The sequence below is a fragment of the Aythya fuligula genome, chromosome 7 (genome assembly GCF_009819795.1).
Source record: "Aythya fuligula isolate bAytFul2 chromosome 7, bAytFul2.pri, whole genome shotgun sequence".
NCBI classification, from domain to species: Eukaryota; Metazoa; Chordata; class Aves; order Anseriformes; family Anatidae; genus Aythya; species Aythya fuligula.
The window spans coordinates 27,464,580-27,606,569 of NC_045565.1; the positions used below are offsets into that span (position 1 = coordinate 27,464,580).

The 141,990-nt window shown below is 44.9% G+C and overlaps 4 protein-coding genes across 6 annotated transcripts in view; 3 read left to right on the plus strand and 1 right to left on the minus strand.

Annotated features, from left to right (window-relative positions):
- Positions 1-6,461, plus strand: part of PDCD4 (programmed cell death 4) — a 16,056-nt gene extending 9,595 nt beyond the window's left edge. For both annotated transcript variants that reach the window (XM_032191266.1, XM_032191267.1), the window contains exons 7-13: positions 114-335; positions 618-715; positions 1,932-2,046; positions 2,826-2,933; positions 3,950-4,060; positions 4,784-4,923; positions 6,204-6,461. In XM_032191266.1, coding sequence (XP_032047157.1) covers positions 114-335; positions 618-715; positions 1,932-2,046; positions 2,826-2,933; positions 3,950-4,060; positions 4,784-4,923; positions 6,204-6,264 — 855 coding nt within the window. In that variant the 3' untranslated portion in view covers positions 6,265-6,461. The remainder of the gene's footprint in view (positions 1-113; positions 336-617; positions 716-1,931; positions 2,047-2,825; positions 2,934-3,949; positions 4,061-4,783; positions 4,924-6,203) is intronic.
- Positions 5,048-7,512, minus strand: BBIP1 (BBSome interacting protein 1). The gene is made up of 3 exons (XM_032191268.1): positions 7,424-7,512; positions 7,164-7,344; positions 5,048-5,282 (listed from the first exon to the last, which is right to left on the minus strand). The coding sequence occupies exons 1-2, from the start codon at positions 7,467-7,469 to the stop codon at positions 7,187-7,189; spliced, it is 204 nt and encodes a 67-aa protein (XP_032047159.1). The 5' UTR covers positions 7,470-7,512; the 3' UTR covers positions 5,048-5,282; positions 7,164-7,186.
- A 9,471-nt stretch (positions 7,513-16,983) lies between these two features.
- SHOC2 (SHOC2 leucine rich repeat scaffold protein) lies at positions 16,984-76,605 on the plus strand. Of its 2 annotated transcripts, none has more exons than XM_032191182.1 (9): positions 16,984-17,082; positions 40,829-41,767; positions 54,689-54,826; positions 66,263-66,393; positions 69,794-69,982; positions 71,247-71,369; positions 73,180-73,317; positions 73,806-73,923; positions 75,105-76,605. In XM_032191182.1, the coding sequence occupies exons 2-9, from the start codon at positions 41,065-41,067 to the stop codon at positions 75,311-75,313; spliced, it is 1,749 nt and encodes a 582-aa protein (XP_032047073.1). In that variant the 5' UTR covers positions 16,984-17,082; positions 40,829-41,064; the 3' UTR covers positions 75,314-76,605. The 2 variants fall into 2 exon arrangements, with proteins under 2 accessions (XP_032047073.1, XP_032047074.1); XM_032191183.1 differs by lacking the exon at positions 16,984-17,082 and adding an exon at positions 19,634-19,787.
- Positions 76,606-90,161: 13,556 nt separating this feature from the next.
- ADRA2A (adrenoceptor alpha 2A) lies at positions 90,162-91,699 on the plus strand. Its single transcript, XM_032191504.1, has one exon. It carries the CDS (start codon positions 90,162-90,164, stop codon positions 91,494-91,496), a length of 1,335 nt encoding a protein of 444 aa, XP_032047395.1. The 3' UTR covers positions 91,497-91,699.
- The last annotated feature ends 50,291 nt before the right edge of the window (positions 91,700-141,990 follow it).

The following is a 141,990-nucleotide window of genomic DNA, read 5'->3' on the forward strand; positions in this document are numbered from 1 at the left end:
CATTACATAAGCAGAAGCGTACGTGTATGTGTGTATACGTATTTGTTTATAATATATATTTAATATTGAAATGATGAAATGTTAATCTGTTTTGTTTTTCAAATCTTATTCAGGAGATGCTGAAGGATCTAAACCTCGGTGAAATGAAATACAGCGTGCCAGTGCTGGCTGTTTCCTTGGCGCTGGAGGGGAAGGCTAGTCACAGGGAAATGACATCTAAGCTTATCTCCGACCTTTGTGGGACAGTAGTAAGCAAAACTGACGTGGAAAAATCATTTGACAAACTGCTTAAAGATCTACCTGAATTGGTGTTGGATTCTCCCAGGGCACCCCAGGTATATCTGCAAATTTTTGTGGTAGAAGTCAAAACCTTTTCCTTCTAAATTACAGCTAAAATTGATCAAGCAAATTGAAACAAGGCACTGCGTTTTGAAAAACAGTTATAGATTGTCTTGATATCTGTAATCCCCTATCCAGTTTCCCAGGCTGTGTTTTCTACTTTGAGCTGTCTCATTTAAATAAAATCTGAAAACCAAATACGTTGTAACTTTCTACTTAAGCTGTTTTGAAATTCAAGGTTTATATAAAAATGCTTTTTTTTATTTATTTATTTATAGTTGGTTGGCCAGTTTATAGCTAGAGCTGTTGGAGATGGGATTTTAAGCAGTACTTACATAGATGGCTACAAAGGCACTGTGGATTGCATCCAAGCTCGGTAAGTTTCTTGCTTTCTATAGCAACGTTTTTTTCTATTCCACATGCCTGAGAAGGAAATCATGAATACGGGGCTTCAGGATAAACCATGTGGTTCTGTAATTGCTTTTCTAATTTCAAACTATCAAAAACCCACATCTGCAACAACAAAATCTAGAATTGCAGATGCCAGAGGAGAAGTACTGAAAGTGCCTTAAAACTATATTCGATACACTGGAGTTCATCTTGTCAGGTTTGTCTGGCTTTTGTTCTGGGGGGGATAACCTGAGCTGAAACTAGACGTGACTATAGAGGGTTGTGTCTTCTACAGAGAAAAAGCTTTAATGTGACTAAGGACTAATAGCATCAGGACAGCTGCTGTAAATATGTTGTGAAGTACGCAAGTGATCAAGTGTTTTGCCTCACAAAGATTTTAAGTTTGTGTAGTGCTTTCCTGGACTTCCTTTGTGACGTTTCATTTATCAATAAAGAGAGTTGTTTTCAGTTCCGGGGTGAGAAGTCTGAAGGAGCAATCTCTGAGCAAAGAGGAGCATTTCAGTAACTAGCCATGCATTTTTAATTTTTTCCCCATAAGTATGTTTCAGGCTCGATACTGAGATGCTAAACTCATACAACTTCTAATGGTGCTTAACTGGAGCTGTCTTTTTTCACTGTTTTTCTTCTCAATGAAACAACAAACATCCCTAGTTCACAACATTTTTGCAACTACATATTTGCCTTCTGAAATGCTGTCTTGGCTTAAATTCCAAAGGTTTCACAATTCTTTAGACAGAAAACATTTCAGTGCAAAAGCCACTTTTCAGCATGGAAGCAACTCAAGCCTCTTGTTCTGAGATACACATGCTAGCCTGCATTTTTGGAGGAGCCCAGATACAGTTCCTCCCTACAAAAGAAACTATTAAATTATTTCCTATGAGACTGTTTCAGGGTTTCAGGTTCTGCATTGATGACACACAAACACTACCATTGCAGGATTGTTCCCTGTTCAGAGCAAAACATAACCAAAAGTGTATGGGTGGCAGAAGGAAAGCACAGGAAGGGTTCTCTTGCTGGCTTCTTGATCTGGGAGGCCCAGTGGAGTTATTAAACCTGACCTTTTTCCAGAGATAGGATCACTTCGGTCAGAGAAGAACAGTGGGGGTGAGGGTGTAGATGCTACAGATGTCTTTTAGAGATTTATTATGAAACTTTACTAAAATTTGAATTTCTCTTTCTAGAGCGGCTCTGGACCGAGCCACTGTGTTGCTGAGTGTGACAAAGGGCGGAAAGCGTATAGACAACGTGTGGGGGTCAGGAGGCGGCCAGCAGTCTGTGAAACACCTTGTTAAAGAGGTAACTCATGTCTACAAAACTCTTCTCCCCAGAGTTTACTGTTTGTCTAAGCTTACGTTGTTTGGGATGGAGAAAAGAGATGCATACATCCCATAGCAAAATGATGTCTCGAGTGTTGTATTTTTTTTTTTTTTTTAATACAAAGTAGGTTTTAAAAACTGATGTAGATAATTTTGTGGATGGAAATGGATGTCCGTAGTGGTCAGTGGGGGGAACAAACTAGGTAATATTCTTTATTGCAAGATTACACCTATTCTTACTTTAAGCAAAATTTTAAGCACTTAGCTTTTAGGAGTTCACAGTACAAAATGATGAAGTAATAGAGGAGCCAACACGAAACTGGCTAAACTAAACTATCTTTTTGGCATCAGTGATTAAAAGCACTGTAATAACTCAAAAAAGAGGGAGGAGGCAGAAACAGGGAAGCTTGATGGTCCCTGCTATGAAGCAAGGAGGTTTAAAGGAAGCAGTCACATTGTAATTCCTAGTTTGTGAGTGTAGCAGATGACAGGAGCTCGGGGAGAAGGTAAGTTTATGTAGATATCTTACAAAACAATGTGCTTGCATATTTGTCTTACATTATGGGCAGGTATTTGGCTTACATTGTGTTTCAGGTCTCAATTTAATTACGTTTATAAAAACACTAGCTGCAAGTTTCAGGAACTAACTTGCTGCCAGGTTGATTATGCAGCATGAAGAAAACAGATCATCATCAAAACAGTTGACAGCTTTTAAATCTTGTATCTAATTAGTTTTTGTTTTGTTTTAAAATTCAATAGATTGATATGCTGCTGAAAGAGTATTTGCTTTCCGGAGATGTACTGGAAGCTGAACGTTGCCTTCAGGAGCTGGAAGTACCCCATTTTCACCATGAACTTGTGTATGAAGTAAGGAGAAATCAGTCCCTTTGAGGACTGCCAGTAAAACCAACAGATTTTGTTTTGATGTGGGCATGCATATAACGTAACTGGAATTTGAAGCTGATGTTGCAAGTTCTGATGTTATTTAAATAACGAAATTATTTCATGTAAAGCTAATGGTTTATGTGTTCACTGTGTGTATGTTGTGCAAGAAGTTGCTGGTCCCTCTGGGAATATCCAGAGTTAATTTTTTTTGTTGTTGTGTTCAGATTATTACAGATCTCTGAGGTCAGCTTATTTTCTGCTGAAGAACAGCAACAAATAGTCATAGCTTGTATTGGTGTTGACTTGCTTCAATTGTGTACTACAACAGATTTTAGACATCTGTGTATTCTAATGGGTGTTCCCTATTTCTGTTAAGTTATCAAGTTTTCTCTTTAGGGTGGAATTATTCCTTCTAGTACATCTGTAAAAAGCTTTGAGATGTTTTAAAATCAGACTATATGAGAGAAGGATCTTTGTTTTATGTGGAAGGTGACTGTTCAGAATTGGGAGATGGTTGTTCACCAGTAAGGCCAAACACCCACAAACTGCAACATTTACTCTTCAATAAATTGACTCCTTTTAGAAAATCCTCTTAGGATAGGAAAACAGATACCTCTTGGTTGATGGGGTTTGTGGAGACAGGTAAAGTTGTAAATTTTCCTCTAAAGTCCTGGATGCAAAAAGCATAGACACAAAATTCATCTGTGCTGCAGCAACCAGATGGGTAGTCATATATCTCTCAAACCAGGAAATATTCTGCACTCTGTCTACTCCTTTCTGTTTTTTTTTTTTTCTTCCATACCTTTTATCTTTATGCAAATAACTTTTCATCAGTCTTTCTTTTCAAATAATAATATACTGGAATTGTATACGATTGCATTTTCTGGGGAGACAAGTCCACAGTAATGCGTTCATTGCGTTTTGTACTTCATGTGCTTACATGTGTACTTGAACTGCTATTTTCTTTTCAGTTAAAATGCTTACATGATTTGTTTTAGGCAATTGTGATGGTTTTGGAGTCAACTGGAGAAAAGACCTTTAAAATGATGCTGGATTTGTTGAAATCTCTCTGGAGATCTTCTGTCATCACTGTGGACCAAATGAAAAGAGTAAGTGTGGCACTTACAGAATACTGGAAAAGGTCTTTAAAAACTTGCTTAGTTTTTACCCACTTTTAATAAGTATTTGTAGCCCATTGCTGACTCTGCTGCTTTTTTTCCTCCCTTCCCTCCACGGTCACTCTGTATCCCATACAGATAATGCCATTATCTCATACAGACAATGTCATTTTCCTCACACACATTTCTCGTGTATTGGAGGGAGTACAAAGGGGTTCTGAGCAGCGGTTTTCTCTTCAGCTGTGGGGTACAGAATATCTGAATCTTCACTGAAAGATTTTCAACTGATTTTATGCAATTAAATGATAAAAAAGCAATCATAGTATGCTGTGATATAGCTACGTGTCTTTAAAATTATTTTTCTTATCCAGTATACTTCATAATCGAGAAGTGTGTTTTCTTCCTTCTGTTACTACCCGTGCAAAAGCAGCCTGGCTATCACAGAAACCCAGATAGCACAGAATGTATGACTTAAGAAGCTTAAAAATTCAGCTAGTGTATTTATATAGATGGGTAGTTACATAATCCTGTGCTATTGGTTGGTATTATACCTTGCTTTGCCACTAATTTGCAGGTGCTCTGCTTTCAGTTTGTTGAAACTGTCTGAAGTATACGTGAAATTACATAAAAAATCATCCTCTGAGTGCAAAAGGGCGTTTTAAAATAATACAATCATTGAATAACCAGATTATTATTTGTGTTCTTACACTGCAGGGCTACGAACGAGTTTACTGTGAAATCCCCGACATTAACCTGGATGTGCCACACTCCTATTCTGTGCTGGAGCGGTTTGTAGAGGAATGCTTTCAGGCTGGAATCATCTCCAAACCACTGAGAGACCTCTGTCCTTCAAGGTAGGTGTTTTACTAGAGATAGTGCTTTATATCCCCAATGTAGGTAACAGAAAGCAGGATCTTCGTGACCCGAGTGTTAGAGATTGGAACCCAAAACTAGGAAAGATGGAAAAACAGAAGAGGGTTGGACTGGGAAACCGTTTATTAAAAAGCTGCACTAATACAAAACCTTTTACATGGAGGCTGGGATAAATATTTGAGCAAAGCAGGGCATCTGCTGAATCCCCGGCACCATGCCTGTCTGCTCTGCAGAGGACAAAGGCCCGCCTCTCCTCTCAGCTTTGCCGATTTCCTGGGCAGAGATCAGCGCATCACTGAGATGCAAGAGTCAGATGTCACAACGATCCATGCAGGCAAAGCTGGAAGAAAAACAAAGCTTGAAAAACAGCTTAAATATACTAAACAGCATTAGCCGAATTCTAGGATTAGACAACCAATTCTCCTTTTTTGTTTAAAAGGAACTGGGATATTTATGCAGCATAAGCCCCACGTACCTGATCCTTTACTATCTGCCCATCGTGGGCTTTGTAAGGTGCTTTTTGTTTTGTTAGTGTTTGTTTGAACTGCAGGTCATCAGTATTCTTTTCTCTCCTTACTGGTCACAGTTTCATTTCCTGTGGGAAATGTGTGTAAAAATTTGATGTTAAAACCATTACTCACAATTTTGCGCATTGGGAATATTGCTTGTTAGATCTTTTCCAGTCTGGGTGTTTCCTTAGGCTTCTTAAAGCATCTTGACAGCTTGCAAAAAATCAGGTTTGGAAGGTTTAGTGACTTCATTGAAAGCAGCCTCCACATGTGGACTTCAGGCTTGATATTGAGTTAGTCTGTATTCCGATACCAACTGTTTTGTGGGCTTGGGGAGTAGGAGGGTTGAAAGTCATCGCTGCAGCAAACGCTTGATTATACTTCAATTCTCACGAATATATTGAGAGGCATTTTTGGCTTATGTACTTCAATTTGGGGTAGAAAAATGCCAATTTTAGGCTTTTAGGCAGCATCTTTTGCAAGTATGAATTACAAAAATAAATAGAAAAAGGTAAGCAAAGCAGAAAGAACTCGACAATACAAATTTTGAAAAGCTTCCTAGAAATGAACCAAGATGTGAGATGCAGATGAATTTTCAGCAGTTGAAGGGTGATTGTCAGCTGTATCTTGCTGAATCTTTTACACCTTGTATTTGACTCCCAAGATCAAGAGAAGATTCTTCACGGTGATAGATGAGAAAAAGAAATTACACCACTAAACTTCCTGAAAATATACTTTGTGCTCTCTTACAGGGGCAGGAAGCGTTTTGTGAGCGAAGGAGATGGTGGCCGGCTTAAACTCGAAAGCTACTGAATGTGGGAACTGACTCCCGAAGCCTGAAGTTTAAAGGGACAAGAGATAGATATCTATATATATACAGACACGCGTGCTTGTTGGTGTGTGTGTATATATGTACGCACATATATTGTATACCAGAATTCTAAGAGTTGCTTAGCACAGTTCATATTTTTTTAAAAATACATCTTTGGGGTACAAATCATTTTTTTTAAATAGTTTTATAAATTTCAGAAAGAACTTTTTTTTTTTTTTTTTTGGCATACAGTAGAACAACTGGCCACTCCGCTGTGGTGGTGCCTTCAAATAAGCTACCTTTTTATAAGTGCCATACGTTGTGACCTAATCATTCCATGTTTGCATCGATGTTTGACTGCCGCTCTTTCTTTCAAGGACAGTGTCTTTGTCATGAAATCACTGGCTTGTACAAAGCTTTATAGAAGGGTCAAGTTAAGCTGCTGTGATCCCATTTTCATTGCTGCTGAAGAAATACTGTGCTTTGGGAGAAAAAAAAAATAGCTATTTCTTTGTAAAGAGCCCATGGAAACGGAGTTGTTGGGTCATGGGACAAATTCACCTGTTCTGGGGCAAAACGCAGGTCGGTTTTAGATGTTCCAGCTACCACCTACCAAACCAGTCGAAATGTTTTTTCTATGTAACTGGAAAAGTGAAACGTTCTGGTAAAAACATATTAAAAATATTTTTTTGTGAAGCTCTGCTTTCTGTCTTCATTTTTAAAATGATGTTTTACAACTGAACTGCTCCCATCTCTGACGGGTGAGGCGTGCATCTATCACACTACGAGTTAGAAGATGTGAGAGAGCAGTGACTAAGCACTTAAATTACGGGTAACAATTTTAAAAAGTGTTGTTGGAACACTTTTAACGCGCCCCCCAGCCCCTATCCCCTCCTCCTACCTGTGGCCGGGCGGCTCCCGGCGCTAGCGCTGCGAGCCCGGCGCCCCCCCCGAGGCCCTCCCGGCCGCCTCGGCCGCCGCCCGCTGCAGCTCCTCCAGCTTCTCCAGCGCCACCGACTTGAGGGGCAGCACCTTGGGCTTGCACAGCACCATGGCGGGGACGTCCTCGGCCGAGAGCTGCCCTGGGGAGGGGACAGGCAGGGGGTGAGCGGGCAGCGCGCTGGGGCCGAGCCGAGCCGGGCCGTGCCCGCCCGCCCCTACCTTGCTTGGGCAGCACCTCGCGGAACGCAGCCTTCCCCTCCGGCATGGCGCCGCTGCCGCCAGGAGAACTACAAGTCCCGGCGTGCACCGCGCGGCGCAGCGCTCTGCATGCGGGGGCGTCTCCCTCGGGGCATGCTGGGAAATGTAGTCCTTACGGTGCGGGCAGGCATACCAGCAGCGAGGCCCAGGGGTAGTCCCGCGAGGTTGACCTGGCCGCCCGGGGTGTGTGCGGGTCGCCCCGCCCCGCCCGGGCCCTCTTAGTGTTATGGGATGGGCTCCGCGCCCTGCCCGCCCCGGGCTGTGTGGTGAAAGCCTGCACCCTGCTGACCCGGCCTCGGCAACCATGTGTTTAATTGCACTGAAATGCTGGGAGCGTCCTTCAGCCTCCTCCTCCAGGGGCTGTAGGGAAAAGCACAGATGAACCCACTAAGTCACGAATCAGAACCAAAATGAGTGCCAAACAGCTTTCTGCCCCCTGTGCTCTCTGCTCTGTCTCAGTGTGGCCAGCCCCAAGCTTCCTGACCCACAGAGCTGCCAGCCACAGGGTCCCAGCCCCTCTGGGGTCCGCATTTAACCCCAGCTTCCCTACCACCACCTCCCCAACGCTTACACAGAGCCCCTACTCGTGCTCTGCTAGGGCCGTTTCCTCCTTGGCAACCTGCGGTGGGCAGCTGCTGGCCCCTCAGGTAGCCCGCTGCCACCCCACAGCTCCCTCGCTACGTGTGGGGCCCTGCGGCCGCCTCGCTTCCTGCCTTTTTGGAGCCGGCCAAAGACAACACCGCCGGCATGGGCCAGCAGGGCCCAGCAGCCCAGTCCGTGCTCTGATTCACTTTATTCCACTCGCAGGTCAAAAGATTGGCATCGCTGAGGCGTTGAAATGGACGCGCTCGCTCGGGACATCCTTCGCGGCCCTTTGAAGTGCGCAGGAGCCTTCCCGCTGGTTTCGGTGGGAACGGCCGCCTCCTTTGTCTGCTGTGCTAGTCGGGGTGTGCCAATTAGCATTCCCCATTGATTGGGAGAGGAAAGGGCAAGGGACTGGAGACAGATTTATGAAGGTTGTGGATGTCTGTAGACCAGGACGTTTGACACGGTACGTGCAGTTTGCGAATTAGTAACTTGGTAGGTTTGGGTTTTGTTTTTGTGTTGATGGGCTTTGCGTGTTTATGTATGTAATTAGTTATTTATTTTGGTTATTTATTTATTTATTATTTTCCAAAGTGACCCTTCTAGCATCTCAGCTGGCTAGAAACGAGTGGAAAAGACAGCCAGTTACGAGTGAAAGTCTTGCACTGTGAAGCCAACAGTTACTCCTGCGGTGACAAATACGGCCTGCGGAGCAACAGAAGATGAACTGAAAGCCAGACGTCGGAATTAAATTGCAAGATGGTTGTTTTGACAGAGCCGATGACCACCTGGAGTCCAGCATTATGTGAGGGTTGGCATTGGTAACAACCAGAGCCCCCCTCGGTCACATAAGGAATCACTTTCCCAAGACAGTTTTCCTGCCAGCGAGGTTTGTTTGCTTGGTGGCAGGAAACAATGGCCAACTCGGGTTGTGACTTGAGTGTTTTAGTGACTGAGAAGTGGAATCTGGCTTCATGCTAAATCCATTCTCGTAGCTAGTCAAATGCCAGCTTGGCAGCCTGTCTATAAACTGATAGCACTGAGAGTGGAGTGGCTAGGGGGATTGCTGTCAGCAGTCTCCGGTAAGTCTGCTTTTAAGACACCTCTTTCCATTGGGGAAAAAACAGTTGCCATCTTCAGGACTGTAAGGACTGGATGAGAGAGAGGAGAGAGGCATGGGCATTGTCTGGAGCTTGGTGTCGCCCTTTTCAAGGTGCTTTACAAGCAGTGATGGGCTTAGCTTTGAGTCAGGCCAGCGTTCGTTCACTAGAGCAGTGACAACCACAGTCAGCAGGAGGGGAAAGCATGGCACGTAGGACCTAGTTCTACTCCTCTTGTTGGAAGAACAACACAAGACGTGAGTTTTTCAATTACCTGGTCTTATTCTGCAAAGGGAAGCGTAGTTAGAGGTGGCTCCCAGGTGCCTGGGGAACTCGGAGCAGGGCTGTGTGGTGATACCCACATCTCAAGTTGTGCCCTCACTGCATGTGGCTTTTTAAAGTGCTGAGACTCGGCCTTCAGATCACAGAATCGTAGAATCACTCAGGTTGGTTGGAAAAGGCCTTCTTTGCCGGTGTGAGAGCACCACCCCAGACAAGGACAACGCACTCGGTTCCATCCTCGTTGTACTGATGTCGCAAACAAGTTATTCTTGTACGCTGCAGAAAGCCTCACAACCACAAAACCAGCAATAATTTTATAAATGATAAGCTTGTTTTCCTCCTCCTCTTCCCAGATATTCTGAGTACAGCAGGCAGCAGAGATGTGCATTGCTGGAATCCGGAGAGTTTCATAACGTGGCAGCCGCTTGCTGAAAGCCCTGCAGATACAAAACAACACTTATTTTAAGTCTTGAGAAATATCTTCTCTTACCAAGGAGAAGAAAAGAACCCAAAACATGTAGGTGAAGCAATATGGCCGGTTCCATTTGTTTACGAGGCTTGTTTTTTGTCTTTATACATTTTAAATGCTTTTTATTTGTATTCTGTTTTTTGAGCCTTTCAAGTTCATGTTTTCCATTTTTTTTTCATACAACAAGAAAGTCTGGAATTGAGTCCTTTAAAAACAAAACTCCGGTTGAGAGTCCCGTATAGCCATGTAACTCCAGACACGGCGGGTTTAAAAATATCCCTGCTTTCATGAGAATTGCCCATCTCTCAGTGCTAAGTTTAAGTAAGTGCTTTGTTGACAGTTTAAGACGCTTTTAACAACACCTGTCTGTGTTTGCTTTCCAGGCAGATCCCTCTCTTCTTTTCCAAACATTTAGAGCTTGTCTCACCTCTGCATGTGCTGATGGGGTCAGAAATGCAGTGCACCAGCCTGGCTAACGCGTGTTGAATAATTCATACAAGTGCTTATGAAGGTACAGGTGTGTAGATTTCATGCCATTGTCCCCCTAAGGTGCTGAGTGGTACCAGAGGGTGCAGAGCCCACCGTCCAGGCAGCAGGGGGAGGGTGGTGCTGCTGTCCCGGGAGCAGAAAGCCTCGGTGACTCCCTGGGGGAACCACAAATGCCTCCAGAGCATGATGTTTAACCCAGTCCTTGTTTTTGGAAGGCAGCTGACAGACGAGTGATTTCTTTTGGTTCACTTTGCTGAATGTAACGGCTTTAACTCTGCTGTGTGACGTGGTGCTGTTCCCGAGTCCACCACGAAGGAGACGTCCTCGCTCAGCGTGCAGGTTTGTCTTCCACTGCTGGGCACACACAAGTTATCCAAGGGACACAGAAACAGCTTTTTGGCCGGCTGCTCTTTCTGTTCTCTCTCTAGCCATAACGCCCGGTAAAAGCGGAGCCTTTTGCCTGCCTCACTGCTCTGTAAAAGCCCCGCTCTGGGCTGCCAGGCCCAGGCTGGCACTTCCAGGAGGTTACCGCTCTACTTGTGTGGTTTGAATCGCTTAAGTCTTTGGCCTTGTGCCTTCAAGTGCCAGCAGAGGCATGCTGTAATTGCCCGTAAATGCACCGTCTGTCATATTATTGTTTAATTATTCCAGCTTCTCACTGCCACACACTGCTTAGTGTCTCTCTTGCTATCTTTATTTAATTGAGTGGAAAAAATCCGAGACTTGCGCTTCGCTTACGTCACTTTGTATTTACCCAGCATCACTGGATCCTACTTTGAAGTCCCAGCTTTTGTACGTAGAAGCCAGCCTTCTATGCAGAAAAAAAATAATGTAAATGTCTAAAGCATATGTTAGAGACAGAATCAATATTTTAACACATGGTAAACTCAGGCCATAAATCTCTTAACACAGTCAGATGATTGTATTGTTCTCCTTTCAAACTCCGCTCTGCCCCTTGAGAAACAAGAAGGGGAAAGAAAACCCGTGAATAACCAAGCCCTTGTCCTCACAATGCAGGATTGTTCTTAGCCTGTCACTTTGTCTGTGCCACCTCTTCCTTTTCTGGCTACTAGCTCTCTTTATTCTTCTACGCCAAACGCCTTCATCTCCAAGAGCCTTCTTTCCCTAGCCCATTCCTACTGATGGGTTTTAGCTTATTATCAGAATATCAGCTCTGTCCTTGGATCAGCCTGTGTTGACCAGTCTCACTGCCCTCTTCTGACAGTTTCAAACACCTCTCTGCTTCCTCCAAGCCTGCAACAAACCCGTTATTAATGTGTGTGTTGAAAAAAGAAATCATCTCGCAGAGATCTCTCCTTGTCCGTATGGTCTATAAAAAAACTTGGCAGCATGTTGACTGCTTTCCTTTCCTCATGCTCCCCGTGTCTGCGACAAATAAGCGCATGCCATTTTTCTGGTCCTATTCTCAGTCTTCTGTCTCTGAACCAGAGCAACCTTTTTGTACAGCACCCAGCACACACAATTGGGATCAAGCAACTCTGTGTTACTGCACCAACGGTAAATATTAGGGTTGCTGGCATTCTCCCTAGACTAGTTTTCCTGTCTCTAGGCAAAGGGACTTTCATGATGTCCTTTTGGAAGATCACCGTGTGCTTGAATAAATCTTGCTTTCAGGACTTTTCTTTTTTTCATAAATCCTCAGCCGAAATTTTCATTCACAGGTGTGCTCCGTACAATGCCTAGCTGCCTGGCAGAGCCAGCGTCGTTTCTGGGGCTGTGCTTTTGGCTTCCCATAACCGTAAGATTACTCATTTCATACTATTTTCTGATTTGTTTTATTTTTCATCCATCTCTTTCCTGCAGGAAAGAGCAATTTATATAATGATTTCACTGTGGAATTGACTTCAGGCTTTACTGCTATTTGTCACCATTCAGGAAATCCATCCCTGGCTCCAGAAGAACACTCAGTCCCTGCTGACAGTCTGGAAGAGGGAGAGAAAATAGATAGCAGAGCTGAAGCTATTAAGACCAACAGGCACATATTTTATTCCAACTCAATTTTCCCTTCCCAAATACCTTTTAAAGAAAATCTTTCTCTTTGAGAGACCGTGAATTAAGGTTGGTTTTGTTTGTTTTTTGAGGGAAGAGGTTGTTGTAGTTTTTTTGTTTTGTTTTGTTGTTGTTTTTCAGGGTACTTGCTGATCTTCATCTTCTTCCACATTTCAGACAGCAGAGCCTGCAGCCGTGACACGATGCAATCCCAAGCAAAACTGCTGCTGCCTCTGGCCTTGGTTAACCTGCTGGCAGTGATACTTGCCTGGGCATGGGGCAGCTGGCTTTTTACACAGCTCAGCATGGATATGCTGCCACTCCCAGTCACTTTTAGGACACAGCCGAGTTGTTTTTCTTAAGATTACTTCTGAAGAAAAACATGTAATAAAATGTTCGACCTTCCCAGGGCCACCACTCCCTGAGACCTTTCCCCTTTCTTGGCTTCTGCGAGAGCTTCTTTCCCTCGGCTTCACACCTTTATCAGCTGAAAACGATAAGGGTACAGAGCTGCTTGGCTCCCGGCTCTCCCTTTGAAGCACAGGCTGCGCTGCCACACTGTTGTGCCTCTGGGGGACTGGACGATCACCGAGGACAATGGGGAAGTGAAGTCTGCTCCCTCTTTTGTGTGGAGCAGAGGCAGGACTTGGCCTTTTATGAAGTTCAGCAGGGGAAAACTCGGGCTTTCTCACTCGTGTTCCTGCATTCCGTGCCCTACCCGTCAGCCTGGTGCTAATCTTCACGGACCTTTGAAGGCAAGAAATGACATGCAGTGCAAACGAAAGCTCAGCCAGGGTATTGGTGCCAGCCAGTTTTAGAAGTCTGATGCAGGAGCCAAGTGGAACAGGTACAGGGGCAGGAGATGCCGTGTACCACCTGCAGGCACACAGACCTGCGGTGCTCGTGCGGCATCGGAGCCCAACGGCATAGCGCAGCGGGCGAGGAGCTGGGGAGCCCAGGGCCACATCAGGCTTGAACGCACTTTCCCGGGGAGGAAGTGGCTTTTCCCTTGGAAAGCTCAACTCCCCAGGGTCCCTATGAGGTCAATGGAAAAAGTGATTTCTTCAGAACATGATTCAGAGTGCCTGAACACAGGCTTATCATTTCGACTACGAATGGAGCTTAACCTCTGTAGTTTTCAAGTAGATTTGTGAATGCCCACCCCCTCCTGCCCCCTAGTTTTGGGACTTATGCTGGGGGTTAGTGGTAGGCAGGGTGCCCACCACAATTCAGGTGCTGCAGACCCACAGCCTTGTCCACTACAGCACCGCATGTCCTATTGGATCCTGCTTTGTCCTTGTGGCATCTCCTGGGATGTCAGAAATGGATCTGCAAGTAGCAGAAGAATCAAATGAAGTCAAGAAATGTTGGTTTCTTTATGGATAGCCTGACTGGAGCTGGAATAATCAGCATCTGTTTCAGTTTAAGCGAGTTTTCATTCCAGCCTCTCTCCCTTTTCAAAGTACAGACAACCGAAGCCTTTAATTTGCCGTGTCTTTCACTAGAGAAAAGTAGGAGTTTCTAGCAGCTGATACTATCCTGCCTCGAAATCTACACTACAAAAATACAGTTTATTGTCTGTTGTGAATGAAAAAGCTCTCGCTTGTTTCTCTTGTTTGTAGTGTTGACTTTGAAAGATAAATTGTTTGAACTGGTTGACTCTCCGTTTGTGTAAGTGAAGATTAGCTTGCTTGATAGCCGGCTGGATTTGCAGTTTCCCCTTGCACTAAATAAACCGAAGACCTGCCAGCCTGGGGCAGTTAGGACACAGCACAGACTTGAAAAGGTCGGTGTGCATACTGGTAAATATGGGAAACTCCTCTCATGCCTGGCATTCTGGATGTGCCATTTCAGGGTTGGTGTGTCCTGCCTTTCCTCCTGGAGAAGCCCTTGTAGGACCTGGGAAGTGCATCTGAAACCTTGCTACCAGATAGGTTCCTAACGAGTTCAAAGGTAAGGCTGGCAGGCCCAGAGCCATGTTTTACTTGACAGTTTCACAACTTTTGAGTCATGCTGCTGCTCGGTTTTGAGAACACAGGCACCGTAACCAAACTCCATCCTCTTCCCATGTGCGTGTTTGCTCTGTAGAACCAACGGGAGGCAAAAAAGCAAAAATAACTTTTTGTCCCTCAAGTAAGCAGACCTGACTGAACGCAGAAAAGGAACAGGCGTTAAAAATAGCAACGTCTTACAGTACTGCAGCCCTTAACTGAGAACCACATTTTGAGGTTCCCCTTCTTTGTATCCTTCTTTGTATTGCAACAGCAGAAGCTTTTGCTCTGGAGGGGCAGTGTCTCTCTCAGATGCGACGGATCTTGTTGTTGGCTGCTCTGTCACAGCGCTGGCTGCTGGACATTGCCAATGGCTCTGGGTGTCCACGTCCATTCCCCAGGCACAGCTCCTGTGCCTCGCACCATTCTTCTCTCCCCTTCAGCTCCTCAGCTGTGCCAACTCTTCCAGCCTCCCCACTCTCTGTATACCCGTGATAAAGGCAGTAGAGCCAAGATTACGTTCAAGGTGAAGACAGAAAAGCAGCGCTGAAGTCATATGCTATTTCTGTGATCAGTGTGACGCTCACAAAATGAAACGGTCTTCATCATGCCATCAGCCTTCAAAGCATGCTTCTCTCCCACAGAGCAGCGGGACATGTTGCAAGCCTTGGGTAAGAGATCGAAGCCAAGCCTCTGGTAAACCGATGGCTCAAGAAAAGGGAAATGAATAGGGCAAGGCAGGAAGGCCTGGGTAGGCTGAGGTGTAGAAGGGAGGAAGGCAAAGCCTAAGACTGGGAATTTGGAGCTTTGGTGTGATGGAAGGAGGCTGAGATTCACAAAGAAAGCGAAACTGGGAATTAGAGGAGTTTCATGCTGAGACTGGCTGTGCGAGGAACTGACAGCAGGGGAGGGACCGAAGCCATGGCAGATTTCAGTTTGTCAGTACAACCAAAGTCAGGGGGATAGGAAGTCGGATGAAGAACTGGCCAAAAGAGACTGAGCAAGGCATGGGGAACTGAAGCTGGAGGCAGCGTTGGAGGCTAAGAAAGGAGAGGCAGGTGATCGAGTCTGAAAGCCTTGATCGGGCACAGGCAGAGGGGAGGGAGCGGAGCACCAGGGAGAGCTGTGAGCTGGGCAGAAGGGAAAGCTTGGGGATAGGGGTACAGGGGATGTGCTTGCTGGGACACCCTGGCAATGGGGCAGAGCTTCCCTGAGGCTGGCCTTTGCTGTGGCGTGGCTGGCCAAGAATTTGCCTCTTGTTGGTTTGCCCCAGAAACAGCTAGAATTTAGTGCCCTGGGATGAGGCAGCAGCAGCTGCCTGCCTTGGGGAGGAGAGAGAGATTTCTTGTAGTGAGATAGAGAAAAAATTACAGTTGGGAGGAGGTAGTAAAAAGGCCACATGAACAAAAGAGAAAGGGTCAATTCATTAGTCTGGCAGCTACTAAATTAAGAAAAGGCAAGCAGGGCTGTTATATCAGAGGTGTCTGAATTCAGGCAAAGATGATTCTGAAGTTGCTGTATTGATCTCGTGGTCAGCTTAAGCAAGCTTAACTAATTAATTGCTTTATTTTGGTTCATTGTGTAAGATCTAGCTCGCAATAAATCACACTGCTTTGTAGAAACATGCTTGGAACAACTGTGTAAATACTAAATAGCCTTAGGAATGGTCATATGTACCCAGTGAATAGTCCAAATTCCAGGACTCATCCCTCTCCAGTGCTGGTCTAGGTGGAGGATAACAGTCTGCTGTCCTCCGCCTCTGTGAGTGAAAGGGGCAGAGGTCTGTGTCGGGCACCTCAAGGTACCAGCACTGCTGATGACCCAGGGATGTGTGATGTTGTGTGATCCTGTAATGACAGCTGTCCTTTGGGGAAGACAGGGAGTATTACGTGTGTGGAAGGACCATTATTAGGGCTGCAAAGCCAAGCGTTTCAGTGAGGCAATGCCCAAATGAATTTGCCTGCGAAACCTTCATTCAGATCGTCCACACATGCAGGTTATGAAATGCTCGTTAATTTTGTTGCAGTAATTCAAGATCCTCTCATGGTTGTACAGGTTTTTAGGGAAACGGAGACCACAAAACTACTGAGTTGCTGCCTGTGGAGCTCTCTTAAGGAGAAGTGCTCAGCCACCATACCACCAGGTTCAACATATGGGCCAATAACAGGAGTGCTCTGAAGCTGAGGGAAACCTTCGCTAATATTTGTAGGGATCCTGACTGTGGTGTCTGTGTTTTACATCGGGTCTGTGTCTGGGAAGGCTTTGGGAGAAGAAGCAGCACTGCTGGAGGCTGGTGCTGGAGCTCAGCCTCCAGCAGGAGGGCACCGCATTAACTATTTCACGTGTGCAGATTCCAAAACAACATCTTGCAGGGCTGTGCCCAAACACCCGCTGCTTTTGGGCTTTTTTTTTTTTTTTTTTTTTTTTAGGAGCCGGCGCCGTCTCCAGGGGCAACGGGGGCCGCTTCCGCCCGGCGCCAAGATGGCGGCGGCGCCGTGACCTGGAAGCCATCGGCCGGGGCCTCGCCGCGCCGCGCCCGCCCCCGTGGTGCGGCGGGCGGGAGGGCCGTGGGCGGGGAGTCCCGTGACGGCTCGGGGCGCACGGAGCGGGGCCGCCGGGGCCGGTGTTGTGAGGCGAGGAAGGGAGGGGGGGAGCGTTGCGGAGAGCGCCGCGGGAGGATGGCGGAGCCGCACGGTACGGCACCGGGGCGGCGGCGGTGGGGCGGGTGGCGGCTGACAGCGGGCCGGGCCCCGGGGAGGCCGCGGGCACAAAGGCGGGGAGGGCCCCGCAACGGTCCCGGCCCCCGTCCCCAACGGTCCCCAACGGTCCCCAACGGTCCCCAACGGTCCCCAACGGCTCCTCACGGGGCGCCCGGGGCTGTGGCGGGGGTGGGGGGGGAGGCCCCGTGAGGGGATATGGGGGGATTTGAGGGGATGTGAGGGGGTTTTGGAGGGGTATGGGGGGGGTTTGAGGGGATGTGAGGGGGTTTTTAAGGGATATGGGGGGGTTTTAGGGGGATGTGAAGGGTTTTTGGGGGGGTGTGAGGGGGTTTTGGAGGATATGAGGGGGTTTGGGGTGTGTGTGAGGGGTTTTGGGGGGTATGGGGGGGTTTGGAAGAATATGAGGGGGTTTTGGGGGGGTATGAGGGGATTCCGGGGGATATGAGGGGGTATTGGGGGGTGTGAGGGGATTTTATGAGGATATGGGGGGTTTGGAGGGGTATAGGGGGATTTTGGGGAGATATGAGGGGATTTAGGGAGATATGAGGGGGTATTTGGGGGATGTGATGTTTTTTGGGGGGGGGATATGAGGGGGTTTTGGGGGGGTTCAGGCACCGTGGGGGCGCCGCGTTGGGGTGCCGAGCTCCTCTGTGCTGCGTCGGGGTGGTGGTGCCCGAAGGAAGGAGGGGGGGATAAATAAATAAAGGCAGGAGGAAGCCCAGCCTCGCCGCCTCACCTCGCCCCGAGGAGGAGCCGGGGGGAGCGCGGTGACCCCGTCAGCATGGGGGAGCCCGGCCGGAGCCCCCTGCACCCAGCGGGGTGAGGGCAGGCAGGGCCCTCGCAGCAGGCATCGCCGTCCCGTGGTGCCCCAAAAACAGAGGTGGCCCTGAGGGAGACGGGTGACAGCTGCCTGCTCGTCCCCGTGGCTCTGGAGCCTGGCTTTGCCCAGCTCTGGGTGTCTGTCTGTCCCTGCGAGGTGCTTGCGAGGCTCTGGTAACCTCAGGTAAGGTGAGCGGCTCCCTGTGCCGCCTGCCAGCGCCAAGGAGAGGTTCGGTGGCACTGAGGGTGCGTGGAGGCGTGGGGCGGCTTGGCCCCATGGGCTTCATGGGGAGCAGGTGTGGGACAAAACAATCCCAAAGCCGAATTAACACTGAAGCATCGACAGCGATTTGTGACGGATGCATCCGAGATGGGGCTGGGGGAGCTAGCGTTTCGTGCGCTCCTGCACACGTGCAGGCACAAAGACGCTTCTGAGGCAGAATAGTAAAGCTGAGGAGTTGTAGCTGGGTGTGCTGTGGCTGCAGCAGAGATTTCTGCGACTGCTGAAATACAAATGAAACTGTTTTTGGTAATTAGATTCAAGGCTTTAATTTTCTGCTGTCTCCTTGTTTGTGCGTTCGGCTTTCTACTTATTATTTTCCCTTTTTACCTTCTAAACTGTTTTTCTTATGCATTTCACTAGGCGTTATTGGGAGCTTCTATTTATAAAATCAAGGGCTTAAAGTAGGTGGTGGTCAAATTAAGTCACACTTATTTACAGCCATATTTCAGGCATATGCTGTATGGTGATCTTGATATAATCCTAGCTTGGTTTTGGGAAAGATTTACTGTATCCTATGAATTTATTAATACTCTGTTGTGCATACGTTTTAATTTTAGTAACACCCTTATCCCCTTAATTCCTTTTGAATGATTTGGGCTTGACTGTCTTGGTTTTCTGTGTAATTATTCTTTGTTCTGGGCGAGCAAAATGACGGGCTATTTTCATAATTTGAAGCTGGATTCCTTTTAATTTAGGCTAATATTTGTCAGCCATCAGGATTTCTGTACGTGTGGCAAGGCAAAACACGTCCATCGGGCAAAACTCATTTTCTGTGCCATCTCGTACTGCGGAGAGATGATTCCAGACAAAGCTCTCCGCGCGTCCGCAGCCTTCCTTTGAGGAATACCGAGGCATCCTCAGTGAGGATGCTCGCGTCCCTCTCTCCTGCTCTCTAGAGATGTTAAACACCCCCCCCAAGGATTTTTTCTCCCAGGGGTGACGGCGAGGGTAGGGTCTGTGGCTGCTGCTCCCGGTGGAGTTTTCCCTTCCCCGTGCCAGCCGAGATGTCGGTGAGTGAGGCAGGAGGTGCTGGGAGGGGCGTTCCTTTGTTGTGGTGACACCGATCGCCCCGACGGGTGTGTGCTCCTCCAGGAATTGCCTTCCGCGGCCGGGATTCCTTCCCAGGATGGGTATTTTCTCTGTCAGTCTCCGTGCTCTCTTAGCTTTTGTGCAGGGGTGAATTTCTCCGGGGATTGCTGTGTGTGTGTGTGCCTTTTAGGAAACCCTGGGATTTCTTGCTGTTTGGCTGTGGCTTTCTAGAAACGCGTGTCGCTGCTGGAGCAGTGTGGCCATCCTGCTCGGGCCAGCTGCTCCTCGCCGGTGTGCAACGCCCGTGGAAGAGGTGCAGGCGTGTGTTTGTGTGCCTGCGTAACGCTCATGCATATTCATCGAGTCCGGGCCATAAAAGTATCTCCTGTTCGCTCTGGCTGAGAAGATCAAATGTGATCTCTTCTTGATCAGGCTGAGGAAGCCGTGCAAAGAACCCAGCTCCCTTTCGGGATGATTTGGGCAGGTGATAAGGAGACGAAACTGCACTGAGAGATCTCAGATGTAGTACCGCCGCGGAGAGAATTTGGGTAGGTGCTAAAAATGAGCCGTGTCTCTCTTCCAGCGGGTTTTCCTTCCTGTCTGAGGAAAGACGAAAACTTGCGTGTCCGTGCGTGTGCCTGAAAGCCAGCTCTGCCTGCTCTGCCTCCCTCCAGCCCCACACAGACCCCGCTTCTAGGGCCTGGACCCGCTCCTGGGTGAGCAGAGCGGGGCCGGAGCCTTGGCAGCCCGCATCCACCCTGCCTGGCCCTCCGCCTTTCCCACCCAAAATCATTTGAGGCTCCTGGCTTGTTCTTGTTTTTTTTTTTCTTTATTTATTTTCTTTTGTGGGACAGCTCTGTGGATGCTCTTCTAAGTGAAGCGCTGCCTGCTTTCCTCTGTGGCTGTGATACCTTCTACTTATTTTCATTGCAGGCAACTCTGCCTCTCGGAGGAGGTATTTCTGTCTTTTTTTCTGGTGGGTTTGTGTGTGTGAGAGAGAGGGCCGGGGAGGACACCGTAGCGAAGATTAAACAGCCAGTCGTAGCTAGATTGTAGAGATAAAAAGAGCCCTTGTTTACATTAAAATTGTACTGGCTGAGACATCTTCTAGTCTGTTTCATACAGTAGTCCTGGTGTGTTACAAAATCTCCCGGGATAAAATGTAACAGGTTGTATAAAAAGAGGGTAATGTTTGCGATATTACCCATTGACCTTAATTTGCCTTTTTTTTTTTTTTTTTTTTTTCCCCTGCATTGCTTGGGCTTGGCTGTGTTGTGAAATGCAAATAGCGTGCTATTAAATCTGGGTGTTCTCTGACACCGAGCCTTGCTCAGGGAAGGCAGTTGGGGGATAGCGAAGCGACGATCGCTGGCACAAAGCGGGTTTTAATTACCGAGGATTTTTCCATCGCCGACCCCCTAGGTAATGGATATGCCTTGCAATTATGCAGTGTTGATTTCTGGTTTAAAGCAATTCAATGCCGGGCAGTTGCTTTTAGCCTGGTTGAAGGTGGCTGCAGCTGAAGTGCCCGATCTAGGAGGGAGATGCGGGTGTGCAGCCCGTCCCCAGCTAGCGCCGTGGCCTTGCCGATCAGCGTGAGAACATGGGAAGAGGCTGGGAACGGGCGGAGATAAACCCTGCTGTGTGTGGTCGCACAACTTCTTAAAACACCCTGCCGTGCCTGCGCAGCCTGTAGTGATGCTTTGCTGGAGGTGAACACGTGGAGAGGCACAGGGCGGCCTTGACTGTGCTTTTTGGCTTCCCTGTGGCAGGACGGCCTGCGTTCTGAGTGGATTTACGGCCACCAGATCCGAATTTGCACACCCGCCTCCCTTTTCCTTACAAAAACTGCCGTGCCCCAGGAAGGTTTGTGCCTGTTTGCTTGTCCAGCCCTTTGGCGTGGCCCACAGGCCCTGCCTGCCCAGGCAGGGGGCTGTGGCTGGCTCCTACCTTTGCCACGCTCATCTCCCCCTGCTTTCCTACCTGGGAACGGCCTGTGGAGGAGCAGGAGGTCCGAGGTGACCCACCAGAGGGTATTTCCACTGAGCCCTGATGATGCCACAGCTCTTGGATCCGCCTGCCCTGTGGTTGGAGGCTTTTTGTTACGCTTGCATGCTAATTGTTCTTTCTGCTGGCATTGTGCGGGGACCGGAGGGGCTGGGCACCAAGGCAGACAGCTTTTCTGGTACCTTGTGCATTTGCATTATAATGGCTGCATAAATATTGCAGCGCATCTCAGTTCTCCCTCGCGCTGCTGTGGCTGCCACGCTTTGAAACGGGCTCGCTCTGTGGCCTGGATCCGGGCTGGGATTGCTTTGGGGGGGGTTCTGAAACCCCTCTGTGATGCTGAGGTGCAGTTTTACCCTGCCCACGTTCTGGTCTCCCACTCCTTCAGCCCACAGGTCGATGCAGGCGCTCAGAGGGAGGGAAACGACAACAACAAACCCCACCAAAACCCCACGACCTCAAGCAGTTAAGCAGTTTTTCACCAACTATTTCTAAACTGACTATATTTGGGGTTGCAAAACATGTTTGCTGGAGACTTGGTCTTGCATTTATTCTATTTCCAGAGTGCCTATAGATGTCTGTGGGAATGTTTTATTCATGAGGAATGCAAAATATTGTGCCACCATTGTTTTGGTGCTGAAACGTTCAGTGACTTATGACTAACTTTACCAAAACCACCCTAAATTTCCTTTGAAAGTGTCGACACAGCGACATGACTGAAACCAGCAGCTGTTTTTGGGAACTGGTGGCACGTTGCCATCGCCTACCTGTCCGAAGTGTGCTTTACAGAGCTGGTAGCCAGGGCAGGGAGCAGTGACACTCACCTGACTCGCAGCCATTAGGAGGTGCCTGGCAACTCTTTTTTTAATCGTGAAGGGCTTGAATTCACTGCATGTGGCCGCAGCCTTGGTATTAACGCGTTGTGTGTCAGGTTTAGGGGAGGGTGATGTGTTGCATTACTCCTTGTATTTGGTGGCCGAGCGCTCGCTCTGTCTGACTTGGTTTAGTTCGCAAGGCAGATGTTGAAATCAATCGGGGCTGGGGTCTTTCTCTTTTTAATTTGGATCTGATGTCAGTAGTTTGTCGCTCTCTCGCTTCTTTGCACGTGTTAAAGCGGTGGTAGTTGGTTAGGTACACGCTGTGGGGAAGGACCCTGCTGTTGGAACTGAAGTTGTGACAGGGCAGCTTGCTGAAACAGCAAGCGCTGCGCCTGCGAGAACCCCTAAACTTGCCTGGAACTTGCACAGTCACTGACTTGGGCGTTGTGTGTTGTGCTGCAAGCAGTGCAGTTAGCACTGCAGCCCAGCTTTTTAACACTTGCAGCGTCAAAAGCTGGTGTTTTGTCTAGCAGAAGTTGAGAGGAAGTATTCCGTGAAGGCAGAAACACAAGGTTAAGTAATATAAAAGAATAAAACTTCCCAAACCCCAACACCTTCAGATGCAGAATGCTTGCACTGTCCATGGGCTTGTGTTTTTGTTACCATTTGATGTTGCAGATTGTGTCGGTTTGGTGCTTGGGAGAATATTGGCAAAACTTCAGGATTTGCTGTGGTATTTCGATCTGTGCTCTCATTGTTTCCATCCTAATAGGAATCGGTATTAAATCAAGAAGCTGAAGAGGTGGCTCCTGACAGTTGAAATGGTCAGAGCTCTCTGTTGGTCTGTTGTCTCGTGTTGACTGGGAAGGAAAAATAAACACATCTATTACTTCTAGGAAGAATCGCCTGACTGGCAGCCAAAAAGGACCAGGGCCCGGTATTTACTCGCAGACAAGGTGCAGCAGTGATCGTGGAGACTCAGGCTTTGCTCTTTTCCTTCCTCTTGTCTGTGTCCCGGTCACCTAAATGTCACAGACAGGGGCTGCTCTCTTCTGCTCCGCCTGAGGCTTCTCTCCTGTGACCGGCCGTGATGGCAACCTGGGAAATTGTAGCTTGTGGACTGTCCGGTCATGTGTATAGTGAAATTTCTCTTCTGCTGTATTTTTTTAATGCTGAAAGTGAGGTTATAATCCGTTTTGTAATACATTGCATTAATCGTGTTTATTTATCATTGTCCTGGGAGGAAGTTTTCATGTGTCAAAAAAAAAATTAACCGTTGCATATATATATATGTACACACACGTATCTATATTTGGAATGAAAGAAGGCAGTCAGAATGTCACTGTAACTTAAAGCTTGTGTAGCAGTGCAGTGAAAGTCTTAGTAAATTTGTAAATAATTGCCCAAAGCGCCACACCGTGCACCTGCAGGTACTGAGTTAGGAGCGTTGTGCTGTAGCAGGGTTCAGGTCTGTAACTAAGCTTTGGCTTTATTTTACTTTCATGTTATAGCTAATCCAGCAAAATACTGGAGTTTATTTTCATCCTCATTTAAAAACAAGTAAACAAAACCCCACCAATACCAACAACAAAACACACAAAACCCAGCCTATAATCCCTCCCTCTCTCCCCACAACTCAACGAGGAAAAACCCGGGTCAGCTCTTGGAGAGCAACCCTTATTCTCCTCGTTGGGTGAAATCCTGCTGGTGGTTCTGTGCTTTTCGGACAGGGCTTCTGTATTCCCTTCCCCCCTGCCTCGAGACAGCCGCTGCAGAAAAGCAGAAGCACGCGTTGCTTTTAGCTGTGAGGGATAACCACGCCGAGGGGATCCTTCGCGTTGCCCTGCACGCTCACTTCTGCTTGGAAGCGTTCAGTTGCGTGGAGGCGCGGAGGGCAGCAGAGAGAAAAGGACTTCACTAGCAAACTGTACGGCTCCTGGAGGCAGCAGGTGGCCAGATATGTACACACAATTACACGGCAGTCTAAAATAGCTCTTCATACAAAACATAGTGCAAAAAAGTGACCTCCTGAAGGAGGAAGTCAGGGGCTGCCAGGGAATCCATCGCTGGAGTCCTGCAAAACGCCGGTGGAAGTGGAATGGGAAGGACTGGTAATGGAAACCCATCCTGCTCTTGGTCATGACATTACGCTCGGAGTACACGAGCTTTGGTTTTGCCGTTTCTTGTGGATTGATTGTACCAATTATTATACAGTCAAAGGCTTCAAAGCCAAGAAAAATCCGATAAAGTATGCAGGTTGGAGTGATTTACAGTTTTCTTATTGAAGGGATGAATGGGTTAAATGAAGCCTTAGTTCAAATGTGCTCGTTAATGTACTCGATCTGTGGCAATTACTTTTCTAATAAAATTTAAAATTTAATGCCCATGCATATTGTACGGTATTTGCAAAACCTGAAGTATTTCTTATTAAAGGCAATCGTATAGTACGAGCAGGCACACGAGTTTCAGTGAATTTCAGGTTTTAGATTATCTGCTTTCACTAGAAGGGAAACTTCTGTTAGTAAATAATGTGAATTAAGGTACATGGGAACTTGTGGTTGGGCGGCAAATTTTGTTCTGGCAAGTCCCTCTAATTCCTTTGAACTCCTGTTCAGCGTGCAGGGCAAGGCAGATTTCAGGCGATCGTATTTGTTCTGTGCATGGCAGGCTGCAGATACGGCTTTTTGTGAACGTTCAAACAATTGTTTGGCAGCTTTCTTGATAGCATATTGTGTGTGGCAGGCCTGGTTAGGAAGGAAACAAAAGTTGAAGTATTATCAGCGTGAGTTGTAAATCGCCAAATAGATGCAACAACCTGGGTTTTTTATTTCACTACGTCATCAGTAAATATATTTTCTGTGCTTTAGGGGCACCGTTAGGAACATCTTTACAATAGTGATTTGTCATCCCTCTTAGTTGTTGGAAGTCTTCAGAGAAGTGTTGGTAGTTGTCCCTTGCGTGTCAGCCGCACACCATCTCTGAGAGATGTTTTTGTGCTCCAGCTCTCTCGGAGCCCGAAGCCGAACCCACCCAGACAGCGAGGTTTCACTTGCATGCTGTCACTGCGGCATTATGTTTTCTTCTCCTCCTAAACCAAGATTCTGGTTATTGAACCAATTAGCTGCTGGGTGCAGGCCAGAACTTTCTCCTGCAATCAGAATTAATGAATAAACAAATTACCCTGGGACGCTGCCTGCTCTCCACGGGCAGAGGCAGTCGGTGCGTGGTGAGGCCACGCTTCGCGTCCCACCGCGGACCTGCCTGCGCTCTCACCCCTGTCCGAAGCAACGGGGTGAACTTCTGAGCAGGGATCACGTGTTTGCAGTGTGTATTTGCCGGTATGTCTGCCTTGGCCCGGTTTTGAACCCCTTCCAGCTCTTCTGTAGCAAGCAGATGGGATGCATACGCCTTCATTACCAGGCAGTTAACTCCGCTGGTATGACTGAGTTTCCATCACGCTCCGGGTCTCTGCCTTGGCTCTCGCTGCGTTCCAGCTCCCGCTGCTTGTTCTGCTCTCTCTAAGAAACTGGTGTAGTAGTGTTACATGCTCCTGCCCTCCTGTGGCAACGAAAACCGAAATGATTTGCTCAAAATCGGGTTGTGTAAAAATAAAAGAGAAAGAGATGAGAATAGGGAACCAGTATTTCTCTTCTGTAACAACTTCTTGCATATCTCAAGATGCGCGTTGGCTTTTGATGCAGCGTTCTGCTTCAAAAGCACACACAAAAATCAAACCAAACTTGCTGTTAGGGTACCAAAAATACCTTGTAGGCCTTCATGGCTTTGAATTAACCTTCTGACCTTTTCCTGTGGTAAGCATACTGCCCCTTTTGCACTGGAGTGGAGGAGCCAAGGCGCAGAAGTTACAGGGAAGCTCATGAGAAGCAGGAACAGAGACTGGATGCTGTGAGCTGGTGGGAGCCTGCCCGGCTCACCCTGAGCCAGGACTGAGGTGGGTTACAGCCTGCTCTCTGCTGCTGCCAGGGCAAAGCAGTGGGTGCCAAATGGCTGCTGCTGTGAAATGGTTGTCAGCACTTGGAGCCATGGAGTGATGTGCCACATCTCTGGGCATGTGGTGTGGCAACAAGTGAGCGTGGTGCCCAAAAGGGTCCCGAGGTGGCTGTGGTACGTCCGTAAGTGACTCCTGGTTTGGGCCAGCCTGTTGGCTGCCTTCATGGGAGGGTTTCAGAAATCTGTATCAGAAGCTGATCAGCTGTGTCCCGTGGTGATCAGCAGCGTGCTTTACTGCTGTATCTCTGACCTTTTCCCATCACGTTTTGTACAATTTCACTTTTGGTCTCTTCATCTTTGAAGCCCCTCAATTAACAGTGAAAACACGGCACACAGAGTTGCAGCAAATAAGAAATGCTCAAAAAAAAAGTTTCTGTAATCTTCGTTGTAAATGAGTATCTTCTTTTGTGACACCCGAATGAGTTAAGGCAAGGTAAGGAGGTGTAAATTTGGAGCACAGAAGCTACTCATTTTAGCTGCTTGTCTGCATTCCCTCATCCCAGAGCAACGTGTTACACTGCCCCTCTTCGTATTGACCCAGAGTGTGTGTGTGTGCCCAGGCTTTCTGCAAGTAACTGGTAGGCAGGAGCCTTCAACCATCAAGTTCCTGGTTGGGAGCCTAGCTAGATGTATAAAGTCTTAAAACAGAAGTAGGGAGAGTGCGTACGGCAGAGTGTAAAGTGAGCGCCCGGCCCTCTGCCTGCCTGTTGGGAGCCAGCTTGCTGTCAGAGCAACTTCAGGCAGCGGGGGGCGAGGTGGGTGACAGCTTGGGCTATCTGCTTCAGTTCTGATTTTTAAATTAAAGTCAGCGTCGTAGAAAGTGTTTTATGAACGAGATGAGAGACTAAGGAACTTGTTAACAAGTTTACATTCTTGCAGTTGTTCTTTGATGGTTCGTCCATATGCACAGCAGGTGTGTGATCTGCTGGTTCCCTGCAAGCCATGCCGCTGTTCAGACACTGGGAGCACAGGGACAGAGCGTGGTTGGTGCTGGAAACGCTCCTTTTTGCCCAGGCTTTGACCACTTTTAGTATGAGGTTTACATTGATCCATTATAAAGATGGCAATTCCACAACTCCAACATTTAGGATTCATCTGAGTTTTCCTTGCTGTCAAGACTGTAAGCACTATGTAAGCACCATCAGTTCTGTTACCAGCGGATCAAGGGGGACAGGTTGGACAATCCTTTTTCTTCTGATGTGATCAGGGGCACTTTGTATCTGAGAGCAGTGTTTGGCTCTGGTTGGTAACACACAGCTTCTCGCCCTGCCTAGTGCTTACGGGCTAATGGAAATAAAATACCCAACCTTGAAAAGTGACAAATTGAAATGATTTTTTTTTGTTTTGTTTTTGTTTTTTTTTTTTTTTGATACGTGCACTTAAACACGTGATCGTAGGGCAGACTAATTCTCCGGTGCAAGGCATTTGATTCTTTTGAATCAAGCTTTCCATTTGCCTGGGAGGTTTGCTCTTCAGTATGAGGTGTTCTCGTATGCTGACGCTGGCGTAATGCTACCATTATATGCAAGCTATAAAACAAAAAGGAAGGGAGAAGAAAAGGATTATTTTGCAATGCGGTGGTTTGTGAAGCTTGCCAAATTCACTTGTGGATTGCTCCCTGATTTTTTTTTTTTTTTTTTTTCCTCCGATGACATGTAGTGATTCTTGAAGGAGTAATGTGCCTTTTATGCAAGTCTTTTAATATTGGGAAAAAAAAATACCTAGAAATAATAAGTGATGAAATGAGAGCTCCTGACATTAATAGAGGCAAGAAAGAATATCTAACTCGAACAGATGGTGTTTTTTTTGGCTCCATTCAGATTTGTTCTTTTATCTCTTTTTAAAATTATTTATTTATTTATTTAAAATAAGATTTCAAGAGTTAAGCATGCTCATTGCAACTGTCTTGCTCTCTAGAAATGTCTGAAATATTCCCTTCACATTTAGGGGCGCAGGGCTGGACACGTCCCTTAAGCCAAGCAGCATTCTGGTGGTTCAGTGGCCGAAGAAGTGGAAGGGAACCCCAGGAGGTGCTGGGGAGATGGTGGGTTCTGGCTGTGCCTCCTGCTTCTTGTTTGTGTTCTAGTTTTCTGAAGAGGACCTCTTAGTTACTAGATTATTAGTTGTTAAATTTCAGTTAAAGTACAGATTTTAATGGCTGAAAAAAACACTTAACCAAGAGTGATCGTATTTTCTTACAAGTTTGCAACTTTATTTTTTTGAGTTAATTGTGGTGAACAGCTGCGCTTCCTACCATAGTTTCTCTAAATTTCTTTAGTGGAAAGATTTGATTGTCCTCTGCTGGGTTTGTGCTTGCTTTTTTTCTCCCTTTTTTTTTTTTTTTTTTTTTTTTAAGTGTAGGGATATGTGCAAGTTTTTGATATTCTTGAAAATATCAAAATAAAAACACTGTGCCTTGTCTGAAATACGAAAACTTTACACTCTCAGTTTACTTTAGCACTACGGTAAATAACCTTATTTCACTGCTGATTGAGTTGCTCTTCAGTTCTGCACCTGCATTTGGGAGCTGCTTGTAAGTACAGGAATTTGAGGTCCCAAAAATAGTGATCAAATGTAATTACTGTTTGCAATTACATCTGATCCCAGAGGGGAAACCCAAAGAGTTGTTTCTTGCCATAGGGGCCTGTGAGGGCTCCAGTTTTACAGTACTCTGGATTGTGACAGTATTTAAAATGGTTTGTGACAGTTAAAGCTGAATTCAGAGAGAGATCAAACTGTAATGAATCGGTGCTTAGATACTCGTTTCTCTTTTTGCTGACCTTATGCAGTGTGGCAGGTGAAGCAGACGTCGTCTTGCTTTTCTGCTCACTCCCAGGTATTGAAAACCTCACGTTCGTGGTGGTGTGTGCAGACACCCAACGTCTGAGGTGTGGTCACATGAAATCTGTAAGAGTTTTTTTCTCAAACAGCCCCCCTAACCTTTTAAGTTCAGTTTTAAAACACGTAGGCTTTTTGTTTTGTTTCTGCTGAGGTTATTTTACGGGATCTCTGTCTTGATCTGATTCACACAGAAAAATGTCATCTGCTCTGTGCTGGAAGGCGGTAAGTTCTGTTGCGTATTTAGAGATTTAGTTTGTGTGTGACATCCAAGCCTTTGTCTGTCTTAGCAGCTTCACGTGCTGGGTATGCGAGCATCAACATCACGTCCTGGCATGCAGGGCAGCAGAGCTTCGTAGCCATCCGTGGAACTGGCCGGAGAGGAGCATCAGGGACTCCTCTTTTTGCAAGGAGAGGTGGCAGGGCTGTTGGGGCAACAAGTCTTCAAGCACTGAGCTTTTTTTTTTTCTTAGACAAAAATACCACTTTGGAGCTGCATCCAGTTTGCTGGACACAGTAGTACAATGGCCAAAGAATGGAAGGGCGTGTGGGAAGTTTTCTGGTGGGCTCCTGCAGGGTTAAGCTGTGGCTGTAAGTAAAAGCGAAGCAGTCATCCCACTAAAGCACCTCGTGAAGATACCACGTTCTTCTGGGGGAGAGATTTAATTTAAGAGCTCTTGAATTAAAATCCAAGTTTTATTAATAAATGCTAGCGGTCGGAAAGAGATAATATTGTATGGGATTAAGTACGCTGAATGCAGCCTGCAGGAGTGAGCCTGGCTGTGGGGGGGATCGGCTGGCCTGGATTTAGTGGTAACGTTATGTGCTCTGTTAAGGCTGTGGGAGAAGAGAGAGCTGCAGCAGATTCCCCAGAGCTGATGTGAAGAGTTGAGGAGTTACAGACAGCCCCAGATGTGGCAAATAATTGAGGATGGGATTAAAACTCCCAGTCCTGCTTCTGACTTTTGGTCCTCCCAGCCACAGGTCACGTTGAGCCCTAGAGAGGATCCCTCCAGCTGAAACGTCCCTCTTTGAAATGTTTTGGGGTTTGAACCTCATAGGACGCTGATCTTAATATAAGCTGATTTTAGGGATCTCTTCATTTAAAGAATAGGAAAACACACTTAGAGCACTTACCTACACTTCAGTACCGAGCCGATACTGAGAACTGCCAGAGCAGTTATGTTACTTGTGGGCCATGTAAGAATTACAGAAGGCTTTGGGGTGGTAGAATTTGTGTGACACGGACAATGTTCAGCTCTTAGATGGCAGCTTCTCTTCCACCTTCCGCTGCCAGAGAATGGAAGAAGGGGAGAGAGAAAGGAGGAGCCGTGGGGGAGCGGAGCTGCCCCCGCTCGCACCACCTCGTGTCCAAGAGTCACAGGAGCTGGAGGCTGCCAGCGAGGAGGAGGATTCATCAGACACATGCTAATCCTCCAGCCTGCAGAGGAACAAAGGCTCGCTGTAGTCTGTCTGGCTCTTTCCTTGCGGCAAAGGGAGGGATGGAGAAGGGTTTGGGACGGCACGGGGCAGCCCCACACTGGGTCCTGGAGCTTTGCAGCCAGGCACCGCGTGCTGGGCTGGGGGCAGTGGCTGTCTGCCCCGGCGGGGACTGGCTCCCCTGCCTTCCCTGCCCTCTGCCACCCTTTGTGCCATGGCTGCTCTGGCTCTGTGCCACCCCTCGCTGCTCACTGTCCCTACGGGCAGCCACACCGTGCCCAGGCCTCCAGCTCTGGCTTGGGGTAAATGCTGGCAGCTTCTCTGCCTGTACCTGCCCTCCCTCTCGCTCTGGTCCTTTGTGTTTTCCTTGGAAGTGTCTTTCTGTGCCTTTTTTCCCTCTGTTCCCGCTGTTTTAGAGAATGGTCCAGTGAAAAAGGAACAAATAGTGAGTATTTGTTAATGTTAGTTAATCAGCTTCACCGAAAACTTGTTTTTATATTTAGAGGTTCAGGTGTCCAGTGTTTTAGCTGCTTTGTCTCCCTGTGTAGGAGCTCTTCTGCACTTCTTCAGGCCCTCTCCTTGCGTCCTCAGGGTGTTCATTTACAAACGTGGCATCCTGATTTTGAACACGTTGTTCTGGAGCATGTTGTCATAATAAAACTCGTTCGGTCCTTCCAGCAGGTTTGTCAGTCTCTCTACCTTTCTGAGTGCTTTCTGCGTATATCCACTACTTCTTGGGTTACCCTTGGGTTACCCTTCCCAGCTCGCAGTGCCTGGTGCAGCCCTGCAGTCCCTCCCATGTGGCCAGGTACTGAGCGAGGTGAGTATCTGCAGGCTGCTGTCACCGTCTGGGGAGGCACTGGCGTGCCTGAGCTGCTTGCTGTAAAGGTGGCATGTTTCTTAGTCATTTGTTTTATAACTCCTGAGTGTTCACAGACAGCTCGGGTGGTTTCTTGCTGACTTACACGTGTGAATGACATCTGTTTTCTGTCTGAAACGAGGGACAATAAGCTGCAAGGCTGTCGTTCGTTAGAAATGGGCGCACAGGACACGTTTGGGCTGCTTTATTTTGCTGGGGTAGTGGTAGGACCTTCCTTGTAGCTCTAAGCTGGTCTGCTTTTTCATCAGTTTTTTAAATTTTCCATTATCTTATTTAATTTATCAGAAGGTAAAAGGCTTCTTATGGCATGGGATTTGTGTGCTGGTGTTTAATTCAGTTCACGTCTGAATTTTTTTTCCATGACTTTTCTCAGGTTATCGTTGCTGCTACTTTCTGCTTTTACAATATACAAACCTTTCAAGCATGCTGAAGACCGTATCATACCGTTGATTTTTGGCAAGCAGAAATCATGTTGTTCACTATTTCTAGTAAAAATGTCACTGAAGACCTTTTCTTTAAAAAAAAAAAAAAAAAAAAAAAAGATGCCTCATCTGAACAGATTTTGAAGAATCTGCTTGGAAGGGATCACAGTGGTTTTCTTTTCTTTCGTCTTTTTTTTCTCATTCCCTGTGAAGGAAAACATCTTGTTCCTGTGAAGATGCCCAATTTATCGTGTGTTTTCCAGAATTGTTAGCGTGTGACATCTTTTAATCGGGCTCCTACTTATGAGCAGAATAGTGTTCAGCTCATTAGCTGCTGGCTGTCTTGACCATCAGGACAAAAAAAAAAATAAAAATGTTAGAATCTAAGTCTTGCAAAACTACTTTTTTATTTTATTTTTATATCTGTAAAGACTGGTAATTTGGGCTGTCAGACTTTTGTTACACTCCTGTAAGCTGCTAGCTAACGTTTGAAAGAATTACACTGCAAGAGTGTCCTTTTCAAATAAGATTGTGTAAAGAAGAAAAAAAAAAGATATATAAAATCAGTGTGGAGTGACCTAAGATACCACTCTTTAACTGACTGACAGACTAAGTTAATTAGCATTTAATTAGCATTTATCAGTGAAATGTATGTATGCAGGCTGCTTCTATGGAGTAGCTGGCGTACAGGCGGTTCGTACTCTAACTTGTGTGTTGAGATTGTTAAAAATACATCCCCTGTTCTTGAAACAGCTCGTGGAAGCAGCTTCTTAACCCTACTCTTGTCATGCCTTCCTTAGGGCCTCTTCACTTACCACGAAGGAGCAGGAATGCCACCTGTGCGAGGATTACTGCCTCTGTTTTATATCTGGGCTCTACACGGAGCCCCCGAGCACTGCCGCCACCGGGGCTCTTCAGCCTCCTGTCCCCGCTCCTGCTCCGTGCTTCTTGATGTGCTCGTGCTCCAGGCTGGCTGTGTGTCAGCTCTCTGCCCCTCGGCACGGCCGCCGTGACCCCGCGGGGAGCCCAGGAGAAGGTTTCTCAGCCGGGTAGGAAGGGCCTGTTCGGCCACGGTGCGTTCGACTTGCTCTGTGGGAATGCCGTATATCAAAAGAAGTCGGCGTGTAGGAGGTGAGGAGGTGAAACAGGCTTGGGGTGCATGAAATATTCAGGTCTGTGTTGCCAGAGGAATTCCTCGCAGTTTTCTTATGAGAGGTTTCAAAGTGGCCAGAAGTGAATGTGACAAAATCTGGCACGGCGCAAGGCAGCTTCTTCACAGGCTGCAGGTCACTGGTGTGAAGCAAGAGTACGTGGTGGGTGTCATGAAAGCACGGTAGGATTATGTGCAACACGAACAAAGCAGCGTGCTATTAACAGCTTTGTCATAAACACCTGGACTAAATAACTTGTCTTACCTTTTCCCTATCTTCTTGGCCCTCAAAAAAAGAAAAAAAGAAAACAAACAAAAAAACCACTACCAACAACAAATGGGAAAAAACAACAAACAGACACCTTCCCCTCCAAGAGTAAACTTCAGTTTTGAGGAGTGAAGTCTAAAATGGTTCAATGTGGTTACCAGAGCCTTCACCACAGCGTGCTGGCTGTGCCTGGCTACACGCAGCGCTCCCTCAATCACCTGAAATGCCCATGGATTTGCTTAAATAATATTTGACTGCTTTATGCCGTGTAGCTTTAATTCTGTTTCGCTCTTGGGGGAAAACATCTGAAAGCTTTGAGAAAGCCTTGGGAGCAATTTTATTCCGCGGCACCTTATCGCGGTGTGTAATGAGCCTGCGTTTGTGTGGCGCTGCTAATTTACGAGGTTCCCCAAGGTGTTTCCAGGCTGCCTCCCTCTCCCCAGCCGAGGCCAGGCACCATTTCACGCAGCGCTGCAGGACGCCGGGCTGGTCTTTGGGACGGGGAAGCTGCTTGACCGCGTGCAGCCGGGTAAGGAAGGGCAGGATGGGGCTGCTGCAGCACCCCAAGGCAGGGGGAGTTTTGCGGGCACAACGCGCTCGGTGTTGGAGATGCACGCAGCAGATGCTAACGAGAACTTGGCTGGAGAGCACCCAGGGAACGCGGCAGCTCTCGCTGGCAATTCCTGGTCCTGCGTCTGAATGAGGATGCTTGGAAGGCAGAAGTGCTCCGTCACGGCACGCGCAGGCAAATGTGTGCTGGAAAACGAGAGCAGAGGTAGAAATTGCGTTCTGAGGCGCAGCAGCTGCTTTGCCCTCCCTTTCTGTATGCTCACTTGGCCTGAGCCAGTTTGCTTTGACCAGGTACATCGTGTGTGTCTGAGGTGGTCAGATAACAAAAGCAAACAAAGCCCAGTACTGTAAAAATCCCTGGTTAAGCAGTAACGGGGGAAGACGTGCAGGCTTTTGTACCTTCCTTATTCTTCATTCAGCGTATTCTGAATTTGTGAAGTTTTGCTTCCCCGTATTAAATACATAACGTAAACTTCTTGAAAAACGTCCTCCTGGAGGAAACAACTGCAGCTCATCCTTGTGCAGTTTTCAAAGAAATTTTATTTAATTTAGTTGCAATGAAGGGGAAATGTACGCTTAAATAGGAGCAAATCTGATTCCGATTGTGGTCATTATCTCTTCGTATGAAGAATGCCAATCTTTTCAAAGAGATTTATTTTTTAAGAGGAGCTTAGCTGCAAGATATGCTAACGACTTTGAAAACTGAGGCGATTTATAATTGGAAGCTTGTGGGTAAATACGTGTTTTTTTGGTCTTCACCAGACATTGTGTATCTTCCAGACTCACGGACGTTGGTTGGAAAGTAAATCTTCCTGCATATGTCCATTTCTGTCCTTTAGTTATATTTAAACTAGGTGCTCAAGGAAACCAACCCAGACTCGTCTCTTTTCCCTTAATTGAAGATCAAGAACTGCAAATAATCTGAGCTAGGGAAAACGTTACCAGGGGCCAGGCTCCGCGCAGCGAGGAGCTGCCATATGTAGGCACTGTGGCTTTGGCTCTTGGTGCTCTGTGTGCCAGCAGGCACCGTTCCTTTTCATCTTCAGAATTATGTTAAAAGTGCCTTTTAAGTTGCTTTTCAGATAGGCTGTTTTCCTAGCAGGGTAACCCTCTGCAAAGGGATCTTGTGACTTGCAGTCACTAATTATGGTCAGAAAACGCAGGCACTGAGAGTCATCCAGCACTGAACTCTGCAAAATGGTCGTAATTATTACATAAAAGCCTGGTGAAGAAGATGAGCAAACTTTCTGGATTGCATTCAGAGCCGAAATGAGGAGAAGTGCTACGATAACCGATAATTTTGCTTTGTCTTTGGGCAATTGTGCTGCTGGTAGAGACTTGGGTAGGATGCTACCGAGAGAAATGTTTGTGGCTGGGATTTAGCGTGCGACTTGTCCCTCTATCTGTAAGCAAAAAGAGGAGAGCACCTCTTACTCCGTTGTTGCTTTGTGTGTTTACTTTCTCTCCCGCCCGTCCTTCTTGTTTTGTCTCCTGCTTGGTTGCTTTGTGCCGAGATGTTGCTTCTGTTGCTCAGAGGAGATGACGGATAAAAGAAAAAATACTTCTTGAATTTCATTCATTCCGTTTTTTTCTTGGATTTCCCTAGAGCCGTGTCCGTTCTGGATAACCCGTTTTTAGGCATTTCTAGTTACCAGGACCTATATGAAGGCGAGGAAACTTGCTTTGCTGAGCAGGTTAGGATTTTCAAATTTCACGTGTTAGGAGGGATGGGGTCGGGCTGCCGGCCGATACCACGAGTTCCTGTGGAAGCAGAGAGATGCAGCCCGAGAGGTGCGTGTTGGGGGACCACACATGCAGAAACTCCCTCATCCCAGCTGGAAATAGGCTGCCTCGGGGACTTAGCAGGATTCTTTGTACTCGCTCTGTTTCTAGAGACACATCAAGTGGTGTAACTTGGCCAAGAGCTGGGCTTGGTTTCCTTTCTGTAAAGGAGAAAAAGAGCAAATGCTTCATAAAGATAATGTTGGAGCATACAGCATGAATCACAGCACTATACACTTGTTTGTATTTGCTAGATGTGCTCAAAGGCAGGGCACAAAAGATTATTTTTACTACCCAGGAACTTAGGGTGTAGGTGCCTCTGCCTGCTGGCATGTGACTGTGCATCGTGGTGGATCTGGACTTTGGTGTGTGACATGGCAGCACAGTGCAGAACCCGCAGAGAGCAGGGGATGAAAGATGGATTCAAAAGCTTTGTAGGGGACGGTGACACCTGTGTGCCTGTGTCTCTGCTGCAGAATCGAGTGCAGTGTAGGCATCTGGAAAGGGATGTCCCGGAGGTCGTGCCTGGTTCCTGAAGTTCAAGGTGCTCAGCGTCCAAACGCCTCGTGAAGCTGACTTGCTCATAGTGGCGCAAGCTGTAAATGCACATGGATCTGTAATTATATGCTTATAGCTACAAATTTGTCTCCAGATTGAAGAAACCACAGCTAAAACATGAGCAAGCCTTCAAAAAATGGCCCGGTTGCTGGCCCTGCCCTGTTGTGAAGGCTGTGCAGTCACTCCTTGCACCTCCCGGCTGTGTTGGGACGCCAGATCAGGTCATGCTCAGCCTTTCTGCAGCTAGCAGGCAGCGTGGTCCTGGCTGTGGTCCTCCGGCAGATGAAGATATCTGAAAGGGCTTAGCGGGCTGTCAGGCTCTGTGCCTGCTCGCTTACCCAGCCCCGCAGCACGCAGGCTGCCCCCTGTGTGCGGGAGGGGATTAGGGGGGAGCGGGGCCACGGGCAGATGCACTGAAATCAGGCGAGACGGGCGGGCAGGCTGCAAGCTACCATCTGCTGGCTGCACATCTAGGGGACCGAGATGAATTTAGTGGCCTGCCTTCCCGACAGAGCCATCCAGTTGGCATGGACCCCGTGGCAGCCTTACACTGCCGCTCGGAGCCGAAGGGAGATTTCTGCCCAAAGAAGGAAAACACCAAGTGCATGGCCGGCGTGTCCCGGGAGCCTTCCTTTTGTCAGCTGGATCCTGGCTACCTCTGTGATCTCTGGCTACGTGATGGCTAGCCGGTCCCTGCTGTCGGCCAGCCTCAGGGTGAGGGTTGTGCTCGAAGGAGCAACGCGACCGCCCGCCGGCTGAGTCAGCGCTCTGCTGCCGGCAGCAGGAGCTCAGCTGCGCTCACACAGCTCAACGCTGCGGGTCAGATGGCTGAAGCTAGGAAATCGTAGGAGAGAAGTTGCTTCGCTTGCAAGCGGCTGCTCGGCTTCGGCTTTTGGGGTTTAGAAATGAAAGTAGTGACCGGCGCCTTTTGCAGATGTGGTGTTGAGAAGGGAAGGTCTCTGGCTGAACTTGAAGTTTCAGCCATTGCTCATTCGTGTGCTGGTGTTTTTGAGATATCCCCCACTATCTTAAGTAAAAGGCAAGCACTTTTAAGAAGTAACTTTCTCGGACTTGTTTGTGTGTGTGCAGGTGTTGCTGCCATTCCTAGACAGCATTTGAGCTCTGCCTTGCTGCTAAAAGCCACTCAGGTCTGACCAAGAGTTTCCTTGATCAGAGTTGCTGCCTCAAAACACTTATTTTTATATTATTCTTATCATTACTGTGTAGGGGAATCACTGTTTGCTCACTCTAGAGTGTCAGTGTGAGCTGATTCCTTATTTCTGTGACGTGGTTCATGTTCAGTGACCCTCACCCGTGATTTGGGTTGGAAAGCCCGAGCCGTGCTGTGTGCCTCTGGGTCAAGTCTAGTACAACTGGAGTAAGGAGAAAAATCATCCCTATCCCCTAAGATAAAACTATACATATAATGAGGAAGTTTCAGTTTAAACGCAGGCCTTTAGGCCTCTTGCTACATTATAAAATAACTAAAAACGTATTTGATTTGGGCATAATGTATTAGGCTTTAGTGACTAGAATGCCTTAATTTTTTATTATTCTGGGTACGTGATGTACCTGTGACTTGGAGCACCTGTTTTGTTTGCTGAAACACGTAACGGGGAGCAGCAGTGTTCAAGGGGCACTGCACAGTGGCCCTTCTGTAAGGCGATGTGCTGTGAGTGCTGTATCTCAGCACCGTATTTTATTAGATAATGACCTGCAAGCACCAGTATTCATTTACCCAGTCTCAGGTCATTAGTGTAGTAGTATTCCTGGAATTACAAACATTGCTGTTCTTACGTTACTGTGTTATTTTATAAAGCTCTTACTGCACGGATGATTTGGGTTCTGGTCCTCAAAGAAGCTGAAGTCTCTTTCCAATGCCTTGTGTACTTCACTGAGGTTCCCAATGTGCGTGAGGTGGATGTGGTACCCTGCCAGGCGGCTAAGGAAGATGGTACAGCTTGGGCTGAAATTGTTTCCGAAGCTTTGTCAGAACAGCCCAGGTGTATTGACCTGCTTGCCAGACGTAAGGAAGAGCAAATGAAAATTCTGATGCTGGTTATTTATAACTATTTACACGTATTTTTATATATATATATATATTTGAAACAGGCAAGGGGTTATATTCCTTACCTTCTCCAAAAATTGTATTTTCCTTCATACGCTGCACCAAGCAGGAGCCTTGCTCCATTTTCCGAGATGTCCAGCACACAGTTAAATGTCTTTATGTCAATTAATATTGCCAGGAAGTCAGCTTGAACAGCGTTGGAAAATGGAAGTAGTTGGCAGAACTGGCTAATTTCACTGAATTTCCTTTTGCTAAAAATATCTCTAAAAGAAGCTCTCCTTTTGAAATACAATGAGAGCTTGTTGGGCTCTAGCGTAGAATTGATGGTGACTCTTGTCCTTTAATGAAAAGGGCTTGAAAAATGTGAATAACCTTTTGAGAAATATTCGGCTTCCTCTGTGCTATGCGCAGTGATGCTCGTGTCCCTCAGAAATTTGGGTGTCTGCTGGGCTGTATCTGTGAGTAACCCTGTTAGCCAGGGCGATCTGCAGCAGCAGTGACATTTCTGTCGAGGTGCTTAGGTGAGGCCGAGCATCTCGTTGTGTGCGTGCTGGCTGCATCGAGCAGGGTTGCTGGGTCAAGCTTTGGGACAGCCGGACTGCAGAATTCCTCAACGGAGGCTTTTTGCTTTCCTTCCTAGAAGCATCGCTGCAGTCGCTGCATGGACTAGGTTTAGAAACAGAGTCTAAACCTTCCCAGACTATTTTGAGTGTGTTTTGTGGTCTCAGGCAGTAATTAAAATCCCCAGGACAGGGAGAAGAGACAGGTGCAGTGCATTTAATCGCCAGCCTGTTGTCATGGTGGACAAGGTGTGTGTTTTGAAGGCCTGCTGCCCTCCTGAGCTCTGCTCTTGTTTCGGTGCATTAGACACCTACCTCTGCCTGCTGCTTGCTTGCAAGCTGACTGCCTCTAACATCCTGAACTTTGAGGAAAGGTTGAAATACCTGGTAGCGACACTTCTGTATTGATCTGATTTTAATCCTCATTTTTCAATTTTTATCCTTTTGTATAGGCAAAAATGTATTTTTTTTGTCCCTCAGAGTCAAATGAAATGCTAAATTGGCATGGTGTAAAGGGGAGCACCTCCCACCTGCTTTGTTTTTTCAGACTGCAAGTCATCGCTGGTGAAGACAGTGAGATGCACGCAGCTTGCTTGGAGCATTTGCCCTCCTTTCACCAGCACTGGTCTCCCACTGGCTTTCCTCTCGGAGTCTCCTTCAGAACCTGCTTCTGCAGTGCCTATAAGGCATTAACCAAGTCCCTCTTGTCAAGGCTTAAATTTGACTAAATTGAAATCTTGTAAGAGCAGCAGCCTTTTTTTTGTAGGGGATGAGGGGACACTTCGGGGTCTGGCTATGTGATAAAAATCTCAGTATTACGAGGACTTGGAACCTGGCAGTGTTAGTACTGGGCTCTGCTGGCCACCTTTAGTGCTGAAAACCAGCTGACAGACACTTGAGGCTCTTACCCTTCAGTCAGCTGCGTTTTTGCATGTGGAGTCATTGCATTTCCTACTGCAGGAGGTTTGCAAGCATGTAGATGACACGGTGCCGAGAGCAGGTCCTAAAACAGAACGTGGCGAGGCTGGTAAGCTGGAGATTAGGGCAGGTTAATGGATGGTGTAAAAGCTGGGTGTAAAATCTTCATCCTGCAATAAGGAGCTAGCTTGTGCTGCTTTGGAAATCTCCGGTGGTGCAAACGTCAAAATTAAAAGCTGCTGATCTCAAGCTGCCCAAGTCCTTTACTTGGTTGTGAGCTGTGCTAGTAAACAGCCAGATTTGCTGCAGAGGTGAAATGTCTTGCCCTCCTTACCCTGTCCCCAAATAGATTGTTTTTTATTGGGTTTGTTTTTATGTGAATGAGCACAGTGAGCAAAGCCTGCTGGTGTGTTCTTTGAACGCATGTTTATACTTGAAAGTAAGCAAACACAGTGTAACCGTGCAATTAAAAATAGCTGCTGAAGCTCTGCTACAAGTTTCTTGTAGTTCTAGTTCTTGATGATGGTTCAAGCATGCAAAATATTACCTAATGGATTTTGATTAGCAGCTGTATGAGCTGGTGCAGAAGGTGGAATGCCATGAAGGAGAGGGTTCCTGCGTGATGCTTTTGTGAAGGTGTAAAAGGGACTCTGTAGGTTTCAGATACTTGTTTCATTATTAGGATGCATTGTATTCACTTGGGGGGGGAAGTCAAGATGTTTTTCAGAGACGTTATATCCTATGTTTATGAAAAACTCCTTCCTAATTTTGCTTGTCTGGAAGCGTAACGTGCTACATTCCTTCAGAGCTTTCAGCTGACTTCTCAATTGGCTTATTCTCTAATGAACTTCTTCAGATAGTTAAAAATCTTTCCGTTCGTGTCCTCGAGGTGCATGAGCCTGGTGACAGCGTGCTGTTCCTGTGGTCCAGGACGGGTCGGGAGGGAGATCTCCCAGTGAGTGGAGGGAATATTTGTGTTGGTGACCAGGTCTAGCTGTGACATCAGGTGGCAGCTCGTGACTCCAATGGAGCACTGAAGGCAGTGTTGTTCTTAAGGGCTGTACTTTGCTTTCCTCGTGTGTGCTAATTACCATAGCTCTTCTACTACAGTGGATCTTCTGAGCAGCAGGTGTAGTATTTTGTGGTAACACCGGGTTTTTTGTTGGCGTTTGAAGAGAAGGACAAATTATTAACCTGAGTGAGTGAGTGCTGGCTGGAAGTAGAAACATTCACGGTTTAACTGGAAGGGAGGTTTTGTATTTACACTAACTTTGGCTTCTTTTCTCTCCTGTGTTACAGAAATACTAATACGGAGTGCTTGACCTTCTAATCCCTAACAGCTGAATCTCCTGAGACCAGGATTAGGACAGAGTGCCTTCAGAACCAATATGTAGCAAATGGGTATCGCACCTCCGAAGCTCCTCCCTTGGTTCAACACGTGCGTGTTGTAAGGATCCTCGTAGCCTCAGCAGTGAGTCGTTCTTGTTGACTTCAGAAACGGATTTCATGTGGTGCTTGCTGAACACTGAGTCACCATGAGTAGTAACCTGGGAAAAGAAAAGGACTGTAAAGAGAAGGATCCAAAAGTCCCGTCGTCAAAAGAAAGGGAGAAGGAGGCCAAAGCCTCCGGAGGATTTGGGAAAGACAGCAAAGAGAAGGAGCCTAAGACCAAAGGGAAAGATGCCAAAGACGGAAAGAAGGACTCCAGTAGCACGCAGCCTGGGGTAGCTTTTTCAGTGGACAATACGATAAAAAGACCTAACCCAGCCACAGGTACCCGCAAAAAATCCAGCAACGCTGAAGTGATCAAAGAGCTAAATAAATGCCGGGAAGAGAATTCGATGCGCTTGGACTTGTCCAAGAGGTCTATACACATGCTTCCATCCGCTGTCAAAGAGTTAACGCAGTTAACAGAACTTTATTTATACAGTAACAAACTGCAGTCTCTACCAGCAGAGGTGGGCTGTCTGGTGAACCTGATGACACTGGCCCTGAGTGAAAACTCACTCACCAGCCTGCCCGACTCTCTGGATAACTTGAAGAAGCTGCGCATGCTTGACCTGCGGCACAACAAGCTGCGAGAGATCCCGGCGGTGGTGTACAGGCTGAGCTCTCTCGCCACTCTTTACCTACGCTTTAATCGTATAACTACTGTGGAAAAGGATATCAAAAACTTGTCAAAGCTCACCATGCTTAGCATACGAGAGAACAAAATCAAGCAACTACCTGCTGAAATTGGTAAGCGATGGCACTGATTAAGGGCTTAATTCAATGCTTGAGTTAATTTTTGCAATTCAGTTCTGTATACATAAGCTGCCACTTGTTGGGGTGCTCTGCCACTTCTAAAATGTGCATGCAGTTATGGTCTTGGTCATATTGTAGCAGTCTTAGCTTATACAGAGAGTAACCAATACCCTAGATGTATATTTTTAAACAAAACAACACCCTTTTTCTTCTTAATCCATCATTTTAAAACCAGCTATATCTTGTTTTCATCTTTGCCTTGTGCTTTCACATATTGTGTCTTTGGAGCCCAGATGGTTTAAAAGAAAAAGAAAAGATACAGGGGCACGTCTTATTTTCGGATTTCTTTATAAATCATTTACGATCTGTTGCAAGTTACAAACACATCATGGGCATGTTAGGGAGAGGTATGACCACAGCAGTAGAAGGTGGACAAGGTAGCTACATGCTATTAACATGAGCAAGTTGCTGGATGCCCTAACAGCTGATAATGCAGGTTAATGATTCGTGAGAGCCTCTACCTTTTCTCGGTCATGAATATATTAATATGTGGAATCTCAGTATAAAGTGACCAAATGTTGCGTGCACAGTTGATGATTCTTATGACTTTTTAATGAGGAATATTTGTTTTTCCAAGCGTTGTTGCAAAAGTTTGAAAGATGGTTACGTGAAATGATATAAAAATGGCTTATTGATTTGGAATAGTTTATTACAAAAAGAGCAGTGGATTGGCTGTATATCAGTAACTCCTGAGTTGTTCCCAGTAGGTTGAGATTCATGGAAAACATCTCTTCCTCAGACTGATCTCAAGCAGTGCTTCAGTAACGTATGTGTTTCATAAAAGGGAGTGTATCATAAGCTTTTTCTCTAGGTAGCTTCAGTTTATAAAACACAAGCGCAGTTTAGTGCTGTTAGGTGGAGGGGGAACAGAAACTTCTTCATGCATTGGAGAGAGTTGAAACAGTTCCTGAAAGTGTGGGGAAAATCTTGTAGCAGACCCTTACTCCTTGTAACACCGAGTAAGCATTCCTACACCCTGTGTTCATAAATGGCTGTGGCACTTCTCCCTGTCACTACACTTGTGCATGGGCTCAGTTAAGCACTACTGAAGTTGTCCCGATGTTCCCTAATTTTGCAGAGTTTGGGAAATGCTCATTTGGATCCCAAACTGATCTCTTCTAAGCCAGCAGTGTTTGCCTCCTTCTGCGTAAGGTAACGTGTGCTGGATAGCAAGAACTGCTGGGCACTTCTTACATGCTGATGTGCAGACGGCTTCTGCTTCATCAGGGAGTGAAGAAATGTGGTGAAGCTGTCTGCCGGTGGTGTCAGTCTTTGGCTCCCCGCAGGTGCTGTTGAAGTGGATTGTGCTAGAGCCACAGAAACTCATTTTTGCTGGGCAGAAATGGAACAGCGAATACGGTACATTTTCTGATAAAATGATTTTTCAGTTGGCAGCTAACATCTTAGCAGTCCTGGGAATTTCCCCTGGGAGAGCTGAGGAATAATAATTTGGATCTATTATTTGACACTTTGGTTTCAACCTAACAGCCCGGGTCTTTCTCAAATCCAGGAGCCATACTGCAGTGTGCTGCGTGCTGCTGCAGACGTCAAAGAAATTGTGACCGATTCAGTTGCCTGGGTTATGTTATGCCTTTGTCAGTACTTTACCTGTGCCTGTTCTGTGGCTGTTATTAAATACAACCCAGCAAAGAGTCAGCCTCTGAAGTTCATCTGGGGATAGTTCTGCATAAATTTAAATTAATCATAGTCTGTGAAGAAAAGGCTTTCTTGCGATGTTGCATTCCAGTGTTTGGTGTTGCCCTTTCCAAACCTTTAGTAGGTGTGTTTGATACTGCAGATATTGCTGCTGGTGGAGCTGCTTTGCTTCTTGCTGTTTTGTTTGTGCAATCTCATAGTTAGGTTTCCACTAAAATCCATGGTTTCTCTACATACAGGTGCTCAAAGTAGACTTGAAAGAGATCATGTGTAACAGCTGCATGGAGAAAATTAGTTACTTCTTTTATTTGCTTTTTTTTTTTTTTTTTGTCTTGATAGCGTCCTGGCAGAGGTCTTGGTTCTTTATCAAGCTCCAGCTTGAGAACACGAACTACTTTACTTCTCTCTGTGTATCCAGAAGTTTGTCGTGCCTGTGTTTGCATTGTGGTAATGGTTATATTCCTTTCGTGGGTCAGCACCTCACCGTGGAAGGCATTTTAGAAGCACAACTGCAAGAAGACTCACTCCAATGAAGAATTTTGAAGGGCTATCACCACGTTTAACTGCAGACTTAATCCAAAGCCCATCTCTCTGACTAGGTTGCCTGTAATTGAATCATTGTAAAAATTAGTTTAAAGGATTTTGAAATTTAAGAAACACAGAATTATAACTGTCAAAACACACACAACAGCTATTTGAAAATCTTTTTTCCTCAAGTAGTGAAAACAGACAAGGCAGTTTCACTTCTGTAATTGATTTCTGTGCGCTGACTTTCACGTCTCTTTGTTTTGGTACAAAGATGAAATGTTTGAGTTGGACACAGCTGAGAAATGAAACTGCTAAGAAATGTATCTCTTACTTTCCAGTGGAATTTCTCTGTTTCTGTAAACACTTGTTAGTTCTCTACATTTTGCATGCATGCTTCAAAAAATGCTAGTCTTTTTAAGCCCTGATGATCTTAATTGGTACATTTGTAATGCGGTTCCCAAATATTACGTGCAAAGCTGAACTTAATGGTAAACATTCTTGTATTATCGACTTGTAAATAACGCAGAAATTTTTGGTGCTGCAAAGCAGGAAGTAAAATGAGGCCATTATCTTTTATAAAGCAATATCACGCGGAACATTTCAAATTCTTTTTAAAAATACCCCATTGTTCTGAGGCCCAGGGCTCACATATCTGATGGTGAGCTAGTGTGCTTATGTGTAGGTCTAAAAATTCACAGATTATGTAACCTGCTGACTTGTCCAGCAAGGAAGAGTCTGGCAGCGCTTGGCTGCAGCCTGCTCGTGTAGCTACCCTGGTATGCAAGCATGCGAAGAATCCTTGGGTTACGTTTGCTGGTAGACATGCTAACTAAAAACGTTGTCCTGCACAAAAAAAAAAATGCAAACCCCAGGCCTGAGGCGTGGGATGTTGCTGCTGTCCCATAGCAAGAAGTCCCTACACAGAGCTGGGGCTGACTGTGAAGTCCGACCCCATGCTAAGGAGTTCTGGTGGCTGTTGTTACCGCTGGCCACACGATATCAGTCCTGTGTAGTTATAAAAGGCTTTCCAGCTTCTGGGGCTTGCTGCTTTTAATGAAAGGATCACCCGATCTTTGCAAGCAGCCACCCCATTTAATTACTTTTCTAGGAATCTTTAGTCTCCAGCCTTATTAAATACAATTTGTTCTCCTCCTGCTCTCAGTGAAAGAAATTGAAAGTGGGGTCTGGAGCCTTAATGCTCTGATGGTTGAGCCCTTTCTGCCAACAGCCAGTAAGTCTGTCACCAGCTGCTTTCTGTGCTCCTGGGTTTAGATGCAGCACTTTCCCTCTGTTGCTAATATTTGCTCCCCCGTTGTATTTGCAGACAGCAGTCGTATCTTCTCCCAGCTGTTACTCAGATTTCAGTTTCAAGTCTTGCGGAACATCTCCATCTCTTCTGTCACCCCGCTACCCATTTTCTCGATTTCTCTCGTTTTGAATGGAGAGCATGCTTGGTTAGTTGGGATTTGTGGGATGTAGGGAGAAGCCCCTTGCTTTCTGACTAGCCTTTACTGAAGACACAGCAAGACTGGTCACAAGGCGGATGCATCTTGACTTCTACCAGTTGCTACCCGAGTTTCCAGGTTATTTTCTACACGCTGCTACATCAGGCATCTCGCCAGAGTCTTGGAGGACTGGACAGAACAAGAGGATCTGCTGTACTTTTGTAGAAAGCTGTGTCCAGTTTCATGCCTTTTGTTAACATCGCTTGCTAAATCTGGTGCTCTGTGTAGTGTTCAGATGCCCTTTCAGAATCTCCCTTTGGTTTTTCTCCTTCCTTAAATTTGGAATTGGTTTTCAGTCCTGTGGCAACATTCCTTGTTTGATCGATGACTTGTCAAAGCTGGGCTACTGGTTATGCAATTTCAAAGTAAGTTTGTAGAACTGCCTACCTCGACCATCCACTGCTGGCTGTGCAAGTGCTAATATTAGCAATAGGTGCCTGTCGGGGAACCTGAAACTGAAACATTTCTGAAGAGACTGAGCAAAGGTAAAATATCGGACAGAATGTCGTTGGCAAAACCTGTCGTTCGTGAGATTTTATGAGAAAAATGCTGTAAAACAGCTGAGCTGTTGCTGCATGGATTGCCTTGAAGAGACTCCAGAGGAGATGAACCTTCCTGCGTCCAGGAAGCACTCTGATACCTGTTCGGTTCTGCTTCGGGCTTTAAAGCATCTTAAGTAGCTAAACAACACAAACCTGGATGAGGTGACTGCAGTGGGGGAAGAGTTGCTTTGCATTTAAAGTTTTTACAAGAAAGAGGAAGTGTTATTATCTGTAGTTAGTAAACAGATGTGTGTGTTTCTGGTCTCTTTTTCCCCCCAGAATGCAGTACATCGTGGTCCCGTGCCTCCAGTTGCTTTGTTATGGGCAGGTAGGATGATGACAGTAAGCTTTTGAGTCTTTCCAATATTCAGATCTCCTAACTTTGAATAACAGCTTACTGAACTCACCGAGTAAACAAAAACAAAATGGGGAGAATATTCTCTGTACTTTGGAAAAAGATTTTTAGTAACTCAGCAAATTCAGGCGCTAAGTAGGTAGCAAGTCATTGCTGCCAGTCTTTTATTGGACTTCTCCTAAGTTTTCCAGCAACATATATATTGTTTCTACATTTTTAATGCAACTGAAATGATTTTGATAGGCTGCATAGGAAGCTGAAATCCTGAAATGTGGTGTTTTATTTTCAAATATAAATAGATCTGTTTGAATAACATCTAAAAATCCATAAAAATACATTTAACCAAAAACATATTCAGAGGGTGTTTTTAATCAATTCTTTCTTGAATGTTTAGCTAAAAGATCTGTTCAAGAGTGGCTGAATTAGGGAGAGTTTTCGTGAAATGGCTGTGCTGATGTGCACCAACTTCATGATGCTGAAAAGGGCAGTAACCCCTCCTGTCTTCCCAGCAGCTCAGTCCTTCTGCCTTGTGCATCTGAGTTGTTCCTTGATGAGCTGATTTTTCTCACTGAACTGACAGGGTATGATTTTGCTACTTTTGTTTTCTATTATGTTAGTTGAGTTCAACCAAATTTCAGATAAAACAGGACCTGGAGTAAGAGGAGCAGTGGGACAGCACGGACAGCATCAGGGAGAGCAGGACCGCTGCTTCTCACAGCGCTGAGCTGTTAAATCAGCGTGGCTCGCTGCAGCTCACTTGTGAAATCTCACAGGTAGCATTGCTAATGTTGTATAAAAGCACATGAAATGCATTGCAAATTGAGGAAAGATAAGTTACCCTCTACAGAGCCATTGAAAATGCGTCACTTTATAATTTCAGAGTCTTTCTTCCTTTTTCCTCCCCACCTTCCATCTCATGTTCTACAAAATCCTGTGTGACATGGGTGTCTTGGTAGCACCAGCTTAGCCCCACCATCCTAAAGCATCATTTTATTTATTTATTCATTGGAATAATGGTGAGGATTTATGAATGCAAATTTCATGATGGCAAAGCTGCTCTTCATTGCTCTGTGTACCTGTTTTTTCTTGTAAGTGCATCTTGCCCAATATCCTGCTTCTGACTGTGGCCCTAGACAAATACACTTGTCCTGCCTTTATGCAGACGTATACAAGGCTGAACCTGAATCCTTTCCCAGATCCCAGCTATTTTCATATCGGGGATTTCCTGAGTCCAGCACAGACTTTCTATTTAAGATTTCTCAGTAGACTTCTCTTCCAAGGACCACTTTTTTTCCCTTAAAGTTTTATAAACTCTGCTCATCCTTGGCAAGGTCCACAGGTTTGCTTTGAGTGCAGCTTTTGATGGCTTCATTTAACGAGCTGCAGTTCCCACATTCTGAGATGGTCAGCAGTCATCCTGATCTCTGTGCCATTCCCAATTTGGATGTCGTTCCCCCAAGTTTTGCTTCTGAACACAGATGGGTTGTTTGAAGCCCATCATTTAATACACGAAGCTAGATACATTTTTCTCTTGGTCTCCCATCTGCATTGCTTGAAGGTATATAGGGGAATTTAATCGGTCGTTTTGTTGCTCAGTCATTTAGACTTGAAGTTCTTCGGCTGGGTTTCGTTCTACCCTTGTCCTTATGGCCATGAATAATTTAGTTTCAATCAGGAGGCTGCTGCTGCTCAGCCCTCGATGGAAAGCTCGTTGTTGTGCACTCGCTGAACGCGTGCACATTGCAAGTGTGAATGCAGAACTGACCTGCTCGCCTGGCTGTTGAGTCTCTGGTGGCATCCACGGACAAAAATGTTAATGGGAAGGGCTCCATGCGGCAGCTTTGCCAAAACAATCTCTGAGGATAATGTGGGAATGAATGCGCAAGGTGGACTCTGGCTTCATCACCATATCTGGGAAATTGTCCGTTCCTCCGAGATCAAAAAGTTGAAGATGAGAATGGAAGAATGCAAACGCTACGGTGAGTCAGACGGGGAGCATGAGGAGGAGGAAAACCAGAGGAACTCTTCTGGGTTGAGGCCAAGCAAGTGCTTCGATTTGCAGTCTGCTACTGAAGCTTTTTGCATTTCTTCTATCTAGCGTTCTCCTGCGTTCTTTCACGTTGTGCTGAAGGAATTGTTTTGCACAATCAAGTTGATAATATTTTCTTTACCAAGTCAATGTTGCGTGTTACACAAGTTTTTGACTTTTTTCTTTTCAGCACACAGATCAAATAAAAATAATATCGTCAACACAGTTGAAATTGCATCTGCTTAGTTTCTGCAAGTTTCTTAAGACTCCAAATATTGTGTTTTCTGTCTGTGAATGCAACTCTTATTCTGTGGAGAATCTGGTCAGGGCTGTTCTGCAAGGGAAATATTTTTAGCTTGTAATTCAGGGAATCTGCCTACACCAGACTTGGAATGTCTCTGAGACTCTCGTCTGTTCTTCCCTTCCCCCATCTACCCAATATTTAGATCATTTGCGGTTTCTTCACTACTTTGAAACTTTTTTCATAACACTTGCACCTGTTTGGTTTTCAGTGGCGCAGACAGCAAAGCAGATGCGTGCAGCTGCGTTACTTGGTGCCTGCTCCATGCTGAATATATTCGCCTCCTGACTCGGTGACTGCTCGCTTGCAAAGCTTCTCAGCGGCGCTCTGAATTTCATTTCCCTTTTCTTAGCAGACCTGGCGATACGGAGAAACACTGTTTGTGTGCAAGAACCTCTTTTTCAGTTTCAGCAGTTTGAAAGTTGTGTTCCTGGGCTCAGCTGTCACGCTGCTATCTGCAAATCCAGTGTCTAACGTGGTTAAAGCCTGGTGTTGGGAACCAAAGTATAATAAATGCAGGCGTCCATACACATGTGCTGTTCCCTGGAAGTCACAACATGACTCCTTAATTGATGCAGTTCTGGCCACTTCCTTGAGCTGCAGGCAGGGTGAAGAACTTGCTTTTGGCCACCTTCAGCTTCGGTGCCTGGCTTCTGATTCCCCTGGGAGCTCATGAGGGGACTCAGTTTTGTCTCGTCAGCTATTTGGCAAATTTGTCCTGGTTGCGTTGTTTTTATACTGGCTTTACGATAACAGTTGAGCAGTCCTGCCTCTGTGATCTGCTTGTGGAGCTTACTGGGAGGATGTCCTGATGGTATTGCAGGGAATGCTGACAGCTTGTTAGAAATCCAGCATTTTTTTAATATCAATGCTGCAATAATTTTAACTGCTCTAATACTTCATAAACGCTGAATAGAGGGGCACAATCACCCTGCCCTTGCTAATGCAACGGTGTGTGGCTAGCCTTTATTATTTGTGCACGCTGCTTTTCCTCCCTCAAAACGCACAGGGGCCAAGACCTGACCCCAAACTCATCCCCTCCAGGACCCCAACCCTCCGAGGCTGCTGCGGGGCTGCACTTGTCCTCCCCCAGCTCCGCGAGCTTCCCACTGCTTTGCTACGTGCCCGTCTCCATCCCTGTCTGCAGCCCTCGCTGAGGCTGGTTCCTCTGCCTATGTCATATGTTTAAAAGGTTGTTTGAACACGTTTTTATTTGTATTCCTTCACTGTTTATAACTGAAAGTAACAAAAAGTGTTTTTGCTGTTGTCTTGTTGAAGCTTGTTTTAGGCTTGATTTTTAGGCTTTTCGGTGAGCTTAGCTTCTGCATGTTTGAGCGGTTCCCATAGCCAGCTTCTGCTTTACACCCTGCAAATTTTAAATATTGCACTCTGCTTATTTATTTATATGAATATTGTAATTTTTGATCATAACTAATTTGGAACCATATTAAGATTTCTTTCTTTCTACTCCGTAACTCTCCTGTATAGGCTGTATTTTGTCAGTAATAATTCAGAACAGCCCTTATTTTTAACTGTTAAGCAGTTAGTGATGCACAGCAAAAAAAATCATCCTGTCTGTTACAATGATGTACCCAACCCTTGTGTCCAGGGATAAGGTTCTGAAATTGCAGTTAGTTAATTTTTTTAAACTAAAATCAGAACTCGTACCTCAAACAGCTTTATAGACAGACTAAAAAAAAGGAGAAAAAAAAAAAGGGTTTCTTCCCCCCCAGTCAGGGAACCTAATGAGAGATGAATGTTATGATTATGGGAAATACTTGAAGTTTGTTCACAGCGTTGCTGATTTTGGATAATTGTTCTTAACAAATTAGATCACAACCAGAGCGCTGACGCACTGGAGTCGGGTTCCACTTCTGTTTGCATTCTCCTCTTCCTCGCGCTTTCTGTAGGAGTCTTGATCCTCCTGCTGTGTCATCTGGCCCAGGATTTATCATCTTGTGAAGGATTTCACAATTTTCAATCTGCTTAAGCATGGGCAGGCATCGAGTTAATCTGGAGGAAGACAGGTTATAGTGCCAATTCTCCTTGCCATCCAAGAGAGTCGCCCACCGAGGGAATTTGTGGTGGGAGACACCACAGCCCTTTTGATACCGACCTGCGCTATCTCCCTACGCTACTGTGAATTTGGGAAGCCTCTTCTATTATTTTAATGTAGCTGAGTGCTGTTTTTAAATGGCCAAGAGGAATTTTCAGTTACGTAAGTCAGGGCACGTAGCTTGGCCCTCTTGTCATGACAGGCTTTCCAGGCTGGCCGTGTAATGGGGCTGCAATTCTGCCGCAGCGTGTGGAAGGCACCGGGCTCCTCATAACCCTGTTTTTTTCCAGCACGCACATTTAGCTCTGTCATAGCACACCATACCATACCATTTGCTCTCTGTGTACCTCTCAACAGCAGTCAGGCGATTGTTCCTCTCACTTTTTTTTTTTTTTTTTTTTTGAGCAGCGTACTTTGCTGTATTTTTAGCCGTGTTTTTAACTAGAAAGTAGTTGGGCATCTTCAAGAACTATTCTCTCTGAAAAGTACATGTGAATTGTCTGAAATTTTTGTTTTGTAGACACTTCTGAATTATAAGATTTAAAAAAAACACTACATAATTAAGCCTTCTGTTTATGGAGAAGCTGTTTCATGTGTTTCATATGGACATTACTTCTACTTCAAAATTTCTTATTACCAAGCCTGCTAGTACATGCAATTTCTGCCTGCTGTCTTGGCAGACTTTGGGTTTCAATAGCCTTTTATGTGTAGCTTGCAGAGCAGTAGTGTTTTAAATAAATAAATAAATAAATCCACCTCCAACCCCACAGACTTTCCTGGTTTGTTTTCTGGTTGTGCTGAGGTTGCCCATCTCCGCAGCGCCGTTGCGAGCAGTCTGTAGAGAATTCTTTCCTCACTACCTTTAGATGAAAATTTTGGCCATTACTTGTGGTGAAACGGCTCCGTTCATTTTTCCTGTCATTAGCTTTTCCCTAAAGTACTCCCTGCCCTTCTCCAGCGGTCCCTGGTGTCTGACCTTCCTTGGTGAAGTGATCCTGCTGCCCGGGTGAGGCTTATCTCCAGCTGTGAGCAGCACATTTCTAGCTGGGGTGGTCTTCAGTATGAACAACACCGTGAGTTCCTCACTCGTTAACTATTTTTCTTCTTGTACCTGTGCAAATTTTTCCATTAGGAAGACTCTTTTTGATTTTTGACAGCCCCTGCTTTCGCATGCAGAGGCCGGGCTGTGCTGGCACTCGCCCCTCGGCACACGCAGGCTGTGGGCCCCATGCCCAGGAGGTGTTAGAAGCTGAGCCTGATGAGCAAGGTTGGCCTCATCTGACACAGGGCCTGGCCAGCATTGCTTTATGAAGTACTGGACCCCTTGGATTCCTGATTCCTCTCTTCCTGTGCTTATTCGTCCCAAACCACACTGATTCCTCTGTTTTCCCTCCCTGAAGATCCCGTGGTAAGGCTTGCAGTCCCCCGGTTCTCCTCCTCGCATCCCATGGGAAGCATCACAGCCCCACTGGGCTTCCTCTTTGTGCCTGGTGGTGGGCCCCCACCGTGTTACCCAAACATTTTTCCCTTTGTTATGAGAAGCATATCTGATGGAAGGTTTTTTTCTTTGTCCTGGAGAACAGCAGGATAAATGTACCTTGCGTGTTTTCTGGTGACTTGCAGGGTCTCGGTGTTGTGTCTTGGCAATCCACGTTAAAGTATTGAAAGAATTTCACTTCCCCTCCCCTCTCCTTCTGCCTTTAGGCTAGGAAGGACATTTTGGTGAGCTGCTGTCAGACCACAAGTATTATTACATCCAAGAGCAAGATTCCTTACAGAGCAATGTGAACTAAAAGCTGAATAGTAGATACCGAATAGTATCACTTGAAATTGTTTTCCTGAAGTCACTGCGCTTCAGGATAGGGCTTTAACTTTAGCTTGACTGGCTACATAAACCTGAGCTTCTCTTTTTTTTTTTTTTCCTTCTTCCCAGAATTAGCTCTGAGATGTTTGTGGCAGCACGTATCTTGCTGTTGTCAAAGTTTTCAGCAGGTGCAAAAGGGAAACGCAGCAAATGGTACTGCAGAAATCCAACTCTCACCTCAACTCCAGCAGATGTAGAGTGGGAAGAGTCAAGTAAATGAGAAATCAACGTGATGAAATGAAATGTGTGCCACATTGAGTTTGACATCGTTGGTTTAGGTGTGCAGGGAAAACAAATGCAAACAAGATTGTCAGGGCTGAACTTCAGCAGTCGGGAGGTGAAAAATGCTGACTGAAAGTGCTATCAAAATTCTTGGGTTTTCTTATTAAAGATAATACGGGGTTCTTTTTGGTTTGTTTGAAGGGAGAATAAAGTCTTCCTCTAGCTTTTTCTCTTTCTACTGCCTTCTACACTTTGCCCACTTGTTTTCATGAATATGAAGCAGATGCTTCTATCACAGAACATCAACTCTTGCTCAGCCTTCTCCGTAAGTTTGCTTTCTTCTGCCTATTAATGGCATTGAATCGTGTGGTTGATGAAACACGATTGGATATTGACTCTGTGGTTGCCTGAAATACACTTGAATGCTGACTTGAGAGGCGAGCACACACAGTCATGGAGGTGGTGCTTAAGCATTACATTTTCATGTGCCTATTTTCAAGGAAAAACATCCCAATTTGGGTCAATACATGCAGAAAATTGGGTCACTTTTCGTAAACTTTTTTGTTGGCTGGATTTTCACAACTGTTTTCTGATCCTTAATAAAAGTTTGTGCTACCTGCAGCTCAGATACAGAGTCTTGAGTTCATTGATGTATTACAGTTTAATAAATTGCAATTTGTGATCCCCTGATGATGTAATATGTAGACAGTCTACGCATCAGAACTTGCCCAGGCCAGGCCTGTGGGAAAATCCCTAAAGGATCACGTCAAAGATACAATACTGAAGCTTAAAAATAGACAGTCACCCCTCAAAAGGAATTTGCTTCTTTTCCAAATTTGTTACTCACTCAGTGATGCTCTGATACACGAATACAGTGACCTTTACTGGATAGAGTTGAAGCTGTTGAAATCATTTGCATTAATTTCACCTCCATTAGATCCAAAAAATACGAGCACATGTACCTGGTACCTGTGTTAGTCCATGCACACACACTTTCTCCAACAAACCCAATGAGCTATTGCTCAGAATGCAGTGTTTGCTGTTCAAAGAGGTGGAACTGCTGTACACAGAGAGCTGTGCCTCGTTGTGCTCTTCAGTTGGTACGTACGAGTCAGGAGTGAAACAGAGCAGCAGTAAAGCTGCTCTTAGCTCTAAGCAAGTACAATCCTTTTATCCCTTTTAAGGCTTAACAGATAAGTCTTTTATTTCAAACTTTTATTGGCTATACCTGTGTTTACATATATGTATTATATCATAATCTGTATAAATAGTTTCTACAGTCATCTTATGATATGTTGCCTTTTCTTGATGACTGAAATGATTAAAAATAGCATTCAGGACTTTGGATGAGTTTTGTAGGGTGTCAGCCAAATAATTTTGATGTCTCTTACGCATTCATTTTGTGTCTGAACATAATTTATGCTATAAAAGCAGATTTGGTTTCTCATAATTCAATACAATCCACTTACTCCATCAGATTTTAAACTTCTGGGCAGCATGAAACAAGTGTGAGGAATGGATTTTGTGCTCCTCATATTCTACAGCTTGAAGTGCTAGAAGAAAATCGATAAATAAGATTTGTTTAGAGAATCTATAAAAAGCTTTATCCAAGTTTTTAAAAAAATTGTCAGATTTTAGATCTCACTGATAAAATTATGATGCTCGAAGGCCTTAGTTTATATTCGTAATTTTATGGTAGTAATATATTATATATATATATTTTAGATCATCAAGAAAAATCTCTCCAGACCTGTACATTAAATAACTTCATGTTTTGATTCTCTTGTGTGCTTCTAGGTGAGCTGTGTAACCTCATAACGCTGGATGTAGCGCACAATCAGCTTGAACACCTTCCAGAAGAGATTGGAAGTTGCACACAGATCACCAACCTTGACTTGCAGCACAATGAGCTTTTGGACCTGCCAGAAACCATAGGTATGTAAGGAGGCTGGGGAAGAGAAAATAAATCGCTATTTCAAAATGTTCAGTAAGAGGTGGGAATTTAAGACTAAGTGCTTGGTTGGCAGCTGTAGAATGACTGCTGTTCTGCTCAAGGCAACTTCACCATTGGGATTAGAAGCAATGTGTGCGTCTTACTTTAAATGTAGTTTCTAGTTTTTGGAATTATGTTATTAAATTTAGCTGTGGCACGGAGTCTGTGCAGCATTGCACAGAAGAAGGAGAGTTTTATACAGAAAAAAAACCCTCACTTTTAACCCTGATTTAAGGTGGTCTGTGAGCATGATGAAGTATTTGCAGCTTGTTTGTCCATTCTGTAATGAAATTAAGTACGTAAAGGAACAAAAAGCCAAAAGAGTATTAGCTGAAGATAAATACTTTGACGGATAGTTTTAACTAACACCTTTGGCTAGAAGAAAATAAAACCAAAAAGGTAAATGTTTTCAATGAATTCTGTTTGCTTTATGCTTCTGGGTAGAAAATTAAAAAAGATTTCTTTTAAAAGAACTTCTCAAGTCAACAAAGCAATTATGCTGTAATGCAATAAAATACAGAGGGTTTGTGACTGAGGTTGGGAGGCTTTTTGGTCAGTTCCAGAATCTCATGTAGGAGATTCTCTAATTTAATCTGTCTTAAACAGATGGCAGAAAAAGATGCATGCTGTGATTTTAAAAAGACAAAAAAACAAGGCCATCATGATTTTAAGCCCTTCTTTGTCACCACAACATACTCAAAAGAATATACATTATCACTTAGCCAATGTTTAATGTTCTTTAATGCGTAGTGAAGTGAATGAGCAGAAGAGTGAAGAACCACTTAAAAACACTCCAGCTTTTCTTTTAGCAGTAAATTGTTGTGTGTAGTTGCTGTGGCTTTTTTGATTAGAAAGTTTGACCTGAGCGGAGATTACATTGATGAACCATCCACTCTAGCTAAATTTCCTTCCTGGTTTGATGATATTTTTAAACTCTGGAGATCTTTTTCCATCTGGAATTTGCATCTAACTTACAGAGTTTGTAAGCACAGCCTTTATTTCTATAGCTGTTTGTAAATCTTACTGCAAACTGTTTTAAATAAAATTTACATGTACTGTAAATTTCATATTTAGGAAGAGAGTTCTCTGGATAAGCTGTTAATTATGGGAAAAAAAAGTCTTCAGGCAAGTTGGTGGCTTCCATTGTGCTGGATGGTGCCAAAGATGTACCGAGTTGTCTGGTGGCTGGCAGTCACTGAGCTTCCTTGCTGTACAAGGAGAGGTCCTTGGGTGTGAGAGGCACCGAGTTACTTAAGCTGTTAAGCCGTTCGTGATAGGTAGGAGATTGCTGACTGTGCAATCAAGAGAGTTTGGACTCTTCTATTTCTCTAGGAAGTTACTGTAAACGTAGGTTGCTTGCATTGAGCTTCTACCTGGTCAAACTGGATTTCTGCGTGTTTTCTTTGTTTTGTTTTCCCATTGCATTGTTTTTATAGTGTTTTGAAGTCATTTATTTTTAAATGCACACAGATGTCTCTTTACACTGCTTATCGGAGCTGAACATCAGTGCTGTGTAGCTCAGCAAACCACCAAAGACAGATGAATAATTACAGCGCACTCTCCTGCCTTTAACTTCGCACTGGTTAAGCTTTTGCGCCACTGGAAAATCCCTCTTGTTTGTACTGATGAACGTGTCCAGTAGCTGAGCACTGTATTTAAGTGAAAACTGAACATCACAAATCAGTATTTGTGTAGCTCACAAATGGCCAGAACTGGAAACTTAAGGCAAAAAAGTTGAGCTCCAACTTAAATGATAATGATCAACCTACATTTATGCATGTTACAGAAAAGGCAGTCGCAGCCAGTTCAGCAGCATTGGCTTTGTTTCTTAGTCATCACAGTTTTGGTTCAACATTAAAGCAAGTTGTGGCTTGATTTTTAGATTACAGCTTACTTTGCGGTTAGGATTGTTCAGCGAGAGAATTTGAGTACTGAGAAAAACACCGAGGACGTCTCCTGGCCCCGAGACGCAGGGGCTGGGCTGCAGGACGCCCTGCCCAGCCTCTCGGCCGCTCTCGCCAGTTCCTGCTTCTTCCCTCGCCCGCCGATACCTGCCTGGCGCTGCTCATAGCTGGCATGTCTTGCAGCGCCTTTCCTCTGCCGGGTTTTGGCATATTTGGTATATAAAACACTGTCAGTGTTCCCCTAACTTACTTGAAGCAGCGTGGGGGTCACACGCTTGGTACAGAAAAGACCAAACACATTTGCTCGTTATAAATATTTAATACGCTACGAGCCTCCTGTTGTGGAAGAGACTTTCCATTACTGCCAGATCTGTCCCCTCCTCCCCCACTGATACCCCTTTGATGGAGGCTTGGTTTTGCTCGTGAGGGATGTTTTTGTCAAGCTGCTTTGAAAAACCAGCAGCCCCTTTCGTTTTCTACTTCTCCTTCCCCCCTTAACCAGACACCCCCAACAGAAAAGAAGGTGAAAAACAAACTTGGAAAAAATGCTTACGTTTACTGCTGCTCTATCTAACCAAGTTTTGGTTTTACCACAGAAAGATTCCTGGACATGCCAGTAAAAAAATAAAAAGTTAATCATCATAAAAAGCTGTTTTTCTAGCTAGCAGTACCTCCTGAACCGAGGTGGCGTTGGAAGGCAGGGACGCCGAAGGGTGACACGCAGGGGAGTGGCCGGGAGGGGATTATGCATCAGCAGTGATTACAGAGGTAGCAGAGCCAATATATCCACTCTGTAAAAATACAAAGTTCTTTTCAGCTAACACTTTATAAGCAGCACGCCTTCTTGCAGTAGCAAATGTCAATTTTAGATATTAGTTGTCAGGAAGTGACCTCATGTCTTGCTTTGCAGATATTGCCTTAATACATTCATATCTGTATCTCTGTTGATTGAAAATTGTAAAGTACTTTGTATATTAGGTCACTTCCTGGAAGAAAAATGAGCTTTGTGGAACAGCTTAGCACATTCCAAGAGTTTCAAGTCCTAGAATCAAAATCGTAGTGGGATCTTAGCTTCTCCAGTGCTTTATTGCAGATTGCCCCCCTGCCCTGGGTGTTTTCTGGGGGGGTGTGGCAGAGAAATTAAGATCTGATTTTATTTTCAGGCATTTATCTCCGTATTAGTACCTGGTGCACTAAGAAGAGGGATTATCCAAAGCATATATACAAGGAGGTGAATTATCAAAATTAATAATTGGACTTTTGAGATAGCAAATTTGGGCTGGAAGAAAGGGTTTCTGTTAGGTGACCACTGGCTTAAACTAGCTTAGAAAATGTGCTGCACATACTGCGTTGTGAGTGTTCGCTCTTTTTGGAGACTCTATTATAGCATTCCTTATAAATGTTTGCAATTTCTTGTTTAAAAGCTCAGAAATGCTTGTTTGAGAATGTAATTTTGTTTCTGTTGAATTTCTGCTGTTAAAGAACCAGATTCTTCAACTGTTTTGTAATTTTCCACTTCTGTGTGTTTACGTGTGCAGCTTGATTATAGTCAAATGTGGCATGTTCATAGACATTTAAGGCAACAGACATTTTAATACGAAAAAGAATAGTCAGTTGTAAATGATCCAAAATGATGCTTTAAAAGCACAAAAAATTCTGTCACTGGATACACTTTCCAGTGTCTGACATGGCACCGTTCCTGAAATACGGTTAGGAGAAGGAGAGGCATATTCAAAGCCTAGAATTCGTGCCCTTCGCTACGACAGAAGAGCTCAGAGCTGAAATCACAACGTTCACGAAAGCAAATGCTCTGGGGAGAAGCTTTGCTGCTGTTGTTGACATCGAGCTACAAACCGTGCTTCGAGCTGCGTTACCTTCAGAGCGCTGCTCTGCTTTTGTGCACGTGGTTGATAAAACCTGGGGACGGAGCTGTGGCTCACGCAGCTCGGGTCGTACGACGTGCTGCCGACACCTTTAGGTCCCCAGAATTCCTCATAATTTCCTACACAATTCCTCATATTTTCCTACACAAGTGAAACTACTTTAAATTTATTTCTTTCTTTATTTTCTTTAAGTACAGCAGGCTTAGCAAAAGCTGAAGTCTCAGTCTGAAACTTCTGCTCTTAATGAGAAGCAGGCGAGCACCGCCAGCCCTTGATGGCAGGGCTGCTGCTCGGGAACCACGAGCTGATTTCTTGCCCTCCTGGTGGAGCAGAAGGTGGGCACCAGTTTGGATGGCAATCTTCATGTCCTGAACATTGAAGCACGTACACGTAGTGCTTTGGTCAGGCGGGGCCTATGAGCGTGCAATGCTTTCAGGGTGAAGCCCATTTCCAGTCTCAAAAGGAGAGAGCGATCTGGTCAGTGCTTATTGTTCTTGGACTGTGCTGTTAATGGAGCATTTAAATTAGATTCTGTTTGTATTTGGCAATCACAACAAGCTTGCCTTTTCTCTACCTCCTCGAAAGCAGCGGCTCCCACTCTTCTCTTTCAGTTTTCAGGTTATTACAAACCATTGTTGGTTTTCAGGGTGTTCTCATAAAGGGAATGAAGCTGCTCATTGTCTTCGCTTCTAGAGTTAGTAAATACAAAGCAGTGAAACTGTCCCAAAATCTTGCATGGCGTGGAGGTGGGAAGTGGGAAGTGCCTGCTCACTGCCTCCTGGGGGCTGAACTGGAGGGTATGGAGCAAAGCTGTGAGTTGCCAGCCCCCAAAGGATTAAAAGCAGCTTGCCCTTACTGTGACGGGTAGGTAACACTTAGATGTCAGTGTTTGCACAGCTTGTTGGGGATGCTGAAAGCTCGCGGGCTCCCAGGGCAGCGTGACAGTTCCGAAGAAGAAAACTGCATCAGTTGCTGCTAACTCCAGGAAGTTTGCGAGCCACACGTTGTTGAATCTTCCCCAGGCTCCAGGGGAAGTTTCAGGGTGTGCTTTCCCTTTCCTTAGCTGCTTCTCTTGGCGTTGGCTGTTGGGCTTTTTTTTCCGGAGAGAAGATACTTGTGAGTTAGGTGTACGTTGTTCTTAATGGTTAACCTTTTTGTAAAATTAATGCCTATATAAATGTTTTTAATGCTCACTTGAAAAGGAAAGTAAGATTGCCAAAGAAAAAAATAGTAAAATAAATTTCAGTTGCTTTGTGTTACATTTTTCTCAATTCATATTTCATACAACAACTTCACTGATAATTGAAAGCAAGTCCCAACTGTTGCTTTTGACTGTTGCAGTCAAGTGTTTTTGTATCATTTTCATATAATTTTCAGCTGATTATAATTCCTGTTTTTGTTTCAGTAAATAATCTTCAGTGCAAGCCTGGTATATAATTCGATACACATGTATTCTGCTGTAAAAATAAGGCTTGCTTCTATTGGCTTATTAGTTCTGAGTTTATTGATTTGACCTGTATTTATGAAAACACTTCTTATTTTGTATTTTGGTTGGATATTCTTCCTGGTGAGACCAGGATGGGGACTGTTTATTTTAGCGAGCGTGCATACCAGCACACGGTAATGAGATGCAGAGACCGGTATGGAGAGATGCGTTAGAACTGCAGCTCAGCATTTTCAGAGTGATTTGTATACCGTAGGAAGAAAAAGCCCATCATCTTATATGTAAGAAGCAGGCAGGAAGGAAGAGTGATTCAAAGGAATCAAGGCAAGCAGGTCTCTTAGCTAAGTGCATTTTGATGAACACATGTTAAAGGAAGTTGAGTTTTCATGGCTTAAAGACAGTTTCAGAAACATGTCGCTCTTGTTCGTGCTCTCTTGCCTTATACAGGTGTTGTGCATAGTACATGTCAGGTACTTTAGCCTCTGCCACTTAGTTTTTGCCAGTATCTTCCATCTTTCACACATGCATTCTGCAATGATTTTGGTCTTGAATTTGTTCTGAGGATTTTGTTCTGTTTTCCACTGCAGCATGCTTGCTGAGATCAAGTTCATGATGTCTTGCCTTGCCAGTGGCTTCTCACTCTAGCCGTGCTGGATGTCTGTAGGCATGTTGTGCTTGTGGAGTGCAACTGAAGATCAAAATGGTTTATCTAACGCCTTTCATTTTGCTCCCCACCTATCAGGGGAAATGTTTGCCTTTCTGACAAGAGGTTAGGTTGTCAATGACAATGGTGTCAACATGTCAACAGCTCCTTTCACCTAAAAAATCTGTGAAACTGTTCAACAGTTGTCATGGAGTATGGCTGACATCTGGAAAAAGTAATGCATACTAAGCACAAAGTGTGCTATAGGCATCTTCTAGCTTGCCTTATGGCTATTTTAGGCTATGAAATAAAGCACTACTGAAATGCTCAAACAGTGTTTTATTTCTATCCATAGTTGGCCACCTCTAGCTTGCCTAGTCTCTCCTTTAAAGTTTTCAACTCTTAAGGCCCTTGTTCCTACCTTCTTTGGGTTTTGTAATTATTTTTTAACATACTCCCTGAACCTCTTGTGGCTTTTTCTTCCATACTGTCATCTTTGTTATTTTATACAGCATGAAGGATATGCGGTGTTTTAAGGCTAATCAATGACATCTGGTCCCTTTTGTGGGTGAAATAATTTATCTCCTGTGGAAGAAAATTCCTCAGTGATTTAAGTGAGCTGAGCTGTATGAAATCATACGGTGTAATGTAAAATAAGTTCTTAGGCTGCTACTTAAGGCATGCAGAGTTTAGTCAAATCGAAATCTAAGAATATTTATCAAAGTTAGATCATCAAAAACACTCGTGAGCCATGTTTGTAGTTCAGTCTTGTGATTATCTGTGCCATGCCGAAGTTCATGTATACTTATTATCACAATCTTTAAGGGAAGGGTTTTTGATGTGTGCAGCTCTTTTAGTTAAATTTGTGTGTCAGTGCTATCTGCAATAGGATATTCTCTAGCAAACAGATTTTAAGTTGATCAGTAAGTTTCTGGTATTTTTAGGAAAAAGCAACTGGCAGTGTAGCTTGATGAACTAAGTTGCATAAATCAGACTAATTGCTCCATGTTTTAGTAATGATACAGTAATATTTTGCACGAAGTAATGACCCTTCATCTAGGGATAGGGAATTTGAAGGATTATTTTAACTGAGGAAGGGAGAGAAAGATGTGATGAATCTCAGAAAAAAGAGCATTTGTCACCCCCTTTAGATGGTGCTGGTAAGACTTTGAAATGGGAATTTGGATTTCTTTATACTATTTAATGCTTTAGGTCCTTTTTTCTCTTGATTTTGAAATACTCAAGGAAGAGGTGTGGCTCCTAATTAGAGAACTGCTTCAGGTGGTCTTTCTAGAAGGCATGTTTAGGTGAGCGTGGTTTTCCACTTTATTTCAGTCTTCCCTTCTTTTGGGGATTAGCTTGCACTGAGTTTTTTCCTTTAACATTTGTGAGGTATCTTTAATAAAGATTTTAATTTAAACTAGAGTCTTATTTGTAGTAGTAGGATTTAATTTAACAGTTTCGGATTTATGTGCTTCCAAGTGGCTTTGAATTAATTTCTGTGTAAATTTAGAGACCCCTGTTCTCCTCAGTGAGGTGACCGGGAGTTGTGTGCTCAGGGCGCTTCAGGACTGAGCGCTGCGGGATGGGTGTCACACTGGGCTGGGTGTCAGTACCTCTTGCCTGTAATCAAATACATCTGAAGCAATTGCTACAAAGGTGGCTGTGTGAAAAGTGACTCTTAACAGTGACTGTTCATGCAAATAGTTGAGCTAAGACAATTGTGCAGTGACTTCCTTGTGCCTGGTGTGAGTTCAGGGCTTAGGCTGGCTTTAGTATGACAGGGAGAATTACCTCTGAACGGGGTGATTGAGTTTACAAGCTCTTTTTTTTGGAATGGGCTTCCTAAGAAAAACTCTTGGAAGGGTTTCTAGTTGTTGCTTTTTCTGCCAGTAGCTGCTTTTCAGTTGTGGTTATCAAACTGTTGCCTTCGTGAGCATCCAGCACTGCGTCTTCTGAGTCACTGCCTGCAAGGGGCTGCTGGAGAGGAACCGCAGAGGTATGGTTTCGGTGACAAAAGCACAGCCGCAGGTGCTCCTGATTGTCTGGCTGCCCCAGCTGATGGCGATCGGCTGCTACCATCCGCGCCTCACTTCTGGCGCGGTAGATTCGGCCTGACAGCGTGCAAGCTGAGGGCTGAATGCGGTGCCACATCACAAACCAGTAGCTAAACTGGAGAAGAGGTAGGGAAGCACTGGAGAAGAGGCCGGTGAGGTACTGGGGAGTGGGGTGAGGAAGATGGCAGCAGGCCGTGCGGCGGGGCCTGCAGCCCTCGGCCATGCCTCCTCCAGGCCCGCCCCTGATAGCTGCTGGTGTCGCTGCGGCTCCGGGCAGCAGAAGCAAAAGTCTGGAGACAAAACTTCCTGATGGCACATACACACAGAAATAAATACATTAATAAATCTGACCTTCGTTTTGAAGAATGCAGGCTTCCCATTTGGGGAAAAAAAAAAAATAAAAATCACAGGGAGGAGTTTTGACATCTTGAGCAGAGGAAAGAGCTATAGGGAGCATCCTGTTTTATGAAGAGGAGGCTGTGCTGGACAAGCCAAATCTTACTGAAATAAAAGCTGATCGGGGCTGTTCACTGTGGTATGTTCACAGTGAAGTGTGATGTGAACTCTGAAGGGGATGAAAAGATACCTGAGCCTTGTTGACACGAAACTACATGGCGATGAGTTGGCCATAAAAAACTGGCTTGAAATCAGACGGTGGCCTGTGCTGACTGGGTCGGCAGGTGCAGCACAGCCTTTCCAGGAGCAGGAGGGGCACTGGAGATGAAGCTGCAGCTGAAATCTCGCTGCTTGTGTTGCCATTCCCAGGAAGAACCGACTGTATTATTGCTGTGCTGTGTGAAACAGTCACGAAAAGGAAGGACACGTAGGATGCGTATTCTTTTTTTCCTGTGGTATGCCTTTCCCGTGGAGGAGAAAGATTTCTGGAGAAGAGAAAACAAGTTTATTGAGAAATGCTATTTATGATAAAAATTGTGTTGAGAGCTGCTACTTATGCCTCCTTTCTGACAACGCTATGAAGACAGCCCATGGGTATCGTTCTTCCTTGGAAAATTAAGGCACAATTTGACTCTGTAACGGCTGCCTTGTGTTGTTTTTCTCAAATGCCACGTTGCTGGTAGGAATGGAGCCACAGCCATCCAACCTGTGCTCGCAATCTGGACTCGGCGCAGCGATGTCGTATTGCTAAGCAACAGTTGGCATCACGCTGGCTGCTCGAGCCGGGCCCTCTTTGTTCTCCTTCAGAGTGCCCGAAAAATCCAGATCAGCGTGCAGCTCGAGGTTTAAGTAGCGAAAAAAAAAATAAATTGGCATCTTTATGTTGTGTAAAGTTGATCGCTTGTTTTGTAAGTGAAGTGCTAAATAGTAATTCAGAGGAACACAGTCAGGGTGTGCTTCGTTCGTCGTAGAGCAGCGAATCCTAATGATCGTGGTGCCTTGCAATAGGATGTGCGTCTTGTGGAGCCAGGCCAGTGTCCTGTATGGACAGATCTTGCTGAAAATGGCATGAAATAGCTGCTTTGCTCATGAATGCGCATCTTGGTGCTAGTGGATTGTAGGTTGAAAGCAGGTCTTACGTATTCTGCTTAGTGTGGATATGTACTGTAGGATTTAAAACCAAAATGATGACGACTTGTGCATCAGAGAGCAATATTGATAGCCCCAGGTTTCAAATGCCTTTTTTGGTTAAGGGAAGACTTATCTTGCTGCTTCCGTCAAAGTAAACTGTAGACTTGCTCAGAAAGAAAGCACTTATAAATAAAAATCCCGGTGGGAGATGATGTTAGTTAAGCAGCTCCAGGTGGCTACCTGTTGTTTAAACTTCTGTTTAGTTTTTGACAATACCAAGTGGAATTTGTTGCTAAGCTCGTTAGCTAGGCACTAGATACACACCGAAAATTTGTCATCTTTTCTTTCTTGCTTTGTAAGACCTGGACATTTTTTTCTATGGGAGGCTTTTTTGGACTTTTTTGCCTCTCACTGTTCTTACGAATCTCTTTTTTAGTAACTGCAGTGAATCATTCAGCATTTCCAGTTCTCAGTTTTTATTAGGTACACTACCAGTCTAACCAGTCTGTGATTTAGGGTCAATTCTTACTGTATGTTTTCACCAGTCCGGAGTACTTCAAGAAAGAGGCATTTTGCCATTTCCTTTGCTCAGACTTTTTGTCTGTCTAGTGCATTTCATACACTAATTTGCTTCTTCATTTGCTGTGTTCCCATCACCTTTGTAGAAGTTCATATGTATAGACATTAATATATCCTTCAGTTAATGAGGAATTGGTCGGACTATACATATAAGGCTCCCTTCGTTTTTTATTTGTATTTTTAAAAAAATTTTGGTTATTCTTGCTAGTATTGAATCTTCTCTTCCTTTTATCATGTATCTTTCTGGTACTTCAATATGCAGAATACGTAAGTTGTCGCACAAGTGGTTGTAAAAATGTAAAATAGTATAAAATAGTGAACGTTCTGCAAGGACTAAGTGTGTGAATTTGTTTCAGTAGCAGAAGCTTATGAACATACACATGCACAAACGTGCTTTCTAAACACATGGATGAGACAGAAGGCTTTGCACCGTTCTTCATACTATTTGCCAGATGATTTTATAGAGAAGTTTTGCGCCTTAGTACTTGCAGGAGAGTACCGAATGCCCCAGGACTGTGTAGGTCAAAGACATTCTTAAGCACTTGATTTTGACCCCGAGAGCTTGTTAGCTGTCAAAGGTGAGAGCTAAAGGGATCTTCACATAGGAAATTTTCAAGATGCAAGCTTCTCAAGGCTTTTTCTCTGGACAGAAATACAGATCAGCAGGGACTGTCAGCCTGGCAATATTCAGAAATATTTTTAAAGCACTATTGTCCAGATTTTTGCAGACTTCTCCCGGACTTTTCCCTCGGTATCATTTGAAAAACTTGAAAGATTTTTTTTTTCCGTCATCACTTCTTAAGGACTGTGTTGCTTTTGGAGGATAGTAGAGCCTTGGTGTTGTGTGGTTTTCCCCCACCCCCCTCACCCCCTGTAGAGGAAATTGTTTTGCCAAAACCGAAGCCGTGTGAAGTATGCCCAAGTTCTGGTAATATGAGTCATGGCATTCAGTGATGGTATGTGTAAATTCTTTTTTTTTTTTTTTTTTTTTAAAAAAAAAAATTGGTTTGGGGATATTGAAAACGACAGAGTTCTTTGGTAGAAAGATCAGGATAGGACACTTCTGCAGTAGGATGCAGGCTTTCCTTTTCCTTGCTTACAGTATCATGTACAAGTTAAGAATAACACAAGGCATGTACCATTACTTCTCCTGCATTGTTGGTGTCAGCATTGGAAAGCACGGTAAGTTATGAATGTCCTGTTTGGGGATGACAACTCCTTTTCACCCTATGAAAAGTTTGAAGTGTGAAGTATGAGACTACAGAAGAATCAGAAGTCAAACCATTTTCTGTTCCTTGGTGTTAATATAATGATGTATTAATAACTGTTTCCTCCCTCTAGGAAATCTGTCTAGTCTAAGTCGTCTTGGCCTGAGGTACAATAGGCTGTCAGCAATTCCGAAGTCTTTAGCAAAATGCAGTGAACTTGATGAGCTGAATCTGGAGAACAACAACATTTCTACTTTACCAGAGGTGAGAGTTACCGGGGAGTGGGTTTGGGAGGGAATGTGTTGTAAGGTGTCTTTGTTTTGTAGAGGATTTGGAACATGTAAAATAACTTCATTTTGTCTCGCGACTCTGAGGAATACCCTTTATTTTAATCTACACGCGTAACGTGAAACATTGCAATTCTGTACAAGTTCTTCTATAGCAATTAGATATGCCTACGTCACGCAGCTTCTGTCAGAAGTTGGAGTAGTACGTGTGGTTCCCATCATTTGAGCTGTATAAGAAATGTTTCGTGGAAGAAGTGGAAGTAGAAAAAAAGGAAAAAAGGATAACTATCCCTAATTGAGGCAAGAATGACCTTTAAGAGAGTGAATAAAGTGTGCTTGCAGCTACTTACTTGGCTTTAGCATTCTCATTTTAACATGGAAAACCATATGCTGTTGGCACTGATGGGGTAGCATCCAGCAACTCATTGATGCACCTTTCGTAAGTCACAAAAAAATAAAAATTTCCATCATGTTTCAGTTTCCAGCAACTCTGCAAGCATCACAGACAAGGGAGGAGAATCAGTTTTCATGCTTTTCATAGTCATTGCACTTGGTTGTTTTACCCTGGTCTCTTGCTTCAAGCTTAGTGTGGGAGCAAAGAAAAAGTTCATTGTTAGAAGTTCTGGAGTCACCTTTTCAGTCTCTTCAGGCAACACATTTCCTGAATGGAGTGCTTTGTTAACGCTGAGGTGGAGACACAAGTCCTAGTCCCCAGTGCATCTTTATATTTGTCTGTACTCCTTCTCAGAAATTCCCTGAAACTCGCCTCATTAACCTTCAGTTTCACAGTCCTGGATAGGTGTGGTAGGTGGTTACAGACCGTTTTTTCAATACAGTTTTGGTGTCTGCATACTTTGAAACTATTTATACTGCTGGGTTATACGTCTCATCCTGATTTTTTTTTCATTTTTATAATTTCTTGAGACTGATTTATCAGGGCAGCAGATTGTAAGATGCTCAACTGCATGCATTTGGTGCTAGTAAACATTTAGAGGAAGTGTTTGAATGGAAGCATTAGTGCCTGGGCAGAATTGCTTGGACAACAGAAAAAAATCTGATATGATTTATTCTTATTTTGGATGTTTCTTCCACTGATTTAGAACTGTTTGGAGATTAAAGCTGTGAGACAAAGCATAGAGTTTATATTCTCTTCTGTTTTAATGGTGGTCCAGACTGCTTTCCTAAGCTGAAAAGAGAGAGAGATTTCTATAAATCACTAGCATCAAAGAGGTATATAAAAACTATACATACAAGAAAAAAATAAATACATTTACAGTTAAATTTGGAATTAGGCAAAGTATTCGTAGTAACAAAATGTCACGACCTTTTTCTGTCAGATAAATTTTTAAACTCAGCAATGATAGACTGAAGACCCAGAATTTAATAAATGTTTGGATAAAGCTATCGTTTAAGGAAATGCCACTGAGTGAAAGCCACCAGGCTGCTTTTAAAATGAGGACTAAGCTAGCTCTTCCCACCCTGACATATTATAAAAGCAACTACAGTGTAATTACAAAAAGATAATGTGAAGATGATTGCTTGTTTTTCAAATATGTTCAGTCCTCATACAAAACTATTTGAGACCACACTGACTTCTTCACGTATTTGCCAATAATTTGTTACCACCTAAGCAGCTACCTTGCAGAAGTGTATAATTTATCCTGTAATCAGCTTAAAATAAAGCATTCCTTGCTATAATACAAAGAACTGTATTTGCTGAAGAAACTTTGGAATTTCAAAACATAGCTGAGGCTGCTGACACAACGCCTAATAAATATTTTATCTTAAAAGGATGGGCTGGGAGAAGGCAGCACTGCCACAGTTTTCACAGACATAAGAGCATTGTTCTTTTTGTGCTGCCAAAGCTCTCTTGCTTCCCTTCAAATGTGTTTAATTGCTCTAGGCTATTAGAGTGTATTAGCTAACATTTTTAATATTTTTTGTATAGATGCAGAGTTGAAAAATTGGCTTTAGGAAATGCCAAGATCCATTTGAAGCCATAAAGTGTTTCTGTAACAGAGCTCAGGGACTGCCTAACCCTAGGACAAAGACTATCGGTTAAGTAAAGTATAGCTAGAAGCAGTATTTCCCAATCAGAGGTTGTATTAGTAAATGATTAGGTTTTAATGACTAATACTGATTTATAGATCCATTATTTTGTCTTTAGGGGAAACCTGCTTTATTGATGCTTACTGAGATGCCCCCAGAATTGTATTTCGGTGCTTAAAACTTTTAGCCATGACTTGTAGACTATTCCCTATTTAATCCCGCTTTACTTACAGCAATGTTAATAAAGAGTTTAGAAGAGAAAACTGACCAAAGCTTTCCTGGTGAAAGCAGCAAAACCATCTTCTTAAAGTTTTTACAGTGCGTGTAGCAGTGTAAGTGCAATCCAGAAACACAGACACTAGAGGTACGGTCGGAATCATTATCTTGTTACGGCTCTTTCCTGATTGCAGATGTTGCATTATTTATGGTACGTAATGCCACGCACAAATCTCCAGTTCCTGCAACGCTTAAGCAAATAGGGCTGAATTCAAGTTGGCATGGTAATAAGCAAAGGTGACACTTTCAGCAGGAATTTAGCTCTCATTATTCATCCCCGTGGTACCAGCAACGTGCTTGGTGCATAACTAATGGGTAAACCCTACGGTCCGTGCTGCTGAGATTTCGGAGTCAGCTTAACTGAGGAGCGGTACAGTGGGGCTGTGCACTCAATGGGCAACCATTGCTACCTCCAGGCCTTTTGCTTTTCTTTTCTGAAGTGGGATGAAAAGAAAGGTGGAGTAATAACTATTTAGGAGCATTTTGGAAATAGGAGAAAAAAAAAAAAAAAAGGGATTTTTCAAAGCAATTTTCAAAGGAGGTATCCAATACACATTTGAAGAGCAGCGTGTGCTGTTGGTACCTCTTTGGGCCCTGGTCTGAGTTGTGATCAGAGGTCAGAACTAAGCAATGGGAGGCTCAGTGCCATGGGCTGTGCATCCCCCAGAGCCAGGACGTCTGATGGGGGCATGCTGCTGGCTGCGGCCACCGCCTGTGGGCTTCAGAGCTGCCCAAGAGGTAGCAAGGTGTGATTGCAAAATTTCTTTCCAAGGAAAACCTACTAAACTTGTGCTTTCAAAGGTGGTGTCTTTGCTTTTACGTATATGTCAGTGTATAAGGAAAATGGGGGAAATAAGGTAAAGGGTGATGGCTGTGATGGGAGATCGCTGCTGATGGAAGTTTTATCAAATCTAACCCTGATCTGTGTGTTGCAACGTGTATTTGGGGGATAAGCTTTGGGGGGGAGCATTTCCAAGTAGACCCTTGAAGGAATAGAGCTGTATTCAAATAAATCTGTCCTAAGTTCCCGGGTGGTTTTCTTCTCTCTGCAGGGTCTTTTATCCAGCCTTGTCAAACTGACTAGTTTAACGCTGGCCAGGAACTGCTTCCAGTCCTATCCTGTGGGTGGCCCGTCCCAGTTCTCCACAATCTACTCTCTCAACATGGAGCACAACCGCATCAATAAAATCCCCTTTGGAATTTTCTCTAGAGCTAAAGTATTAAGTAAGCTGAACATGAAGGTGAGGCACAGAAACATGCTGCTGTTTGTAAAATCAATGAGGAGCACTGTTCCCTGAATTCTGGCAAGCCTAACGATTTAAGGGATGAATTTATCGTGCTCAAGTGGGCACTGCTGCTGTTAGACATTGAAACCATTCTGGATTAGTTTAAAAATGGACTGTCAAAATGTTATTGAGGCGGCTGTATTTCGGTAGTTAATCTTTTGTCACATTTGCCGGAGTCTGAACAGTAATGAAGTGGCTGCAAAGTTTTCAAATAATCATCTAATAAGATGTGAGTGTGTATTGCAACTTATTTAAAACAAAATTATGTAACGTTTTTAAAATATGTTCTTTTAAAACCTAAGTTTGGAGCATGCAGGAAAAAAGGACCTTTAAATCTGTGCTATGAACATGTAGAGAACAGAGCGAAGAGAAACAGGGAAAAGAGATAATATTTTTCAATAAATGGGTTTATGTTCTTGAAACAAATTATTAAAAAAAAAGTTTCAGCAGTAATTAAGCTCAGCAACTATCTTAGAAAACTGTTGGCACACATGTATTTTCAGTTGCATTATTACTAGTTTTTGCAGCACGTACTCATCTGTAACTTTGCATGTTTACCAGGACTTTGACTTTGTTTTTTGAATATACAGTGTCTGATCTAAATCATAGGAGCATTTTGAGTAGTAGGATGTTTAGATTAATTTCAGATGATTTTACCCTGGGCCATTAAGGTATATTTCCATTGTTTCATTCTTTTTTTTTTTTTTATTCCCCACCTCCCCTAAACCACATGTATCTGTTGATTTCAGACTGCGCTATGAAGCTCTGCTGGCTATTCCCTGTGTCCCAGCTTGCTCAGTCACGTAGTCAGAGCCTTGAGTAATATCTTTGCTTTTGTAGTTTTGTAATGACCTCACTTTTTTTTTTTTGTTGTTAAATGGTTGGAAGAGGTGGTGTTGGATTTTTTTTATCAAGCTCCATATATTTTTAGTATTTCAGCATTGCTGATAGCAACTTTGTAAGTTATGGTGAGTTCTCTGTCCTTTTTTCTCTCCGTTGTATACAGCAATGAAAGGGAAAAATGTTTTAACTACTGGGACGTTGTAGGGCAGTTTTTTATTAAAAATGGGAGGGGTTAGTTGTCACCTCCTTATTCTTCTGATTTAATTATCTCCTATTTTGTTGTGAAGTATTTTATAAGCCATTTGTCTAATCTCTCAGAAGCCTTGCTGACATCTTGCAAATGCAGACCCTAAATGTTTGATATGTTAAATCACAGGACAATCAGCTGACCTCTCTCCCACTGGACTTTGGAACTTGGACTAGTATGGTAGAACTGAACTTAGCAACTAACCAGCTCACAAAAATCCCTGAGGATGTGTCTGGGCTTGTTTCTCTTGAGGTGAGAAGAACATAAATGAACAGCTACTTGAATCCCTGCAAATAAGCGTTTTCTACTACAGGTATAAGTAATGTTATTTTGGGTCAAATAAGGCCAAGCGAATATATGTAGGTATGGCATTTAAATAGGTTTATTTGATCTGGTTTTGGTTGTTGTGACCAGCTTTTTGAATGTTGTGCTTTAGACTGTGGATGAATGTGCACAAAGGGATATTGCATATATATTTTTAACTATATAGAAAGAAAACTTCTCAACAGAAAGTTATTGCTGGAAATTAAATGGCTCTGAACTTAGTATAGTTCTTGGAGACACCAGCATGGAAACAGAGGAGGTCAGAAAAACATATTGAAACGGTCTTCAGTCAAAAGTGGCTTGAACATAGCCCTGTGAACCTTGTAAACAGCCAGGTGGGAATTCTCCTCAACCCTGAAGGGGTAGGAGCTCTTACGTGGAAATCATGAACTACACCTGTCTTGTCCCCTAGACCTGTTTCTCAAGGTACCCTCAGCAGAGACAGTCAAACTTAATAGTCTCGGAGGGACATAAGAATAGAGGTGCTTGTTGGGGCAGCTCTGACATCTTATTAGGGGACTTCACAGCCTCTGTGAGCCAATGGATAAAGTCTGCTAAAGTACTTTTTCAAATAGTATATTTGAAATTGCAAGTTTTCGGTGTGGCTGCTGCTCTGAATAATTAATCATCTGTTTAGTCTGAGGTAAAGTTGATGTGGCAGAGCAATAGTGCTTTAGTAGCCCAGTTTTCTTTAAGTTAAGGCTCAGGCTGATTGGACTGGGAAGTTGGTAATCTCTGACAGCTGGATTTGTGGGTGGTCTGCTAGCTGCAGAAGCTCGGGAGCTGTGCAGTCCACAAAACCATTAGTGCTATCTTTCTCTGTAATTAAAGAATCAAATACAAAGAGCTATTTGGGCAGTGTTTACACAAAAGTGAAGGTTCCCACAGCAGTGCTAAGTCAGCTGCCTTGCATGTAGGTAATATTTTCTGTTCCTGCCTTTGTTTCTAGATATGCGATTAGAGCGTTATTATTCCTACCGTTGTGTATCTTAACACATAAAGGAAGGCCACTGTAACACTGCTTGCGCCAATGCTAAATTTTTGGCTTTTATTCATTTTCATTTTCACTTTGATTTTAGCCTTGTTTTCTGCTCTGTTCCTGCCTTCAGTGTTTCCAGGCTCCACGAAGCTAGTGAGAGTGAGATTTTTGAACCTTGGCATTTGAAACTGTCCAGCCTGGCAGGGATGAGCCTCTGCTCTTTCACGCTTTTGTTTTGACCTGCTGTGTTAAATAACTAGATAATAGCATTGTTTAATCAGTGATTACCTTACTGCTCGCTGTGTTATTATGAGGCTTGGTTGTTTCTAAAGAATGTTAGGTTTGTCTGAAGCTAAATGGTTTACTAGTATAACTTGTGGCTCGAAGAATAACTCTGTTAGTTGACATTGCAAATGAGGCTACGTTTGCTGAATGTAGGATATTTATAATCCAATTTAGAAAGAAGGAGAAACATGAGAAGATAATATTCTAGTAGGGGTGTGTGTGTGCTAGGAGACCATTTTAGAAAGCCAACGGATATCTACACGGTGTTCTGCTTAGGTGCTCCGATCTGTACGTTCACTTGCTGCTACTCCTACTCAAAAGGGCATAGGGAGAAAAGGAATAATTTGTCTGTACACTAATCTTGGACTTCATTACTTAAGAATTTAAACAATCTTGTCTTGTTATATTATTATATAGCCTGTCTCCTTGTTTACTTATTGCATTGCTGAAATTCTTTTTTTTTTTTTTTTGAAGGTTCTTATATTGTCAAACAATCTCCTAAAAAAGCTTCCCCATGGAATTGGAAATCTAAGGAAACTCCGAGAGTTGGATCTAGAGGAAAACAAACTGGAATCCTTGCCAAATGAAATAGCTTACCTCAAGGATCTGCAGGTGAAACAATAATTGGCAGAGATAAACATCTTACGTCCTTTATTTACACCATACTGTTTTAATTACAGCTAGTTTGGTGAAGCAAACTATTTTGGATGGATATAGAACCAAAAGTTAAGAATCTTTCACAACTTCCTCCCCAATCTGTCCCCACTAGTTCTTCCCCAGATTCATTAGCTGATTTCGAACAAACAAGTTTTAGAGTTTTACTGTGTTGCACCATGAGTACGATACTACGATGGGAATAGCTTCTGTGGTTTCAGTCATGTTCATGAAAACTTTTATATTTGGGATGGAAGGTGTGTGTTTTAATATTATGGACTGTTACGTTTTTATGTTTAGCAATGCCTCGTAGAGTTCTGAAATGTTGGGATGTAGAAATTTTCAAATGCTCGAGATAGAACCCACCACGTTATCAGCCATGTATCTTGTTTTTTGATGTTATTTTAAGGCACAAGTTAACTTTTAAAAATGTGTTTTTTCCTTAGAAATTGGTTCTGACTAATAATCAGTTGACCACCCTTCCGAGAGGTATTGGTCACCTTACCAATCTAACGCACCTTGGGCTTGGAGAGAATCTTCTCACACACCTTCCTGAGGAAATTGGTAAGACCTATTTTTTTTTTTGATTGTTTTATGCAGTGTGGCTGAGCAAAAGCAGTTACTGACACAGAAGATAGGCATCTACTGTGCTCACAAGTAGAGCTACAAAATTCATGCGAAACTTCCAGATATACACAACCTGATGTGAACGATGTGCCACTGAAAAAGCACTATAAGTGTATGATACTTATCTCGCTTCAGCAAGCTGTAGTGAAATGAATGGTCTAGCTTTTTTGAGTTGTTTTGCAGAGGGCTGCCAAATGCACGCTAGCTTGGAATGGTGAGATGCAATTTATCCTCAAATTCTTCCACAAGCTGCATGCTATTGATCACCTCATAAAACTATTCTTTTTCTTGGAAAGAGGTCGGTGTTAGAAAATACACAAGTCCTATTCTAATTCCATGGTGTAGACTAAAACCTTGTGTAAGGCATAGACAGCTGAAGCAAATGTTTCTGCTGATAGTTCCTCTGTACACACTTCTTTTTGTAAAGCATCATGCTGTATTTGACCTTAAGTAGATAAGAAAAGCAAGGAAATCTACAGAAAGTAGGGGAGGAGTAGAGTTATTCTTTCTGTTCACTTGAGACATCCTTCCCCAGCTGCTTTCTCTCAAGGGAGATGAAATAGTTTGTTAGATTATAGGTGTGTATGGTATGAAAGATGGGAAAGTGGGGCGTGTCGTAAGGAGGACTTGTGTGTTTGGAGTGTATTTCAAATATATATATTTCTGTGTCACACTACAGTTACAGCTTCAGGTCTGTAACAAATATGTTGTAATTACGTAAAAGGTGGGGTATAGATATTTTATTAGAGATGATAGATGCCATGTGGCATGAGTAGATTCTAGGCCCTTCTAATTTGAGTTATTCAGTATTGACTACAATTTCAAATTGCTAAGCCGAAGAGTTAAGGTAAAATCTCCATCAGTTCTTTTATTCTGTGTATTCTCAGTTGCTCTCTGAGGGAGATGTTGTAATTGCTATTTTCATGGAAAAAGCTAATGTAGATGTGGCTCTGGTTTAGATAATGGTGAAAAGAAAACTTGCAGTTTAGGAGTTCGGATGAGTAACTGACTGATTTTATATTGTGAAGAGTTTCCAATTGGGCTTAGAGCTCCTGTCTAAAAGTTTAAAAACTGCATGAACCAAACCATCCCTCTTTGTATTATTTTATTTTAACCAGGTACACTGGAGAATCTGGAAGAACTGTATTTGAATGACAACCCCAATCTGCACAGCCTTCCCTTTGAGCTGGCTCTTTGCAGCAAACTGTCAATAATGAGTATTGAGAACTGCCCGCTCAGCCACCTTCCACCTCAGATTGTTGCAGGAGGACCCTCCTTCATCATTCAGTTCCTAAAAATGCAGGGACCATACCGTGCCATGGTCTGATGCTAATCGGATTGTCCAATACACTGTACAAAATACAAACTGCATTAATGTTGTAATTGTCTGCATATGTATATATAATATAATATAATATATGTGGTTTATATTATATTATATATATATAAATATATAAATAATATAAAAAGGCGAATTTAAGACTGCATTATGTGTTTCTGCTAATAGAGGAATCATAGCCATTTAGATTTTTTTTATTCTGTAAAAATGCTTGTCTAAGTTTTCTTTGCTGAATTTGATGGATGGATGTCTGAGTAATCTGGAAATGCCATTTCATTTAAAGCAATTGCCAATGAACTCAAATTTAAGGGACAAAAATAGTTTTGCTTAGATTTACTTTCAGTTAAGAGAAACATGTAACCTTTATATAATGAACTCTTCTGTTTTACTCCCTCTTTTTTTTGTGTCAAAGCCTGAAAGGGTCATGTGTCCTGAGGTTGGGATTTTCTTTTAACTTATTTTGAGATTTGAAGCAAATGGTGTTTTTATATTGTTTACAGTCAGAGTAAATCACTGGATTTTGTTTTATTTTGATTTGCTCTGTTTTAATCAATCATATCTAGAATTTATATGCCTCTGCTGATGAATTTTTATCAACTGGTTTGTATACTAAAGACATATTCTCATCAGAACAACTGGCAGGTGAAAAGGATGCAGTCAAAACGAAAAGGAAGAAAAAAAAAAGCTTGAATTCTAAGTCTTGCTTCCCTGAGTTATCAGTTGCAGGCATAACATATCTGAACTGAGCCTTTTGCAGTTGGTCTTTTCTAGCACAAGTAAACCTTTTCAGATTGGTAAAATCGTGGAGTATCCTCAGTGAAGAGCGGTTTTCATGTTGTGAAGTAACGATTCCATGAGGTCTGACAGAACAGTTAAGTGGCAAGGAAATAATATATATGTACATTTTTATTACAATGTTGAGTCATAAACTACAACAGGCAATTTTAAGGATTCCTTCTAGTCCTTGTACAATAAATGAATGTGTCTTACTTTTAAACACTGCAATATATGTAAGTTTTAAGGTTGGTTAACAATGTACTATGGTTTTATATCTTGACTTGCCTTGTACCTCCTTCCATTACGGAACTTCTGTGTCCAAGCACAATATCTTCACACTGTGCTGTTTTGCTGCTGAACTAAATGCACTTTTCCCCACAGCTGGGGCACTTGCTTCAAAATATTCAGTTCAGTATCTTGATTATTCTTTTTTAACTTCATCCTATCTGTTTCAGTATTAAACTGATCTATTAAAAAAGAGGCACCTTTTTCATTTGTGCATAGATGTTGATAGCTCAAGAGAAACACTGTAAGTAGTGGACATTCAGTTTGATCACGACTTTCTTGGTTGCTCAAAAGGCAGAAGATGCTTCAGGGAAATACACACTATTGCTGCACTTGCAGGGCCAGTTGTCCCTTTCCAGGAGGGCAGGAGCTTGAGGCGGTTGCATTCCACGTTTACTGAAGAGCTGTCCAGTCTGTAATCATTGGAGTTGCTGCTGGGGTAGCGTGGCTTAGAGGACTGTATCTTTTGAACAAAATAAAATCAGCTGATGCCATGAGAAATCTATTTCACATGCAGAAGCTTGGGGAATATTATTTCTGGCTTTCAGGCATGCTAACTTATGTATATTGCCTTGATCTATTTTTTTTTTTTTTTTGGCATTGCATTCTGTTTTGTCTTACATCTTTTCATTAACAAGGAGTAAGTTTTAAATGGAAGGCAGGTGGAGATATAAAACCTTAGAGGGCTTAAACATGCTGTAAAACTATTGTAGATGTCACTGGATTTTACTAAGTAATTTTTTTTCTTTCTCACACGTTCTCTCTCTGACCCCCCCCCTTTTTTTTTTTTTTTTTTTTTTTACATCTACTGTAGCTTTTCAGTTTAGACTTTAGTTTATAAAAGGCTGTTTTCTTATGGTTCTGCCTGAAGTTAATCTTTCTCAGCATTAAGGTGTTAAAATATGAAGATGCTGAAGTGCATATTTTCAAGACTGTAATCTAACTTCTGGATATACTGCTAAACCCGTATTTGTGCCCTCAGGTCACTAGGGGAGACTGGTTTGAGTAATAGGGTTCCTTAAAACAAAAGTGGCGACCCCTTGTGTTTTAAAGCATCTTGGTCTCATTCCCTGTCTGCTTCTCAATCCCATTTTTTATAAGAGCTGACGGGATTTAATTTGTTTAGTTTGTAAATATGTTGATTATTCACCTTGTTAAGGTACACGGTTAATGACTGTATGATTGGAGCTGACCCTCTCTCACATAAGTTCTTGTGGAGAAGTTGGCTACCAAAATAGTGCTCGTTACACTCGCTTACAAACAAAGTATTCTTTTCATTACACTTATAGGAATAAATAAAGCTATGTTTTAATTCATTACTATATTAAAAACAGGATATTTTTTCAAACTATCTTTGTACTAGTATGGTTGTTGCAGTGCCAGATAATCCTGAACCCTGTTTTAGAAGTTTAATTTTATACATTCTGAGGTGAGTGCTTATTTTTTCAGCGTCTCAAGAGAGATTTGAATAAAAGCAGTGTGAGAGAAGTTCTGGTACAAGAGAAATTAAGTCAGAGATAATTGAAGTTCTTAAAACTAGCCTAAATTTTAGGTATTAAATGTGTAGCATGGCTTGGGAGTATGTGCATATAGATATCTATATGCACATACGGGGATTTATATCCAGATCTATTCACAGATCCATATAAATCCAGCTGTTTTGACCATTCAAAGCAGTCTTCTATCCTGCCATAAAACTTCTGCATTTGTCAGGATGCTGGACTGTTAACTGGTGCAGTTTCTAAACTGTATTTAATGCCTGATGACATTCAGTTGGACACATGCTGGTTCATACACGTCTAAGTATTTTGTTGGGCCTCATCAGTTGAAGTCTGAATGGAAATAACTTCATCCTGACAAGTGTATGTATCCGTACATACATGTATATGTGTATCTATATGTGTATGAAAGCATAGACAAGGTGGTGAAATGAACTCTTTAGAGCTCTTTTCAAATAAGGGTGGGAAACAGGCGATTCCCAGATACTCATATTAAATATTCTAAATCTTCCTTGCTCTACTGTTATCTTCAAAATAATTTACAAGGGTTATTGAGAAGTGTGACAATCTTTATTCTGGGTGAAAATCATGACCTTTATTGCTTGCCCATGGACAAAATGTCAATTTTGTGTGTCTGCCTATGTACATAAAAAAAAAAAAAAAGTGCATATACATATGGTCTGTAAAGACACTGTCCTGAATCACGCCTTGACTTCACAGAAGCTGAGTTACTGTACTATAGACTATACAGTATTATGGAACTTTGATAAGGTCTAAAGCAGATTAGGGATTTGTTAAATTACGAAAAGAAGGTTTAAATGCCATCGTGACTCATTTTGGTCACATATTGCATTTAAATTTGCAAAACAGAAAGTTGGTAATCATTCTCTGCAAAAATACTTTGTTTTAGTATAACTAATATAAAAGTATTAAAGTTATGTCTCTGGCTGTCCCATATTGAACTTCCTAAACAAATTTGTCTAGTAAAAATGCAGTGGAAGTGCTGCATGTAAAGGTGGGGTCACAAAGTTATGTGATTGGCACTTTGTAGTTTGTCAGATGTTATTGGACATTTCTAAATTCACGCCCACTTTTTAGAAAGAGGTTTGTGCTGTAGAATATTTGCTTCAGTGCCTCTTCTGGATTTTAGGTTTTCTCTGCAGTTTTGTCCATCTTTTGCTGATGTTGTGTGAGTGCATGTTCAGACTTCTTGAAGGTCGTGTTTGTACATGATTTAGTAAAGTAGTACTCAGACTGGCTGGCTGGTTAGCACTTAAACCCATTGTGTCACCTGAAATCCAAGTATCTCCAATCTCGGGAGTTGGAAAAGTACTTTATATTTAAAAATTAGAAAACTTTATCAGAGTTTTTTTTTTTTTTTTTTTTTTTTTAAATTTCTGAATCAGTGCAAACTCTTAGCTGGGGAGTCTTCATATCTGGATACAACAAAGAATCTTCATGTAGTCAGTATCACACCTCAGTTGTATCAAATTAGCACGCCAGAATAGCTTCTAATTAGATCTGCAGTTGGCAATAATTTGCCCAACACGAACTTCAAGGCACAGTAAGGACAATTACAAACAAACGATAGTATCTGCAAGTGGATTTTGTTTTTATGCTGGCAAAGATCAGAAAATTATGTTTATTATTCTGATGTTTAGGTCTTAACCAGGACTGCACAGGACTTTTGCTGTGGAAAAATACCAGACCACACTAATTTTGTGGTTACAAGCTAAACAAGAGTGTAAACAGTCTACAAAAATGTACTTTTAATCTGAATTATTGTAATGTTGATTGTTATGTCTATATAAAAGATTGCCTTGCTTTTTTATAAGAGTCATTCTGTATCAATGCATTCGTTATAAATAGTATATTTGTAAATGAGCTGCCACTGAGTCTTTTGAAAGTTTTCTAGTATTTATAGTCTAACACGAGCTGGATGTAAGTCATACTTTTGCAGAACCCCAAATTATCAAGAACTGCCTTCTTGTTATATACTTGTCACTCCTGAAAAGATGTTTTTTTTTCAAGTAAGATACAGATTTTTCATGTATAGCAATTACAGGAAACTTCAGAGTTGCTTGACAGTAACAACTTTACTCAAAAGAGATGTGTAAATTGCACACCTTTATAAAGCAAATGTTGGTAAAATATTTTGCTTTCCTTTTCTTGTAGTACAGTAAGGCATAAAGTAAAACAACAACAAAAAAACTTTGAAAGGGAAAATGTCTTAGATTTTAGAGCAAAATGCATTTCAGCAACAACAAGAAACTTGAAGTAGGTCCAGAATTGTTCTGCCTGCAAGGAAGCCATCTGCATTTAAACTTCTGATGTATAAGGCAGTATTTCCAAGCTGACCTGGCAGCTCCGAAGTGCTGTCCTTTAGCTCTGTGAAGCTCCCTAGGATAGATGCTGTTTCGAGAAGGTCATGGCTTGCAGCGTGTCCCACAAACAAACACACGCTGATATCCTTTGGAATCCTAATCTAGAGGCCATAGCAGTTCAGATACGGTGTTGAGGAGGGCACTGAAGCACTTGCTGCGGGAGCATGGATGCGATCAAACTGCCCTGTGGTCTGTCTTTGAGCTGCGGACATCCCTGTAGGTTCGTTTGGTGGCCTGGTGACCTGAACGCAGCGACCCTAAGGGATTTGCAGCTGTACCATGAGAGCAGCTGTGCCATGCCACAGTGCTGGCCACATACCAACCTTCCCCATCTCGTGGTGCTGAGCAGCAGACGTGTAAGGACAGCAGCAGGGACTGCAGTTCCTCTGGCACCCTGCCCGGGGGCTCAGCAGCTGAGTCTGAAGGGCTCAAAGCAGCGTCGGCATCACGGCATTGAGTAGCCCTTGATAGATTTGGTAAATTCACAGAAGTGCTCTTTTTTCCTTTCTTTCTTTCTTTCTTTTTTTTTTTTTTTTTTTTTCCTCCTAAATCTATTTGTATTTCTGGCCTCTGCAACATCCTGTGTCTAATAATTCTGCAATATGATTATGTGCTGGGTGAAAAAGGACTTCCTTCTGTTTGTTTCAAACCACACCACCTTATTTCATTTGATGACTCCCAGTTCTTCGATTCTGAGATATTTATCAAGAGTCTCTTTCCTGTTCATCTGCTTTTTACTATTCTTGAGGGTTTTTCATAAAGAGGAGGGTTTTTTTCCTCAAGTCATAGAGCTCTGCCTTTTTTACCTTCAAACAAAACTTCTCCCATTCTGGGGTAATTCTTGTTGCCTTTCTCTGTAGTTTTCTAGCCCTGCTCTGACATTTTTTTCCCCTAATCCGTGGCCTTCAGCAGGCTATTTTGTTCTTTGCCTTCTAGTTTGTGAAATAAAGGTACAGCTGTCATGAAAAACTGAAGCTGAGTGGGGGATAAAGTTTAGTGCTAAATTTCAGTGCAGAATAATTTTACTAGGAACGGATCAGATTGGGATTTAGATTTCGGAGGCAAGCCACCCGCTGCAATAACTGTTTCCTCTGATTAGCCGTAACACCAATTTTCATTGTCTCTTGCAGCTAGATTTGAGAGACAAAACTGATGTTAAACTTCACATGGGTGTGCTGATTTAAATAATGCCAGAATTTCAAACGTGCTGGCAGGAGTGCGTGGCTTTAGCAGATAGGACTTCTGAATATTTTAGCTGGCCTTTTTAAACAGCCTGAGCGTAACACTTTCTGAAAATATTGGGAATTTTCTAGTGTTACTCTTCCTTATTTTTTAGTTGCAGCTCAACGCTGCCCTGGTTGGGTTTGATTTTCCCAGGGGGCTCCTGCCAGCCACGAGCACTTTCTGTTCAGATGCTTTAAACGAACATCCCCAGGTGAGCCTGGCCTCGGAAGAGGGCTGCACCTGAGTGCGAAGTGAAGAGCGTGTCTGTTCCCGGCACCCTGTTTCCTAATGTCTGTATTAAGGCCTCGAAAACGTACAGGTGTGGTTTTGGGTACCTGGCGAGACAAATGGGATGTGTTTTGGTGCAGTTAACCCAGCCTCAAGTGCTTCAGGATCCCGAGTCTCCCAACGCTGCTGCCCAGAGGCAGGGCCTCACTCACACCGTGCACGTTGGGGTGTTTGGGGTGCAAACACCGTATGAAACCTGGACCCGAGGCAGCTGGATAGATTACAGTGAGTGCTTTGGTTTGGAGGTGGTGGCGAGAGCAGCCTATGCCAGAGAAAAAGGTGTTAAAGAGCTGGAGATGGTTAGCCTGGATACAATTAGAAGAGACAGAGTGCCTTGAAAGCTAATTTGTTTTGGTTTTGCAAGCCATCAGTCAAATAAAATACATCAGCTCTTCATCCAAGCCCTGCCTCACTTAGGCTTGTAAGAGGGGGAGATAATTTGATTACCAAGATCAAATGATGATGTTTTAGAGGAGGAGCCATCTGGAGCATTCGAGTGAGCAGCTGGCAGCCTGGGCTGCATGCTTAATTGTCTGACTGTGCCTTGCAACTATTTTTCCACTGCAAAACCTTTTAAGAGTCTTTAGAGATCAATCTACCCCACTGCTCTGACTGAGATGCTATCTGCAAAATTGCACACTTGTTCCCTTTTAAAAGGGAAAGAAAAAAATTGTTCCCTTTTAAAAGCTCTTTCCACAACACCATCTCTCTCTTTTTTTTCTTTTTTCCTGCTGGTAAAGTATTTCTTTGTTAAAACTCATGACGAATCCTTAATTTGCTGTAGCCTAGTAGTTGCTTCACTTGAGCTCGTCGCTGCTTTTTGTCCTGTGTTGTTACAGTTGTGGGGCCTCAAGGGATTGCCAAGTGTTGTCTGGATAGTTTTAATAGAAGTGCATTTTTTTTTTTTTTTCCCCTCAAGAAATTCTTAAAACACCTGCATTGGATGAGAGCAGCAGAATCATCCATGAAAACTGGGGGCTTTTCCAGCAGAGCTTCCTTTTTCCTTCCCAGCTTTTTCGGTGTCACTTGTGGTCTTGTCCTCTCTTGTACTCTCGCCTCCCATCTCTCCTCCTCCAAATTTCGCACTTGTTGCAGCAAGCCTGCTGTCTTGGCCCAGTGCTTTCCAGGCTGTGCTGAGTGGAAGTAAGTGGAGAAGGGCTGGGAGAGAGAGAAGGTGAAAAAAAAAGCGGGTACCCAGCAGTTTCTGGTCCTGACACCTGCTGGTGCATCCCGATCCTCGGCTGAACTTGCTTTGCACCATCACAACCCCCTGTTCTCAAGCTGTTGCTGAATGGAGATACCAGGAGGAAAACAGGATTGGGGAACAGGTGGCTGGGAGGGAGGACAATAAAAGATGGATTTGCTGCATCTGGCTCAGCCGTGCGTTGGTTTACTTTTCTGCGAGCTCCTTGTACACGTGATTTATGGAGTGCAGCTGGGTTGTTACGCGGTGTCCCGGAGCGAACCTGAAGCTCCCTGTGAAGGTTTTGATGTCTGAGCGCTCGCTGGATGAATGGCTTGGCCTGGGGTGTGTGCCGAGGCTCGGAGAGGAATGAATTTTGATTAAGTAATCCTGTGGCTGATCTTTGCTCCAAACCTGTCAGGAGCAAGGATGAATGTCTTAGTTCCTGAAGTGACACAGAGCGGCCCTGAAAGGGCTCTGAAATATGTGTAACACTTGGTAATGCTCATCGCTTCTGCTGGGGAAAACCCACACCCTCCCACAATTAAATCGTTTGTGAAATATTAATGAGAAAATGATATTTTCATTTTGTACAGACACTTAGTTCCCCAGAAATGTAAATAAATGAAGAGATTTTCTTAAGATATGTGTTAAAGCTACCGTAACTGCACGTTGCCACTGCTGTCTCTGGATCCGCTTAAGGACAATGAAGAGTGGGTTGTGGTGGGGGAGCAGTGGTGGTTTTCAGCTCCAGAGGACTTGGTTGGCCTGATACCCAAGGCCTAGGAGCCCTCCTGAGCGGCCCCGAGCCTGGATCCTGGCTGGGTGGAGAGCCCCACACTGGCTGCCCTGTGGCCAATGTGTCCCCGAACAGTTTCGCAGGGCTGTTGGTTAAAGCCAGACGAAATCCACGACGTGCTTTCTGGGGATTTGGGGGTGATTTCCAGCCTGGCTGAAATGAAAGGGTGTTGCTGAGTCCTGATTTCGGTTACGCTGCTTTCCTGTCAGTGCACCTGATTGCATTTGGGACTGCGCCTCCGGTAACGCTTGGGTGCCGCCTGGCAATTTCCACTTCTCCGCGGCTGTGAGCCAGCAAATTGCTCGGGCTCTACGAGTGGAAAGCAGAGTTCAGGGAGGGTTCAACGCTTCCCATCCGTGGGGGAGCTCAGGCGTTTCCCACCACGGCTGCCTTCCCTGTCCATCCTGCCCTTCATTTAAGGACGGGTCGAACAGCGGGGCTGTCAGAGGAGATGGCTCCTTTCCCTCTTCCCGGCTGCGGTGCCCATCACTTGCTCCCCGAGGGGCAGAGGTGACGGTGGCGATGGCACCGGTGCTGCCGGGAGCACCGACCTGCTGCGGGCTCTGTCCCGGTGCCGAGGCAGAGCCCTGGCGGGGGGATTTGCTGGTTCTGCCCTGTGCGGGGATGGAGATTACTTCTCGTGAAAAAGGGAAGAGAGTTTGTGTGCAGCAGCAGAGGTTTGTGTTTGCCGTTATGTGCTTGGTTTTATGTGGTGCTTCAGAGCTTGTGAGTTCAGTCTGGAGAAAATTTCCCTTGCTACCTGTGGTGTTTCAAGGGAAAAGGAAAACCAGAATCGAAAAAGCACAAGCGGATGCGTTGTGCTGCTGCTCTCCGCATGCAGCGGGTCAGCCTGCCTCCTCCAAGTGCCTTGTGCTGGTCACACAGCACCGCCCTCGGGGTGGTATTCCCAGATAGGATAAATGGTTCCTGGGTAGAGCTATTGTGCGTTGCTGAAAAGCAGGCGGTAGTGCTGAATCAGCAAATAAATCGGAAGGTGGTGTTTAAACTGAATTTGAGCCTCTCGGGAAAAGAAATAAAATTATATATATATATTGTAGCTTATAATCCATACAGGGTTAATTGTGTTGTAGACGAGGGGACGGCCGCAGTCACGATGATGGATTTCCCTCTGTGGCACGTACAGGCGGCATCTGCAAACCAGCGCCAGGATGGGAGCCCCGGCTCTGGAGAAAAGCGGCCTCACCTCCCTCGCGTGGCCGTCGGGTGCCTCTGCCTGGCTCCCGACACTCCAGAGGGGAAAGAAGGTGTTGGGGCAGGGGTGGCTGCCGGCAGCGTGAGCTTGCCTCGATGGGAGGATTGCCCACGGCCTTGCTGGCAGCGGGCGGGTGGGCTCCGTGTGGAGATCAGGGCTGCTGCTGGGGACAAGGGGGGGGCTTTGGGGGCACAGCGGCAGGACAGAGGGTCCTGAGGTGGTGGCCAGCCTAAATGTCAGCCACTGTAGTTTAGGACGGGGAGACTTGAGCAGTTTTGGGTGCTGCCCTCTGGCATGCTCCTCCCTGGCTGTCCTTGCTGCTGTGGGAGGGTGGGAGCCCAGGGAGGGCAGCCGGGACGTGTCCTGTGTCCTGCTGCTGGGACGTGCTCCCAGGCACCTGTGGGGACACCAGGGGGAAGCTGGCACTCAGACAGCTCTCCTCACAGATCCAGCTGCTGCTTCTGGATGATTTCTCCGCGTTATTTGCTTTTGCCACTAGATGGTGAAGTAAGTAGTCAGTGAGAGCACCTAGAGCCTCGCCGTGCTCCCCAGCGGCCTCCCTCCTGGTGGAATCGCGCCAGCGGGCTCTGCTTTCTGGGAACCCGGCAATTTCAGGCAATTATCCCCAGGATGCTTTACACAGCTCAGCCTCCGAGCACTGCTGCTGCCACGCCGAGCCCTTTGATCTCCAACTCCGGCTTCATTCAGGCAGGCCCAGCTGGGTTAAACGCGGAGCAAGCCTGCCTGGTGCTGCTGTGTGTGGAAAGCCACCTCCAAGACCTCCCCGTGCCCAGCCGCTGGCTTTGCTGGCAGCTTTTTGGGGTGGCACGTGAGGGCACGGCTCACTGGGGTGCTGTGAAGGAGGGAATTGTGCTGACTGCAGCCCTGGCCCCCAGGCAGCGTTGCTGTCAGGGCCTCAGACGGCGATGGTGAAGAACAGGGAGGGAAAGGGGCAGGGACGCGGTCGGGCCCCGGGGTGTGCAGCTTGAACCAAGGAGTTACGGCTTCCCAGCTGACTAATTGGACCTTAGCCTCTCCCACTTGTGAAATTAAACACTTTAAAGCCAGGCAGCATTAATTTTGCTTTAAACGCGGGCCGGCTCTGCTGATGAAAGGTAACTTGCTGAGCTGCAAGAACCTGGGTTGCTTTCGCTCAGGGGAGGTCAGAAGGGAAGGCAGCGGCACCTCACCGCCTGCCCGGGCCTGCCGGCCCTCGGAAAGGCAATTCTGGCCCGGGTGCCTTGTTGCAGCCAGGCCCTTGGCCGTGGGTCAGTGCTGGCAGGGAAAGTTTCCAGTTATGGGGTCTTACAGGAGCTGCTCGTGGTCTGTAGGCTTTGTGCTTCATCCCCTCTGTGCCCATTTTGGCTGATGCATCCCATGGGCAGACAGGGTGGGAGGCTGTGAGCCCGTGAGCCCTCACCCCGCGCTGTGAGCCCCAGCACGGAAAGGCTTCTCCTGGCTGTTGATTTAGGGCTGTGCAATCAAACCTGGCGGCTACGATCCTGCCAAACAGGGCGGGCAACCCCGGCGCAGCTGATGAGGAAACGCGAGCAGGGCTTTAAAGCTGCCTGTGACAAAAATGCTGAAGGAGCAGGTGGTCACGGAGGATCTGTCTCGCACTGGTTTGGGCCAGGCACGGGGCAGGGAAGATCTGCTACGATCGGTAATATTCAGCGTGCTCCTCTCCTCCCTGCACTACACCCGACACCACGGCAGCGTCCCTCTGCTTGCCGGGGGATTAGGTGCGAGCGCAGGACGCCATCGCTGCCATCCCTTCCACGATGGTTTATTCAAATAACTCGGGAAAGTACATCCAGCAGCTGAGTCCAGGCAAACTCTGTTGAAAAACACAGCTGCTGGGGAAGGCATCGCTGTCAGGTCGAGGAAAAGAGCAGAATCTACAGCTGCAGTGCAGTGGATGGGGAAGGGGAGGTCTGTGGGTTTGAACGCATGTTCAGGGCCAAGTACTTGGGTTCCCAGAACAGCTGGTGGGGACAGACGGGTGGGCGGCCAGACCAGACACAGTTCTGATGATTTTTTAAAGTATTTATTATTATTATTATTTTAAGAAGAAGAAGATGAATCACAGCACTTGCACTGCCTCCCTGGAAATGGATGGTGTGTTTGCTGACATTGGGATTACAGGGCAGTGGCACTGTGATCTACCCAACCATGCCAGGTTTGCCTGCTCAAGATCTTTGCCTCTTCCCTGATATATTTTTATTTTTCCTATTTTTTTTTTTTTGGTGTGGCTTGGGTGCAGTTTGCTTGGCCTGAGGGAAAGCTGTCCCCCTGGAAGGTGTTAGGAGGGGCTATTTGGTCGTTAGCCCACGGAGCATCCCAGGCCATGGGCTCTCAGCGCGTTACTCCCGGCAGAGCCCGGTTACTAAAGCAAAGCTCCCTGCACAACACGCTGTTTTGAATAATTCAGGCAAAGCCAGCAGCACAATCAAAACCCACAGCCACAACCAGGGCTTCCTGCCATGTGTATGCAAATACGGAGATCAGGGCGAGCGAGCCAAGCCCAGACCTCCCCGTACACGGCCGACGGAGGCAGCTGCTCACCTCTGCTGCAGAGCACCTGCAGCTCCCTCCCCCAGCCCGCACGTTCCTGCACCGTGCCTACTGCTTGCCCCTTTTCCCTGGTCCCCCACTGGTCTGACTCCATCCCTGTTCCCATCCCCTGATCGGTGCGTGGTGCTGTCAGCACGGCAGGAGGACGAGCCGTGTGCTGGGCCCTCTCATCAGGCTCTTGGTGGGGTTTGAGCTGCAGAGACCTCGCCGCTCACACCAGCGTCGTTAGCAGCTCGCGTTCAGAAACTGAGCATCTGGATGCAAATGCCGGGGAATTGATATAAAATTTTTATTTACTATTTGTTTTTCTTTCCCCTGAAGCTCTTCTCTAGTCTTCCACAGGCTACAAATTCACAGTTCTTTGCAAATCCCAGGACTCTGAGAGCTGAGGCTTTATTACAAATTACCATAAAGTGCGGGATGAGCTCATAAGACGGCATCCTGTAGGAACGGGTGTGCTGCAGGCTGCTGTGGGGCATCTTGGGGGTGCTCAGCAGCCCTGGCATTCCCACCTGCCTGCCATGCAGAGCTATAGGACAACCTGCAGAGGAGGTAGGAGGGAGATGTGACATTGCTGAGATGCTTTGCAGGCACCACTGGGTGCTGCCGGGGCTCTGGAGGCATCAATAATGTCACCAAGATGTCACACGCATGGCTGTGGTGGTGATGTAAGGAAAGTGCGCTGATGTGCCAGGTTTCCTCTTGGAGATGAGCACAGCATGCTCCCAGCTGTCCCCAGGCTTCTGCTGGGGTGATTTGAAGCCCCTGCTGATCCCGCACCCAAGGGAGACTAAGCCCCGGTGCCAGAGGCAGAGCCCCATGTCCTGCAGAGCACGCAGCTCCTGGCAGCCAGCAGAAAGCAGAAGATGGCCCCAGCGCCCAGCATCACCTTGCCACGTACCCAGGTGAGTCCCTGCACCCCGTGTGCCTCCACCTGCCCCTTGCTGTGGAGTCAGTGGTTACAGCTCACGGCCACTCCAATGGAGACTCCTCCAACGTGCACGGAAAGGTCCATGCACATCACTTTGGGTTCAATGTCCAGGTTTTAAGTCACTCCCCACGGCTTGCCACCTTCCCAGGCGTGCTGCACTGTGGGTCCCACGCTCCCCCACCTCTCCATCCTGTGCCAGCCCCACGGGCTCTGCGCTCCCAGACCCCATCCATCTCCCACCCTGCTCTGTCTGCTGGGCATCACCACTCCTGGGCCTGGCTTATAACACCGGCAGGGCGCGGGGCTGAAGCTGACAGGGCTTCCTCCATCTCGCGGAGCAAATCCGTTCATTGGCCCGAGCGCCTGGCGCGCCGATTAATTACCAGCTGCCTGGCTCTGGAGCACGGCGTGAGCATCATTAGGAGCCGGCTGAAAATGAGAGCGAGGAGCCCGTGAGGGTCAGGGCTGCAGCCCGTGTGCCGTAGGGGTGAGCGAGCTGTGTGCGGGGAGCTGGCATCCTTGGGGCCACCAGGTACGTCACCTCTGCTTTCCCATCATAAACATCCCGTTTTTGGACATTTTTTGTTGCTGCAGCTGGCCAAAAACACCCCCTGGGCACCCCATGGGGCAGGCGTGGGCACCACAGCCCCCCTCCCATCCTCCTTTTTATGGGGCTGGGGAGAAACAGCGGGGAGCTGGGAAGGAAAAGGGCAGGAGGACGAGCCCCGGGGGGAGGCTTTTGGGGCTCGGCCGTGGGCCGGGAGCTCCCGTGGGTGCCGCGGCCCCGGGGGCCGGAGCGTGCAGTGAGGCGCCGTGGCCAGCAGGTGCCACTGCCCCCCCGCGCTGCCCGCCGCCACCCGGCCCCCCTTGGTCCCCCCCTGGTCCCCTCCGGTCCCCCCCATCCCACCCCACCCGGAGCATCCCCACGGCACGGGGGGCGCACGGAGGGGCGGCGGCGGTGCCCCCCCGGGGCTCCCCGCGGGGACCCCACACGGGACGGGTCCGCTGCTGCCACCCCCCCTCCGTGGGGGCGCACGAAGCCCCGTGGGGGGAAAGGGGGTGGCAGGAGCAGCCCCCCCTGTGTGTCCCCTCCCCTCCCGTGTCCTCACCCCACGGGGAGGGGCTGCGGCTCCGCAGCGGGGCGCGACCCCCGTGGGGTGGGCTGCGGGGAGTGTGTGGGGGGCAGAGATGCGGTGGGGGGGGGGGGAGGATTTGGGGATGGAGAGGGGGGTGACAATAGGGTCGGGGGGCGGTGGGTGGGGATGGGGATGAGCACGGGGGGCTGAGGGGGGGGGAGGCGGAGCAGGCGTGTGCGCGGCGTGTCCGTGTCCGTGTGCGCGCACCGGGGGCAGCTCCCTCCCCACGTGGGGCTGACGCGGCAGCCCCGGCCTGATCCGGGGCTATAAAGGGGCCGGCAGGCGGGCGAAGCACGGCAGCCGCCGCCGGCTGCAGCCCCGGCCCCCGCTCCGCTTCGCTTCGCTTCGCTTCGCTTCCCCTCCGCCGGCAGCGCCCGGGATGAGCCGCGGCCCCCCGCGCCCCCACGGCGCCCCCCGAGCAGCCCCGGCCCCGGGCGCGGCGCCCTAAGGAGCGCGGAGCCCCCCCCCCCCCCTTCCCCGGAGCCCCCCTTTTGGGTTGGGGCTGGGGGGCGAAGGGCGAGGGCGGCCGCGCAGCCGGGGTTGATGTTTAACCGGGAGCGCCCGTTCACGGAGAGGGGCCACTTCTTCTCCTCCATGGAGTACCAGCGGCAGCTGGGGGAGGAGGAGGGCTACCCGCCTCCCGCGGCCAACGGGAGCTTCAACGACAGCGGGGTCGGGCCGGGATGGGGCACGGTGTACCCCCTGCACGCCACCGTCACCCTCATCAGCCTGGCGGGCTTGCTCATGCTCTTCACCGTCTTCGGGAACGTCCTGGTCATCATCGCCGTCTTCACCAGCCGGGCGCTCAAGGCGCCCCAGAACCTCTTCCTGGTGTCCTTAGCCTCGGCCGACATCCTGGTGGCCACGCTGGTCATCCCCTTCTCCCTGGCGAACGAGGTGATGGGGTACTGGTACTTCGGCAAGGTGTGGTGCGAGATCTACCTGGCCTTGGACGTGCTCTTCTGCACCTCCTCCATCGTGCATTTGTGCGCCATCAGCCTGGACCGCTACTGGTCCATCACGCAAGCCATCGAGTACAACCTGAAGCGCACCCCGCGCCGCATCAAGTGCATCATCTTCATCGTCTGGGTCATCTCGGCCGTCATCTCCTTCCCGCCGCTCATCTCCATCGAGAAGAAGAGCGGGCAGCAGGCAGACCAGGGGGTCGCGCTGTGCAAGATCAACAACGAGAAGTGGTACATCATCTCCTCTAGCATCGGCTCCTTCTTTGCCCCCTGCCTCATCATGATCCTGGTCTACGTGCGCATCTATCAGATAGCCAAGAGGCGCACCAGGGTGCCGCCGAACAAGCGGGCGGAGCGCCCCGAGAAGAAGCAGAACGGCTTGGCCGACAAGGAGGACCTGCCGGCCACAGCCCAGCTCAACGGGGAGAAAGCGGCCGGAGGAGGCGACGGGCAGGAGGGAGAGGTCAACGGCATCGACATGGAGGAGACCTCCTCCTCCGAGCACCAGGACAACAACCAGCCCAAGAAGTCAGAGAGACCGTCGAGGGGAAAGGCCAAGACTAAGCTGAGCCAGATTAAGCCTGGGGACAGTTTGCCCAGGAAGGTGGAGGAGGAGAGGACCACCAAAGGGTCCCGGTGGAGGGGCAGGCAGAACCGGGAGAAGCGCTTCACCTTTGTGCTGGCGGTGGTGATCGGTGTCTTTGTCATCTGCTGGTTCCCCTTCTTCTTTACCTACACACTGACTGCCGTCTGCACGAGCTGCTCCGTGCCCGACACCCTCTTCAAGTTCTTCTTCTGGTTCGGTTACTGCAATAGCTCCTTGAACCCCGTCATCTATACAATTTTCAACCACGACTTCAGGCGGGCCTTCAAAAGGATCCTCTGTAGGATAGAGAGGAAAAGGATTGTTTGAAGGACCCCCTGGTTTGGGCAGGACTAATCGTTCAAGACTTTGTAGGAGAGTAACGCATGGCTCCCTTGGGCTGTGCTTGCATGGGATGGTTTCCTTCAGCCTGTGAGCAGGAAACCCTCAAAACCCGAGACGAGCCTATCGACACACCAGGCAGCAGCAGCAAGGAGCAGCAGGCAAGTGGAAGTCTGAGCCGTGGCATTCGGCTTTCCAGGGGAGGATGGCTTTTGACTTGCTTGGTTTACTTTGCTAGTTTTTTTTTTTTTTTTTTCTTTTGCCAGAGTCTCTCAGTGGATATTTTCATGACTGCTCAGTTTGACTCTTTAAAGACAAGCTCCGTGCAGCTCCGTGAGATGAACAACAAAGAGGGAGTATGCCACCTCAGAGGTGTCGGCTTTTTTATTTTGTTGTATTGTATATGTAATTAATATTCCCCCCCCCGTGTAAAATACAGTATTGTATCCCTGAATCTGAATGTCTTAATTTTTGTAAGGCAAGCAGCTTTGAAACTGTGAATGCTTTAATTATCTTTGATACCTTAAAAGTCCCTCTCTTCCCACCCTCCGAAAACTCAAAACCACTGAAAAATTAGAGCCATTTCCCCTGCCCATCAGCCTGACAACGTTACCAAAATTTCCAATGTCCGTCCTGTGTTTGTTTGTTTTTTTTTTTTTTTTGACTACAGAGCTTAGTATCACACATCTTGCCAGACCGGCTTTTTTTTTATTATTATTATTATTATTTTTTCTTTTGGAGTCATACCTGATTGTATTTAGTTTTTGTGCTGCCCGTGCTATGATACGGCTGGGCTGGGAACTTCCCAGCTGTTACGAGCTAGAGCAGAGCCGAGGAGTGGTGGCTTTGCCGTGCTGTCCTGGGGGGCTGCGAGGTGGGCTCCTTCTCACACTGTGCAGTGAGCTCCTTCTCACACCGTGCGAGGCTTGGGACCCAGCCAAGCTCCCAGCGAGTTAATCTCGCCTGATATTATACCACACTGTAGTGACGAAACGTGTTCAGCACTAACATACTTCCCCCACCTCCAACTGTAAATAGATAACATTTCATAGCAAATATCAGGGCTCTGTAGATCACGCTATCTTGTTTGTATTGATTTTTTTTTTGGATGTTTTAAATCCTGCTGGGTTTCCTGCAGAAGCAGAGGGGGTTTGTTTGCAGAGGTGGTTCCAACTTTCTGAATTAACGGAGGAGAGTTAAGTTTTTAATCTGTCAGACTCACCTTTCCTAGGAAATACCGAAGCATCCCTCTTTCCGTCTTACACAGGGCAAAACCCTGAAATTGGAAACTTACAGACACTTTCCCCTGTATTTTATAATGTATTACTATTTTTTTTTTTATTTAAAGAAATGTGTACATATTGTGAGATTGGAGCAGGAGAGAGTTATTACTGCTTTTACACTCCTTTCCTGAAATGTCTTTCAGCTTTTTCTGCTACAAAATAATAAAAAACAAAATGAACAGAACAAATGTAACATCTTTGTGCCATGAAGAAATTTATGGAGAATATTGAAGGAAAAAAAAATCTTGATATATCACAGTAAATGCGTTGGCAAGAGTTTAAATGTTATGAAAATAGCTTTATCAAGTGCTGACAAATCATAGAAATTGTTTGAGAAAGCCAAGTTTAAGTCTGTTGTATCGGATGAATTTGCCTTCTCTGGAATTTTGTGGTGCAAGGAAGAGACTTTAAAACAATACCTTTTTACTTTTGGAAGTGTTTTGTTGATTTTGCTCTCTCTTTGGCTTTGTAATTAACTCTGAGGGTGCCCGGCTGCATCCTGGGACCTGGAGAGCAATGTTTACATTCACTTGCATTTTCAGAGTTGAATCCTCAAGACATGAGGAAAGCAAATAAATAAACTGTGCTTTACTGTAAAACAAACCAACAGAAAACACAAGCAGAAGTTGCTATAATGGATGATTATTTTTATTAAATAAAAGAGCGTTTACAGATCAAGTGTGAAAACCCTCTGAATAATCTGTTAGCTGTAATTTTTTCCAGCCGTTCACCGATTCTCCGGCAGCTTTGGTCTTGACATTTTTTTTCAAGAGCGCGTTGGGAAAAGCACTGGCAGTTTCTAAAAGGCGTTTTTACCCCAGGTAGGGAACAATGGCTCACTTCATTGTGCAAGGGCAGAATAACAAACGAGTCCTTGATGTTTCTTGTTCTTTCCCCCCCTTTTCATGCCACGGTAAGAGCGTTCACGTGCTTCTTAAAGGAAAGAGGTTAGGTGTGATTTGCTCCTTGGAAATGCAGCCTGGCCCCGTTCCTGCCCCTCGCTGGGAAAGCCAGGCTGGTGCAGTTTCTGTAGCTCTTTTGCTGAAATTTTTTGTGATAATTAGGTTACAGATGGGATTAGAAGTGCTTGGGGTGGAAGGCAGTGCTCGTTCCTATACGCAGGAGTGCCCACCTGCCCAGCGTGGTGGCCTTTGCAGGCCAGGAGGGCTTGATGGAGGGAGGCAGGGTGTCCTGCTGTCCCCTCTGGTGGCCTTGGGGGGTTTTCCAAAGTAGACCCAGGGGAGATGTAGGGGTCGGTGCCTTCCTCATCCCTGTGGCTTTCTGCTGTCCTCGCGGCCGAGTCTCTAGCGCAGACAAAAGCAAATTTTGGTGGGTTTGGGGGTGGGGGCTGGGGTTTTGACGGGCTGTCAGTGAAGCTGTGCACAACTGAGATGTGGCTGATTATTCACATTTTTTCATCAAAGATCAAAGCAATGTGCTTTTGGGGTTGTGTCCCTCCCAATACCCCATGTCCTCACAGTTCAGCCCAACCCAATAAAATACCCCAGGGACTACGTTAGGCAGGGACAGTGACTCCCTGCATCTGGCATGGAGCTGCCTGCCCGTCCCTGTGGCCAGTGTTTGAATTTCCACTGTCCTGCTGCCTTTGCCACCTTCTGACTCGTTTTTGTGTTTCATTTCCCTGAGCTGTTGGTCATTTTGGTTTCAGCTCTGTCCTGGGCCCTTTCTGCCTGCTGAGGGGGGGAACGTCCAAGATGCAGGAGCCTTTTGGGCTGTGTTGTGCTGGTTATGGGGTGAAACCAACGCTCTTCTCCCTGTGTGGTGGTAAATGTTGAGGTAAAATTTCCACGCCTGCCCTACATTTTGCTGTGGGGCTGAGGCTCGGCAGCCCAGGCCCAGTCCCATTGCCCAGCCCTTCGTTTTCCCTCTCCCACATTCCTCCCTCAGTTTGGAGAAAGCAGCCTCAGCGCTCCGGCTCATTCCCATGCAAATGCCACATTATGGGATGTAATGAGCTGTGGTTGTTTTTTAATAACCTTTTATGTCGGGGCTGGAATGTTAACCGTGCAGGGGCGGGGAAGGTGCCAGCTCAGGGACATGGATGTGCGGCCACGAGGAGGAAGCCTGGCATGGCAAGTGTCCCCAGATGTCCCCATGGGCGATCTGCAGGAGCAGCAGGGTTGTCCTTGCAGAGCCTGAAGAGAACCAGCCCAGGGTTTGTCCCTGACCCCTCATCCTGCTGGCATTCACATTTATTCCCATGGGGTTTTGCCCCCATTCCCTAGGACATGAGGAACTGGTCACACTGAGGAGCCTTTTTCAGGGTGGTGCAAGGAGGGATGGGCTTGGCCCCAGGCACTTTGCTCACAGACCTGGGGGAGCCCCTGTGGGTTTCACCCCATGTCCCTCAGCCGTGCCATGCTGTGGGTGTCCCCCCACCCAAGCCCCCAGGGCTTGGTGCCCCATGATGTTCCTCTTGGGTTTGGTGGCCGGCCTGGCTGTTGGGCAGCCTGGAGGCTCTCCTCAGCTGAGGCTCTTCATGTTACTTTATTTCTGAATATTCCCTGCTCTTTCACTGCTGGAAAAGTTCAAAGACTGCAGAGATTGCTCCTTGATTACAGCCAGTGCCCTGGCAGACAGCTCCGCCTGGAGCTGTGGCACTGCTTCTGCTGTGGACCTCGCTGTGCAGCTGGTCTGTGGTAACGCCTCTGTGATGTGCCAGGTATCCGTAGCTGCTGCCGCTGTGCCTTCCTTGCGGTGGTAGAAATGGAGTGAGGAGAGAGCAGGGTCAGCAGAGAGCATCGATCAGCTCACAAATGCTCCACGAGCAGATCCTGACCCCTCCGTGAACTGCGAGGGCTGTAGTCTGAGCCCCTGGAAGACAAGGTGAAATTACAACTGTTGGGGAGTGCCTTAAATCATGTTTCCTTGGGTTGTACCGTGGCTCCTGAGCCTGGCCAGTCCTAGGGAGAGTGCCCTGAGTGGGCCAACATAGGGGGTGGATGGCCACGTAGCCCAGCAAGCCCCAGCAGAGCCATGGCTTTGGGCTTCTCTGCACGAGGAGGGAGCTGGGCCCAGGCACTTTACTTCTGCTGTGCAGTGCCCTGGTGATACAGAGCCAGTTTTTGGTTTTTCTCCTACCTTGTGCCATTCCTGGCTTTTCTGAACTGCCTTGACCTGAGCATGAGGTTTGTCTCAAGCAGAGGAGGAGACCTGCTGCCGTGGGCTAGGGGATGGTGGGAGGTGTTGAAAGGAGATGCTGATGTTTCAGCTGGTCGTTCAATATTCCTTCCTTCTCAGGGGACTTTCTTGGCGTTTGAGCCATCTCACATGAGTGCTGATTTCCCACAGGAGACCACCAATGTGTGATGCCAACATCTCACGACCAGACATACAGGGAGGTGAGGTGGGTCACAGCATGCAAAATCCAACAAAGCAATGTGAGGACAAACCAAAAAACAGAGCAAGAAGGCATCTCCTTCACTTGAGCAGAGGCATAGATGTCTACCAGTAAAGGCATAAACTTGCTGGCTTTAACTGGCTTCAAACTGCTTAAGCTGGCTCTGGTTTAGTCTGTCAGTGTGGTGGTCAGCTCCATATTGACCAGGTTAGGAGACACCATCCATGCTGGGATGGGTCTGAGGTTCTGCTCTCCTGCCATGGCTCTGACAGTGTCCAGCAGCAGATTTTAGGGAACATGGAAGAGCAAGGACCCTTCCCGGGAGCCTTGGGGATCAATGGATCTTCAGGGACTTCGTGGGGCCAGTGGTGCCCTCTGTGAACAGAGAAATTCCACTAACATGTGTTTCCCTTCAGCAATGCTCCGTGTCAGGAGGTCTGGATGGCTTTCAAAAATGTGTTTTGAGTTGAATGCAAGAGTTATGGGGTAAATGAGGTTCACCAGGAGTTGAGGTGAGCTGATCTAAACATCCCCGCTTCCCTGTGTGCCATTCTTGCAGCATTTGGCCTGTATCAGTTCAGGCCCAGCCGGGGCATTGCATTTGCAGGAGTAGCCCTGCAGTCCTCCAGAGCTGTGTGACCTGCTTGCTGTTGGGTTTACTCCCAGAGATGAGAAACATTTATTTTAAATCAAATTCTACACGAGAAAATTGATTGCTCCTTTGCTGGTCAAAACACTTGTGCTTTGCTGGGCTGTGACTTTATGGCCTTTTTCCTATTTGTTTTTCAATTGGTCTCCACAGAAAAAAGAAAGCCACCACTGGACATTTCTGACAAAGTAATGCCAGCTGGAGGCTGCTTTGCCTTCAGCTGCATGCTTGGAGCTGCTGCAAAGCATTTGTGTGAAGCTTGCAACCTTAAAGTGCCACTGAAAAACTCCCTGAGTAAAAAAATAAAATAAATGTACAGATCAATATTGAAAACACTGCAGCCAACCTTCTGCTTTGCTGCATCGACCAAATGTCTTCAAAGAGTGAAATGCTGAATTCTGGCCTTTTATCACCAGGATGACTTTTGCCATCAGGAAAATGTAGACAAATGACTCCTGTTCCAGACCCAGGCATGCAGGGTCGGCCGCAGTGATGCTGATCCATGCCCCTCACTTCATGGTTACCCCACAGGAGTTATGGGGCACCTCTGTGTGAAGCAGATATGTGACCTGGGATGGCTCCTGGAGCTGGGTTTGCCAGAAGGAGCTTGCTGCTGGTACAGGCATGGCCATGCAGGGTCCTGCTTGAGCGGGGTCCTGCTCGCCCTCCCAGCACTTCCCCCTCAGCCATCAAGCTGCTGGGCTGTGGGGCTTCCTCACACCCTAAATGCAGAGGTGCTGGGGGGTAGGAGCTTACTGCAGGTAACAGGGGGAAGCAGGTGCTTCTGATCCCCTTGGTTGTGGGTTTGACCAGCAACCTAAGCACAAAAGCTTAACTTTCGGAGAAGTTACTAAAAAGCAATCCTGCACTTATTATTTTCAAAGACTGGCTTTTAAGCCCCAGATTTTGTGGGGCCAGAAGAGCTAAAATAACCAGTATAAACTGGATAACTTGACTTGCTCACACTGAAGAATTTAGTACCATCAGGGCTTTGGCACTGCTGCCTCAGGATGATGAAGATGCTTCCAATACATTTTGAAGAGCAGCATAATTGCTTTCATCACCGCCGCTCATCGTCTGGGTGAGATGCCTTTAAAACAGCTCAGCAGAGAGGAACAGAAGTGCTCAGTGCTGCCCTGCTAAACCGGCCGTGCACTGAGGAAAGCAAGGTAAGCAGTGCTGTGTGCAGGGCAGTCCTTCATCGCTGCTGGCTCTACTGGGGCTAATTAGAAAATGAGTTCTGGCTGGTGTGACTGGTCGGAGTGGGGCTTGGTCCAAGCAGGGTTTCCTGCCATAAAGTAAGGTGCTTGTTGCAGATGCAACGGTGGCAGCTGCCTTCACGGCCCGGTGTTAATTGGCTCCAGTCCTTTGTGGTGGAAATGATCTGTTCCTATTTTAGCCCTCGCTCATCGTCCCCAGAAGTGCCCATTCCTGGCCTGTTCCCATCACCTTAGATTCACGGATTCCTGCGGCTGGGGATGCAGCATTGTCTGGGAGTGTGTGTCTGGGGGGGTAATGGTTGGGGTAAACCTGAGGCCAGCAACCTGACATTGCAATTACAACAACTGGGACTGTAAGGATGGAAAAAACCCTTATTAATTGCCATCCCAGTTGGGATGGCATAAACTGTCATGTTCACGTTATCAGATGTTTGGAGGAAGAGGTGAATTTTTAGCCGTTGTTTATACAGACCAAGATTTAATTAATATTAAATAGATTAAATATTTGATGAAAGAGACTGGAATTAAATATTTAGCTCCCTCTTTTCCCCAGATAGCAGCCCCAGTGGATGTTTGTGTGGGCTGTAATGCAACACACATTTTCTGAACACCAGAGTGTTCAAAGACCCAAGCTGCATGGGAGCATCATCTGCAGATGGGGATTAAATTATTCTGGGCCCCTCTTTCTACCAGCCTGCATGGGAATGTGGCAGTCCTTCTGGGCCTGCTGAGCCCCAAAGTGCTGCTTGTCACTCTGCTCTCCTGCTGTATCTGTCTTGAACCAGCAAGGAGGCTTCATGGGGAAGGGCTTTCTCCATACCTTAAGAAATCCTGGGACATGCACTGGGCATTTTTTTCCCCTGTGGCTGCTGGTGATCTCAGAGCAGAACTGCGACGTGGTCACTTGAACGGCTGCGCTGCTCTTGGTGGCATCGCTGCCAGCCAGCAGGTCCCCAGGAAAGGTCCTCCTGCGTGGGTGGTTGTGGCTTAATTGGGGAAGAAAACATAATAAAACTTAATGCGCTTGGCATTTCCCTCTTTGTCAGACCAGAGGAAGAAAAACCACAGCAAAACTGAGCTCTCAGCCCTCGATTTTTGCTTGCAGCACTCTTTGAACAGGCCAGTGATAAACCAGAATATCCAGAAATTCATTGTGAACTGCAAATATGGTCTTGTAAATTAGGCATGGGCCCCTTGAAGCCTGCCCCAGCACCTTCCATGCTGCTCAGCTGGTGCTGGTTGGATTATTTATTGACTATTTTTCTTGATGAATGTGAGCTTTGCCTCTCCCTCCGTGGCTCTGCACAGCTCTCCTTTGGTCAGGGCGTGCCTCGTTTTGTAGGTGGTTTATCACCTCTGGAGGTATTAGGACTGTGATCCCTACCTTCACCCTGCCCAGGCCTCTGCATGGAGCTGTCAGAAATCAGCTGCTGGGCCTTGGGGGTAGGTATTAACCAGAAGCAGTCTCCTGTGCCAAAATGCACCTGCCAGTGAGCAGAGACTGAGAAAAGGGCTCGTGGTTTGGGCAAACCAAAGGTCCCTTAGGAGCTGATGGTGCTGCTTGTCTGTGTGCTGGCAGTTCAGAATGGTTCCCTATAGAAGAGAGAGGAATTCGTGTCACATTTATAAACCACGTTCGGATATCTTATAAATACTGCAGCGTGCTGCTTTATCTGTAAGAGCCTGGCATTGCTTTATAACCTAGAGTGACAAATCCACTCTGCTCCTGCAGCAGCAGATAGGGTTTCACTTGTTCGCACAAGGCTACTTACTTAGTTAAATTATTTAGAATTTTTCAAGTGACTTAAAGCACGTTGGGTTAGCAGGCTTGGGCAGCCGGGGCCTCTCTCCAGGCACGGAGAGCAGGAGGGGGATATATAGGGTTTTTGTCCTAAGGGCACCTTTCCCAGGTCTGCTCCCTCTTTTGCTGGGTAGTGTCTGACCGTGCTTGGCACCACACTCAGGGTCGTGCCACCTCCACGTGGCTGACACGGGGGTAGGAGCAGGTCTGTGAGGTCTCATTTGTCTCCCCTCAGATGGAAATGTCCCTTTACGTGCCATAGCGGGTGATCCACACAGGTTGGTGCGAAAAGGGCACAGAAGGAATAGCTGGAATGGGATGTGCTTAGCTTGTGGGAGCTGTCTGAGCTCTTAAGGGGACTTTGAATGGCTGGGACCCGTCCCCAGCAGGAGTAAATTGTTAAAGCCCTGTTGAAGTCTCTGACCTTCAAGCCCAGCTCCCACGCTGGGCCCCATTTCGCAGAAGGTCAGATGGCAAAGATTTAGAGCTGGTCTGCTGGGGCAAGAGGCTGGATTAGATTATTCCCAAACTCCTCCTCAGCCTGAGTTTTTTTTTGAGCCTATATCCATGTGGAGGGAATTTTGGTGGCATAAAACCGATCTAAGTCTGAGATGCAGATCCTGAGCCCCAGGGGCATAAGCTCTGCCCTCCTGGCTCCTCTGCTTCTGGCCTTGACACGGGCACAGGGGCTCTCTGCCACCTCCCTCACTGGGGACCTCAGAGGAGCTTGTCCTGTGCCCAGGAGAGCTGGTGCCCCCGAGCAGACAGCCCGGGGTGCTGGAAGGGGATGGGCAGGGGTATGTTCCCTTCGCTGCCCAGGCTTTCAGTGCTGGTGTTTGGCCCTCTATGGAAGGAGTTGCTCCCTTCTTTTCCCACTCTCCCATCCTACAGCAGAATTTAGCTGATATGTTCTTGGGTTTGGGTACATTAGGCTTACTCTAAAACAATGCTCAACATCCTAGCAGGATCCACATCTGCATCTGCCATGATGAGGAAGGGAGCCCCGACATGGGGCCCACGGAAATGGTCCTTGCCTGGGGCAGGGGCATCTCCAGAGCTTGCAGCATGGCCAGAGCAGTGATGGACCCGTGGGCCTCCCCACACTGCAGGACATGTGTGGGCACCTGCAGACGCATGGGGAAGGAGCCCAGCCCCGTGGCTCCCTGCCTTCTGCTCTCCTGTTCCTGTGGATGGAGGCTGGCCAAGGCTCAGGGCAGACACAAGCCCCCCAGCTTGCCTTGCCACTGGATGCTGCTGCAGCACCTCCTTAACCCAGGCCCTTTTTCCAGGAATCTTCTTAAAAAAAAAAAAAAAAAAAAAAAAAAAAAAAAAAAAAAACAACCAAAAAAACAACAACACACCAAACCTGTCTTTGTAGCCAAGCAGAGAAAACGGTTCCCCAGGCAGATTGCTGAGTGCCCCCAGATACCAGAGTCCTGCTGGTGGCTCCCCTTCCCATCCCATGGGCTGCATGAAGCTGGGCTGCGGTGCTTCAAGGGACGGGTACCCGCCGTGGTGGGAAGGCCTAGGGAAGGGGCTCGTCTTGGTGCAGGGCTGTCCGTGGCACCACGCGGCCGCTGGCTGATCTCGCCATCAGCCTTATATGGCCCTCGGCTTGGGGCTTCATCCACTCGGTAAGAAAATTAGGTTACGGCTGAGCTGATTGTATTTTTGCCATCTGACACACATGCAACTGGAGCCCACGGAGAGTCTGATTAATGCTCTTCCAGGATCGGATTGTCTAATGCAAACAGCTTTAAAAATATGACTAAAGTAGGAAAAGAAACTTGGAAAAGACCCCATTTGGGATAAAAGCAAAGAAGGCTATTTTTTGCAAATACCAGTATAGCTTCTTCTAAAAATATTATCTTGGATGTCTGCTAGAAAATGAGAACCAAATGTGATTCCGAAGCAGCCTAACACAGCCTGCCACTTCAGAGGAGACGGGAAGGCAACCTCTCGCCGTGGCAGGGGATGTGCTTGCAGGCAGGCACCCAGGGGCATGGGTGGGCACAACCCAAAGCTGCCAGCTTCGGAGAGAAATGCAGGTGGGCAGGGTTCGCCCAGGGGCAGCTGAACTGCAGGTTCATCAGCTGAATTGCTGGCAGCCATCTTGGGAGAGTGCAAGGGTTTCTAAGGAAAGGAGTTGCATGCTGTTAATATTTTTAAAATTATTATTATTATTTGTTAAAGCAGGAGTGATATCACAGAAGGAGAAGGAAAGATCCTTGCAAGAGAGGCCAGATCAGAGCCATCTTTCTGTTCAACCCCTTAAGCTAATTTTTCGCCATCCTCCCCTCTCTGGCGTGCAGTTTCTGAGCCTCCCAGAAGCAACAAGGTGGCTTTTCCCTCCTTTTCACATGTTTCTTTGCCTCAGCTTCCCAAGCAGTTTCTTTCTTAAGCCAGCAGCTCCAACAGCTTCTGCGAATGCTGTGTTCAGAGCGAATCCAGGTTGTAAACAGAGATGCTGGTGCCAGAGCCCTGAGAATGATTGAAAACCTGCAGGGTACTCCTTGGTAGTAACTCAGACAGCATGCAAGGAGTCTTGGAGTGTTTTCCATCTAAACCTCTCACTAATATAATATTAATCTCTGCTCCAGCTTTGCCCTTTCCTAGCAGTGATCACAAAGTCCTCTGGGCCTCCTCCTAAGATCTTACAGGGGATTTTTTTTTTTTTCCTTTGGAGCTGATGAGCATGTATTTTATTTGAAATATACAGATTGCATGCTTTTCCACCCCGGTCTGATGGTTTCACCTCATCTTCTCGGTGTGTATCAGGGCAAGTCCTGCCTGCTGCCTTTACCACCAGAGCACAGCGACAAGAGGGTGCTGAGGCCACCGGCCTGAAGAGTTCGCACATCATGTGGCACCGGGGGCTTCCCCAAAGGACTTGTCTGCCACACAGTACAGCTCCACAGGGGAAAATCTGTCTCGGACCTGCCTGGTGAGATTCAGTTCATCTGCCTCTGGCTGCGTGGAAGTGAGGGCAATGTCACGGGGGGACCAAGAGGTCCGGATCGCGTCAGCAGTCAGCAATGCGTGATCTAAGAGGAGGTCGGCGGGTGTCAGCTGCACGTCCCGAGGGGCTTTATAGGGATCTCACCTTCGTTAGACCACTTCACAAATCCTTTGGTATGATGGCAAAAGAGCAAGGGAGAGGTAAGGTGGCACGGGGAGGGCCAGGCGGTCAAGTCCATTGAGTCCCTTGGGTTGAGGGGGGTGAGCAAGGCAAGCTCTTCACCTTGGCAGCTCAGAGCACCCTCTGTGCCATTGACTGGCAGTGTGGTCTCCTAGCTGACTCGCCCAGGAACATATTAACCTTCACGGGCCTTAAATAGACACCATGAGCTGGAACATGCCATATCCTGTGAGCTGGACATCAAGAGAAATCCTCATTTCTGAAGAGTCCTTTCAGAAACACGCCACATCACTATCATAGGAAGAAAGCTGTGATATTTCTTCAAGCTGTTTAAAACAGATAAATAACCAAAGGGAGTGCTGGGAGCTTCTCAGAACCCAGCTGGGATGCCCCGCACAAAAACAACAAAACAGCACCAGAAGGCATTTTTCTGGTGACATGTTTTGCTTCTGTCACTATGTGTAATTTTTGTGATCACTTTGTTTTGCCCAACTGTGTTGCTTGGGGCATGGTGGGGAGGAAAATCCATCTTTCAGTAAATACTCTTCAAACCACCTGCTGTCACAGCAGATTGCTGTGTGTCTCTGTATTCCCAGAGAACAAAACAATTGCAAGCCTGAGCTTTCAGGCCATGTTGCTTACCTAATGCTGGCCCGATTCTTATGAGAATCTGGATTTCCAGGCTGGAGGAAGAGGAACATCCTTCATCAAAAGCACCTGGGAGGCCCTGTTTTTGTCTTTCTCAGACATCATCAGCACGAGGAGAGACTTTTGCATTTGCCTAGGAAGAACACAGAAGTTGCGTCCACGTTTTTTCTCAGACATTCAGTGACATCTTAACGTTTTTGCCCTGGCACGTGAAATGTGTGTGTGTGTTTCTGGATGCTCAGGTGCATCAGGAGCCTTTGATGGCTTTTTATTTGAGCTCTAGGTTTCCCCTCTTCTGGATCTCCACTGTCTAGCCCTGTTCTGCAAAGGCAAAGACTGGAAACCCACTCCTGAGAGTGGGTTTATCTACAGTGGCTGTATCTATGCATAAAGCAGCTGACTTTGGAGGCAAACATTTGCTCATCTTTATGCATGTCACAGCTTTTTAATGTATGGCACGACCACAGTGCATCTGGAAATAACCCTGGACTAACTGCTTGCTTCCTGGCCTTGTCACCAAATCCTTCCTGCCAGGTTATCGCCACTTCATATCTGTTTTCTTTTGATTTTTTTTTTTTTTAATCTTCTTGGCAGAACCATTCCTGGTTGATGCAGCAGCTGCTGGGGAGGAGAGTTTGCAGGGCCGCACTTTGGAGGAGTTTGTAGGCTCAAGGTTTGTGCTTCATTCTTTGCTTGGAAGCACAAGCTGCCTCCCTGTGGTGATGGCCAAATCAAGCCTGAAATGTGACAGAGCACTAAATGAGACACGTGCAATTTCACTTTGTCTCCAGCATCCAGTCCAAGCTGGTGATGCTCTCTCACGGCTTCCCACAAGGAACCTCTTTAGTGACGTGACCAGTCAGTCCAGGGCTGGAGGGGTTCAGCCTCAGACGCTGGCACGAAGCGAGTTGAATCACTTGGAGCAGTCACTTTCTCTTGGCTGGTGGTGAAGGAACCTTCTGGCCAGCTTGCTGGGGGATGCTGGTTCTGCAGAGCTGCCAAGCTGGCAGGGAGAAACCCTGTCAAGGAGGGAATAGCCTGCTTTCCTGGTGGGCTCCATCCCAATTTACCACGAGAGGCTGATCATTTGCAGCTTTTTATAATATATTAAACATTTACAGACTATTTAAATAAGCACAACAACATCTGAAAAAGAGCAAAGCTTGGCAGGTGTGTTTCTCACACACCTAGCATTTGGATATGCAAGTTTGGTGTGCAGCTCTGGACAGGGACTACAGTAAGAGTGCAGAAGATGACAGCAGTTGCTCACGCACCTGCTTGGACTTATGAGCCGAGAAAAAAGGTCTCAGCTACAGGATGTTCTTAGGGTTTTGCTTGCTTGCTCTGCTAAGCCCAAAGCCGTGCCTAAGTTTTAAGAAAAGTTCTTTTTCCTCCACCTTCCCATCTCCTCCCCTTCCCCATTTCACACTGCTAATTGCACCGGCAGGATGCCCTCCAGGCTGAGACTATTCTGAGTGCAGGGTGAGAGGAGGGTGCTGAGAGGAAACAGCAGGCTCTGCATTTTCCTTCACTAACGTGATTGGGCTATGATTAACGCACGTGGAAAATAATCAGCACATTTGGCTTAATTTTGCAAAATTATTGAAGGAATGAGAGGAAGGTGAAAGGAGAGATGTTTCTTCTTTTAATTTTTCTTTTTTTTTTCTATTTCATTTTTAGGAAGGAGGTAGGATGTTGTGTGAACATTCATCATTAAACCATCACAGTCGATATTAAAAGGAAGAGGGGCTTTTGAAACTGGGATTGTTATGCCTTACCCTGAGCTGGTGATCACCTCTCAGCCCTTCTCTTCCCAAGTGCTGCTCAGCCATTAAGGGGGTGACCACAGCAAATTACTGCTGGTTCCTGGGCAAAACACACTGTGTCTGAGCCGGGTCATGCAGACTGCTGGAGCTGAGCACATCACAACGATGCTGGCCTTCACACAGCCACTGCTGATTTTGCATCCCAGCCCCAAATTAAAGAGAGCAGGATGCACCTGCTCTCAGTCAGTGCTGCTTCATCACAGGCTGAAGTACTGGGGTCAGCTGGGTAACCCTGGGTGCCCGGTGCCCCTCATCCTTACACTCATCACCAAATCTATTTCCTTTAAACCCAGGTTAGGTTTAGCTGCTTATGCTGTGTCCATGTGTTTGGTGTGAGCATTTTGCTGATGGTTCCTGTTGCTGGTGAGTTCAGTGCTTCTTGGTGCTATCTTTCCAGTTAGAAAGGAAATCATAATCTTGTTTTGTGGGCTGGAGTTTTTATAAATCTCTCTTCCCCTCATATCTTTAAATAATGAAACATTGACTTACTGGAGAGATTGTAATATTTCTCCAAATTTTATAATGCACTAAATAAAACACAGAAATTACTGATATGAAAAATATTAGAAAAGCCTATTCTGTGATTATAATTGCATTTCTTTCTGATACAGGAAAGTATGCTGGCTGTTTCCTTTAATTGTGCTTTTTTTATTACTTTGAATTTGCATTTTTATTTATTTTCCATTTCTTGTAATTCCCATTTACCAACACAAAATTAACACTTCTTGTCCCTGCTGAGCTCGCTGCTATTCCCTTCAGCTTCCTAATTCTGCAAACGCTGGCTAGAGCGTTAGCCTGGTATGCTTCTATGGGTGCCTGCATCTGATCAGAGAAATTAGTGTCCCAAAGTGCTTAATTGCAGAGTCCAGGGATCTCATTTGGAATACAGACAGGGATCTTTTGATCTCTGAATCAAGCTGCTGAGAGCAATTGGGTGCTGTGGCACTTGACAGTCCAACCCTGAGGTATTTCCCTGTCCCAGCTGAGTGTAAGGTCTGGGGTGCTCTTGCTTTGCCAGAGCTGGAGGTAGCGTGGGTGTCCTGCAGCCTTTTGGGGCACAGCAAAGCCTTGGGAGTGGTACATCAAGGGAACACCCTAATACTGTCCTGCCTGCCATGGTGCTGGTGGGGCTCCCAGGGGGATTTCAAGTGTGTAGCTGGGATTTGGATGTGGCACTGATGCTGCTGCCATGGGGAGGTGGCAGCCCCAGGGGGCTGGGGCACAGCACAAACCCTGCTGGGGCTGGGTTTCTGGGGACAGCCTGAGCATGTGAGAGCAGCAGTCAGTCACAGCATGGTTAGATTTCTTCTTTCAGATGTTCTGCAGTGATCCCTTTTGTCTAGAGGGTGGAAACTTGCTGTTGACCCATCCTTGCCAAACAAGGTGTTAATCCTGGCTCCTGCAGGCTCCCCGTGCTTGCAGAGCAGGGTGGGGCTGCAAAGGACCTGCATCCTTCCTCAGCTGCTCTGAAACATGTGGGACCGAGAGAAAGAAACATTTCCAGGGGCTCTGCCCTTGGAGTTGTTTTGCCTAGGCTGACAGGGATGAGCTACCAGGTAGCCTGGAGGATGTATCTCAGAGCTCCTCAACAGAGAGGCATCTGGCTGGCGGTGAGAGCATTCATATTATCCCCACGGAGAGAGCATGAGGAGAGAGATGTGGGCTCTTGCTGCAGACTTAGGGCCTCGGCACACAAGAACAAGTACAGAGGTTGTTCCTGGAGCTGTTTTCCAAATGGATGAATGTTCACTGTCCCTGCAGGGCGTGTTGGTCTGGTACTAGCCCAATATATCAGAAGGGAGAGGTTTTTTTTTTTTTTTTTTTTATTGGTGAAGCCTGCCCTTACAGAATAAATGGTTGACTTTTTTCTTTTTTTTTTTCTTCTCTTTCACGACAAACAAAGAGCCTGCGGTGGTCACAAGATCACTTCAGCAACATCCTGACTCAAGCAGCTTGTTGCGTTGTTTGTAAAAGTCCAATTTTCTTTTTGAGGGAAATCAATACAGCTCATTACTTAGCTGAGAAAAGATCCCTGTGTCAAGCAGCTGCTCATTCCACTGGAAGGCAGCCCCCGAGTGGGCTTAGCCACTTTTCCTAAGATGGACAACAGGTTGATAGCCTTTGTCTTAAATTATCCCTTCTGAACTAAAACTGCCCCACTGAGAAGACCGATCAGCTTCCTGCAGGCTGCCAAAAGAGCTGCTCCACAAGTGAACACCACCAGCGCTGGGCAAAATGGGCACTGGGGAAAAAAAACAACCCCCCAGCAAAACACTTTTTTTACAGCTGGTATAATGACTGTAAGTTCTCACGCTGCTTCTACGTTATATCCTTTCTTCTGGGCTCCGGCTACTTCATTTTCGGCTTCAGTGCTAGGATGTGGGATTCAGTGCTACGAGGCTAAGAGCTATGTAGTCTTTGTGTAGCCTGTCTTGAGTGGTGAGGTTGGTCTCAAAGGCTTGGCTCAAACTTAGAGCGGGATTAAGATCTTTCTGCAAGTGCACGGGGTGTTTTAAAGCAGCTTTGGGGCTGCGAGGGCTGTTGGGCAGACAGTACCTCTGCCTACCTGTGTGCAAGGCCTTGGGGGCAGCACTATCAGCCCCCAGCCTGGGAGCATTCTCACCTGCCTTCCACTGTAAATATGTGTTTGGTTAATTGTGAATTTACAGGTAGTGAAAATTGCTCCTTGCTGTAGCCCAGCTTCAGGCTCCAGTCCTCCAAGCCCTTGACAGAAGTTGCTAGTTTAGAAAGTTGGAGGAGAAAATTGCTCCTCTATGAAATGGAGAATGAGGAGAAAAGCACATTGTGGCTGCTGGGGAGTAGGACTGGGGAGTCCTACTCGGCTCAGCTCTGCAGTGCTTGGTCTGAGTTCTGAGTAAGGCTAACAGCAAGTTTAGCAGAGACCTTGCACTGAGGTAAGCTAAGTGACAAGTTCAGTGAGAAACCAGGGCCAGTGCATGGAGAATTACTGGCCAGGGAACTGGAAAGAGTTGCCTAAGCTTTGGGGTACAGGTTCAACTGGCCAGGAGGAGCTGCAAAGAAGGTAAATTCTGTTAAATTCTGTCTTTACTGCTCTGAAACCAGAGCAGATGATAAAAGTGGTAGTGAGGTGTATTTTAAGAGAGCCATCAGCCAAGAAATCTTTCTCCCCAGGTTGTTGCTGCAGCCCAATGCAGTGGTTGATTGCAAGAGGAGGTCACGGATGTGCTGAGCACTGAGTACATCCCTCCTCTCCCTGTCTGTCCTCTGAACAGAGGTAAGGGTCTGCTTCCCTCCCTCACCTCGGGTGAGCAGGCTGCACCTCATGAGAGGTTTTTTACAACTTGTTCCAGATCGTAGATCATCTTGTGTGGACTGTGAAGAGACCAAGTTTCTTGTATCACCAGACTCCTCCGGTGTTTGATGCTTATGATTGCAGCGTGTTGTAGCGTTATTATTTGACTGCAATTACAATAGCATGGGTGGTGTTACGCCTGACTAGCTGATTAATCATCTGGAGCAATGAGCGGATCTTCCTCCTCTTTTATGATAATTAATATGTGGAGCTGGATCACAGTTGTCTGAGTGAGTGTGGAAATGATCATGGCAAACCGAGATGTGTTTGGCAGCTTGAGGCTGCGGGAGGACAAACACACGGAGCTGTTGGGGCAACTTTTCTCTTCCTGCTGTGAGTTCTGGGTTGAGCTGGCCCTGATCCACCTCAGGGAGCTGCATTTCAGTGGTGGGTGTCAGAACTGCCAGAGACACATCGGGCCAGTCAGAGTCATAAGAGGATATTTCGGTTACAGGGATGCTCAGCAATGCCTCGTCCTCCCTTCCACTCTTGAGGTGCCTGGTAGCTGATGCTGCTGGGCTTTCTCCCACCACAACAAATGTGTAGCTCGTTTTGGGGGGGCAGCAGACACCAGGAGTAGCAAACAGTGGAGTTTGAGTGGATCTACTGGGATTTAGTATGTTTTCTTGGAGGATTTGCGTGGGATGGTCATTCCATGTGTGTGTATATATGTATATCAGGCATCCTTGTTTCTAGTCCACCTCTTGTCTTTCTGTTTGACCTTGGCCCAGAGCCTCTGGACCACCATTTCCTTTCAACACTGTAAAGCTGGTTTTCAACATTAACTGTCTCTTCACACGTGTGTATGTGTGTGTACACTAATTACACCAGTCATTACCAAAACGTATGCTGTGTTTTTTTTTTTTAAAGGTCTGGCTTTGAGGACAGAGCCATTTAGGATTGTGGGATGTAAAGCTCTTTCCTTCTTGCAGTGGTTAACCAAAGAACCCTGTGCCAGCATGTCTGTAGCTACCCAGGAGTGAAGGGAGGAGAGAAATTCATTAGTGTGATTGGATTAAATACCTGCTGTGCTGGGGACCTGCCATGATGGCTTAGTGCCACTGTTGTCTCCAAGCAGGTGGAGTAGCTCTCTGGTTCTCCCTGCAATCTGGGTCAGATATATTCAGTGCAGATTGTCTGAAAGTAACTCATGGTTTTGCTTGTGGGAATTTACAATTCAAATCAAGAGCAGTTGCAGCCTCTCTCTCCCTCATATTGTGATTTTCTTTACTCTCCTGATACAGCAAAGATCAAGATGAAATATTAAATGTCCTCCACAATGTAATTATATCTGGCTGGTTGCAATCAATTCCCTCTGCCTCATACGGTTTGCTACTGCTTCTCCTTTCCCTTCCCTTCCTGTAAAAGACAACGGGGCTGATTCTCATCTTCCCTGTGGGCTGGAAAGGAGACAATGCCAGCCCCTACATGGACCCACCAGCTGAACAGGAACAACTTCTGGAAATGAACTCTCATCAAGAGCCCCAAGCAGTGCACAAACAGTGTGGAGGATGCAGCTAAGCTCAGGTTAAAGAACAGAGAGATTGGAGACTTTCCCTGTTTTTCTACCGTAATCTATTTATGTGCCTGCTTCAGAATATTTGGATTAGAAAAAGTGATGATGACTCTACTTGCCAAAATAGTCCATATATATATATATAGTGTCAGAAACACTAGTCTCTAGTTTTCATTAAGCCCAAAGCAATGTTTTATCTATTAGGCTACAATTAAACAATGGTTTCCAAAGCTCAGTCTCTTTCAGGCAAATGCCTGTTTAAGAATACTGCATATTAAAACATTTTTTTCTTTTGTCCAGAGAATAGGTCTGGAAAGGCTTTGTAAGGCAGAAAGCTTTATGTGAACTTCTCCTTCCCCTGGTGAAGAGATCAAGGTTATGAATATCCTCATCGGCCTTTTCATCCGTTCCTTCTAAACATGTCAAACAAAATCCAAGACAAATCCCTATTATCAGGTGCGGAGGCTGGTACTATCATTAGCAGGTCTCTTTAGGAAATTAAGGCCGTTATTCAAGACACTGGTGACTGCAGCTGTTGGTGAGGAGGGGAGGTCTTGAGCTTGGGTGGGACTGATCACCTGCTTGTGGCTAGCTGCTTGCTTCTGTGCTTTGCTGGACCTGTTTTTCATTGCTATTGAGCAGTGTGCTCACAGAAAAATCCAGAGACCATCTTTTGAGAGATTCTTCTTGAGGCTTTTGAATAACGGTATGATCTGGCTATTAGTGGTGAACATCAGCCCATGACATATTTAAGCTCCGTATTTCAGAAGTTTATAAATACCTCATCACCTATTTGGGTTTCATTCGGTATATATGGAGAGTCAGGGCAACCAGTCTGGGGATACTCCTCCAGGAATATCCCAAGCTGTTGGAAAATGGACAGAAGAGTCTATTATAAGACCCACCACCTACCACCTTCTCTAGTTTGGAAACTTTATTGGTTTTGGAGCTTTGAACCTTCTGCTGTAGGATACAGGACTCTTCTTCCCAAACCCAACAGCTCATTATCAAGAGAGACCAGACTTTAAGTGCCATCTCTGCCCAAGTAGAGCTGACCCTACAGATCTCAGTTCACATAGACCAGTTAAATGCTGATTGTCACAAGAAGACTGAAAGGAAACATGGCACTGATGCCAAGAAGGAGACAATGGGTGCTGATAGATGTTAAATGGATGTAAAATAGATGTTAAACCACTTTATAAAACTAGTAAGTTATTAGCTCTGTACCTCTTCTGCCAGACACGGTAACCTGCAGGACACAGCTGTGTTCCCATTTGTGTTACTGTAACTCTGGCTTCATTACAAATAATCTAGATTATTGTCACCATGGGCTGAACCCAAGATCACTGCTCTGTGAGTGAGGGACGTTTGCATCCTATTAGGCAGGAGTGGAAGAAAACCTCAAGCACGGCAGGAATGAGGCATCAAACAGTCCCCAGCCTGCAGCCCTCTCCTTCAGTGCCTCTCTCCCAGGGACCTTCAGCTGCTCCTGTAATATAGGTGTAATAAGACTACAACGCAATTATTTAAAAATTAATCAGATCCTTCATGACACTTTAGTCTTTGCCTTATCTGCTGGAGCCTTGCAGATTGCTATGTTTACAGCTGCTCCTACTGCTAATGTGGTTTTGTTTATGATACAGAAAAAAAAACATGTAATTTTTTATTTTCTCTTTGCTTCTCCTGTTTTATATTTTTTTGGCATCCATCTAGAAGACCGGAGATAATTCAGATGAAAAGGAGTCAATTATGTGGTGCCTGGGATACTAGAAGTCTGGACTTTATGACCCAGGAAGTTTCTCTCTGCACCATGCTCCCAATTTGTTGGATTTTTTTCTTTAATATCAACAAATAAAATAACATATCCTGGATACTCTGCAGTCAACAACATTCACTTTATTGGCAGTAACTGGCTTGGAAGCTACTATATCTCCAGGACTTTTCCATTTAAAAGTAAATATAAATATATATTTAGATAAATATATATCACTTTTTTTTTTTTTTTTACATCTGTTAAAAATATTTTTTTGCTTTTCATGAGAATTTGAATGTTTTCTGACATCAGATATTTGAACAGCTTCTGAAATGAATCCAAGCCAGGAACTTTCCATTTTCCAATCTGTGAGGAGCATGGTATTCTAGAAATGCCACTGATACAAACAGGAGAAGAATTAGGTCAGCAATAAGTCCTTGGGAGCTCCCAGCCAGTGGCTGCTAGGACTGTCAAGTTCTTCTTCCTAAAGATTAGATTTATTCCTGACTTAGGGAGGTGTACACCTTGGACAAATATCTCCTACTAGCGTGATTGCAATGCTTAAGTCTTCCCTCCTGAGCAACTTTCTGTCTAAAATGGCAAGCAGCCAAGCAATAATGGCTGTGCTTATGAGACTTTTGAATTTTTATTAGTGTTTTAAAGTTGAACAGAAGCTTACAAATTTCAGTATGAGAAAGTATTGAGAAGCAGGCTCAGAGTAAAGTCACCATCCTTTTAGGTTGGGTCCTAGGACAGTAGGTGTGAGGGATATTGTAAGGGCAAGAGTGTGACTCATAGAAAAGTACTGGAAAATTGTTCTACTTCTGTTGAAGTTTTATTTCTGGACACTGAAAGCCAATTGAAATATCCTACATATCATGAAGTGTAAGACTATATATTGTATTATTTCAGTATGATATAAGATTATGCACAAATATTCTTTACTATATTTGAGAGAGGATTTTTCATTCCTTGTTCGTTATCATTTTTTACCTGGCAGAGGGCTTGGTTTGAATGTCCCTGCCTGTGTGGAATAGCCTGTGTATCTCTGTCTGAGCCTGGCTCTGCTGGCAGGGTCGGGACCCAGTCCTGGACCCAGAGGAAGCAGCTCGCCCTCTTTCTAGGAACTGCACCCATCGGCAGTGCCCTTCTGAGGGGACATTTTCTGAGTAGCCAGTGGGGGAGAGCTGGTCTGCAGACGTCAGTCTGCAGGCTCAGGGCTGGTACCCAGCAGAGTTCTTCAGAAAGAAATATTACGGAAAGGAAAAAATACAAGAAAAACAGCAAATGCAGGAGACAACAGCAGTAGCCGTAAGTATGTTATCTTAAGGGAACTGAAAGTCCTCTTGCTGCACCACAGCATTTTAAGCAGAGTCATTATTATCAATCTTCTTTTAATCTATAATAAAAGTTAAAGAGAACACAGCACAGCCCATGCTTCCCTTACTGTTGTGTACCCAGAAGATAGAGTGGATTTAATGTAAAGTGATCCTTGTAATCTGGAAGAAATAAAATCCTGAAGGCAGGAATTGATCAGGTAAAGGTGGTACGAATACCTGCTCTAAAATCTTTCTTTGGATACAGTAATTCCCACAGGCATCAGGAAGCTGTTAGCTAATCAGACAACGCTGCACCATATGGTTCGCTGTTTAGTTAAAAGAAAAAATTGAGAAAGGGAGAAAATCTCAAAGCATGCCATCAGCAAGTGTGAAATGTCCATGCTAAGGTTCTCTGTAAGAGGGGAAAGCCACAGCCAAGGCTGTGACTCACTCGCTAATTAGCAGGGCTAATGGTGCTGCAGAAGCTGCTGGCTGGGTTTCAGATGTGACCAGCCATGTGGCCGTGTCATTCACCACGGGCCAGCCCAGCACTGCCCTGAGCATGCAGAGCAGGTGTAGAAGAGCCAGACTTTTCTTCCCCATGCAACTTCGAGGTGTATGGGAGAGTGCTTCCAGAGGGCTCTGCCAGGACGTCTCCTGCACACACCAGTCTCAGCCAGGTGCTGAATGTCCCAGCGAGGACAGGAGTCCTCACGGAGTGCTCTGAAGGCTGGAGAGGCTCCGTGTCCAGCAGACTTGGCTCTAACCAAAGCAGCAGCAAATGGTCTTAGTTTGTGCTTCAGCTAGAAGGCAACCCACCGGGGTTGGTGTTACACAGGTTGCTCGTGGGAGAAGCCACGTGCAGTCCACAGGGAGTCCTATAGAAACCAGGTGCTCCTGTAGATACCTTTGACCACTTTTCACACTCACATATATATAACCAATATATTATATTGATTATATTATACTCCAATATGTAGATACTGTACTTTATAGATCATAGATTATATTTTATTCTGGGTGTGTTATAAATTCTGTTTTCTATATCTGTAGGTTCAGATCAAGAAGTGCTGAAGTATTGTCCCAGTCTCACCAGAATTACAGGCTGAGGGTGCCATAAGATGAGGTAAAATCATCTTCTTGTTGACTACTGCTCACTAATCCTCCATCCTCTCCAATCCAACTGTTAAGCACTTACCAGTTTTCTGTGCAACTTCTGCTATCTGTAGGGCCCTTTTTATGCTGACTTAACTCACTAACCTGGCAGAAAATTTACTACATCAGGAAAAAAAAAAGTGTTTTGTTTTAAGCTGAATTCACGAGTTGATTTCATTCCTGGTTTTATTTCCATAGGTGAGTAGGAAACCTCCTTTTAACTCATTAGTGGGGACTAATTCTCATATTCGGTTTTATCTCATCTCCTGACCCATTCTGTTCCGGATCTCCTTTTGACAAGTGTAGGTACTTGCAAAATGAAGCTCATGCCTTTTGCCTCCTCTGTCTAGAGAGAGTATTTTATCACTGCAGACGGATGCAGGACTGAACATTTCCTTCCCAGCACCGCGCGGGGCTGGGCTGCAGCTGCTTGGAAAGTGCATGAAATGCACAGCTCTAAGTGTTGGGGGGGGGGCAAAACCATGGACAAATAAAGGAATTGTTTTTATGTGCATTGACAGCAGGGGACTGACTGTGTGTCAGGTTGGGCACCAATGGGTTATTTGTTTTTGCTTAGATTTGTATCTCCCAGAGCTGGTTTATTTTCTTTAAGCAATTATTTGTTGTTGCACAGTGTTTTAAATACACCTGCCGCATGACTGCTGGTCTGTGCAGGGAAAAGTCTTCCCTGTAAGGCCCTGCTCTGCTCCATCCTCTGGGCTACCCTGGATTTGTTGCAGGATTTAACCCCTGTTAATGTTAAATGTCTGTCTTGGTGCACATCTGTAGCTTCTTCCCTCAAGTGTGTCTTGAGAGCATGGTGAAAGGGACAGGGGCTTGACACTAGAAGGATGCCTGACTTCTGCATGGTGGAAATGTTCCTGACAGTGGTTTTCTTCTCTTTGTTCATCCCTCAGCTGTTCCTCTTCTCTGCTACCAAACTTCTTCCTTCTTTCTGCCTGAAGGCCCTCTGAGAACCCTCCCAGAATTATGTCCCTTTCCCCATATTCAGCTGCCTGATTGACTTCTCTGCAGAGATGCTTGGAACAAATTGGTTCTCTTGGATCTCAGCCCATGAACCCACCTATGATCTGATTCAAGTGCAATTATTAAAGGCTAATGATGCTCCATTGTCTTGAATTATATCTATATTGCATGATGTAATGGAGAGCTATCAAACTAACTGTAAATGAATTTAGTCAGCACAGTAAGCAGTTTAGCTAAGCTACCATGGGGCTACTAAAGGGCTAATTTACCCCCTCTAGAAGCAGATCAGCAGAGACAAATCTTAATCTGGTGAGTGCAGTCTATGTTCATCCAAAACTCAAGCTGAGTTACACTTTAGAGAAGAAACCAAATGAAACAGCCTGGATTAATCTACAGAGTAAGGAAAAAAAAAAAAAGGCTCTTGTTTTGTAATTGCATTTTTTTGTAGCCTCAGAGCTAAAGGATACTTTGCACCTGTGTTTAATCAGCAGGTGCTATTCACTGTGGGCATACAGGTGTGGTAGTTAGGGCCAATGGCAATGAATATGCCCAGCCTGATATGGAAATAGGAGTACTGTTTTGGGAGACAGGCAGACCAAAAACAGTTTTGCCCAAGGAAATCTGTGTGTGTGAGAAGTGCTGAGCTGGACAAGAGACAGCTCACAACCCGTTTGTGGGAAGAGCTGTTTGAGATCATGGCTGCAAAAGCAAATGAGCAGCGTTAACCTGCCTGGGAGCTACCTGGGGTGAAGGACAAAACTGAGAGGTCAAGTGTTCCCTGCAGTGAAGGCACTGGTCTCTTCCTTTTCCGTTTCATTAGTGTTCCCCATGCTTCCTCCATCTGTCATAGTCTGCATCAGACATGGAGGGATGAAATCACCCTTATAATTTCCCCTCCCACTTTAAGTGAGAACTGCTTGTGCTTTGTTTAATTAAAATACACTGTTTTCAGTATTCGTTAACAGCAGGGTTAATCCAAAGCTACTGTACAAAGAGAACATTCTGGCGCCTTTGACAATAAGCTTAATGTGACATGGTTCTCAGTTAGGTGTGACATCTGGGCTGGAAGGCAATGTTGTGGAACTGTCTCCATGTGCATTATTGTGTCTTGAGATGAAATGGTGGCTTGTCTTCATGTAAATGGTCCCTGGAAGAAAGCAAAGCTGAAGCACTGAGCATCTTATAGATTAGCTTGCAATGGGCATCTGTGGATTTTAGGAAAGTCTCCAAGACTGGAAGAGTTAGCAAGGTGAGAACCCCAGAGCAGAAAACTGAGTCACTGCTGCCTGAAGTATAAGTGGAAAGGAGAAGGGCAGAGATGCCACCCGTACAACAAAACTAGTTTGCAAGGCAACTTGGTATCAGACAACACAACTTTTCTCCAAATAGATACAAATGGACAGAGTGACGAAAGCAGTAGATAAGGGACCATAGGTTAATGCTGTTAGAGTCTACTCTACCCTTGGGCAATGGCAAAGACTGTGTTTGGTCATGAAATGCGGAGACGTCACCACATTCCAAGTGCTGTCTGCAATTACGGATGTCGTAGATCTCTTGCGAGGACATGTGTAAGGGGAAATGTTTCCCATAGCTGGAGAGATTTCCATGTAAAGATTCCTTCTTGTCTTACGCCCTGCGCCAAGGAAAACAGGGTGCTCAGGCAAGGGAATCTCACAGCAGAAAGAAATGAGTCCATGAATGAGCCCACTGTAGCACCCATAATGGGCATGAATGCATACTGGTCCTGCCTGTGGGTGGGGGAACTGGAAATGGGCACCGGACATAGCCCTGCCCTTCAGCTGGCTGCTGTTGATTCTGTCTCAAAATAGAAGAAGGAGAAAGCTGTAACAAACTGCCAGGCTTGTCAGTACTGGAAGAAAGAAGAGAAAGAAAGAGAGGATGGAAGGACAAAAAGAAACAAGGAAGGGCAGAAGGAGAGCACTACTCCTTAAAGAGAAGCTTACATCAATCCCTGTATTTCCGAACCAAGACAGTCAAGTGTGAAAGTCACGATGAGCATTCATTACCCCTGGCAACCTATGGTGATTAATTCTCCCTGGCAGCAATACATAAGCTTATGGCAACGTCCAGCTTGTGGCTGGAGCTCTGCATGCTGGAATGCGGAGACAAAATAGGGCACAAATACTTGCCTTATAGGTGTTAAGGAAGTTGAAGAAGATAAAAACAGTGCCATGGGAAACAGAGCAGTTAAGTGGGAAAGGTGAAACAACAAATCATTGGCAGATTACTCCTCCTGGCACCAAAGTTCAGTGCTGGATCCGCAGGAGAAAACACCTCTTCCAAGGATGACAGATACTCCCCATCTATTGTTTCATAGCTCTTCATCTTCCCTGTGGTGCCACAGGAACTCACTGCCATAAAGTACTTTATTAGCTTAGTCCTTAAATGCTCCAGGAAGGGAATCAACCTGGCTGAGCTCTCCCTACTACACTGAAGTAGCCCAAGAAATGCTGAGTCTGGTTTAGTCTGACAACTCTATAAGCTTTTTTTCACTACTGAAAAGAGGGATGCTGGTATTTATGTAACAGCCTGAAAAGTGGATTTTCTCACCACACTTTTTCACCCTTTGCATTTGCAGCTCTTCTAGTTGTCTTCCTGGGAAAAAGCAAAGAAAATACCCAGCCACCCAGATAACGATCCTAGTCTCTCAAACTCCTCCACCCTCTAGGAGACCCTGCTGTGTGCCTTGTGGCTTAGGGTCTTCAGACCAAATCAGGGATCAGAATCTAGATTGCAGTAGCAAAGGATCTTCAAAGGGAATGCCTGATCTCTCACTCTGATAGGCATAGAAATCCACTTAAGTGCCCTGCTACTCTCAGCTCTGGCTATTGAGGCTGACAGAGAGGAATGCTGTCTCAGAGTACGCCCCTTGGCCACTCTTGATCAAAGCCTGGATCAAAGTCTGGCAGCTGGTATCCAGAAGCAAACAAACAAATGCACAGGTGAAGAAACGAGGATCTGAAATTTGCCCTTGGGTAGCCAACCTCCTATATCAACACTGTAAGTATTCTCAACCATTAAATAAAATTTGAGAAGATAAATCCCGAATATAAGAAATTAAAATCAATAAACTCAGCGAGTCCTCCATGTCACAGTTCAGACTCATAAAGAGATACAACCACTAAATCCCTCCAGTGCTGCTCTTTCACAATTGCACACATTAAGAAAAGGGAGAAAAGAGTTATATGAAACATTTGGCTGGGTATAGGAATCAGTTATCTTAATGATGCAATATCAAAAGGAAATATAGTCTCATTTAGAGATCTACCAGCTACAGTCACTACAATACTCCCCGAAGGATGGTAACTATTCTCACAGATGCCTAGAAATTAAGAATTATACTCTCGCTACATTTAATATCCTAGCTGTACTTTCAAGGATCATCTATCTTAGTAAAGCTTTGGGGATCTAATTCAATTGCTTTCTGTCTGCCATTGCTTATTTATAAAACACGTGTCCTTCTGATGATACTCTGTTCCAGTGGATCTCCCAGAAGATGGAAGAAGAACTTAAGTTATTCAGTCTCTTGAGTGATGAAAAAGAAAGATTTGATCTGCTCACCATGCCTCTATGACTGCATCCTGTCCTTAACTGTCTTATTTTGCAATGCAAACAGCATACCTAAAATATGCGTTTTCCTCATGCTGATCCAGCCACGTGGTAGGACAGAGCCATACTTGTCTTTAATACTTTGTGCTGGTTGTTCTACTAAAATGAACAGCTAGTGCAGAAGGAACATCTCATGTGTGTTACATTTGTTTACTTGTGTGCAAACAAAGAATAATTTATATTAAATTATTAACAGTTAACATTTATGGGATGACTTTACCAGGAACCCCAGAGTAACACCGAACTGATAAGCTATGCTCAGACAGCTCAAATGCAGCCTTTCCACAACTGAGACATCATAGTGCTTGAGGACATCATATGTATGCACTTATGATACAGTCAAAATATCAGTGTAATGTGTGAGAGTAGGGAAAAAAGAAGGACTCAGTGTAAAACTTCTCAGCAAAAAATCTGAGGTATGGTGTTCATGTGTGGGAGCGAGCCCAAGGACACAGTGCTATGGGGAGACCACAGAGTGGGAAGGTAGGACCTTAGAAAGTGCTGAAAAGTGAATGGTGGGAATGCAGGATCCTAAGGAAGGAGGGAACATCAGTGGTCCCAGGGATGGACTGAGTGGGATGAAGAACAAAGAGGTGGTGGTGAAAGGAGAGACGCTGAGCCTCCTTCAGCTGCTAAGCCTGTAGGCACATTGTTACTTATCTAAGCTGGGTTTCCACAAAGCAATTAAAAATATTAAAAGTATTACAAATGCACTTAACTTGAATGGCGTAAGTACTCATCTTGGATTTAATGTTTGCATGCTTAAAACTATCAGGATATTCTATGATTCTATGATTCTATGATTCTAAGTGTATACTTAAGCACCTTTCTGGATGGGAACATTAACTGATAAGCAGTGTCAAATGTTGGGCCAACAAGTATGTGTAGGGTCTTATCAGCTTCCTGTAGAAAACAATTGGCAGTGTCTTGCAGCCTTGAAAGCTACTTCCCTCAGTAGTCTTGAGTATATTGTTCCTCTGATTAACAAACCACAAGATAGATTTCTTTCCAAACATCTGATGCCTTGTGAATAATTTTCTTAATCAAAATGAATAAGCAGGAAGCACATATTTTATCATTGTTGCTATGATACTGTGAATTATTGCGTTTTTTACTCAACTGCTCTTGTGGTTTTGTTCAGTTCTAGGAAATACGTGAAGAAATCATGCTGGATAAAGCTTTAATGTGATGCTATAGGAGTTTGGATTCAGCTGGCTACCAGATGCTGAGTCATAAAGGAGAGGGATGTTTCAGAGGTAATGGATTATGGATAGCATCTGTAGGACTCAGTAGTTATTTTCTATTAAAAATCAGTGATTTATGTTGGTGATGACTCTTGCTTGCCCAAGATCACTGTCAGATAAAATTTCTGGTCAACGTGGGAGAGCTTCTGACCCTGGCAAAGCACCGGCACCAGCTGTACAGCTGCTGATGCAGGTCTTTGGGCAAGAGGGAGATGGGCTGTAACACCAGCCTGTGCGTGTAGGGGAAAAAGATCTGTTGAGTCTGGAGAAGTGAATAAGGGCAAAAGTGGAAAAAAATTAACATTTGTTGATTAAATCCTGCCCAGGGAGCACAGCCATCTGCCATAAAAGTGAGAAACCGGCACAGATCAACGGCAGAACCATGCAGGGAGAAGCGCAGCTGTGCGGCATCGCTAAATCCAGCGGTGAGTGTGTGTGTGTGTGTGTGTCACAGCACAGCTTGGGGCTCTCCCAGGTGCTCTCGGGCTGTGAACCTGCTCTCTGCTGCTGTACTGTGGCCACCGGTCCTTGGGGGAGCAGCTGCTGCAAGTGGGGATGGAGCCTTTTGCTCTGCCTCCAATTAGTGTAAGATTCAAGTCACTTGTCTGGATTTCTCTCTCGCACGTGCACATGCCTGCACACAAAGTGATGATGACAGCAAAACACAAGATGGGAAGCGCAGCTGTCAGGAGTTTCTTGACTAGCATGTGGAAGATGGGGAATGGCCAAAAGAATTGGGAGGAGGAGGGCAAATCCCTTGTAAAGAAAAACAAAAAGAGGGGATCTTCTAAGGCTAGAGACAGTGGAAAGAAAAGAAAATAGTGTGGAGGATGAAGAGGAGGCGAAAAAAGGGAGAAACCAGAGAAAAGCTCAGGAGATATTGATGCTGTGGAGTCACGGATATGCATGGCTGCTGTGTGCTAATTTCCAAGTTCAGTTTTAATTTCTGCTGGAGAAACGTGATGCGAAGCTTTCAGACTGATGAAAGATGGAGGTGAAGGTGAGTGAGGAAGCTAGCTGGGGGCAGCTGAGAAGAGGAATAGGAAAATGGATGGGGAAAATCTCTCTGGCTGCTAGCCTTCTCTGTGCAGTGTGCAGGCAGAGAGCACAATTTACAGTTACAATGTGGTGTAGTGACCTCTGAAATACGTATCTGAGAAGAAGTTTAAGAAAAGTTTAAGGTTTTTTTTTTTTTTTTTTTTTTTTTTTAATAAAAGGCATTTGCTATAAGTTCGGAGATGTCCCTGGGATCACACAAGGTTTCCCTTGCTACTCTTACATTTGCAACACACTCTAAGGGAAGGGAGGACTAGGGGAATTGCAGTCACCATTGTCTTATGGGGTTGTGTTCCCAAGGGAGAAAGATCAAGGAGAAGTCAGGTGTGAAAGAGCAGAGGCAGGATGAAGAAAGTGCTGACTCTAAGGGAGCCTTACAGGTGTTTGAAGTGGGGTGGGACCCATCTGGTCCTTAGCTGTGGGGTTGAGCCTGAAGGCCAGTGAGCAGCAGGAGGATGCTGAGGTACCCTCACTGCTCAGCAGCTGAGAAATATCTCTGAGACTCCCAAAGTAGGACCACAGGACAGAGAGGTCATTGCAGGCACAGGCTTTTCAAGTTACCTGTTTCTCTTTTGCAGCTTTCAATTTGGTAGTTGAGAACTTAAATTAACCCTTGAACTTTTGTCTCTAAGCTTCTCTAGGTACACATTTAAGCCCAGATCAGTCTAAGGCTTGCTGTCTCTCTGGAAGCAACAAATCCAGGTAAGGCAGCATATGCAGCCTGCACACCCTTCCAGCAGGGATGCATTAGGAAATGGCTGCAAAATGCTGAAAGCCACCAGGGCACGCCAGGGTCAGCCCACCAGTCTGAAAGAGTCAGCCTGGCTTAGTGCCATCAGTGACAGCTCACAGGCAGAAATTCCCCAGGTTTGTTCACCTGCCCACTATGAGCTAGAGGTAAACTGTGGGGAGATAGCTCAGGTTTTATCCCAAACTGCCTCACTGAACAGTAACAGCCTCACATGTTAAAGCAGGTGGCACCACTATTAGGAAAACAACAACAACAACAAACAGGAAGATTTTGAAACAGAGCCTGGCTTCAGCCTGGTACTTCAAGATTGGTTTTGAAGAGTCAAATGTGTCCAAACATGTTCTCTTCAAGGTGAACCACTTCTGTCCCCGTTGTTTGCATACAATGTTTGCACCTTCTTATCTCACTGAAACCTCCCTTCCTCCCTCTCCTGGCTCCTCGCTCCCTGATGCAGTGTTCCTTCAGTCACTAGCCTGGCAGGTACCCATGAAATACAGTGTTAGTTCAAGGACATGTACTAATAAAATAAACGTATCACCTGGTCAATATGCTTAACATTTTGTGCCACAGATAAAACCAGAAGGAGCTGGTGAAGCAGCAGCAATGTTTACGGAGTAGTCACATGTTACTGAGCAACGTAGACAGGCAGGATTCATCCCTGGTCAGTCCTCTCTTGCTGTTGTATTTCTCCAGGGAAGTGTGTTTTATTCATCTGCCTGTGGAGTCCAGCTATTAATAGGGTTCTAAAGTGCACCAAATTGGCCATTGGCAGTCCTTTTAAGATACATAAGTGCATATTACTCATTTTGTAGTTTGTGTGTAATTTGAGCCTTTCAAATTTCCCTTGGAAGTCTTAGCTCAGTTACTTACCATCACCTTAAGCAAAGGTCATGAAGTTCAGGGTATGTTTGCTGTTGGGCTCCCTGCTGTAAGGTGCCATTGGGCTACAAGTCTGTGTGCATGCAGGACACAAACTGCTGGAGGCTGTCAATGCGTGCTGGGGAAGCATCACTGCGGTTGTTGGTGACAGCCTAGTGTTTTAGACGGGCTGTTTGTCCAGCCCACTTTGTCTGTGCTTTTTTTCTTTGTTGTTTCACAGCTGACAGCCCAGAGGACAGTATGCAGCAGCTTTGTTTTGTACTTTTCATAGGGCAGTTGGAGAGGACTCCAGGCTAATCTAAGATACCTTGAGGGCTTGCTGACAAACCTGCACCCCATGCTAAAAAATATAACTTGGTTCCATCTCATCAGATATTGCTGGTTTGAGAAGGGACCACCAGAAACAGCCTACCTGGCTGTCCTCTGCCTTGCCTGAGCACAGTAGGACTGCCTGGACCCCTGGGCAGTTGGCCCCACTCTGGCTGAGCACTTTCCCAAGTGAAGGATCTGGGTAAGCCTGTGCTGGCAATGCAAAAATCACTCTTCAGAAGAAGACTATGTCTTCAGGAAGAGAAAAACATATTTTATGGGGGACATAAGTGCCCCAGTTACATGTACTTGCATCATGCTGCTCAGATGGTACATGCTACAGCTCTTCTGCCTTCTGGCTGTGCATATTCTGAAGACCCTGATCACCTTGGCATGAATTATTGAGAGGAACTGAACAAATGCTTAAAAACAAGAAAATGTGTCTGTGATCCAAGAAGCTTTTTAAGCATCTCTTTAATTCCTTCTTCATCATATTGTCTGCTGCTTCCTAAACAGTGTGGATGTTCTTGTCCGTGCTTCCATTAGCAATGTACGTGAATTCTTAAGCTAACTATTAACATCCTTCAACTAGGAACAGACTTCCCGTAAGGGGAATTATTACACAATTAATGGCAATTTTGTAACTTTTTCTGAGGTATCCAGTGGTGGCCACTCAGTGCAGACAGGGCTTTGGCTTATAGTGACTATTGGCATGGAAACGTGCAGGAGCATCTTCTTTTGGAGCTGTCTTGGGTAGGTAAGTAATAGTAGAATTAAGTAGAGTGGGTACAGGAACAAAGCCAGAGGTTCCTTCTTCTTCTTATTATTTTTTATATTTTTTTCTTCTTGGAGGAGCTGCAGTTCAGTTACAGTTGGGATGCTTCATGAGAAGGTAATGAAGAAATCAGAGAGAGCAATGTGAACTGACCTAGGCTGGAGAAAAAGGTATTGGACAAATTATCATTCCTGCTTTCTGGTGAGTGTGTAATATGTCAAAGGCCTGCTTTATGTTTCATAGCAATACTATCATCAATATTGTTGATACCTTTACCACATGTATGCTGTTTGAAATCAATAGAAAGAAAAAGGATTTCCTGTAATAATAGTTATATTACCAGGCTGGAAGACTTATGGATCAACACCAATGAACAAATGAACATTTTGATTCCTGTTATTTGTTCTTTTGATCACATTAGAGTTTAGTGTTAAAATAGGTCATGTGCAGAGTGCTGTGCAAACATACCAGAGCAGACCTTCAGCTAAGTTGTCACGGAGCCATCGTTTTCCCTGGTAAACCAATTTCATGCCTCTCTGGCAGCTCTGTGATCCTTTTTCCTGGGACAGACTTTTCAAATAACTGGAAGGAATGATGTGGTGGGATGTGGGAAGAGGTGACATGCAACAAATGATGACTCAAAGGCACTTTTTACCATGTCAAGAATAAGTAATAGAAGTCACTTCATGAAGAGATGACATTTCTCCTTGGGTATGGAGAGATGAGAGTTTTGGGGATGCTTGTGGGAAGATGGGATAGTGTCTGATAGTGGTTTTGCTATAGAAAAAGAGCCAGGTTGTGTGTATGGGAATGAAATGGTCAATGAACCCAGAATGATCTAAGATGGCAATCAGTGCTGTTAATATTGAATGCTTTTAACATTGTGAAAAGGAGAGGGAAAGCCAGTGGTTAAAAAAAAAAAATGACAACAAACAAACCAAAACAACCAGGGATGCAAAATATTTAAATGCAATTGAGCCCTTCCTATTGCTTCTTCTGTCACGTGAGGTATCACAAAGCTCTTCTGTATGGTTGTTAAGAGATTTAGGAAAGGGAGTGACTCAGAAACATGAGATAAAGTGGCAGATCATGAAGTCTTCCTAAATATTTGGGAAATATAGCCATATCTCTATAGCACCTTCCTTTCCCAAAGCTCTTCTGAACTGCAGCTTATCAATGGGGATCACTTTACTCACCGAATACAGCAGGTGGAAGACCACACCTGTTTTATGGAGCACAGCCAACTAAACAACCATTTGGAGCTAGAAGAGTGCAGCTTGTCTTTGATGCTGGTTGGGGGTTGTTGACAGAGAGCATGTAATGAGGGTACAAGCACTCCCCAGGGTTTAGCCATCTCCTGCAAAAGGGCTGTCAGACACCCAGTGACCATGACATTTTGAGGAATTCATTGTCAGTTTTGGCTCTGGTATACAGCTTCTCTGAGTGTGGACTAGGGAAAAATGGCATACTGCTAACATTTTTTTTTTTTCCCAGTTTAAATCTGGTCTCAGTCAATTAAGTATGCAAAATCTGCAAGGATCCTGGTAACACTGCAGTGGGCAGTATCCAGACTTGCAAAGGAAGCAATTCATGTACAAAAGAGAAGGGATGAAGTATCAGACAAGAGTTCCTCCTGCCTTACTTTCACTTACATTTCAGTGCATCACATTCTCTTGAGTACAGGTAATGCAGACAATAATGCAGCCTCTATTTCTCTTGGATAGCAGCAAAATAGCTGAAGGGGAATCAAGAGCCTGATCTATAGCAGAAACAAAGAACTGCAAATGCAAATTCAGTTAAATTTAGAGCTACACAGATCTGGATTTGATTTCACTTCTACCATTTCCAAAACAATATTACACGTTCAATGCATGAAATGTGTATTGATTCTGAACAGAAATGTGCGCACACATTTTTAGTATGGTTTTGTTATTCCATTAAAAAAAATAAGCCAAATTAATGTTTCTGGATGTTTACATGAGCCCCAAGGAAGTGTAAAAGGATGGCTTCAGGATTTCCTTTCAAATAATACAAACCTTTTGGTTTAGTGTGGCATATGGATCAGCGTGAGTTCAACAGAGAGTAGGAATCAATGGATCGCTTTGCCAGGCAGGTCTCTGACAACATGGGAGATGCTCAGCTGAGAGCAAGTGGAAGACCAGGAGAATACTCATCAAACAAAAGTGTAACAGATATAATTTGGTGAGGAGTCTGGCCTCATGGGTTCTTGCACTGGAAGTAACAAAAGTCTGGGACGGTTTTAATCTTCTATTTCAGACTACTGAGGTGCTGTCCCTGCAGCTACTGGCAAATTCCCAATGCACTGAGACATAGGTCATCTTCCCATTATCAAGCTGGTAATAAAGAAATATGCATGGGGGACTTCATGGAAGACAGCCAGTCAGATCTGGTTTGCATTTGTCCAGAGAGAGAATTTCCTTTGCTACGTATTGGCGTCTGCCTAACATGAGCGAGATGATGGAGGAAGGCTGTCTGCAATGAACCAGACTCACTCTGGGCAGATAAAATAGAAAGGCAACAGAAGGGACTTTAGTGCAATCTGGAAAAGAAATAAATAAATAAAAAGGGGATTAAAGTGATAATTTTTAGTTGACAGCCTTTGTTTGTAAACTACAGCCATCTAATGGGGAAACTGAATTTCCTGGATAGCATATATATGCTGCCCTGGAGTCACTTGATTAAATAATGGATGTGAAATGAAAGTACAAGTGCATGTAGGATGAGAAAGTACATGGTCTTTCTCTGGCACCCCACCCCACCCCCTTCTTTTTTTTTGTCTTGAATTAAACCAGTCCCACCAACACAATTCTGAGGGGAGCGGGCTGGTACATAATGCTGCTTCACATCTGCTGGTGGGGGGGAGGACAGACTTCTTGGAGGGCTTAAGTTGAGCCAGGGGAGTTTTAGGTTAGATGTTAGGAAGAACTTCTTCACTGAAAGGGTTGTGAGGCACTGGAACAGGCTGCCCAGGGAAGTGGTGGAGTCACCATCCCTGGAAGTCTTTAAAAGACATTTAGATGTAGAGCTTAGGGATATGGTTTAGTGGAGGGCTGTTAGCGTTAGGTTGGAGGTTGGACTCGATGACCTTGAGGTCTCTTCCAACCTAGAAAATTCTGTGATTCTGTGTGTGATTCTGTGATTCCTCAGCTTCAGTTACGCGTACTAGAATAGCCTGGGGGCCACTGGTCTAAATGATTGGTGCTGTGCCACAGAGAGGTCCTGGAGAAGTGCAGGAGAAGGACTGAAAGCTGATGATCATCCTTTTAGGGGTGTAAATAAGTGGTCATCCTCTTCTAAAGTAAGATGTTAGAGACATAAGAGTGATCAGAGGAAGCAGTAGAAGTGAGCAGAGGAAGTAGGAGAGTACTGCAGATGGGAGTCTGTAGTACATCATAGACATTGAGGGACACAAGCCATAAGTAAGAAAGAGAACTAGGGTCTTTTCTGGACAAAGTGTTTACTGTGAAGACATGGCCTTCACAACACCAATAATCTGGATCATGACTTAGTTTATATAATGGTAAGCAAAAAAGTTTTCCAGGTGGTCTGTTGCATCTGGAAGTGTTCGTGTGAAAGGTTATTGTCAATGCCGATTGGTGGAAATGGGGCTGCCTTTCTGTTGGATACAGTGAGAAAGGAGATCTTCAAAGGGGCAACGCTTTCTGAATGTGAGTCAGATTTATTCCTTTCCTAGTAAGTCAGCATGGATCAGGGATGGGGCAGAATAAAGCCCCCAAGGAGCACAGCATTGTCTCCTGGGTTATAGATAGCCAAAAGAGAGAGAGCCATTCTGGTCAAGAGATACATTAACTCTTCATCTTTCCAGGTTTCATCTCATGGAGTTTGTACGAGGGCTGCACTGACTTCCCAAGCAGTCTGCGTGAAGGAACTCAAGGAGACAAGGAAGTTATTTCCTGTCCTGAGGAAGAAAATGCCCTCTCTGAGTCATTCAGCTCCGGGTAGCCCAAGAGGCAGCAAATAAAGTGCTCTGCGCTCACTGAGTAGATGTGGAGCCCTATAAATAATACAATAAGGTAGGTGTGGGCAAATGGGGAGACCTCAATGTCTTCCTGAAATCTGTGTCAGAAACCACATCGGCATGAAAAGCAAATGGGGCAGAGCTGCCCTCTCACTTGTCTCCCCATTTCTACAGTCTGTGATGACCTCTCCTAGCTAGAGTGCTCTGTGTTGTGGAAGAAGCACAGATTTTTTTTTGGCATTTGAGATATGCCATAAGCCATATTGAAAGAAAAGGGTAACAAGGGCTTAACACAGAACGAGCTTCTGCGCAGCAGCAAACTTCATCAGTCATGTTCTGTGCTTTCATTTTGTAATCAGACCTTCAAAGTCAGCTTTGGTTTACTTGACATAATTATTATAATAGCGCTAATTTTGGGTACAGCTTGTTAAAGTAGGAGGCTCGGATATTTGGCATTCAGGTCAATATTCCATACATAGATATTCCCTGTCTCAGCACAGTGCTGCTTAGTGTCATGCTCGGGAATAGGCTAATGTTATATTTTCAACAGGGCAAGATTATTTAGATCTACTCACCACCAAACACACTTTGTTTTGAAGAGCCATATTTAAATTCATAGGAAGCAGAGAAGACTGCTCATGTGAAGGGTTGCCTCACAGCAATATGCAGTTAAAATTAAATTAACCCTTTGGGAGATCTAACTTGTTTATGATTTCTTTGCCTCCAGCTCAGTGGAGCGTGAAAAAGATCCACTCCCTCCCTGAAACCCAACCCAAGTACTTATGTGCAGACTAACTCAGAGAAAAGCAGCACATAAAAGTCTAACAGCTGAAATGTATAGTTTTATCTCTGTGTCCACATTAATAATCCAGTCCTTTCCAAGAAAGGACTGTTTGTGACAGTTAAGTTTATAGAGCCATGGGGATTTATAACAGATCCATAAATGTCTTCCTTAAGTAACTGTTAAAATGTTAATTAGTTAGGAAATAATTTGGCTTTTCAAATTATAATAATTTGGCCTCAGCCACTAGGCTTATGTAATGTTTTGGTGCCTTGATAGATAAAATAAATGTTATATAAAATTGCCATCATCATCATCAATAAGCTTACAGAGGAAGAGCTCCTTCTCTCTAAAATATTTTCCATTTTTGCCACAAAAGACATTTCTTTTTCTGCATAAATATTTGAGTGGAAGATTTTTCATTATTTTCGAAGAGACACTGCTGCCGTTGCCTTTTTACACAGAGGAAAATCAGACAAGGAAGAGGTTAAATGATTTATTTTGGTTTCTGTCAGGGTGGTGATGAAAGATGTGCATGCTGGCAGATGTGACCTTGGACACTGATGTTCTGGGCACCCCGGAGTTGCCTGGCTGCAGAGGAGTAGGACCAAGCATGAGAGAACAGGCTGTGTTTTACACAACTTTGGACTGCCTTGGGTCACAGGCTCCCACATGCCTGCAATCTGCTGGGTATGCTAAAATATGCTTCAGTGCCCGGCATGTCTCAGCTCACAGGGTAATGCAACTTCTTAGTGCCTTGGTTTCTTCTGTATTAGTTAGGATCCCTCTCCAGAAAAATGCTATGAAATTGAATTCACTTACAGTGGGAGGAGACAAGAAGTTGTAGAAGTGCAGTTACCTGTGCACATCCCACCGAAATATGCCTACAAGATACACTAAGGGAGTACATCTGAGCCTAGAGACAATCAAAAGTCATGTTGTTATTATGGGTATTATTACTATTATCATCATAATCTAATAACAATTTATTTTGCTTAGGAATTTTGTGGCTGAATAATTCAATGACTTTCTGGACTGTTTGTGTTCCCATGCAGGTGTGTCCATCATATCAGGGTGTGTGTAAAAGATTGCTGCTTGATAGTCTGTGTGTGTGAAGAGATCAGAAGCTTGGAGACTGGTAGGAAAGCAAAAAGAAGTCAAGGTAAACACTCAGCTGCTTTTTGAAGGGTCTTTATTGAAAACTTACTGAAGGCAATACAAATCTTTCTATTGTGTAAGGTGAGGATTTTATCAAGGAGCAGATAGTCATCATTACACTTGAATTCAAAACATGGCAGTACTTTAGAGTTTTCAGCTCCTATTTGTTGAACATATAATGAGATGATAAATGATTATCTAAAGTGACATGAATAATTCTTCTGAGATGCATGGGACTGAAAAATTTGCCACTGTCTCCTACTAATACAGATAGGGATACAGGGCTCCATGTTTTGCCTCATCTCTATATTAGTCTAATACACTCTTATGTACTTTAAATGGAGCAAGAAGAGTGAAGTTTAGGATACTGAGGCATGCCACTAGTGCATGATTGGGGGGGGGGTGGGGGGGGAGCCTGACATATCATCCTTCCAAGTCTGCCTTCGTTTAATAGCATTTTCAATATGTAACAAAGGTGATTCTGTATTTTTATTTTTTATAGATCTAATTTTATTAGTGTGAGGGGGAGCTTTATGATGCAGTTGTATTTTATTACCAATTATATAGCAATAGTGTGGTAAGATTTCAGAGCTATTAACTATGATTGCCCAAACTCGGTGAGCTATGGGTAAAAACTGATGAAAGGAACTGACACAGCCAGAGTTGTACCTTTTTCTTCATTCCCTTTGTCCCTTCCAAATATAAGGATAAAACAAAACAAAAATAAAAAAATCACATCCAGTGTGCTTTGATATAGGTTAAATTCACTTAGATATCTGTCAGATTGTAGCAGTTTATGCATCTCCACTGCAATGGGTAACTTTCATTTGATTTCCAAGGAGCTTGAGTTTGGTTTCCTATTAAATTAAGTTGTTGGAGTGTTAGCGCCTCTGAAAACTGTTACTGAACTCTTCCATCCTCCTCCATTCAATTTCATGCTTCTAATTTCTATGCTTCTAATGAAAGGGATGTTTACTACCAGACATCTAACTTGAACTGATCTGGCAAGTTGCTGAGAAATGTAGTTGCAAAACATTTGATATGAATGAAGTTTTCTCCATCAAAAGGTCTTATGTCAAAAGTGAAGACAGCTCTCTGCTTTTGCTCTTCTTAAGTACTGGATGTTAGACATTAATAATTGAACTGGAAATACAATTACAGGATTATTAATCAGATGCATTTTTTTTCAACTTGGAAAAAAAAAAAAAGAAGGCCAAGTGAAACATGAAAGTCCACCGGGAAAAACTGCCAATTAAAACAATTAAAAGAGGATGTGGAATTCTTAATTCTTACACTTGTCTAAAAAGATGATTGACTAGGCTTAACTCTCCTGGGAGTGGGTGTACTGGCCAGTTTTTTATTTGCCTCTTAAGATCAAATGTTTCTATTTCTTTTATGAGGCACAATTAATTTCCTTTGCAGCAAACTTTACTTATTATGATATGGGTAGCTGATCAAGTTTAAAATGTTTGATCAGGTTAAGCAATGCCTGTCATTTACCATTCCCACTCGTGGAGAGAAGCACTTATTTCTTCCACTCTCATAACATTCTGCAGACAGACTTTCTGACAGCTGAAGTGTAGCCAGTAAATTTCTTTTCCATTAGTTGCAAATTGTACAATAATATACTAAGGTAATTACACCATAAATCTTCTTGCCATGAAGTTAGGCTCTGCGGTACACACTCATAAAATTGTGCAGTAGCAAATAAAATCCTTGCATCTGTATATATTAGTCTTGCAGTAACTTTTTTGAGGGTGGTCTAAAATACTGCCAAGGGGAAACTGGGAGGAACCTGGAGGAATTCAATGGTTCTTGTTTTTCATAAGAGAGGAGCTATAATAATTAAGGACTTCAAAAATCAGAGTTACCTTGTAGCCATACATGGGGCAGAGCACAGGTTATTGTCAGCAGTATCTTTAGATATGCAGTGTGAACTGGAATATAATATTCTCTGGATCATCCAGGGTATGAGGAGTCTTAGCTGAAGATCTGCATCTAATACAAACTGTGTTGAAGCACTTAAGGAGCCTACCCAATCCAGATAGAATACCTCTGGGCTGAATCTGATCATTGCCTGTCTCTAAAATGCTTTAAAGATGAGGAAAACGCAAGCAAGAATATTTGCACTAAAAGAAACATCCACCAGTACATCTGTTCTTGCTTCCTTCTTAGGTCCCTAGAAAACAGCAAACAGGTACAGTAATAAAATGTCTTTCAGCACCGGAGAGCATTTGAGACAGTCTTCCTTCAACCCGTGGTAGGTATTTGCACCCACGTAGCCTCAGACCTTTCTCTGGATTAGGAGCATGTGCTTAAAACTTCGGTACTGACCCAAGGCAATGGAAATTACATGTGCACTTTGCACAGCATCTCTTCTGCCCTTCCGCTTCTCCAGGTGAGCTACCAGATCCCTAGGAAGCCAAATTTTGCTGAAGATCAGCTCTGGGTCTATCAGTTGCCCAGCTGGGTACCCTGAGCTAAGAACTTCAGGTTGGATTTACAAGAGCCTATGTCAGGTTTAATTTGCTGCATTGTGTGTGTCTTAGTGGTGAGAATGTGTGAGCTTTGCTCCCTCCCCTCCCTTCCCAGAGGAAAGCCATTCACTCCTGCATAAGGGACAATATTTACAGAGGTCAGGTTATTTACAGGACCATTCTTATTCTTTTTTTTTTCTTTTCTTTTTTTCTTTTTGGGATGCGGGGGAGGGCTTGCTGGCACAAGTGGACAGATGGATTCATGGTAGTGATAACACTGCTGGAGGAAACAGCGCAGAGGCAGGGTGCAGGGCAGGAAAAGCTTTGGTTAAAAAGGCCTGCATTGCAGCTTCCCCTTCTGCCTCACATTGAGGACGTGGGCCTCTGCCAGGGATCAGGCAAGACCACAAGTATCCTTCAGTGTAGGATCATTTTAGGTGAACAGACTTTGTTATTCTGTGAATAATTACCCTCACACAGGCTGCATCTTCGACTGGGTCTGGAGTGACTGAGTAGTGTGAAATGGGCATTTGACTTGTATTCATCTGGGAACTGGGCATGTAGGAGCACTGGAGAGAGATTTTTCCTGCACATCAATGCCCAGGAAGTACATTTGATTATATTCACTATATTTGGTGTGATTTGCTGCACTCGGATATTCAGCTGCAATTAGGTGGTTAGAGACTCATCATTTATCTTTGGCTCTGTGCTGTCTATCATTCTATTCCCCCATAAGTCTTTGCCTATGGCATCATTCTGAACATTTTGATTAGGAAATATTCCTGACTTGGAGCTGTTGTTGTTGGTAGGATTTTTGTGTGCATCTCCTGTCAGTATCTAAATCTCTTCTATTCAAGGCTCTTTAGAGCACTTGTCTCTCAAATGATGATTACGTCTCCTGTCTGATTCAGAGATCTCTCAGAAGCCTTCTCTGACATTAGACCCCAAGAAATTTTTTTGTTCCCTGATATCTGAACATGTTCCTTGGTGAATGTCCTAATTTTCTTTTTCTTCCACTAGGGTTTCTTAGGATGTTCAGATTCTCCTAAATTATCTCCTCCTGCTTTCCTCCTTCCTAAAAAGGCTCACATTCTTGGTGCCCTTATTATGTTGAAAATGCTTTGAATTTGATTCTGCACTCACTGCTCTTCCTGCTTTTCAGTTCGCTCTTTCATAAACAATTAAATAAGAGAAAAGCAGGGAACATTTAATTGTGTTTGTGGTGGGGAAAGGACTTGTTAGGTAAGACACTGTGGGAATGGCAGTGGGGAACCTCTGCTCTTGAGGGAGCTCTTTTACAGGTCAGGTCATTTAAATGCAGCTCTAAATTCTCTGTGCTTTTAACTGATGAGAGAGGCCAGTAAGTGGATGGACTTCTCCTGGCCCACATCCTTCTCTCTGGAAGATTTAATCTTGTTTAGCCTTGATCTGATATGAACGTATGGCTCATTGGTGATATCTCCTGCCAGGTAAGGAAACCTGAACAGACCACAGGTAAAGCTGATCTATATCCATATAGAGCTCAGTCACCCTGCAGATTGATCACCCTGTGCAGGTTTATGGGCTTATGGGGACATTTTACATACGTCTATCACTCTGTTTCATTCTGTATCGCAGCTGCCATTCCCTATGAAATCCCCAGGATGGTTTCATTTAGTGATGAAGTTGAGTACTAGTAAGAATAGATTCACCCAGGATAGCAACTCTAACCTAAGCCTTATACTTGTACCATGCTGAAGAACACCATGAAAGACATTGGGGAAGTGATGGACAGAATCCAAGCAGTTCATGTCCATACACAAATCACAAACAAATCTCAGTCTTAAGAAGCTTTTTATTCGCATCTCATTCTTCTTCACTTGTGGAGTCAGCATGTATTTTGCCTGGTAATAGAACTCACCCAATCACTGGAGATACTAATGTCACTATGAATCTTCCAAGATTAAAGACTCTAAGACTCTCCTTTAAAAAAAAAATAATAGCAAAAAAGAAAATTCAGGCACGCTTTAAGCTATGCTGATGAAGTTGTGATGTGGATGGAGCTATGGAGAGATTTGATTTGACAGTCATAGTGCTTTTGAAATCTATGGATCTACTTCAGTTATACCCTCCTGCTGATGAAAAATGAATGAAGCTGTAAAGCTGGGCATTTTGTGGAATTTAGCATAAAAGAGCATTAGCTCCTCTTTCCCTGGGATATCCCTTTATGCATCTCTTAATCTTCCTACAAATTCAGACTTTTTTGTTTCACTGTTTAGGCAAGTGTGGGTGCTATATTAAGTCTGTGACACAGATATAATAGTGGAGGGAAACTGAGCTGGATTTTAAATGTTTTCCTTCTATTTCTTTGATGAGATATTTTTTTCAGATTGGTTCTGTCTGTCCCTTAGATGTTAAAGATGCAAATTGTTTATTTTAATAGCTCCAGTCACCTGCACAAAATTCCCCATGTCTCTTAACCAACAAGCCAAATCCCATGGACTTCTACTGCAAAAGAAATAAAGCAAAGCCAAACCAAACCAAAACTTGTTAAACAAGTAAATGCATATGAACTTCCTCTGATAAACATTTGCAGTTACTTTTGGAATAGCCAGTTAATTACAAATGCTATAAGTGTACCACTGAAATTAAATAGTAGGAAGTGAACAACATGAAGCTAGCTATTAATCTCTGTGTATCCAAAGCTGTTGAGAGTAAAAAAAAAAAAAAAAAAAAAGAAAAAAAAAAAAAAAGTTTTGGGAAAGAAAAAATATGTCTTTGTTTTTGTTCCAGAGATGGATCAGGGCCTCCTTACTGTCTGAAGTCTCTGCTCTGCTTTACTTTCACCATCTGGTTCCAGAGAAGCCAAACCAAATCATTTACTGCATATCTTGCCTTGCCGTAATTTACATTTGGCATCAGGATGCAGCTGTACTGACTCTTCCCAAGTAAGTCAAGGTCATTTTCATCAGTCCATGTTTAAATAATCCTTGTGTTTTCACTTTCTCTTAGTACACATCCTACTAGACCATTAAACTATCGTCATGTTGGGTTTCTATGAAATTTGTCATTTTTCCTGAGGCTGGTGAAATGAATGATGATGACATCCTTCTTAACAAAAACATCTATCATTTAAAATCCCACATGTCCCCTGAGCCTTCAGAACTGTTAAAAGTCAATATAAGGCCTTTATCTTGACATCAGTCCGTGAAGACTGAAAGTAGTGTTTATGTGGAATCCAAAGGGACCCACCAGGTATGTGTTATTGGGGTTAAAATCTGAACTGTCAGAAGTCCAGTTCCACTAGTGACCAGACTTTACGGTAATCCACATCAATTCTGTGCAATTAGGGGAGATCAAATAAAAGTTTTTCTGTTTTCCTCTAGGAAAAAAATGCTTAGTGGGCAAGGAATCTGGGAAGTTTTGCTTAATGAAATTGAATTTTCTCTGTCTTAGAATTCTTGTCTATTTCTTACAATTGATGAAGTATTAAATACAAGACTCAATTTGTTTTCTATTTCTGTGATGGAATTCACCTAATTGAATAAGTAATAAACAAGTTTAAATCAGCCAATTCTTAACAAAAAAAAAAAAAAAGAAAAAAAAAAAAGACTCAGATGCCTGCAGCAGGTATAAGATAAACCAATGGTGGTGCAAACATTATATTTTGTAATATCCAGACACTAACCAAATCTGGGAGAAGTATGGGAGAAGACAGACTGGGAAAGGTTGAACTTGCTGTTATAGGCAGAGGTTTTTCAAACAACCCCAAACATTTTCCAGACTCATCAGAAGTTATCAGAAAGTTATTCCATTTTGTGTGTGTGTTGTTTTACCCTTTTGAAGTCATACTTTATGTTTCCTGATTGTTCCTACAGGGATAATGCAGGGCCCTTCCAGTGAGAGGTGACACTTTGGCAAGGATTCAGAGGATTGAAGATCATTCACTAATAAACTCTAATAATCAACAGCATTAAGAATTAGAATAAACACATTTAGCCTGTAGTACGCCTTGATCCAAAGGATATACTTACCCATCCTTCATGTCAGTCAGGGTGTCAGGTCATTTCACAGGTGGTAAGGCTTTGACAAGCGTTAAGTACCACTCAGGAAGCACTAAGATGCTGTTTTTCTACAACAGACTTCCTTAGTCTTAGATCTTAGTAACAGAAAGGAATCCTAGGAAATCATAGGGCAGTCCAAATAAGAAAAAGAAAAAAAAATATATCTCTGCAGGAGACTTGCAGAAAACCATCACAACTAGCATTGGGAATTCATGGTAATGTAAATATCAATTTGCATGATTAAATTTAAAAACTCACAGCTGTTTGGTTCAGTATAGCTTATACAGTTACATTTTGTGTGTGTGTTCGTGTGTGTGTGTGTGTGTGTCTTCTGAGTATATTAGCCAATTTCAGCTAAATCAGATGAAGGGGCCCAGGATTGTAGGACTTGGGATAATTCAATTCCCATGAGGTTTTTGGAACACAACAACTACAGATTGTGCCAAAGTGAAAACTAAGCACTCTGAGAAATTGTATTTGTTCCTTGGTTGTGCATCACTTACAGGATATTCTCAAAAGAAATGAGGAGACCACAGGAAATGCTTTTAAGCTGATATGCCGGAGGCTTAGAGCTGTGTTAGCTTTCTGATATGGGCAAAAGTCGCTTTAGAGTGCTTTGATGGTGTAGCAATGCTACTTATAAGGTGATTTAATCCAAACTTTTCTGTATTGTCTACATTCTTCCTGGTAAAATATCACAACCATGGAGATATCACAAAAAAAAAAAAATCATAAAACAGGAGAGCGGTCTCCACTGGAGACATGTACGTAACATTAGAAACTAAGTCCAGGTAGAGGAAAAACCACTACAAAACACTGAAATGAAGTGGAGCACAGCCTTAGCATGGTGAGTCATATCCTCGGTCCTTAAACTGCGGACAGGGAGGTGGGTTGGTCAGTGAGCAGCTACAGCCTTTCCGCAATTGTTCTTATTTATATAATCTGTCCATGTAGGAGCTCAGTCGTAGTTGAAGATCCTTTGAATCTGTACTGTGCAAAACTGAAAAAAACACCTGATTCCACCTCATGAAGGTAAGTACATTCTGCTGTTCATTTATTTAATTATTTTATTTTCATTGCACATGTCGCTGTTTCTTCATCCTTTAGTCTACTGCCCCCAGGGAGAAAAAGGAAAATATTTAATATCTCATCTTAGGCAAGAGAGAATAATTCAGAGATATTTTCACCTCAGTACAAGCCATTAGAGTTGGTTCTTTCTAGGTAAATAGTATCAGATCCTTCAGGGTATGGGGAAAAACACAGAGAGATTTCAACCGTTGATTGAAAATTGAGCTAAGAACTCCTTTTCCAGCATGGGTGGATTTCAAAGGAGCCAAGGGCTTAAAGACAAACCAGAGTGAAGCCTCGGGAGCTCATCTGGTCTCCCTGAGGGTAAGAAGCAGAAATAAGGGAAGTGCTGGGGTTGAGCTTTCTGGTGACTCTCCCAGAGGCTGCAAAACTCTGTTCTCCAGAAATGGGCGAGCAAGCCAGGTGCTGAAATTGCAGCAAACCTGCAATAGTGGCTGCATGCTGAAGTTTTCTCATAGTGAATGATGCCTTTTACTTTAGGAAGGCTGTAGAGTGGAACTGAGAGTTGGCTTGACCCTCTACTACAACTGCAGACTAAGGCTAGAGACATAAAGGGACTAGACAGCAGAAGGACATGAGGTAGCAAAATTTCCTAGTTTCTCCTACTTCGTGACAAAAGAACTGACTGAGAAAAACTTTGTCGTGCTGGGAAGGGCCTGATTTGTTCTTTCAGACCTTTCTCATAATTAGCTCAGTTGTCTGCCAGAACCTGGAAAGCTGCTGCTGAAAATGTTATATTCCTTATGTTCTTCATTACAAGAAACCACAAGTGATGGCAAATCCAACTATTGGCCAGCCTTTTATCATTATGCAGCATTATGAAAATATTTTCTCCATTTGGATAGCCCAATGGTGCCATTGATTGCATTGTTCTCTAGCAGTTGGTGCCAGACTTATGATCCTTTAAGCCACATGAAGATTATCTTGGTTTCCTTTCATCTGCGTAATTTGTTTTTTGCCACTCACTGCAAGAACACATTTGGGACTACCTGTCTTTCTACCTTTGAGTATTGACTTTTTTTTTTTTTTTTTTTTTTTTTTTTGTGAAGCTTATGATGTGTTCAAACTGATTTAAATCATAACTGTTGTGCCTGATAGGACAAGGGTAGGAGCGATGCTGTCCCTATTTGCCTGATGGGTAGGTGGCCACATTGCGAGTGCTGCAGTGCGTTGCAGAGAGGTCCAAATAACTAATCACATGTATTCCCTGATTGAGTGCATTGTATTTAATACTATGTACGAACAGGAATTGTCAAGACCTATGGCAAGTTAAAAAATGTTAATAACAGACAGCCAGTGAGACAGACAACCCGAGAGGGGATCAGGTCTGACCTAATTTAAAGAGACAAGCTGTTGAATATTTTAGACCCTGTTCTGGTTTTGCAAACCAAACAACAACAAAAACACCTTTGCATAAGTATGAGAAGGCTTTACTTTGCAACCTTTGTGCAGCTTTTCTGTGTGCATTGGGGTATGGACTTCATGCACAAAGGGCATTTAAATATTCAGCCACTGTGCTGAGCCATCTGGATCTCACAGTGGCTTGCAGTAGCCAGCCAACAAGAGAAGATCATTGCGTCATGAATGGAGAGGAAAAAGGAGCTAATGAACATCTAAGGTTTTTAGAACTCTTAATACTCAGTATATTTTCACATCCAGTACATGGGAAAATTATAGAGATGTGCTTTCGGAGGTATTCTCACATCATGATGACATTGTCCTAAGCTGGTGGCCACATCAGGCCCCACAATGAGGTATTTCCTCCATTTCCTTGGAGTTGGAAAGTCTGCAGACTCCTGGTGATGCGTGTTCATTGGTCTAGCAGCAGAATTGCCTGCAACAATGCTGGGGTCAATAGTGGCTCAGCAGGGACACAGGCACACCATTCCCCTGGAGCCATTTGCTTGGAGCAGGTAGTGGGGAGAGAAGTGGGCTTTTTGCTGTTCGCTGCTGCTCTACTGTGCAGCCTGCCTCAGAGGACCAGACTTCCCCAGCATAAAATTTATCCAGTATTAAGAACCTAGGAGACTTGGTGTGATGCATCTTGCATTTTCTGGCAGAATATTATGAGTAAAAATAATTAAACTGTATTTTGTGGCACACCGATGTAACAATGCGATGGCAGATCTGCGACAATATGATGACTCATTTAGTTTGAAACTTTGAGTCTTCTTACAGCGTTATGTGTAAGAAACCAGCAATGGCTGGAATCATCTCGTAATGGTAACACAAGTGTTTCCTTAGGGCCTTCTTGTGTCTACTGGACTTGATCTCTTTTGGGGTTGTCTATGTCTTTAGGGCTTTGGAAAACTTCTGGCAACTTTCTTTTCTGTGGTGGTTAAGCAGATGCATTTATTGCCAGAGGGCAATAAAATTAAAGAAGTCAATAGCAAATAAAAGCAGTCGCTTATCTTCTTTGGCATCTACAAAGAGACTAAAACTGAAATGGACTTTGTGCAGACATAAAATGCAGTTTGTGTGATAAAACTCCTTGTTGTTCCCAAATCAACCTATCATCTCTTCCTAGATGGAAAAGAAAGAATCTAGATTACACTTGATTATGTGGTATAATTATACCAGATTACAACTGGGTAACCCAGTTTAGAAGATGGTTAAACACTCAAGCACTTAAAAAAAAAAAATATCCAAGGATTTAAAACCTGTGTTTACAGTTAGGTATGTTGCAAATTTGTTAGGATTTGGGAGTTCCCTTTTTCTAGCTGCTGGGTGCTGAAAACTTCTGAATATCTGGCAATGGCAAATAGTGAATAAGACAATTTTCTTGAACTGGTGCCTGAAACTGCTAAGTCTGTGAGCACTCCCAGGAAACACATCCAAGGATTTATTTGAGAATCAGCACATCATGAGACCCTCTGGGAACCTTCCTTCAGTCCTTCATAGATTGTGAGGCTCCAGCCAACTGGATATAAGTCATTAAAGCTCCTTATTCTATCCATTAGTACATTCATTAATATTTCTCAGTAACTTGGGACACAACATTTCCCATGCCAAGCTTAGGAAAGTTTTCTCTTCCGCCTAATTTTGACCTAGAGACAGTTATAATGACCAAAAGCTCACCACTGAGTGGAGGAAAAACTTTTCATGAGATCTGTTTGCAGAATCTGTCATCATGTGCAAAATGGTAGAGGGCTTTCATTTTAGAGATTAAAGTCTTCCACAGAGTTGTTGACTGCAAGGGTATTTAACTTGTCATTGGGCATAGTATTCCTGTCTGAAGCTCATTGATTTATTAGCAGTAAAGCAATGAATTTTTCACAATAGGCCTCAAAAAGGAAAACAAAGAAACGCAAAGAAAGACTCCTTCTGGGACCTAAGGAACTGGATAAACATGGTGTTAAATTGTCCATGTACTCCAGAGATGGGTACCAATAGAAGACAGCCAACTTAAGCACAAATAATTGCTTTTGGGTAGAAAAACACAATCCAAGTTTTCTTCCATATGTTTGTACACACACAGTCATAGATATATTCTTATATAAATATAGATTATATATGCATGTATATATATATTAAAATATAAAATATATATGTATATACAACCATATATTTTAACAGTAACATCTGGGACATCAGCAGGAATCTGCAGACTTGCATTTGCAGGGGAACCTGAGGGGAAAAACCCTAGCTATTTGATTCCACCAAGAAAAACCACTTCAGTGCTAAACCCAGCAGGTCATCTAAAATGGTGACATTATTGCTGTTCTTAAAGCAAACAATAAGCAGTGGCTTCTCATCACTTACCATGCTGTAATTTAGCCTTGAGGTCAGAGGTTAAGCATTTTCTTTTTGCTCTTGGACACATGTGAGAAAATGCATTAAGTGGATTTTTATTTTGTTTTATTTTTTTAATAAAAACCTTTCATTCCTAAGAGGAGTTTATGGAAGAAGCAAACTAGGGGCAGCAGGAAGAGACTCAGAGCCCTGCAGGGTGTACACTGTGCTGCCAAAGTCAATATTGCCTTTCTGTACACAAAACAAGGAACCCTCAGGCTCCAAAAACAAGTACAAGAACTCACTTTCTGAAGGATTCTGCTTTAGCTTTCCATCTGGGATATAGTGTTTTGATTCTTGCATCAGTAGCACTACTGGAATTTGACATTCTCTTCTATCAAATTGGGTATTTGTGGCATTTCTCCACTGATCAGAGGTTAACTTCTTGTCCTCTAGTTCTCTTGTATTGACTCTCATTGAAAGCTCAGTAGGACTCTTGTTGAAATCTGTCTAGACTGTGCAGGACTGCAGCAGTGGTGTAGTATTGCTGATGTCAAACCATCTAAT

Bases quoted from the DNA above. Each gene is read 5' to 3' on its own strand.
- BBIP1 (XM_032191268.1), bottom strand. From the start codon at position 7,469: ATGCCGGAGGGGAAGGCTGCGTTCCGCGAGGTGCTGCCCAAGCAAG. The intron at 7,345-7,423 runs GTAGGGGCGGGC...TCCCCTCCCCAG, and splicing joins CGAGGTGCTGCCCAAGCAAG to GGCAGCTCTCGGCCGAGGAC.
- SHOC2 (XM_032191182.1), top strand. From the start codon at position 41,065: ATGAGTAGTAACCTGGGAAAAGAAAAGGACTGTAAAGAGAAGGATCCA. The intron at 54,827-66,262 runs GTATGTAAGGAG...TCCTCCCTCTAG, and splicing joins GGACCTGCCAGAAACCATAG to GAAATCTGTCTAGTCTAAGT. The intron at 69,983-71,246 runs GTGAGGCACAGA...GTTAAATCACAG, and splicing joins TAAGTAAGCTGAACATGAAG to GACAATCAGCTGACCTCTCT.
- ADRA2A (XM_032191504.1), top strand. From the start codon at position 90,162: ATGTTTAACCGGGAGCGCCCGTTCACGGAGAGGGGCCACTTCTTCTCC.